Source organism: Caloenas nicobarica, chromosome 21 (genome assembly GCF_036013445.1).
Source record: "Caloenas nicobarica isolate bCalNic1 chromosome 21, bCalNic1.hap1, whole genome shotgun sequence".
Lineage (NCBI taxonomy): Eukaryota > Metazoa > Chordata > Aves > Columbiformes > Columbidae > Caloenas > Caloenas nicobarica.
This window is the reverse complement of record NC_088265.1, coordinates 555,570-669,389: the sequence shown is the minus strand read 5'-3', so window position 1 is coordinate 669,389 and position 113,820 is coordinate 555,570. Positions and strand designations below refer to the sequence as shown.

At 57.2% G+C, this 113,820-nt stretch overlaps 3 protein-coding genes and 1 long non-coding RNA gene across 8 annotated transcripts in view; 1 reads left to right on the top strand and 3 right to left on the bottom strand.

Annotated features, from left to right (window-relative positions):
* LOC135996995 (uncharacterized) overlaps positions 1-2,512 on the bottom strand; it is an 18,178-nt gene extending 15,666 nt beyond the window's left edge. For both annotated transcript variants that reach the window (XR_010607356.1, XR_010607357.1), the window contains exons 1-2: positions 2,405-2,512; positions 282-409 (exon numbers count right to left, since the gene is read on the bottom strand). This is a non-coding gene — a long non-coding RNA (uncharacterized LOC135996995). The remainder of the gene's footprint in view (positions 1-281; positions 410-2,404) is intronic.
* Positions 2,513-52,979: 50,467 nt separating this feature from the next.
* GRM4 (glutamate metabotropic receptor 4) lies at positions 52,980-88,963 on the bottom strand. Of its 2 annotated transcripts, XM_065649358.1 has the most exons (12): positions 88,880-88,963; positions 83,848-84,054; positions 81,781-82,538; positions 75,039-75,255; positions 67,783-67,918; positions 65,697-65,851; positions 65,331-65,471; positions 61,493-61,693; positions 60,732-60,868; positions 59,385-60,320; positions 54,978-55,224; positions 52,980-53,801 (listed from the first exon to the last, which is right to left on the bottom strand). In XM_065649358.1, the coding sequence occupies exons 3-12, from the start codon at positions 82,297-82,299 to the stop codon at positions 53,752-53,754; spliced, it is 2,739 nt and encodes a 912-aa protein (XP_065505430.1). In that variant the 5' UTR covers positions 82,300-82,538; positions 83,848-84,054; positions 88,880-88,963; the 3' UTR covers positions 52,980-53,751. The 2 variants fall into 2 exon arrangements, with proteins under 2 accessions (XP_065505430.1, XP_065505429.1); XM_065649357.1 differs by lacking the exon at positions 83,848-84,054.
* Positions 88,964-101,785: 12,822 nt separating this feature from the next.
* Positions 101,786-108,609, top strand: HMGA1 (high mobility group AT-hook 1). 3 transcript variants are annotated; one of them, XM_065649497.1, is made up of 5 exons: positions 101,786-102,103; positions 105,640-105,745; positions 106,503-106,583; positions 106,955-107,005; positions 107,566-108,609. In XM_065649497.1, the coding sequence occupies exons 2-5, from the start codon at positions 105,644-105,646 to the stop codon at positions 107,617-107,619; spliced, it is 288 nt and encodes a 95-aa protein (XP_065505569.1). In that variant the 5' UTR covers positions 101,786-102,103; positions 105,640-105,643; the 3' UTR covers positions 107,620-108,609. The 3 variants fall into 3 exon arrangements, with proteins under 3 accessions (XP_065505569.1, XP_065505568.1, XP_065505567.1); XM_065649496.1 differs by having other exon boundaries at positions 106,500-106,583; positions 107,569-108,609; XM_065649495.1 differs by having other exon boundaries at positions 101,788-102,103; positions 106,500-106,583.
* A 323-nt stretch (positions 108,610-108,932) lies between these two features.
* Positions 108,933-110,468, bottom strand: SMIM29 (small integral membrane protein 29). The gene is made up of 5 exons (XM_065649590.1): positions 110,435-110,468; positions 109,865-110,035; positions 109,773-109,798; positions 109,595-109,700; positions 108,933-109,255 (listed from the first exon to the last, which is right to left on the bottom strand). The coding sequence occupies exons 2-5, from the start codon at positions 109,973-109,975 to the stop codon at positions 109,193-109,195; spliced, it is 306 nt and encodes a 101-aa protein (XP_065505662.1). The 5' UTR covers positions 109,976-110,035; positions 110,435-110,468; the 3' UTR covers positions 108,933-109,192.
* Positions 110,469-113,820: the final 3,352 nt, after the last annotated feature.

Sequence of the window (113,820 nt, the reverse complement as noted above, 5' to 3'; positions counted from 1 at the left end):
TAATACCTTTTTATTTTTGCTTTATGGCCTGTCCCTCGCCAATTCTGATGATCTACATCCTCATTTCCCCCCCACTCAGTGCTTTAGGAACAATCCCTGCCTGTCTCTCCTCCCCCCATCAGCTCCCCCATGTCTCCCACCGTCTCTTTTTTCCCCTTCTCCACCCACGCTCTGCACCGAGACGGGGCTGCGGAGCTGTGAGCACACCCTGCCCCGACACCCCTCCTCTTACAGCACAACTTCTTGCGTGTTTGAGACCGGGTGGCCCTGAGCTCGCTTACCTGGGCCCTGCTCCGATGCAGCCTCTCTGCCGTGCGTGGCTGTCGAGTCCTGTTTGGTTTTCTGCACCAGCAGCAGCTCCGGGCAATGCAGTGGTGTGGGCAGGGTGGGGATTCCGCTCCGTTTGCACCTGAAATTCAAAAGGCAGCACCAGGAATGCATGTGAATCAGTGTAAAACTGAGCAGCCCCTGCCTGAGCTGGCAGAAGTGACCCCAGACCCTGGGAGAGACCCGCAGAGGAGCTGCAGCGCCCAGAACGGCCCTTGGCACCACCGATCGCTGCTCCCGCTGCGGTGACACCGGGATCCCCTCCCAGCACCGCCGTGCCCGCGGTGCAGCCGTCGGCAGCCGGCACTCGCTGCCAGCCTGGCCGGCACCTCCTGTCCCCACCGCCGCTGGGACCAGCCCAGCCGAAAGGTGCCCGGGGCCTTCCCAGCTTCTGGCTTTGCAAAACCCTCTCCCATCAAAGACAGGGCTGTTTGCAAACCATGCGGGGTGTGTGAGAGAGGGGTACGGCAAAACAAAGACTCTTCTAGTGGCCTCAGCATCCCGCCAGCAATTACAGCCCGACAACGTGCCCGCGGTGGAAAATCAGTCATAAAGTAGAAGACAGAGGGAGAAGAGGTGAGTGTTTATCCCTGAGAAATATGGAGATTTGCTGCGATGAGGCTGGCTAAGAACATTACACTCGGCATGCTAAGCCAGAGAGTTTCAGCAGGTTTATTCGGGGCTCCAGCGTTAGGCTCCCGATCAGGAGACAGGCATTAAGTGTGTCGGGGATTTACAGGCAACAAGAGAAGAAAACAGCAGCTCCTTGGGAACATCCTGCAAGGCTGACAGCTCAGACAGGACTGAAGGATGTTTTCCTTGCACTACAAGATGTTTAGGGGCAGCGTCTGCCTTTCTGAGGCCGATACGGGATTTCTAGGACTAGCACAAAAACCCCAATCACAGTCATTCACATTTTCCATTCTTTTCCATTGGAATTTGTAGCCTGACATAAGTGAGAAGTCTCCCTTGAGCAGACCCACGTGGCTGCATCCTCCATGCCCTTAAAACCAGCACATGGAACGGGCTGGGAGGAATAGGACCCGCAGAACGTGCTGGCAGCAAGTCAGCAGCGGGATCGGAGCCGCGCTTGGCTCCCGTCCTTCCCCATTGCATCCGGGGCTTCGCAGAGAAAAATTAAGAGCATGGGAGCAGGTTAACAGCCAGGAAAATTATTGCAAACAACGCAACCAGGGGCTTGTTCCTTCCCTTTTTATTGGAGCCTGAGTGATTACTTGTAGGTAGTTAAAAGGCAGGAGCTGTGTGTTATTGCAGGGGATGCTCGGGAGTAGCGGAAGCTAATTAACGAGCAGCTCTCGCTGGCTGCCAGGGGACTGTTCCCAGGGGCTGTGCTGCAAGTGGCGTCTGAGCCAGCGTGGCGAGGTGGCAGAGCACGGGGATGCAGGAGGAAGGGACCTGGCACTTGCCAGCGATGCTCCTGGCTTGGGGGGCTCCGGCTCGGCTGCAGAGCGACTCAGGGGAATTGTCACTTCAGCCTTGGGAAAGGGAGGATGTAAGAGGCTCGTTGGCATCTGCTGGTGGGTTTTGGGAGAGCAGATGGGTGGTCTCAGCCTCACTCAGCCCTGGAGCATCAGCGAGTGCCGGGCTCAGGGGCTGCCTGACCACGGCCGGTGCGGGGGGTCCCAGCTTGGGATGGGGCTGTGGAGGTGGAGACCAGAAGGAATCACTCTGTGTGCGCCTTGGGACGTTTCTAAGCAGACAGAGACAGGATAAGGCGTGTGGTGCCTGAGGACATGGGGACAGACAGGCCATGGGGCTGCTGCAAGCAGCCGCCCTGCGAGACCAGCACACAGGAGCGGGGCGGCTGGGAACAGGCAGCAGTGACAAATGGGTTTAATTCCTGGGCAGACACCGACAGGAGGGGGTGATTAATAGGAGAAGCACCTCGTTGTGGCCTCAGGAGCTCCAGGAGTTGTTTTGGCAGAGGATGGAGCAGCGGGGACTGGAGGATGGAGCAGCGGGGACTGGAGCGCTGGGTCCCAGTGGGTCTGTCCCTCATCCTGGTCCCCTCACCTGGAGCTGCTGGTGCCCCCCATCTCCCCAGTGCATTACTCACTCTCAGCCTTGGTCCGACTCCAGCTGGCTCCTCCGGCTGCGTGGGGACACGGCGCTGGGCTCAGGACGAGCGCCAGGAGTGGCCCCTCGCGCATTGGGCACAGCAGCTGCTAGCGCTGATTAAAAAAGGAGAAACCCAACAATTACCAGGCTGTGACAGCCAGTTCTGCTGCCCGCAGCCAGGGCGGGGGGACTGGGAACCCCCTCCTCCCCGGGATCCCGCAGCGGGACAGGGATATGCCAGAAAACACACGTGTGCAACTCCCACCCGGGCTGTGTCCGCCATGCGTCCCCGCGGGGCTCCTGCGCAGCCCCCTCCCGCCGTGCCTGGCCTCCTCGTTAATATCTACTGGCTGAATTATTTATTGCAAACAGATGTTAGAGTCTAAAGAGTGTTAAGAGGATATCCTTGGCCAATCAATTTATTTTTAACTGGTTTATGTATTTATTATAAACAGAATTTGGACTTCAGCTGCCATTTTAAATTATCCCTTATTCATCACAGTGCTGCGGGGATGCTCGTGCTGGGTACTTGGGGACCACGAGTGAGCCACAAATCTGCTGTTTGCTGGCCAGGGAGCAGACTTGCTTATTCGTTCTCATTTCCAAACACCACATAAAATTCAGACACAGATCTGAAGCACACTACAAACCGCCCCGCAATGAGCTTTGCTGCAGCCTCAGCCCACGCTGGGACACATCTGGGGGACGCCAGCCACATGGCCAGCACGGCGGCTCAGGTGCAAACACAGTCCCCATCCTGCCGGACGTCACCACCGTCACCAAACGGCTCAGAACCAACAACAGCCGCTCCACCGCTCGCTGCCACGGGCGAACCCGGGGCAGCCCCGCACAGTCCATCACCCTCTGGGACGCACCGAAGCCTTAAAGAACATGTCAGCGGTGAGGACTCCAACAGCATCTCAGCTTTCAGATTGTCGCCATTTCCAAGAGATACTGGGGAAAAAACAAGAAGGGGAGACGCTGTAGGAGAGGAAGATAAATGGTGCCGGGAAGGAGGAGGGGTAAGGAGAGAGGCTGGAGACAAAAAAGAGAGGAGAGGGTGAAGCTGCGTGTTGAGCAGAGTAACTAAAGCCACCCTGAGCTCACCCAATTAAACTGACTGGAGAGAGGAGGAATCTCAAAGGATAATTTTCTGGCAAATCGCTCGTTTGTCTCTCTCAGTCCCCGACGCTGGAACGCTTTCGCGTCCGTCAAGCCACGGAGCTGAGCCCTGGGGAGAGAAGAGACGTGTTGGTAATTTAGTGGGCAAAAGGCATCTCTTCCTGGAAACTTCCTCAAAAGAGCCATAAATCTGAGTAAACCTGACCCACAGCTGCTACAGTGGCCCTGTCCCGCAGCGCCAGCCCTACAGACACCCGCTGCGTTCACCTTTCACAAGGATCTAAACAGCAAAGGCACGCAGCCGGCGCTGGTCACCGGGGGCAGAGGCCGGAAAGGCGCCCGAGCCCCGCGGCTCCGACACCCTCATTCCTCGCACGCGGCCCCGGCTGCTCTTCCGTGCTGCCAATAAAGCCAGAGGCAAACAAGGACCCGGAGATTTACTGCTGTTCCGCGCTAGGGGCCGTGCTGGGCGCTTACACCCCGGAGTTACGGGAATCCGCTGTAATCCCGGACTAGACACAGCTGAGCAGCTGCCGTGGCAAATAGTCCTGGCTCAGAAAGTGCCCAGGGAGCCAGAGGAGACGCAGAACCCCAGAGCAGTCAGAGACAAAACCACGGACCAAGGCAGGAGACGTGGCTCAGAGAAGCAGCTTCAGCTCCAACAAAACCAAAACCCACCCGTAAACCACGGCTCTCGCCACCCCAGGGCTGGGGGAGCTGGGTCGGACCCGCAGCACACGGCGGCCACCAGCCCCGGCTCCGGGCACCCAGTCAAAGCATCAGCTCCGAGGTGTGAAAGGCCCATGTCTGTCTTTATTATAATCGCAGCACTACACCTCGTCGCCGCGCGTGCCCGAACGCTGCGATGTTTTGCGCATGATTTCACCAGCCGCTGCTGGCGGCATCGAGGAGCTGATGCTCCTTCGCTGCTCCACCTGTTTGCTTGTTTGTTTGCAGTTAAGCCTCTTTTTATACTGACTTTTCTTTATTTTTTTCTCCTTTTGCCTCACAGAGCGGTTGCCCCCTCCACGGCTGGTAGCGTCTTTACCGACACTCGGCCAAAGTTGCACAAACCACCAAAAAGCGCAGCTGCTGCTGGGGCTGAGCTCCCGCACAGACCGAACACACAGGGCCGGGCCGCGGCACCCGCTGCCGCAGCCACGACGGCCCCGTGGGTCACCCAAGGATGTGCACCCGCAGCCACGGCGGCCCCGTGGGTCACCCAAGGATGTGCACCCGCAGCCACGGCGGCCCCGTGGGTCACCCAAGGATGTGCACCCGCAGCCACGGCGGCCCCGTGGGTCACCCAAGGATGTGTACCCGCAGCCACGACGGCCCCGTGGGTCACCCAAGGATGTGCACCCGCAGCCCGGGGCACAACGCAAAAAAAGAGTATCTCCCCTTCTTTTACTTTCCCTAAATGCTACCACTGTCCCCCGATGGGCTGTCCCTCAAAACTGCCCCCACTCCGGCCATCGGGTGCAAAACTGAATATTGCAGGAGATTAATGACCTTAGAAAAATGTAATTACACAACAGGGCTCTGCTCTTAATAACTGCGTATTTTACTTGTCAATGTGCCTTAATTGAAAATGAGTAGGCGATACAAGTTGCAGTGGAGTTGGCTGGCAAGCCTTTAACGCTATATTAATTGTAGTAATTAGCAGTCACTTTATGTTGGAGTCATCTATAAATAGGGGGTCCATTAGTTTAGCAGAGAGTGTGATTTAAAATGCAAATAAAATCCCAACTATACCTATAAATCACTTCTTTCCCCCTGCCCCCCAAATTTACCGTCAGGAAGGGGCTGTGCTGCTGCTCCAGAAGCATTGGGGGGTTTGTCCTCGGGAAGGGAAGCGCTTCGGCTGCTCCCCGGGGCAGGAGCGGCCCCAGGACACCCCGGCACAGGGTTTGTCCCCAGCAGTGGCTCTGGGGGTGCAGAGCACAAAGCAAAGTGCTCAGCGTCTCTGTCCTGGAGCGGTGGGAACGCTGCAGGGATCGTCCTTTGGGGAGAAAGCCACCCAGCATCTGTAAGGACACAGGAAAAAGGAACGTGAGAAAGAAAGAGAAAAAGAAGGAATATTCTTTTATTAACACAGAATCACATTGAATTAGAGCCTGTACCAGCAGGGACAAAGTAACACACTAAAATCAAACACTGGCTCCAGAAATCCAGAAAGAAGAGCTATAAAAAATTAAAAAACAAACACAAAAAAGTCTTTTTCGCTGCTGGGCGGTTCTTGGTTTAAAGAGACCATGCGCTCCCCGCTGCTGGCTCGGCTCCTGCCCGCTGCTGGGCGGATCTATTCCTGCACCGCTATTCCTGAGCAGGGCAGAAACAGCCATCCTGGGGAGAAAAAAGGAGGGGAAAAAAAAGAAAGAAAAAAAAAAAAAGAAAGAAAAAGCAAAGGAGATGAGAGGTCTCTATCTGCCGCAGGAGCAGCTCCCATTCAGGTGCTGGAAAAAGGCCCAGCACATTCTAATTGAAGATACATTTTTATGACTCTTCACAGAAGATTTCACCCATTCAGTAATGTATCCTCCTCAAAAGTGACTGTACGGTGGAGACGAGAGAGGGGAAAGGAGCCACCAGCGCCGTGTCTGCTCCACCACTGCCCTGGGCACCTCAGGCTGAGAGGAGATGGGTCGGGACCCCCAAACCCTCAACTGATGGCCCTGGAACACCAGAATTTCTTGCCGGGATTGTTGCTAAGTCGAGAGAAAAAAAAAAAAAAAAGACACTTGAATCCTCAGCGTTCTGCAGACTGCCTGCCCTGGGGGAGTTCAATGGAGAACCTGGGATTTACGTTGCTAAAACAGCCTCGGGTGTGAGTCCTTGGAGGGCAGGTGGGTTTCCCGACCCCTCTGCAAACGTGTCCCCGCGCAGGCCCAGCGGGAGCAGCGAGCTGGGCTCAGCGCTGCCTCTCAACGATGTGCTTATCCTAAGAGGGACAGGGGAAAAAAAACATGAAATAACATAAAAATAAATACAGAAGCAACTTTGGCACGGAAGGCAAAACAGGATTGATCTTTTGCTTGACTTACTCCGAAAATTGCTTCTCCACTGCCCGTTTATGCACATTAATTGAACGTCTGGCCCGGCTGCGCGTCTGTTTAAGTCCTCAATCAATCCCCTTTCGGATGACTGCTAGATCAATAGGGTGGTAATTTAATAAAGGACATTTTCAGTTGGCTTTTAAAAGCCACTGATGGGATTTAATTCTTCCCTATTTTTTAAGAAGAAAAGGGGCAGTGGGAGAGGAGAACGGGGGTCAGACCCCACGCGGTGCTTCCCCCTCCCGCAGCATCCTCGGCAGACAAGGCTGGCGGTGAATCCCAGCCCAGCGGGTACCGCTTGTCCATCTCCCACAGCGCTTCCCTGCTGAAGAACCTGCCAAGTTCAAGGCAACTAAAGACGCCTCAGGTTGTCTGTCCCTTGCAAGAGGTTTGTCCCAGGGAAGAGGGACATCCAATCGCCAGGCTGAAAAATCAGAGGCAGAAGAGCTCTACCAAAAGCTCCTTCGTGTCCATCAAGTGTGTACGTCAGGAACCAACATCTTCCTGCCTCCTCCAGCCCCTGCTTTTGTGCTGCTGCTTTCAGCCCAGACCGGTCCCGGTGCCGGAGTTCCTGGCTGGCCTCTGACGCCTCCTGCTCCGCGTGCTGCCGCCCTCCGGTCCCCACGCTGCACAGTCCAGCCATGAGAGCAATTCCTCCTCTGCAATGTGCCCTCGCACCAGCACGGCCAGATTTCTTCCCCAGCCTCCATCTCCAGCCTATGTTTAATTTCCTCTAATCGCTTTCTTCACAGCCATCCTCTCTAAACCCTTTATCTTCCTCCAGGCTGCCGTTCCCTCCCTTTGCTGCTTCTCCATTTCCTTGCTGTGATGCTTTGCCCACAGCAATCTGCATTCCGGTGCTTTAACCGGTGCTGTGCTGGGAGCAAGGACAACGTCCCTGGTTCTGCTTGGGTGCCTTGGTCACACGGCCCAGGAAAACTTGCCGTATTTATTGTCTCGCAAGCCCCCACGGGCGTGCAGGGAGCTGGTACCGCGGTCCCGAGGCCGTTCCTCGAGGGGGGCTCTGGCCGAACGCCCTCCCTGCTCCGCAGCCGCACAGCGCGGGACAGGAACCGGAGGAGCCCAAACCTATAAATAAAAGACATGAATTAAACATGACTCTTGCATTTTCAAGGGTCAAAGGAGTATTCGGTCACTTAGCAATACCCTCTACTCCCACAGAGGAAAAAAAGGGAGAATAACAATAAGTGTTTGTCATTATTTGCTGTTACCAAGTGACATTCTGAAGGACCAAATCTCACCCCGGCTGCAACTGTGGGAGCAAAACTCAGTCCCATGCACAACTCCTCTCAGACGCACAAACCTCTTCTAAAAAAGACACGTGGCGACTGTCCCCCTAATTAAACTGTCTTTATCTCAACCCATGAGTTTCACCTTTTTTTCCCCAATTCTCTCCCCATCCCACTGGCGGGTGAGTGAAGGGCTGCGTGGTGTTCAGCCGCCTGTGGGGTTAAACACCAACACAGCCCTATCAGGAAGCACAGCAAAAAAAACAACAGCGATGGATCGGAGGTGTCAACAGCTTTTCTGCTCCACTGCAACTGCTACAAATCACCGCCAGATTTTTCATTTCCAGGCTGGTAATAGATGAGAAGGGACCCAAGCCAAGCTCCCGACTCCCGAGACGCTCCCTGTCTTGCTGAAACAAAATCACTTCCCACTGCCCCATCCAGGCTCATCAGTGCAGAATGAAGCTATAACAGCCGGAGCCGCACACCCGGCCGCGCGCTCCCGGCGTTTGTATTCCAGGTCTCTCGTGCACGAGAAACTCCTGCTCGTGACGCCGAGACTTTGCACGACGAAACTCGCCACTCCCTGCGTAGTGGGAATTTCATGTACCATCATATTTCCTCTGGGTTAATTTACTTACAGGTGTCAGACTGACTTACTTCCTGGTCTCCTTAATCGGCCCCGCTGTTAATACCAGCTCACATGCCTCTGCTTTGCCCAGGCCTCTGTAGCTCCTGCTGTGCAGCCGCTGTCTCCACCTCCTTCTGCCAAAAACATCCCAGCGCCCGAGATCTGCAGCAGGTGAGCCCCCCCGGGCGTGCGACGGATCCCGGCGACCTGAGCCTGGAGCTGCGGTTCCCAACAGAGGAGACACCACGAGATGCTCACCCCAAATGCGACCTGGTGCCTCCAAAGCCTGGCACTCGGCGTGGCGCACAGGGGTCTGCTCCCGGCAGCTGGGATTTCATCTGTGTTTATAAAAGAATGAACATGCTGTATTTAAATTTAAAAAACAACAAAAAAAACCCCAACCAAACAAAAAAAAAACCTGATGTGCTTTTAAATTGGAAAATAAATGAATTGCACAGAAGGCAGAACAAAAAATTATTAGAATCTATGTAGTATTCCATATTTTCCACCCAAAATGAAGAGACTGCCTGCTCAACTGGTGTAAATCTCCTTTAAATGCCGTTCACGTTAATGATTCCACGCCGATTTACACCACTGGAGAAATCAGCTTCCTCTGTGCACATCTGTCCTTTGAGAATCAATAAATAAAACTTGAAAATAATATTCATCCACCATTTAGTCTGCTTAATTATTTAAACTTCAGATTCTGGAAATAATAAAGGAGTAATAAAGAGGAGATTTACCATCCGCCACAATCGCTGGCAGCATCCCATGTTATTTCCTCCTTTAACTTTTTAATCTCTCTTTTTTTTTTTTTTTTTTTGGCTCACCAAATTGAATCGATTTATTAAAGTTGTTGCAAAACTGATGTGCTGTGATCTCTGGGTGGTGACGAAGAGAAACGTGCTGCTCTGCTCGGCCGCGTCCCCACGGCCCGCGCGTTGAGCGCGCTTCGCGTCGAGGGAGAGGTTTGCAGCGCGAATGGGAAAGGCTGATGAAGAGCCAGACGTGACTTCGCAGGGTGAATGACACTTGCGATGAGCCCTCTCGGTGGCGCACAGTTCAAAAGAGCAGCAAGACATTCCCAGCTAACAGATATGAGCTAAAAAAGTGAACAAAAACCGTCCGTAAGGCCACAGTCCCTAATTCCCAAGTGTCCAGCGGCCGAGGTCAAACAAGGCACAGTCCGGCCAAGGTGCAGCCCAGCGCCTTCCGCACGAGGCCACTGCAAGGTCTCCAGAGCCACAGAAATCATTTCAAAATTGAAAAGACGGGGAGTTATTCACCATGGAGATTGTGAGAGCCAGTAATTAATAAATAAAAATAAGTATTGCTAATACCAGGCTTTTACACAGCACTTAAAATTGCAAATTACTCTTGAAGCTTGTATTATTAATTAAATCATTTGCATCCACTATGGCCCTAATATATAATTATTTATCCTGATAAATAATTTGTGGAGGAATGTAAGGCTGCACTAGACTTGCAATAACACCTTTTCAGCAGCTGCACTGAGTCTGCTCAGTGCTAAGCCTTGTCCGTATTTATAATCCCGAGACCCCGGTCCCTCCGGAAGGCGGGTGTCCGCAGGTACGCAGGGAGGGAGGTAAAAGGAAGGAATCCCACTGCACGGGCCCCATCCAGCATCCCGTGCTGGACCAGCCCTCCCCGCGGGACACGCAGCCTCACACTTGCCAAAGCGAAACCCGCCAGCCGCTCCGGCCCCTCCGCACACGTTCATTTATTAGGAGGGAGGGAGGAGCCCCGTTGCTCTAGTGAAATGTTTTGGCTGGGTGCGCAGCAAATGTATTCACCTAATAGACCTATTATTCCTCCTGTAGAGCAGACCGACTTCCCCATTGTGTTTTATCCTTTACCGCATTAGAAATTTAGTCTTTTATTCTGGGTTCAAAGCAGAGGCTGCCAGGCAATCAAACGCACAGGAAGGTTTCGGCGGATGTAAAGCGCGAGGCGTGCCCGTGCATGGTGGGCAGCGGTGCCGGGAGGCGCGCGGGACGCGTTCCCCACCAACCTGTGCTCGTTTTCCTACACTCTGCCCCACAGATCCATCTCAGCAGCCTCCCCGCTCACATACGGGTCCCTGGGGCGGCTCCACGTGACAGCCACAGTTAATGCCTTCCTGCCACGAGGCGTTCCAGCCTATCTGTCCCTTTGGTGTGGAAATTGCAATTCTTTTCGGTGCAAGGGGAAGGGAGATGCAGTTAGCTCTGTTTTCCAGCTCGGAGGGCCTGGCTGAACAGTCGCCCTTGGCTCTCCCGGCTGTTTCTCACCCGTTAGATGGATCTGCTTTCCAGCGGTGCTCAGCAGGGGCGATGGTTCACGGGGCTCTCCTCCAGCTCCTGCCCCCGGTTGCTGTTGGGAGCCCCAATTCCCGCCTGGGAGGCCGATGTAGAGGGTCCGCGCCCCCACTGCCACGTGCGAAACGGGGCGATTGACCCCGGTGCCAGGGGAGAGCAGCGCGGGGTGAACGCAGAGCAGGAGCCGAGCGCTGCAGGACGTCGCGCCTCCAGAAAACTGGAGAAAGCAGACAGAAAACAAGACAGCAAAAGGAAAGAGCACTCAGCACCTGCTCTGGCACCTCCAGCCACACCGGCACGCCTCGGTCACCGGACATCTGCCAAAAGTCTCTGTGGGCACAAACCGCACGGTGCCAGCACCAGGTACGGGCGGACGTTAAACCACAGCTCTGATCGGAAGTTGTTTTCCCTCGGCTCCTAACCCGCAAGAAACCCCCACTGCCCATTAACAGGTTTTTAACTCTGCCTGGGAAAACAAAACTCACAAAAAAACCAACCCACAACTAACAGATTAATCCTGCCAAAAGGGAAAAAGCCACCTAACGGAATCACAGAGCGAAAAGTTACAAACTCGCAATAGGTGACAAGTAATTATAGAACAGGAGAATGTATAGGGAACTCATTTGGGTGAGCAGCGACTGATTAACAGTCGCAACATTTATTTTCTTTATTTATGGCCTGACATCGTGGGAAATTGATATGAAACACCCCATATACTACACAGCTAGTGACATGCTCAGCAAATGAAGAGTCTGAGAGGAAATCAGCCTGAATTATCCCCACGGTTACTCAGCCTCCCCTCGCCGCTCCCCCATCCTTCACGGCGGTGACGCAGCCCGCGGTGACACCTCGGCATCCCGGCTCGGCAGACACGGGGAGCAGCCAGGTCACGTCTTGGTGGCCATCACCTCCTGGACAGAGACCCTGCAGCGCCCCGGCAGGTGCTGCTGACGGCACTGTGTGTGTCCGGGTTACACATATATATATATATATATATACACACACACATACATACACACACACATTTATATATATATATACACACACATTTTTTTATATATATATATATACATTTTTTATATATATATATATATATATATATATATATATCTATCTCAGTGCTCAGCTCAGCGCCTGCGCTGCCTGAGCCTCCTCTGAACACTCCTCCCCGGTGGGGTGGAGGTTAATTGGGGTGGGATGAGCCCACGACCTTCCCACCCAACCGCGGCCTCTGACAGAGGTGCTGGAACAGGAGACAATCCCCGGTTCCCCGGTGCTTCCACCTCATTGCAGAGCGTTAAACACCAACATTAACCTCCGAGCTTTCTGCCCTGCAGCGAATGACTCGTAGCAGCTCTGCCACACAGAACCCAGCGACGCAGCCCTGCGGGGCCTTGGGCTTGGCATTGGAAAATGGCTTTTTATAGAAAACTTCTCGACAGCAGTAGAAGTTCATTACTCAGAACAGAACATCTCCTTGTTTGCCTCACAAGTGCCATCTCTTTTCAAGATCCTGTGTTTGGTGCTGGAACACAAATGGTTTTAGTACAAAAAGGAGTTGAAAGGAGAAAAGCTTCAAATTTGTTAAAACCAGAATACCTCAGTTCATCCAAAACAGTTTAAAAATTTATAATTTCCATACATTCTCTGCACTACCCGTTTCCCTCTGGTCCTGTTTCTCAGTTCCAGCCAGGTCTGGGCACACCTGCTCCTGCTCCGGTTGCTCACAGGGTCCCCTCCAAACCCCCTCACCCTCCACGTGCCGCCTCCCGCCAGGGCTGTTCAGGTGCTGCCGGCACCGCGGAGGGCTCAGGGATGCTCCAGCAGCCTGAAACATGCGGGTGAGGGTCAGCAGGTACCACCTGGGAGCAAAAGAGTGACACAATCAGCACCCAGTTTCAGCAGGATAAGTGAAAGTCTCCTTTAACCTTCCCCCTGAGTCAGGTAAAGCTCAGAGCAGCCCTTTAAGAGGGATGCTCGGTTATGAAACACGGTTGATTTAAATGCAAATTACTAAAAAACCACAACTTTCTTTATTAAAATGCAAATTGCACATCAAGCCGGCTGCCTCCTGCACGTCTCCGGCTGCTCAAATCAAAGCTCGGGACTCCCGGGTGCTGACAGCACATGGAGCCTCGTGCCACTGCCCAGTGAGGGGACAGGGAGCCACGGTGGCACCGAGGGGACAGGGTGGCACCGAGGGGACAGGGCGGCGCAGCGGCGGGTGCAGCCCTGGTGAACGTGGCACAAGGAGCCGCTTGGGCACACGGGGCATTTCCCGTTCCCCCAGGAAAGGATTTAATTGCCTTTTGAAAGATCCCGCAGCCCCTGCAGGAGCCTCGCCTGACCACCGAACTGTCCTGGTATTTCTTCCTCCACGGGGCCTGATTTGGACTTTTCCTTTCACTTCCTATTACCATTCCCCTCGTCCTCTGCTCCAGCCCTTTCCCGTCCTTCGCCCCGCATCTCTCACTCTGTCCTTCCTTGCTCTGGCTTTCAAACATCCTCATTCTGATGTTTAGCAAGGGAAATGTCACCACGAGACACTGCGAGGCTTGGAGATGGCCCTGAAATCAAATCCCTCCATGTAAACAGCCCAGAGCGCTGGCAGGGTGCAGCAAACGAAGTGCAGCAGGTCACGACGGGACACGAGCAAACCTCTGATTAATGACGGGAGGACGGGGCTGCCCCGGTGTCCCAGCTCCTGCTGCAGCACCGCCGGGGCAGGTCGGTCCGTCCTGGTCACCTCTTCCATCTCACGTGTTTTGTGGAACAGCGGTGGGGAGAGGAGGTGGGTGCTGGTGTCCCCGCCGTGGACAGGAACCTGTGCCAGCTGCTACGAGACGTTAGAGAAACCAAACCTGGAGAGCACCAGAGGAGAACAACTTTCTTACTTTCAGCTATTTATGGAAATATCCATTTTGCTTAGATTATTTAAAAATACACGTATAACAAAACCAAGGAGCAAAAGGACCCACGAAGCCCCCACACCTCCATGCAACTCTGGAGATGTTTTGCAAGCGAAACCCCTGACAGGTCAAACTCTCCATCCTCCTCCGCCCCCTTCCTTCCGCACTAGCGCCATTTAATCAGCATTTGGTGTTCAGCATCCAGCATAGCAGGCTCATCGTCAGGCATATGCCAGCTTCGTGAAGCATTACTTCATCGATCACTGTCTCACCTTCCTCCCAGGCACCGCTCCTGCACCTCCCGAAACACTTTGTGCAAAGGCACCGCACGGGCCCCGAGCCAGCGTGGAACTTACAGCTCCTGAAGAATGAGCTGGACTTGCTGTTCCCTAAACGGGGCCCCGTCTGCTGCTGGTAGAGCTGATGTATTTATTTTCATTAAATTTAATCCGGGGATATTCTTCTCCTCCCGCCTCCCCACCAGGCTGGTTGCTGAAGCAGCAGGGCTTGGGAAAGGAGCCACCTTCCAGATGATTTCTTATTCAGAGACGCCGGGTCCGTGTTCCTGTCCCATTTAATTAACATAGAGGGAGAAATGGGTTGCACTGGGAGTCGCTGTGCTCTGCCTCACCACATGTCACACAAAACTGCCCCGAGTCTCCTGCTCCCGATCCCAAGGTGGGAACAGCGGCACCAGCCGGAGCCACCGTCCCCAGGCAGAACGGAACGGAACAGAACGGAACGGAACAGAACGGAACGGGGATGCTCCAAACCCCCCTGGGAGATTCGCCTTCGGGCTCCGGCTCCCCAGCCCGGGAGATGAGCGGCCCGGCTTCCCTGCCCGTCTCCCGGCCCCTCGGGCGGCAGGAGCGGAACCACCAGTGAAATACGGCTCCATCCCCGCCACTGCCTGCACCTGCGTCTGAAACAACAGCTAAATAACCTCCCTCTCCTCGGCTGCATAAATCACCCGGGCGCGCTGAAGTGACACAGGCAAACGGCTGAGGTTTGAAAGAGCTTTTCTGGCCAGGGATAAAAATGACTAAAATAAGAGCCAGAGAAACTCTGTGACCAGCTTGACCTGCGGCGCGAGGGGCTGGCGCAGAGAAGAGCCGTTTGGGGCTGTGGTGGGGCCGGCGCCGCTGCTGCGGGGGCACAGCACAGGGACACGTCCCGGGGTTTGCTGCTCCAGGGACGGAGAATTTAGCAGAGCAGACACTGCTCTCTGCCCGGGGACGGGTCCCGGGCACAGCCCTCGGCAGGTCCCCTGAGCAGCACCTGCAGCACCTCCAGTGTGCCATGACCCGCACAAACTGGCACGGGAAGCAGGGAGAGCATTAGGGCTAGACGGAATAAAATACTTGTGTGATCAGTGCTAAATTATGTAGTGTAAGTTACAGGGGAAATATCTTTAAAGACTAGATTTCCCATTGTGAAGAATTGCTCCCTGTTTAGAAGCACACTAATTATTCCTTTAAACAAGGATGAGCTATAAGTAATTTAAGGGCTTTATCACTCACACTTAGCAATAATGTAATTGAGTGAGTGGCAATAAATAAATTCCAGAATAAAACGAAGGTGGCGGATTTCCCTCCGAGAGCGAGCGGGGATGCGGGACGGCATTTCCCGCGGTCGCTGCAGCCGGGGGTGAGGAGGACACAGGGCGGCCGGGGCTGGGGACACACGGCCCAGGGAAGGTCTCCCCAGTTCAGGCTGCAGAGGAGACGTCAAGTCCCGTCCTGCCCATGGCCGGTGCTCGGTCACCCTCTCCTTGCTGGGGCTGGTGCTTTCAGACCCGGCAAAGCTGCTGAGCCCTCCCCAGCAGGGCCCCGCGGCTCTGGACACCGAGTGACGGCCCTTTGCCGCCAGCCCTGCCGATCCCCACGCCGGCGATCGCATCCATCCAGCCGTGTGCTTAGGGTGATGCTGAGATTTCACCTGCTGCTCTCAGCCAACGCCGGGAGGTCCCTCCTGTTCAGCCAAGCGTCGGGTCACGTCACGGATTGGTAAAGAACAAAAAACTAATCCTGAATTTCTCACCCTGCTGTCCACACGTGTTGACTTTTAGAGCCTTTGAATCCAGTTTTCCCTTGCTGGAGACCCGGGCCGGGGCTACGCGATCAACGAGAATGCAATAAACTGCGTCTCTCCCCCAATAGTTAATTCTCATTCATTGCATTCTTAATATTGAATTACTATTTATGTAACATGCAGCAAAGGATTATCCTATTAAACCTAAATTAAGTGCTTCATTCATTAATTAATACATCTTATTTCAAGTGCTGCCAACGTTTATCCCTGGAAATGTAATATTTAAAACCAAAACGCACAAATGAAGGAAAGGGAGCTTGTTTGCTTGCTGCTTTTCCATTTGCTCGGAGATGCTAATGAGTTCCGGAGCCTGTGCACTATTCACCAGCTGCTCGGCAGGAGGGACTTGCCCAGAACAGCAGCAGAGCAGAAAACCAGGTATTTGGAGACGGTGCCTCGTCTCCCTTGGGAAGGAGGCACTGGAGGGTCGGCCCTTTCCACCCCGTATTTCCTCCATTTCAGTTTTAACACAACAGGGAAAGTTTTTTCCCCAGCCCTACGTTGCCTTCCAGACCGTGCTCCGCTGGGCACAGACACGTGTAACCCGCAGCGCCGGTGTCCCCAGGGACCCCGACTGCCCCCGTCCCGCGGAGCCACCAGCACGGTCGGGTCCCAGCACGCTGCGGGGTGGGATGTCAGCAGGACGCGGTTTGTGGTGGGTGCTCAGCCGCTCCGCGGTGCTGCCAGCGCTGCCAGGGGAAAACCTGGTGCTCGTTCCATCCCTGAGCTCCCCGGAGCCACGGCCCAGCACCGCTTGACCTCCGGGGAGCTACCCCAGGGACAAACGGGCCCAGAAGACCTACAGCGCTGGCAGCAAGCGCGAGGAAATGGCGTGAAATCTAAATTAAGTCGAGCGCCTCTTTTCGAAACAAATTCCTTCTCGAAGAACCAAACCCAGACTTCATTATAACAACTCAATTATACAGGAGGCTGAGCTCCAGCGCGCTCGTGGAGACAAGAAGTTCGCCGCGAGTATTTCATGCTTCGCTCAAATTATACCTTCCCTTCAGCGCAAATGGGAGGTTTGGTGAACAACACACATTTCCCCAACGCGGCTCGGAAAACAAATTACAGCAACGTCTGTTCGGAGGCAGAACTGGAGCTTCCGCATCAACAGAGTCTGTCCTGGGCTGGACTGGGGCACCAGCTCATCGCCCCGCTGGGAGCATCCCTGCCTCCCCCAGCCCAAATTCCCACCTTCACACAGCCCAGCCCAGCAACCGGCACCCACCAGCAGACCCAGGGACCCCCCGCTCCAAAACTCAGCTGATGAAACACCGTGTGGCCTCTGTCCCTTCTTGGAAGCACCGAGGAACATTTTTGTCTCTTTCCCACCTGAGCTTCCAGCTGCCACTATCTCGGTTTCCATCAAAGCAGCAGCTTCCCCTGGGCTCACAGGGAGGTCACAAGATTTCATGTTCTTTACAGAAATCCATCAAACCGCCTCAGGAAAAAAACCCAAAAAACAAAAAAAACCAAAACACCACAACCTGCAGGAAATCTTCCTGCCTGTTATTTTCTGAGATGAAGGGGGAAAAAAAAAAATCAACCAAAAAGAAGAAGAATTTACAGGTAATTTCCTTGTCAAAAGTTCCAGTCTATAAATACAATCAAGATAAGACTGACACTGCAAATAGCTCCTTTTTGCTCCTGAATGAATTATTCAATTCACCACTGATCCTCTCTAACTGCTTTATATTGCCTTCTGCTTTCCTTATTTATTTTACTTTATTTAGTTCTGTGGAGAAGCGCTGCCAATAATTGGGACGAATGCAGGCAATGGCAGATTCGGCACAGCCCTCCCGCGCTCCTCGCCCGGCCCCAGAACCGTCTCCAGCGGGAAGCAGGCGGCGCTGACCCGGGGCTTCCTCTGCCCCGGCGGCAGGAGCAGCGGGGCCGGTGTCCCCATCACCCCTCCCTTGGATGGGGCTGGATTTTTGGGAGAGGTTTCTCCAGGCTGTGGAGAGCCCTCAGGGCAAAGGGAGCTCCGTGTACCTGCATCCCCATCCCCAAATTGCAGAGAAAATCCCCTCTGGCACCCAGGGAACGGTGACAGCCCTGCTGAGCTGCAAACCAGCCCCAAGCGAGCTGCAAACTGGAGGTTTAGGAGCTCAGGGACAGCCAAGTGCAGGGAAACCCTCCTTGGTCATGTCCCTTAATTGCCCGTCCTTGGAGAGCCGACAGCCTCGGTTACAGAGCGGGGGATTCACGGCTCCACGCGCCTGCCGAGGAGTTCTTCATACAGCCAGAAATCCCAGTAACACATCAATAGAGTCACGCTGGAGACAGCATTCAAAAGCAAGGGAATCATAGGCTCATACTACTACTGAAGAAAAAAAAAGAACGAAAAAGAATAAAACCCACACAACTCCACAACCGCACCAAAAGCTAATAATAATCTTACTGGAGAAACAGAACTGTTTCACAGCAGCCAGGACGATGATCCGGTTACACAGATTAGCGTCGGCCTGTCTGTGAGCAGGAGTTTCTCGGAGAGGTTTGAACCCAGGAGTGGGTGAGAACTTCATAAACCTGAGTGTAACGGGGGGCAGAAGAGCAGAAAAGGGGGAAGCCAAAACAGAAGCCAGACAAATAAAATCTCATTCTAATCATGAAACAAATCATGTGGGTTTTTATTTTTTTTCCCCAAGAGCAGGTTTCAGCCAGGGCAACATTTCTTTAGGTTATTGATTAGCAATTAGAGAGGTGTTTTAGCTGCTTCTCTGCTGTGTCCCTGCAATTCCCTCCACAGACCCATTTCCACCGGGCAGCGGGGCCGGGAAAGCACCACTGCCCGACCCACAGCTCTGTCCAGCCTGCGGGAGGACGGGGAAAGCAGCTTTCGGAAAAGGCAAAGTACCCGGAAAGGATGAGAAATAATCTCGATTCAATCCAATGGGAAGTACCCCCTTGGCTTTGAAGAAGGAGAGGATGCTCTTGGGCTGGACCTGGGAGGGCAGACTCTGCAGAAAAGAGTGATGGAGACTGGCGTTAAAGCCATAAAACCCCAAGCACATCCCCACCAAGAACCGACAGAGGGAAAATCACCAGTGTCTCCGAGGAAGGAGAGGCCAGAGCCCTTCTTTAGCAGCAGTTTTCAAACCTTTTATTTGGTTCCTTGTAAAAAGGGGAGCTTAAAAGGAAAAGAAATAACAAACAAACTGATTTCTCTTCAGATAATTCGCAAGGGCTCCCGGTGCATTGTAAATGTATGCCTTTATCCAACAGGCAATTTGATGAATTTCATAGACTGCTTTTGTATCGCTGTTTGCCGAGCAACATCCTCTACGGAAATTGTGGCTGGCTTAATGCTCTCTTTAGCACACGGCATAATTGCCCCCTGCAATTTGTTGCCTGGAAAGGTTAGCAAAAAATAAAGGAAGGGAGAGAAGAACGACTTTGTTGGCTGGGGAGCAAGGGAGAGAAGATAGCGAAAGCTGATGGAATCTGAAATGCAATTTATTCCAGGTCAAGGCATGCAATCGCAGGGAGGTGCAGGCCAGTCCCGCTCCCGCAGCCGAGGGCTCCCCGGCACGGACGGAGCTTCTCGCTCCCGCACAGACGGGTCCAACAACCCCGGGTCCGCAGCAGCTTGTCCCTGTGCCCCACGGCTGGGGATCCTGCACAGCCCCCCAGACCCGACCCAGGGCTGAAACACAGAGCGGGGGTGAACGGCAAATCCAGAGGAGCAAGCGACAGAGGAGAGGAGGAGGAAACCCCCCGGAAGGGCTGGCGCGGGGAGGACACGGGGGGCGCGGGGAGGACGCGGGGGGCGCGGGCACACAGACGGCAGGCACTGTTTATTAATTTTCTGCTTGGCTGCATTTGGTGCCATAGCTCCGAGATCATGGAGCCGCTCCACACTCTATTAAATAATTCAATCTGCGAAGAATCCAAGTGTGTAAGTGAACACTCTTATGCGTCTTAAAATTTAATTGCAGAGCTAAACAAGATTAAGTGCAAGGAAGACATAAAAGATATGAAAATAGATGCTGTGGCTTTTGTTTCTCTCGCTGCCCGAGCCCTGCACAGGAACCTTTCCCCATTTTTCACACTCCGCCTCTAAAGAGCCCAAGCCTCTTTTCATCTGCTCCCCCCTCCTCTTGTTCTATTTACAGCTGTGTTTGCAAGCAGCAGGCTCGCAAATCACTTAATATCCATTAGAGCAGCTCCATTCACCCTGCTAGGCTCCTGCTCTGGCAGCCGTTCCGTTATAAATCCTCGTGCTGGAGGGTTTAGGGAACCAGCACCAGCACTCGCTCCAGCAGCCCCTGCGCAGCGGAGCCCCCTGCCCGGGCTGCCGGCTGCTCCCCGCTCCCCTTAACGCTCTGCTCGCCCTTTGATCCCCCTGCCGTGCTCACACACACTCAGCGCCCACGAACCGCCAGCTTGGGAGGGTAAATTCCGGCTCCCTGCAAGCTGCGTGTAGCTCCAGGCCTCCCTCCACAGGTGCAGGGGACAAAAGCATCCCCGTGCCCCTGCCCGGCAATCCCGCACCAGCACAGCTGGCCTGGAAACCTCAGACACGGGCAAGGGCCTCGGCTTTCCCTCGGAAAGAGGCAGCGAGCCCGTCTCGCGGGGCTGGGCAGCAGAGGAGAACCCAGTTCTCGAACAAGTTCAGAACTCCAGACTCCAAATGCAAGCAGAAACACACATTAGTCACGTCTGAGGTGCCGGTGACTAAGAACAGCCTTCGAGGTTGCAAGCGCAGATGTGAGCATTAGAGATGGCTCAGAACACCTGCAAGTGCAGAACACCTGCTCCTGCCCCAAAAGCGACTGCCAGCCCCAGGGCTCGCCCGGCAGCTGCTCCAGCCGCGCTCCCACCTGCTTCCCGAGCTCTCGGCCACCGGTCCGCAAAGACCCACAAGGGGGATTTTGGGGTGCAGACACAACCCCACGGGGAGCACGGGGCTGAGCATCTCCTCTCTGCGGCCCCCAGCTCTGCTCCTCCGTTTGCTCACAGCTGCAGCAGCATCGCAGGGATGAGGGAGCTGAGCACCATCGGGGAGGGCAGAGAGGGAAGGAGGAAATACAGGATAATTACGGGGGAATCAGGTCAGAGCCCTCCTGGGGAACGGGGCCACTTTGGGAGACACGGCACCAGGCAACGAGAGAGACCTGCCCAGCCCTGCGTCTGGGGGCAATTAGTATTTTATGAACTTCACCACTCTTAATAAAGTTGTCACGAATAAAGAGCTCTGCACAGGGGAAAGGGAACATTTGAAACACTTTCCATGTCGGAGGCAGGAGGGGACAGCGCAGGGCTGCCACCTGTCACGCTGGGCTCCAACACCTCCTGTCACAGCAGGACCTGCTCCCAGCTGCGGCTGGTCCCGAACCAGCCCAGCTCACCCACCATCCTCACCGCACTGCTGCTCCGCACGCCGGTCAGCTCGGCCTGCAGTTGTGCCGAGCACCGCGGGGAACACGCGGCTTTGAGCGGCTGTTTGTAACGCCAGCAGCGTCCCCCCCAGTCACAGCCACGTGCAGCGGGAACCATCGCGTGTCAGTTATTTCCTGCTGGCACACATGGGAGCCGTACAAAATGTCACCGCAAAAAATAAGAGTCACGCAAAGTTGGCGCGTTTTCATTTCTTTGCTGGCAGATCAATCAAAAGTCTGACTCTGCGCAGGAAAAGCGAGCTCACACATCTCCTGCAAGCCCGCCTGCACCCAAACAAGGCATCACTGGAATTTCATCTTTGTTGTTGTTACACACAAGCTTGCAGATGCATTAATAGAATTCCTTTGCAAAGGGCAAGAAGTGACACCTAAGGCTACTTCATCTTCATTTGTGTTGCTGCTGGGCTTTCTGTTGCTGCTGGCTGCTGTTACACAGGCTGTTGGGGGTGCAAACTGCCACAAGCCCACTGCAACTCCCACCGCTTGCAATCCCATCAGAAGCTCCCGCTCCCCAAGAGAGGGGGGTGTTGCTGGGTGGGGGCACAACCAGCAGAGGCAGCAGAGAAATGAGCTGCAAGCGAACGCGGGAGCTGCCGCACGAGCCCATCGCCGAGGCAGGTGCGGTAATGCCAGGGACCCAACGGCGCTGGTTAGACATGGATGTCCCCTCCCAAAAACATTCGGAGGTGGTACATCCAAGGCCACACATACATCCCTGCGTGCACCCCGCCGGTGACAGATCGCAGTTATAACATTTATAGTGATTGACGGATGGCATAGCAACAAGTGAATTAAACAGGCGCTTGCTCTGACATGAGTGGCGGTAAATGTCATAAAAGATCAACCATTATATTCCGAACGCAGCTCTCCTACCGCTGAGCGGAACCAATGGAGGTGATTTAGTGGAAACGAAGACGGCGGCGAGCACACTGAGGGGTTTGCAGCGGGGCCGCGTCCTGCCCACAGCCTCGCCAGGAGCGCAGCACCGGCACCCAGCACCTCATGTCTACCAGGTACAGGTCCCAGGTCACCCCCCGAGCGCAGAGGGTCCTCTCATCCCCCGAATCAGAGACACCACGCACCGACCCCTCCCAGCTCCATTCCAGGCAAGGTACCGCGTTTCCTCCTTTTCCTGCGACGCAAACATCAGACTGGGAGCGATAAGACCAGCAGAGCAGGTGTGAGACCCACCTGTGGCCGCTTCCAACCGTCACCCAGGACATCCCAATGCCACTGGCGCCCCAGGACCCGCCTGCCTCGTAACGTCAGGAGCCAGCTGAAAAACTGGTGGCATTTCACCCGGCCCCCCAACCCACGCGAGCCACGCGCTCTGCCCAGCTCCCTCGCCCTCCCCGCACAACACGCTCCTCCAAAACACCCCCCACCCAAAAAAAGAAAAAAAAGATCCGTATTCCAAGGACACCTGCCCTAAAAATAATGTTATTTTCCAGTAGTGCCACTTTAAATCTCAAGCAATTGAAAAACCAATTTGCACTCAGAAACATTCAATTTGTTTGCAGGTGTTTTCCCTTAAGCCGCGCAGGGTAATTGGGGCTGGCAGAGCACGCAGGGGAGCCCCAGGCAGATGCCACAAACCTCGGCTGGGCCGGGGACGGTGTGTGAGACACGACAGGAGAGTCGTGGGGCTGGGGCAGAGCTGCCGCATCGGGAAATTAATTTATCTTGTCAAACGAACGGGGTGAGATGCAAGCTGGGCTGAACGACCTGCCAGCGCACAGGGGCTCACAACGTGCAACCTTCCCTGGTGCGGAGGGGACACGGCGAGGACGGCGAGGGACACTGAGGACAGAGACAGATGCTGAGGACACTTGGCTCTTTGCCCATCTCAGAGATGGGAGACGAGAAAGTCAAAAAAGGGGAAAGAAGCCAAGGGGTCCCGCTGCGGGAGAGCTGCCATGAGTGAGAGGAGGAACGGGCTGACAGCAGAGCATGCAGGGTTAATGAGTAATCAATGGATATTTCAATTAACTATTCATCAGTCACTAGAAAGTCCCACGTGCCTAACGCCATGAGTTTGAGCTAGAGGGGGTGAGAATTCCAGGAACCTCAGCTCTTCATAAAAAGCTCAGACCAGTTATTCTGCTGCGAGAAAACTCTGAAAAAACTGAATTTTTGTTCCAAGAGTTTGCTGATTTCTGTTCTTCTCCCACTCAACCTCAATAACACACATCAGCCCCAGTTCCTCCCGTTTTCTGTGCAAAGCAGGGCAGCTCCATCCCACACAGCTCCAGCAAGAACCCAAAATCCAGCTCTGTCTGCTCCCTCCTGTTATTCACTCTCGAACCAACGACAACCTGCGGCATCTCCCACCGCGACGCCGTGTTCCCGGTGCCGGCAGCCACCTGCATTTACCATGGGATGGAGCTCAGCCAGCAACGCTGCTGTCACACAGACTCTGTTACCAACAGCTATTTGCTGTCGGCATGAGGTGGCACGTCTGGGTCTGAGCCTGGGATTACTGGTGAATCTGGGAGATGCTCTGCTGAATGACGAGGGTCACGGAGCACCCATGCACAGCCCGCGACTGTTGCCACGGGATGGAGATGCTGAGATGCAGTCTGCCCGCGAGATCTCCTCTCCCCAGCGAGAAGGAAGAGCGACCAACCCCAAACCCAACTCATCCATCAACTTAATCGTCGTCCCTGACACCCAGTACCCCAGGCCCTCACCTTCCAGCAACTGCTTTAAGGTGTGCAGCTATTGATCCTCCACCTGCCCCTGTGATTGGAGTCTAAAACCTAATGCGTGAGACGTCCAGCCAAGCCCAAACCTCTCAAATCATCTTGACACGTTTAGGAGGTGCCGGGCGCTTCATCCTCCCTGGTCTGATATGTAATTATGTACGTGTCACCATGATGTAGGTGTTTGGCAGGGCAATAAAACCCCAGGGGCCGTGACAGCGGCCGCTGCCGTTCCACGCTGCCCGCGAGAGCGTTTGCTGCCAATTTCTTTCTGTAGTTCGACTGGGGGAAATAGAGCTCAATAAAGCAGCGTGTGGATCGCAGCAGAAAGTTTGTCTTGAAAAACAGGTAGAGAAGATGTCAGAGAGTTGCTGTCAGCCCCGGCCTGCGCGGGTTTCAGCATTATTCGCTTTCTCCCCTTCCTGCTGCAAGGCTGCAGCCAGGCAAGGGGGTCTGCAGGTGAGAGCTGGCCAGGGCAGCCCGGAGATGCAGGATCGCCCCCTGCACCGTTCACCTCTCTGCTGAGCGTGGATTTCGTACTGCCGACACAGCAGCAGCCCCAGCCCATCAGACCCAGTTTGGACACTGCCGCCCCTTCCCTCTGCACGTGGGCTGGGGACAGGCCAGTGACCGGCCGGGCAGCGCGGCGCTGGGACCCGGCACGGCTCCGGCACGCCCGCGGCAGCCCGGGCAGCAGCCTGGTGGGAGCTGCAGCGGCCGTGGCGAATTCCCCGGCAGGTTCCCGGTCCCTCTGCCGCGAGGGCTCTGCCGCTGCCCGGGCAGCTCCCACCACCGGCGCTGGGTGGCCGCGGGGCCACTCTTCTGGCTGATGTTCCCCAAAGAGCACAACCAGTTCCCAGCAGCTCCATTCCTCCCATCAGGGCTCAGGAAGCATGATTTTTCTTACCTAATATATCTTCTGCTTGATGAGCTGTCGATGGCGGGAGGATTTAATCTTCCGTACTCTTGCTCTCTCCCAAATCCACTAAGGTGAAGGCACTTTATTACAGAACCACTCAGCTGTCCGTTCCTATTGATCACGCCTGGGCATGGGTGACCTTGGATCAATAGGCTGCCCATTATTCAGTGCGTGTTTGCCCACATCAGATGCTGGCAGGGCGGGTAGGGCTGCCTGCCCCAAAGCCCAGCACGGCTCGTCCCGGCGCTCGTGGGCATCGGGGACTCTGACACCAGCTCGAGACGCTGGGGTTCGTGACCTGGGCAACATTGGTCTCTTCCTTACGTGGATTCAGGCCTTGGGTTTGATGCTTTCCAGTTTAAACACCCATGTCCCACACGCAGGGCCTGTCCCCGGCAGCATCACTCTGTTGCGGTGCAGACCCCCCGGCTCTGCCCACAGACCCCCCCGATCCACCTCTCCCACCCTGAGATCCCTGTCTGGAAAAGGGCAGCAAGAGCCACAAACTCTGTTTGCAACGCTGCTCCTCAGCCCCAGGCTGTGGGCGATTCCCCCACTTTGCTCCCCAGCCAAAACCCCTCAGTAACCGTCTGATTCATCCGCCTCCAGGAGATGTCCTCTCCAACCAGCTACTGCCTCACTTTTTAATCAAATCCTTTCCTACCCTTTCCGTTCTGGAGCCAAAGCCATTTTTCTATTACACACTGATTGATCAAGCCCTTGCGAGCAGGCTGTCAGCATCTTCCTGATACTTCATTTCCAATCCCCGCACAGCAGGTTGCTGGGCTGAGCCCACTTGCTCCAGCAACAGCAAACAGATACATAAATGCACACAATTAAGGAGAGAAGGCAGAGGGAAAAATTGATCCTACTTTTGATTTTATGCCCCCAGCTCAAAACCCCATATCAAAGAGAGGGAGCAGCCAGCGTTAACCCTGAAACGCGAGCAGAGCAGGAGGACACAGAGGTGAGCCCATAATGTTGCTCAGTGCAGGAGAAAGACTCTCCATCCTTGCACTGTGCAAAAAAAAAAAAAAAAAGCAGGAGAATAGGAGAGTCTCCAGAGCTCCGGCATAGCTTGTGCTAATGAGTTGTTTTCTGCTGTAAGAAACAAGGAGAACAAGCCCAGATTCTGCTAAACAAGGGCTGTGGCTACAACAGGCCAAAGATCAGCCACCCCCAAGGAGAATGCCAACACGACGGTAAAAACGTGAAATAAAACTCTCCTTTCCCTTCCTCCCTATTACTTGGCAAATTAAATGACTCTGATGCACGCACGTGTGGCTGGAGAAGGCGCAGGTGTCCCTTGCCCGGTGCTCCCCATGGCCGGGCAGGCAGGAGCCGGGTCCCCACGGTGTCCCGGAGCAGCGATGCTGCGCTGCAGCCCCTGCCCGCGCTGGCTCTGGCTGCGGGGACACCAGGGCTGGGTTTGCTCGCCCCACATGCCAGGTGGCCAGCGGGCCTGGGACAGGAGCTGTTTGTACTCCGGCAGCTCGAGTGTGCGGGGAAAACCTCAGACAGTTAACAGCAAAAGCAGCTCCCCAGCTCCCTCCTGCCCATCTCCCAGCAGCAGCGAGCGGAGCCATGGGGAGAAGAGAAAATGCATGTTTTCTCCCTCCCATTTCTTTCAATCATTCTCCACTCAGACGCTGTGGCACCAGCACTTGGCAGGACCCACATCCCAGCCCACCGAGAAGCAGCTTTGGGGGCAGTTGTGCCCCTGCTCACGGGACAGACCCAGGACACCAACCCACCCGCCCAACGCAAAACCCCGCCAGGCTCAGACAGAGGGGGACACGTCTGTCCTCGTTGGTCTGCAGTCCAGCCCCGTCCCCTCTGCCGGCACAAGCAGGGGTGCTGGATCAGGCCCCAGCCCCCAGCTGCCGGGGGGCTCAGCGCTGTGTCCCCCCCGGCACAGAGCTGCTTATCTGCGCGGGCAGGGAGAGCAGGGCTGCCCTGCCTATCAACCATCGCCGGATTACCAGCGGCTTATCAGTTTATTAGGGGGCAAAAGACACTTAGCAGAAGGGTTCTGAGACAGTGCGAGCGGCTGATAAGGAGCAGCCCGGCTGCTTAGACACGCCACGGCTGGCACAGCACGGGCTGCGGGACCCTGGTACAGAAATCAGAGTACTGAGCGCTTTGGGCAACCGATAGCGCTCATCAAAGTCAAACAGCTCTGCCTTGATGGCTGGGGGGATCGGCTCCCCCAGCACCACCGCTCGCCCCTGGGCACCCTGGCTGTGGACGGGGCTCTCCAAAGCGGGGCTGGCTCCCCCGGCACAGACCCTGCTGCCCCCAGCAAGGACATCCGGGGTCCCCGGGGGGTGTCAGTGGGACACACAAGCATCTGTGATGCTCATGCACAAAAACACCCAGTGGATCAAGCACCAAGGCCACACACGTGAATGCATCAGTGGAAAATACCCAAGAGGCTTTAATTTTCCTTCCAAAGTTTCAGACAACTCCATTGCTGCTTCTCCTCGCCCTTTTTTTTTTTTTTCATTCTATTCCTTTTAATTAACAACGTAATGGAACTCAATCCATTTGCAATCTATTCTAGCACGGAACAACCCTCCCCGGATTCCAAATGGCCTGACTAATAGGGTTAGAGGCTGGGTAAAATGCAAGACAAAATTTTTAGCTTCCTCATATTAATTATCTTCTCCGAGCAACGCGACCGCAACACTGCAGAGCGGACTGAGCCGCGCCGGTGGGCAAGGGGACACGCAGGGACAGGCGAGGGCTGGCGGCCCCGGGGACTCACTGTGCCTGGTCACATTCATTGCATTTCAGGGCTTAAAAAAAAAAAAAAAAAGTCTGGATTTTCCCTGCAGCACAGAATGGATTGAACCCAGGACAGTCTGGCTTCATGCCCCTCAGACTCCCATAGCACACAGCCCGGTATGACCAGTGTTGTGGGGAAATGGGGAGGGAGCAGGTGCAGAGATGGGGCAAACTGGGGTTTTGCCACTGTGAGGTTAAGAGGGGAACGTGGATAAATAGGCTGAGAGATAACACTATTTAGAGACAGACAGACACAGCAGGTAAATAATGATAATGATCTTCTAACGAGCTTGCATCTGCACAGCACCTTGCCTCCAGCTGAATCCCGAAACACTTTACAAAAAATAAAAACCATCCCGACACAATCCCCAGCCCTTTGCTGTGTTATTGCCCGAACTGAGGGTGCGGTGGGAAATACCGACTCACTGGTGCCCCGCGGCGCCCCCGACACCCCCACACCGCACGGCGGCACCCGCAGAACAGCCGCTCCCGCACCGCACGCTCGGCTCTTTCCAGCTGCCTTCAGGTTCCAGGAACCATCATCTAGCACCTCGTGGGCTGTTTGCTTTGGAACGTGACCTGATGAGGAGCGCTCTCATCCTGCCCCTGGTTTTGCCCTGACTCAGAGCAGAAGTTTCCAGCATGGCTGCGGCAGGGCCCCTCCAGGTCTGACCCTCCTGCGGGTCAGTCCTGCGCACCGGAGCTGTTGTTACCTCTGCGGGCTGGGAACAGATGTGTTCCCTCAAGCTGTGTTCTCAAAGCACTTGTCTCCACAGACCTTTGGGGTAAAAGGTGAGTGTTCAGGACTATTTCTTCCAGCCCAGCTCTGCTCTAATTTCCAACTCTATTTGTTCTATTGAGTGGTTATCAAGTTAAAAATGCAAGGACTATAGATTTCTTTCCAGCTTAAATATCTCAAAACAAGAGTGCTAATGAGCAATCTGACCACCATAAAAATGAATACTGACAGCACTTCAAGGACCCAGCTTTACTGCCTTTAAAACTACTAACAGCAGCAGAATACAACTGATTGTCCCAGAGCCATCAATCCAACCTTGGCCAAGGGGAATTTCTAAATGAATGCTTATAGCAGAAGAAAACAAGCAGAGGGGAAGAAAGAAAAGCCAGGAATCAAATAATCTCTTGCCAAACAGACTCAAATCCTTCTATGGCTACTTCATGCTTAAGAAAGAGGCCAAACGATAAGATTTTCAGATGCTCCTAAATCTCTTCCACCACTGCAACTCAGCACGGCATAGAGTAACACTCCAGATGCTTTCACAGGCCTTTTCAATGGCCATTGCCATCCTTCCAGCATTCAAAGCATCTTCTAACAATTTCCAGTACAGGATCCCTTGGCTTGGAAAGGCCTAAGGAAAAAAAAAAAACCAAAACAAAACACACAAAACCAAACCAAACCAAACACAAAATCACAGAGCTACTAGGATACAGACTTCAGCTTTGAGGTATTTAACAAAATCCTGCCCTTCTCCAGAGCCTGATGACTGATGTTGCAGTTTGTGCTGCCCATCTGTTAGGATATAATCCATGCTGGAGGAAAAAAAAAAGGCATTAAAAAAATCCTGCACCATTTAAACACAGTATGGAGATTTATAGGTATTTCATATGCCACTTTGTTCCTCTAGTGATTGCCCAGTTTAGGGCGCTGCTTTGTTTTTGCAAGCAACCACCTATTCTCTCTCTGCCATCATTTTCCAGCCAAAAAAAGGGAGAAGTGCCAAAGAGAGTTATTTAACGTGTCATTCTAACATCCTCTGAACAGGCAGGCAGGAGGGATGGAGCCAGCCCGAAGCTGCGATCCCAGCGCAGATGGGATCCTGTCCCGAGCCCTGGCACCAGCCGGGCTGGCTGTGCCCAGCACCGGGAAGGGTCCCCTGCGCCGCGGATTCTCCCTGGGAGGACAGGGCATTTCCAGCCCTCTGGGGAGCCGGAGCGAGCCTGGAGAACACACCGGGCTCATCCGCAGGTCCTGGACACCCAGGGCAGCCCTGGGGCGCCCGTGTCCCCAGGCAGGGCCGGTCACTGCGAGAGCAGTCATGGAGGATGCAGGAGGATGCTCGGAGGTGGTGACGCAGCCACACACACATCAAGGTCTCTTTCCACCCCAGTGCCAAGGGAACTCTCGCTCTGCTGACAGCGGGAACGTGCCACAGCAGCGCGGGCACATGCAACATTAAACAGGTTTTTCTTCTGGGTGAGGTTGAATGAGGCCGGAGTTGCGGGAGGAGGAGGCAGGCAGCTCCAACCCAGATTCAAGGCGTGAGCAACAGATTTCCGTGCTGGCATTGGGTGGCAGCGGACAGATGGAAGCAGAGCTGGTTTGAGACACAGTTCAGGGTCACGTCCTGGGTTTGTCACCAATCTGCTGTCCCTTGGCTTCGCTCTTATCCTTTGTCTACCCATCTTGTCCATTGAGATTGTAGCATTTTTCGCATCCACTAAGAGCGCATCCCCCCCAGTGAGACAGCTCTACTTTGAGAACGCCTAATTACTGTTAGGACTGCTGGAATAGTTAGTACAAATAAAAAGGAAAACAAGAGGGAGGGGGAAGGACAACAGCCTTCCCACTGGTTTCCCACCCATCCTCAAGAGCCCTGAGTCCGCAGCAGCCCGTGCGAGGGTCACGGTCTGTGCAGTTCTGCAGAACTGCGGTGGTTTCTGTCCTGTGCAACCAGCCAGGAACAAACAGAAAGCTCCCAGTCCCAGAGAAGCAGCAGGACACAGCACTCCAGCCTGACCGGAGGGCACGCCAGGACACAGAAAACACGCTCCTGGCTCCAGATGAATTAAAAGTGAACCACAAATTGCTAAAACCATTGCAGGGGATGAAAGCAACTGCACTGCTGACTAATTGGTGTTCGAAAGCAGCCCAGCTTTGAGGATAGGTTCTACAAGAGCCACCGTGGGCATCCTTGCCCTGGCAATTCCAGATCAGCTCCTGCTGGGATCTGAGCGCCAACAGCTGATCTCGCTGGCTCCGAGCCGCCCTGTCTCAGTCTCCTGCCTTGGAGCGCAGGTTTGGCTGCTCTGCAGAGGCAGGAGGGCGCTGGTCTTATACAGTCACCGTCTTGTCCCCAAAGGCTGAGAATCCAGTCCCAAAAAGCTTCCCCAGCAAGAAGCTTCATGCAAAGCTGCAGGCTGATCCACGCACAGAAAAAACTCAAGGCTGGTGACCCTTTTGCGCCTAAAGCTGCGTCACATTGAACAAACCGCAGCACAGAGCGGGGAAGAGAGAAATAAGCCAGTGGACCCAGAGGGATCACTACAGCTCCACACTTTCCCTTGGCTTGTCTGAGCACTGGTTTCTAACACCTTCCCCCCCAACCCAGAGCAATCCCCTCCTCTCCCCCCGCGCTGCAGCTCTGACGGTCTCCAAGGCGCGTACTGTGGGCAGCGGAGATCGATTCCTGATGAATCAGGCGGTTCGTTGGCGACACGGTTTGCCACTTTTCACAAGTACTGCTTGGAGATCACGCAAATGCATCCACCAAGCAAAACACTTCAGAGAGCCTTCGCAAGCAATTAGCATCCCCGGGCTCCCGCCGGGGAGTGGGGACATTAAAGGGAACAAGCTCTGCGCGAGCACAGAAACTCGGATTGCTTTGTTGACACCAGGACATCGGTGTTTTTCTCCTTGCTTGCAAGACTGTTTGCACTCGGTTCCCAGGGAGGCCAGAAGAGCCAGTTTACTCCCTTCGCACAGCCCTGCTCAGGGGACTCTTTCCACCCTCTGGTTTTGCCAAAAGCACTCGTCTTTGATTCTCAGCCCTTCCCATCACCTCAGGTCAGGCCTGGCCATCCTCACAGCTGCCACCCTACGCGCTCCTGCCCCAGGAGACCGGGCAGCACGGTTCCCACCCCTGCAGCCAGGGACCCCAGCACGGGCTGGAGCCTCCGGACACACCAGCTCCCGCGGAGCCCCAGGGACGCGCAGCCCCGGCTCCCGCAGCTGCATAAGGGACCACATGAGTCTGTCCAGGACAGCTGAGGGGAAGGGATGAACCTCTGTTCCCTCGCACCCCATTCACCGGTGCTCCTCAGCCCAGATCAGCCTTTCTTCGCCTCCATCGGCTGTTTTACACCCTCCTCTGCTCCCGGAGAGGTGACCTGCAAAGAGCTGGTGCAGGACACCCTGCCGCCCCACAGGGACAGCGGTAATCATGCCAGTACAAACACTAGGCTGGATAATTAGAGCATGTTTACATCCTAAAGCTTGCACTGCCTTGAATGAACTAATTTAAGTCAGCAGTGGGTCAAGCCACCAGCATCTTGTCTCCATTGGAGCCGCAGAAGGCCCAGGGGGAGCTGCGGGAGGAACAGCCCTTTTATCCTAATTAAAGCAGAACTCGGCAAAGCTCAGCTACCACCTTTCTGACACCTTCCACCAAAACGCTTAATCACGGGCAAATGAGTTTCTGTAATTACAGCAGGAAGCGATTTACCTTGGGGTCCAGAGGTTTAGTAGCAGAGTGAAGAGACACCAGAGCCAGCGCAGAGCTCACACTTGGGGGATCTCCCAGCCCCCAGCTGAGCCCCGAGTCCCCACATCCCTCCCGACCCATCCCAGAGCCAGGAAACATCACGGGTTTGTGTTCCCAGCAAAACACTTTTCTGTCACAGCCTCAGAGAGCGAGACAGACCACAGGGACACTCCCGTGCCCGGCCACAAATACCCAGGCAGGGCGGTGAAAAAGGGCACACGCAGCAGCTCTCCCTTCCCTACATTCCTCGCCTGCTCCTGCAAAAAGCTGGAAAAATAATTCCTCAGCTCCACTAGTGTCTTGTCTTAGCAACTGTGTTTAAGTCAATATTCATTTGCTGTGTGTGGCAACTTGAGTCAGGTACTCAGGAAAATGCTTCTGCACGACAGGGGCCGGGAAAAGCAGGTTTGGACTCGGCAGCATCTCCAGCGAGTTGCTGGGGAAGGTCTGGAGCACATGCTGCGTTCGTTAGCAACCGGGGAACCGCGTGCTGCGCAGTTCGGTCAGAACATCAACGTCACGTTTGTTTCTGTGCACGATGCAGCCGGTTTGGACTGAGCAAGAGGGTCCGCAGCCAGCAACCCTCGCCAGGCCTGCTCGAGGCTTTATACATGCAAACAGGCACAATGGCTTCATTTGAAAGCTCAGCATGAATCTTCCATCTCTAGAGCATCTCCAAGGAAAACAGCACAGAATTCATTCATGACGGGCCATCAGAGTCTGTTTCCTAGTCCCCAGCTCAATGTCCCTCAAAATCAAGAGGAAAATAATTTCCCTCAGCCTCTGAGTTCAGAATTAAGTGTTGGATCTTGCAAAGCATCAGGACCCAGAGCAGATTCAAGGGGCTGACCTGCAGCGAAGGCCACCCCGGGCGCTCGCAGCCGCCAGCACGTTCCCCGGCTCCTGCAGAGCTCACTCCAGCCCCTCACACGCACTCTCCGTTGCGCCCAGAGCCCCTTCCCACAGAACTTCTCAAGTTACGAGTGAGGGACAACATGCCCTGGACCCAGTCCTGTCTGGGCCAGCTGTTATTCTTCAGAGCATCTCCCCCTTTCCAATTTAAAAGGAGGGGGAAGAGAGAGGGTAAAAAAAAAAAAAAAAAAAAAAAAGAGAAGGTTCTGTTACACTCAAAGGCAGCAGGTTTATGCACTTTTGGAACTACTCCCTGTGAAGAGCAGACTAGATCAATACACAGATGGAATGCACAAGCAAAATCCAGTCAGTAGTCCCTTGTCTTATTCCACACAGGCTCGCATGCAAAAATAAAATACAATTTAAAAAAATTACACTCAGGAAAGCAGAGCAGGAACAATGAATTCTTGATTTCCCATATTTTATTTTCCCCACCAGCGACTTCCAGATCAAACCCGCTCTGCCTACAAGCACCAGCACGCGCGTTCTGCCCCCGCGCCGCTCACCGGGCTCTGCGGCAGGCCGAGCTGTGCCCGCCCCACCGAACCCCAGCACCGGATCCGCGCACCAGAGCTGCATCTGCAGCGGCTTCGCAGTGCGGGGACAACCCACCCTCTGTCCAGAGCCGGGACCAGGGCAGGACGTGCACATTAATTAAAGGTTAATGAAGAGAATCAGAGTGCAGACATCAGTGCCCTCTACTGGGACCAGTCAGAAGGGTTTGTGGGGGTGCTGGGCACCCCGTCCTCAGGCTGGGAGCGCAGGGCAGGGTGACACCCGCTGCCCTGCCCCGCTCCCTCCTGCACCTCTCCATCCCCATCTCACCCCCCAAACCCCGCGTTTCAGACTCCTGCCATCCGGCAGGAAGCAATGGAAGGGTTTGATCAGAGAGCATCAGGACCCACACGCCTGCCCGCTGCCTCCAGCCGCCGCGCGGCCCCGCTGAGCTGGATCGAGCTTGACAGTGCTCAGGAAAGGAGGATCCCGAGGGACAGGGAAGGAAGGGGGAAGGTGGGCTGTACAATTTATAAAACCACTTTCAGTTTGACTGCATTAGCTTTGCCTTAGGCTCCAAAACATGACGAAAGCCAGCCAGCAAGAGAGGGGGAGTGGGGAATGGGGGGAGAGGAGGATGGCAACGAAGGAGAAAGCTGTAATTGCAATTGCTGGAATGCACTTTTAATGCTAGCTGCTGAATACAGTAAACACACTCTCGAGTCCAGGGAATAAGCATTGATTTTTTTTTTTTTGCAAGTGTTCCAGTGAAAAGCTTCAAATCAATCCTGTTCTGTCAGACACTTTTGCCTCTTGGCCTCCAATTACTCACTCTCCACATCCCCCTTCCCACATCCCCCCTTCCTGGGCACACCTGATGCTGTTTCACCGGGAATCCCCCCCGCACCAGCCAGCAGGGCCAGAGCTGCCACGCCAGCAAGTACATTCATTTTTCAGTGATGGCTAAGTCAAGGCAAAAGTTGGATTTCCACTCCAAGCATTTGTAGGCTTGCTGGTACCACTGGGTCTGTCCCACGTTTCTCGGGGCAGGATCGAAGGGGACGAGCCGTGTGCGGGGCCACGAGCGTGTGCAGCGCTCCCTGCTCCCGTACGCGGGGCCCAGCAGGTCCCCCCAGCCGGCAAACTTCAAAGCAAAGGGAAAAAACGTCACTTAGCCAGGGAACAACTCAGCACTCCCCTTGTAACTTCTGCAGAGACACGCTGTAAAGATTTTACAATAAGCGTGGCATTGACTTTGATTGTTTCTCTGTGTCTAATTCGGGAAGATAAGATGTGCGAGAGAAGAACCACTCATGAGCTATTTGTTGTAGGGTTTTTGATGCTTCCTAAGACTCTGTCCCCTGGATTGCAGCATTTTATTAATCTGCTCCAAGAACAGAGGAAGGAATATTAGGTAGAAAACAAGTCTGGACGGTGAGATAGGGACAGCGAGTCCTGTCATCGCACAGAACACAAGACACACGCAGAGTGTCTGAGGCTCCATTCTCCAAAGCGAACGCTGCTGGAAGCAGATACCGCACCATGGGCTGCGGACCCGCGCCCCCCTCCGCCCCGCACCGCCTGTCCCACGAGATCCAGACCTGCACGGGGGTTTGCTTTCACACACCCAGCTGCAAGCGTGAGCAAGAGCTCCTGTTGCAGCGACACGACCTTCAGCTATTCACCGGCTAGACATCTCCTTCTGACGGCTCCCACTTTCACCCACAAATTATAGGTACTGTATATGACTGTTAAGAATAATCGCAGTGTTTGTAGTGGTGTGTTAGGTGCCAAATTATGTATAGGCAAAGCGATTAGAGAGCAGAACAAAGTGGTTGTTCGTGCAGCTAATGGCCAAAGTACCACTATTTTCTATCAAGACAATTTGCAGCAAGCATAGCACCTTCTCACTCCCCGGCCAGGAGCAGCATCGCGTGAAATCTTCAAAAACAAATATGTTACCAGAAGTCTCAACAGCAGAGCTCAGAGGGGGTTGTAACAGCCTTGATAGTTTTTAATTCTTCTCACCCCAATGCCTTTCTGTCCCAAGTGCCTTCTACTTCAAGCTTTGCACATTGCTGCAGCCGAGTTGTGTACCTAGCACTTAATGGCATTAAAACTTCTGCTGACTACCATCTTCAGAAAAAAACATGCTCTAAGTTTGTTCACTAAAAATCAACTGTCCATCTCAATTCCCTGTCCTACAAGCTTTTAGTCTCACATTCATAGTCCCGTTTCCCAGGAGGAAGCCAGAATACGCTCAAACCATACACAAAATCTGTGCCTTTCACTGTTAGCAGTCTTGTCACTGGTACGACCTCTGGTCCAGGTCCCCCCAGTGTCCCACACAACAGAAGCTCAATGCCGCAGCGGGTCCGGCACAGTCCCAGACCTCTGGTCCACCATGGTTAACTTCTCTGCCTCCTTTTATCCACAGCTTTTCTCCAAAAGCCAAGCACGTGCCTTCTAAAGCCTGCCCCAGTTTAAGCTAGGAGGCACTCTTCTGTGCTGTGCCCTTGGAAATAGCGGCTCTAACACAGTAATTAGCACAGCCAACCCAAGAGGGAGATGACTTGATGGGTGCAGGTTTGGGAGCGGGGGAACAGGAGTGCTGGTGCCCTTGGTGGCTCTGCCGCCAAGGTTGATGGAGCTGCCAGGAGGTACAGCATGTTCTCACCTATTGATCTATCAATGTCTGCTTTACAGAGAAGGGATTACTCACTTCTGATAACATAGCAAGGTTGCCACTGATGAAAATCAATGGATCTGAGCTACCCAGCCTTCATTTAATTAGATCACACTGTAAATACACTGGGAGCAGAGACATTCTCCACGACCACCTCTGCTCTGTTCCAATCCTCAGTTTTAGACTAGTATCTTCCTGGGATTATCAAGATAAATGGACTTGATCAACAGGGTTTTACTGTCTCTTCTGTAGCTGAAGAAAGGAAAAGTGTACTTCTCCATCACCTTGTCCACAGCTGGGAAAGCCAGCCAGGGAAAGCAGGGCACTAGACATGTGCAAGCAAATTACTGGCAATTAGCTTTGTAGGAAGGTGGATTGGATTAAGACTGAGTGTTAGATCAGGCAGCTTTTTACAGGCTAAATGAGCAACAAGCAGTTTGAGAGAGATCTTTCCCCCTGTTTACAAGGCCAGCCGAGGCCAGGTTAATTAATCTCTCTTTCCAGTTGCCCTTCTCACTAGGGCTTGTTCTCCACTTTGAGCAAAGCACCCGAGACAGCTGCTCAGATCTCTCACATTGCGGGGTGATGAAAACAAAGGCACAGATGAAAATTGCTTTAGAGCTTAGCTTCTCAGAGAAAACAAACGTGCCCATGCTGTAATTAGGAACAGGCATGCAAAAAAGAACCAGATCTTTGACCAGTGCTTAACCAAGGATAGTAAATAAAAATAACAGCAATCCCTTCCCACATACACATGCCAAAAAAAAAAGGCAAAGAAAAGGCAGGCCAGCTTTTCTGAAGCTCACATAAGAGGTTGGTTCATCTCTCTTGATCCTCATTCAAAGGCAGATCCCAGGCACAGACTGTGGTTCTGTGCATGCTAAAAACCAGCAGCAGTGCCCTATCAAAACAAGACATTCAAACACACACTTCTCGCCCTGGGGAGAGCTTATATACAGCACAGACACACAGTTACGGTGTTTCATGAATTGCTCAGAGCTATGCAGATCCAAGAGCCAGGGCTGCAGTACAGAGCATCATCTCCAAGCAGTGGCCCAGCCCTGCGATGCGAATGAGCTGCGGTGCTAACACAGCTGGTAAATGTGTGTGCAAGTCTCCTGTCTACAGAGGACTCTACAGAGCTAAAAGTTTGAGTTTGTTGGTGATTTGGTAACAGACTTGCTGGGCAGCATGATGTATCTGGCTGTCCAGAACCATCAGTCAGCATGGGGATTTGCCCCATCCCTGCTCTCACAAACCCCCAGGACATCGCCCACAGGTGGCCGAGCAGAGCGAGCAGCGGTCAGGGCTGCAGGGGCTCTCCTGGCACAGCCAGCTCGCTGGCAGGAGGGTCTGCAGATGCGGCAGGGCTGGCAAAGCTCTCCTCACAAAACCCTGCTGTCTCCCACCTCTTCCAGGTCTCCCTTCCAAGCACGCCGTATCTGCCAGCCCCGGCACAGCTCTGCAGCACCATGCAGTCTGTCTTCGTCTGTGCAAGAGGCAGGTGCCAAAGGCTTGAGTCACCAGGCTGACGTCCCCGCCACAGCCTGGCGGGTCCCTGCGAGCTGGGGACGCGGGGAAGGAGCACGGCGTCCATGTGTGCATGCTGCTCCTCGAGATCCCATCTCCAACCCGCCTGCTGAAGGACTGACACATTCCGGGAGGAATAAGACACCCTTAGGAACAGCTCTTCTTCCTCTGCAGGGCTGACCTAGAGGAATTGCTAAAATAGGCTTTTCTCTGGGTGTTTGCAAGGGCTCTGCTGCCAAAAGGACAGGCCCAGGGAAAGAGGCTGTGGAGCGAGGGATTCGTCCTATTAATACAAACAAGGGGCAGGAGGCAAGGGCTGCTTGATCAGGAGCTGTCAGCAGTTTCCAGTTGCAAAGATTATGGCAGTGACTCTCACGGTATGGGGTCTCTAAGAAAGAAGGACAAGGGATGGAAAGAACACCCTTAATTCTAAATTATCTCATTTCTTAGACCCCTTGTTATCAATTGCTTTGAGATACGGCCATGGATGTCAGCAGGCACCTCGTTCGCCTTCACACGGGCTGCAGAACAACCCTAGAACAGGAAAACCGTCCCTGTCCCAGTGACCTCCATGATTGACTCCTCTTTTTTCTATTGCACTTTATCAGGAATAGAGAAAGAGTAAATGGAGCATGCACTGAAAAAAAAAGAACAAAAGTCAACAGAAAGACTGAGCTAAGTTACAAAATAGCACATCTCCAAGACCTTGATTTTTTTTCTCAAATGTGCTTCAAATTGGGTAATGTGTTAAAAGATTACTGGGGTAGAAAGGGTAGAATAGATAGACAAAGTGCAATCACAAGTGCCTCATTTCTCTTGGAAGCTCTATTAATGGACAAGAAGCCCTTTTGCACATAGATAAGCCCAAGGCAAAGGGTAGCAGTAAGGAAGACAGAAGGAAAATGCCTTCCAGGGTCGATGCCTTCCCGTTTCACTGCAGCTTGTCCCAGGCCTTCTCCAGGCTTCCCTGCATCACATACAGCTGATCTGTAATTAATCATAACGCCAAGTCAGCCCTGAACTTTTTCCACTCCTTCCATGTTATTGTCTTTAATTTATTTCGGTAATATTGCTAGTCTCATGACTTAATTTTTCTCCATGCAACTGTAAAGGGGAAAGCTCTGGAAATAATCGCACAGCCACGTAAGACAGGAAATCATATCGCACGTCAGGTCCCAAAGCCCACTTTGATCTGGGGCCGCTCACGTCAACGACCACAAATCAATTGGCTGTGGTATCGACACCATCGGTGGGCGACAGGAATTCTGCTCCTGTTTCAGGCAACGTCAGGAGCCACAGCTCCTGGAGCCCCTGTGCTGCGAAACACGTCCCTTCTCCTCGCTGACGGTGATGGAGGGATGCCAGCTGGCATCAGGGGAAGATTTATCCCTTGTCACACAAACCCATCCTGTGCAGAGCTTGACAGCAGCGCTGGGAACACGAACACCCAGGAGCAGTTTCCTTAAGCGGATTCAGCAGACCTGGGCTCAGTTCTCAGCTTTAGCAGCCTCTGGCTTGGGATGGCCTGGCTCGAAACGTGACACAACCCAGTCTGACTAGATCTAGTTCAGAGCTCTGGACTAGCACCCTCTGCGACGCTGCTTCCTCCCTCTGAGCTCTTCCAGCCAATGCTTATTAAGCCTCATCACAAACTGTAAAGCTCAACCCAGAGTTCCCGTCACCGCCTCAAGCGCGCCACCCAAGCGTTGTTATTATCTTCTGCACAACTCAAATCATTTAATCTCAGTACCTCATTTCTTCTAAGGGAATGTTTCTCCTCCGTTTCCTCACCTCTGGGAGAAAGCCTATGGCCAGCTGTAGGAACAGCGCCCAGCACCGCGGGGCCCTGCCCACGCAGAGGGCTCTGGCTGCGATGGCGACTCAAACGCTCTCCCTGCTCCAAGCCCGAACAAGCCGAGACGCAACAGCCACCTCCCTCCAGGAGCTGCACCAGCTCAGATTCATTCCCAAGTGACTTTCACAGGAGATGCAGCTTCTGAAGGATAATGACAGCACACGTGCTGCTGCGGCACGCGGAGCTGACCGCAGAGCTTATCGCCTTCCCCTCAGCTTATTACACCTCAGCAGCTTTGTATCTGGGAAAAAGGAGCACTGAGAAACCATTTCACTCTGCTCTCTAGCAGGGCCTGGCATGGCTTTGAAAGCAAGAAGCTCAGACAGACACAGGCACAGTTTCCCCCGGGTCAGGCGGCTGCTTTATCTCCCCGAGAGGTCTGTGCAGGAGCCCCACACACATCTCGCCAGCGCCAACACCGGCCCGTTCAGTTTGGCTTTTCACAGGGACAACATGGTGCCTCTGAAATATTTCCAATTACCAGCAAAAAGTTCAGGCAGCTCCTCAACACTGCGTGTGGGTATGACCCAAGGAGCCACACAGATGCTCCCCATGCACCCCAGGAGAGGAGCCAGCGCCCGCTTTGTGCAAGGAGCCTGACTTTACCCCTCAACCACTTCTGATCTCTCCAAGTACCATCGCCCAGTTTTGGGGAGGTACAGGCAGAGGGGAGGCTCTTTGCCCTGGGGGCAGAACCAGGGGGCAGAGCTGTGGCACAGCCGTTTGGCCCAGGCCACCGAGCAGGGGTGGGGAGCAGGACCGGGTCCCTCCGTCACCGCAGGGAGCGGAGCCCGGGCTGTCGCATCCCGAGCGGCTCCTCCGTGCAGCGGAGCCGTGTTCGCTCAGGCAGAAGAGACTGCGGCGCTCTCTGCACACCGAAACCAGCTCCATTGCCAGTTCCTTCCAGTATGTAACACAAAGAGACGTCAGCTCCCGGTGACAATGAAATTACAGTTTAGGGGAGCCCTGAACGTGTCAGGAAACAAAGCCCTGACCCTCCAGGCTGTCTCCAGAGCTCTGCAGATTGCTCAGGCACCATTGTCAGAGGTTTTGTTTCTTCTTGTGAACGTGGGAAGAATCATCCTCAGCCACCAGCAAACACAGACATGGTGGAAACAGCCTGTGAAATTAATGGAAATGGCTTCTTTCCTCTGCAAGGAGCCTCTAGCAACAGGGCTGGAAACTTGGAGAGTCTCCTGCCTCCTCCAGCGAGAGTGCCACGACCTGCGGCGTGACGGCGAGAAGAGGCTGAGGTGACACCGTGCCACCCCACGTCCTGACCGCAGGTCCCACGGGACGCGGCGCACACCCCAAAGGAGAAAAAGGTGAGAAATGCAATTCCTGGCAGCTGGGCCAAGAGCCATCCCTGGCCCAGGGCGTCCCTGAGAAACCACCGGGGTCCTGTGCAGTGGGGACAGCGAGCTGGGGGGCAGAGGACTCGGACTTAACTCAGCTGGCAGCCAAAGTTCAACCCTGTTCAGCCCTCAGTGGGGGTGAACTCCAGCTGCCAGCTCAAGTTAAGCCCAGGGTGCCTGGCTTTCCTCTTCTAGTTCAAACACAGTACAGACTTTTTCTTTCTTCCTCTAGCACAGATCAATCTATGGAAATGAGCTCAAAGACAGGATAGCATTGTTTTCCTGCGCTTTAAAGATGCAATAGAAGGCAACTAACAGAATCCTGGAGCCTCAGGCAAACTCCCTGCAGAGCAAACACCAACGTGTTGTAAAGCAGCTTATTCGGTTTGAGAAGTGGACCTCTCTTGGGCTGGAGGGGAGCGGTGCGGACGGCCGGGCAGGGCGGGCGGCCTCGCCGCTCCGTGCCAGCAGAACGGCCGAGCACCGGCGCCGGTGGCTCCCCTGGCAGACCGACAGTTTCTCATTAAAATTCCCCAAGAAACTGCTTTGGAAAGAAAGAAGGAAAAAAAAAAAAAAAAAAAAAAAAAATCACAATTGTGAAATTCCTAACTGAACCATTTCATTTTCGTTTTATACTACAATGGGGGGAATGCAAACAATAGTTGAAAGGAAACACTCCGATTGTCATGAAGCAAAGTGCCACGTTCATTTTTCATCAAACGCGGATGAACCCTATTAAAAAAAAAAAAAAAAAAAATCCATTTCCTCACCTCATTATCTTCCCCCCACCGAAGAACCATCCCCTCAGGATAACTCATTGCCAGCTCCATTCCCAGCCCTGTCACCCTCATGTGTGGCTCCAGAGCCACTCTGGCTGCTCTCCTCCTGCCTTCCTTTCCAGGCGCAAGAGATTTGGGGAGGAACGGCAAAGAAATGGGCAGGTGACCCAGAGGGCCGTGCCAGGCCGCCATTCGCTCAGCCCGGCAGCACAAAGTGGCCATCTCCCCTGACCAGGCCTGGCCATGGCGGCACAGCCAGGCCCTGCCAGGCTGACCACGCCAGCCACCAGCAAAGCACTCGCTGCCCTCCACAGTGCCAAAGAAAGGGAAAATGAAGACAATTTTGGCCACCACCACGGCACCTGCCTGGGGCCGCCCCTCGTGGGGTGACAGGGTGCGGTGACACCGTTTGAGGGGGTTCACCGGCCGTGCTGGCTTACACCGTTACCGTGGTAACACCCGGTCGGTACAGCGTGTGAAACACTCCATTCACTTATTGATTGAGCCGCCGTCAAATTCAATCACAAGTGAAAATGGATTTTTTAATGCGACTATTAGCTGCTTTTGAAAGGCAAATTGAGTTCAGTTATACCGAGTCAGCCATCAAAAAACAATTTGCCGTCAGACAGACGGTCCAGCGAGGCACCGGGCCCAGGGAGAGCCGCGGAGGGGAGGAGAGGCCGTTCGCCCACGTTTGGGAAGACCCAAACCAGGAACGGAGAGGAAATAAGGCATTTTCCAGCTCGATAATGCACTGGACAAGGAATACGAGGCGCAAAGCTGGGGTCTGAGGACCTGCCATGGACACTGCCCCATGTCTCTGCAACACAACAGCGCTGGAAAACCACCGCCTGTCCTGGGGGGTTCAAAGACGGCAAGATGAATGGTGGCGTTCACCACAAAAAACTCAAGCTGGGCTTCAGGATGAGCAAGATGGAGGCTCCCCCCAAACATCAGGTGTATGAGAGAGGCCAAGACAAGAAGGACACACAACCCAAGAGATCACAAGGGGCTCCCCCAAGACAACCAAGGCAAAGCCAAGCCAGCATCGCCCACCTCCATACCACCCCACATCCAGCACGACTGAACAAGGCTCATTTCCTTCTAGCAGCTGGAAAATAACATTTTTCCCTCACTGATTAGGGAAGCAGATTCTCATTACTATGTTAAGTGAGGATCAATATTGCAGCCAAGTCTGAAATCAGCCCTGTCTGGCGAGGTGCTGAGTGCACCAGTTTCTCCAGTTTGGGGCTGAGCACCATCTCTGGGGGCGTTGATCCTGGATGCTTTCACAGGGACAAGAACTGGTAATGGAGGAAGGTGGTGGGACAGTACGAAGCAGCGTTCTGCTAAAGCTTCAAGTTTGGACAGAACTATGCTACGATGTGGCTGGATTTGCCTGTATACAAATACAGATAAGTAAAAAACTCTATATGTAAAAAGCACTTTAAAATATATACCTTTTTTTTTCCCTACAGAGCTCAAGGAATATAATACAGTCCATTAATTATAAACTCAGTTTTTCAGAAGCCCTGAGAACCCAAAAAAAGCAGTCCTCAAATAAATAAATAAAAATCCAGCTTCACTTTGGGGTGCTGACCTTTCCAATTGTCCGCTCACTCCCATGAGCAAACTTACAGGCATTATTAAACACTCGCAAAGGCAGTCCAGGAATTTCTACAGCAGCATAATCCAAAGAGATCTGCTTTCAAAGAGCCTGTGCTTCCTGCAAAGCGTGTAGTCTCAGCTAATGAGAGCTTAACCACATGTTTGTGGCAGATGAAATAGTATCATTTTGCAATTATTATCATTCAAACATTATTTATTTAACCTGCAGCCACATTATATTGACTGCAGAATTGCTGTCATTTTTACTTTAGACGGCTCTCTTATTGAGCTGAGCTTGAGGAATTGTGCTTGGTGTTCCCAGCACGGGAAACATTTTGTTCCTGCACACTCACCCTCTCCCCAGCCAGACCCAGGTATGTGCTGTTGACATCCCCAAACACCATTTACGGGCCTTGCCCCATCTTCCTCTACGGGTTGCATCTGGGGAATTAATCCATTCTTACCATCAATACAAAGCACCATATACCAAAGACTTCCAGATGCCGAAGGCCACAGTGAACCTTACGCCACCTTTGCGTCCTCCCCAGCAGCTCGCATATAAGAGCTGAAGAGGTTGGCAGCAGCTGAGGGGCTGCGTGCACCCCAGAAAGTCAAACTGCAGAGCTAAGAGCCCACCTTGTGCTGGAAACCCTTCTCCAAGGGAGGCTGCAGGGAAGCAGCGAGGCGGGTCACTGCCACCGTCCCTGTGTCTCGCAGCAAAATAAGTACCAAGGGGGGCATTTCTCAAGATTTGAATGTCAGCAGGGTATGAAAATCTGCCCTCAATCTTCTGAGTCCCTTCCCTGAAGCCTAGTGAGATGTACTCACACAACAGGAAATCCAACATTCTCCTTCGCCTTTTTCTTTTTTCCTCTCTTTTAATTTTCTCCAAATGTAAAGGATGAAGTCATCTCTCCTCCGGTGATGAAACATCTGCCTGGAGAAGCTTGCAGTGCAATGCAACATATTTTGATCACTGCTACATCTAATTACAGAGAAGAGAAAAATTGCAAAGCAGGATTTGGAATTTTATTTTCCAAAAAAACCACAAGGCATCTGAAAAATAATAGAAAAGCAGCAGCACTGACAATCAGACCGGAGGCAGCTTCCCCATCAGCCTTGAAAAACAGCACCAGAATACAGAGACCACTTGGAAATAGAAAGATTTCAAAGAGCAGGATCAGGGAAAGATTAATTACCCATGCCAAGGTCTCATGTATCTCAAATCAGAACCTTGGTATCCTCAAAGCCAAAGATCACTCGAGCCAGGACCCGGTAATGGGCCTACACGTCCCTCCTTTTGGGTTCACCAACGTTTATTCAAGGTCAGGTTCCTGCAGACCCCTCACACCTACTCCAATGCACAAGGAGGGTGGGCGACGAGGGAAGCGTCCATGAGAACGACATTAAGCCTTAGTGACTGCTCATGTGCACAAATTTCAAGACCAACAAAAGCCTTGATCCCCAGGAGCCAGCGCACAGTGGGAACAAAGGTTTGCTCTGCACACCGAGCAGCGCGGGCTGGTCCTGCACAGAGGCGGTGATGCTGCGGCTCCAGAAGAAAGTCCAGGTTGTCGTAGGTAAGGTCTGGAAGCAGTTAGATACAGCTGAAAACTGGCAACGGCAGAGCCCGCACGTTGGCCTGGCTCCTGAAGAAAGCACGCTGACAACAGGGAGGTCTCAAAGGCACGGCAGGCATCACCACCCACGGCCCCTCCGCACTCAGGAGGGGCTGATTGCCTCTCTTGTTTATCGCTTGGAAAATTCACTGGGAAGCACTAGTGGGGTGCAGCCTCCAGCCGCTCTAGGACGCTGTTCACTGCAGGAAATCGAGATTTTACAAGTTCAAAATAGAGCCCTAATCACAATTGTTGCCATTTCCCTGTCTTGCTCTTCAAGCTCCGAGGGAGCCCGTGGCCCGCCAGAAACAAACACCACCGCTCAGCAGAGCCTGCGTGGCACAGAACGGCGCAGACACCCGGGAGCTGCGCAGCTGCTGCACGGGACACTCGCTGACAGGTTCTTTCTAGCAGCTTACAGACCGGCAGCGCACAGTAAGCAGAAGGCTACCCTCCTTCCACCCCTCTCCTCGCTGAATTTCAAGGGAAAGGTTGATTTCTAAACGTTTCAAGTTTCCAGGAGAGGAAAACAAAACACTGACTGTTATGAATAGAGTTTGGCAGCTGTTTGGGACAGGTACGGCACTTAAAGCCACGGGGAACTGGCCCAAAACCTTCAGATGCTGCAAGGAAACAAATAGTTGATGGGAAAGATGCCCGCAAACAGGTGGGGGGGTCCCACATCCCCATTTGCCTTCACAGGTATTTGTCACCAGCGTTCTGCTGGCAAACTGGCCCCCATCCCTTTTGCCAGCAAGCTCTCTTCTAGAAAACAACTGCTCAAAGGATCGTATTCACCGCTTCTTATCCTGCTCGGGTGTGGAGACACACAAGTGAGCAGCAGGTGCCTGTTTCAAGCAAACAACACACCCCGATTTAATCCAAGTCCTTCTGCACGTGAAGAATGGGCTGAAATAGCAGGAGCAGACAGACCTCATCACCACCGAGAGAAAAAAAATGGATACGCTTAGGAATCAGGCCTGCCATAGATGTTCTGGGCCGTTCCTGAAAGGTCACGTCCCTCTACGTTGCAGGTTTCCACCAAGTTCTGTCTGTCAGGGAGAGAAAAACACAGGACCCGGGGGCTCTCCAAGGTGGGAGTTAGTGCTCCCAGCTCTCCCCTTTGGGCACATGCACCTCTGTGGGGTGGGCACACGTAGGCACCTCCGCAGAGCACCATGTGCGTTCCTCCAGCAGCCCAGAGCCGGCACCGACAAGGTCCAACGCAAGAAGAAAGCTCACCCAGGGCTAACAGGAGGCAGGGAGCTGCAGAATTAGTCACCATCCAGATGCCTGCGTTTGCAGGGAAAGAGAGAAATGCTGGAAAACCAGCACAGCTGAGGAGGGGTGGAGGACACGGGATGGTGTGGGACTCGCTGGGGCTCAGTCGCCAGTTCTGCCCTGAGCCGCTCGGCATCTGCTCTCCTCTCTGCATGCCCCTAGTTCATCCCCCAGTCCGCACCTCCTCCTGGGCACTGGGAGCTCTCTGGGGCTGGCCAGGGCAGGTTCTTCCAAGCATAACCAAACACCCAAGTCCAGGAGTGCAGAGTCAAAGGGAGAACCAGCTGTCCCAACCCTTAGCAGGACAGCCGTGGCAGACAGAGGTTTCTTCTCAGCTCTGTCTGCTGTCTTGCAGGACACAGGAGAATGTTCCCAAGCTGATCTGCAAGTCTATTTGGAGCATCAATGTTTGCCTAAGCAAACAGCTTGGAAAGCTCCACAAATAGCAGGAGGGTTGGCTAATTGGGAAGAAGTCAGAGAACCACAGAGAACACCACACGCAGGCAGCACCGAAGGCAACAAAAAGTATGGCTGAAGGAATGTGGACACCCCAAGGGCACATGTGCCCTCCAGAAATTGTTATTCTTGGTCCCAGTGCCTCTGCCAACTACACTTTCTGCATATGCAAATAGGACCATACTCCCGCAATTACATGGCAATCAGAGGCAAATTACATTCTTGCTGTTTACTTTCAGTGTCCTTAATTAATCCGGTTATTAGGCGATTAATGAAGCTTGTTTGGTGAAAAACTCATAGCATTTACAGCAAGAGCTCACACATGCACCCGGCTGGCATCTGGCTCTGCAGGACCAGCACGCTGGGCTGGATGCAACACGTCCAAGCCCGGTCCCTGAGCCCAGCCGAGCCGGGGTGACACCACGACCTGCCCCAGCGCTCGGCTTTCCAGCCAGGTCCCCACAGCCAGACACGGAGCCTGGTCCTTCTCCTCCAGCAAACCAGCCAACCTCAGCCCGCTGCACGTGCGGCCACACTGCCGGGACCCCGGCGGCTGCACAGCCCCCTGCAGGGAGACAGAAACCCACCCGTGCGGGCCGCTCCTCGCCAGAGGCAGCAGAGACCCCACCAGCAGCTCCTGCCCGTGCCAAAGCTGCCGGAGCAGAGTCCCAGCTCCACCAGCAGCTCCTGCCCGTGCCAAAGCTGCCGGAGCAGAGTCCCAGCTCCACCAGCAGCTCCTGCCCGTGCCAAAGCTGCCAGAGCAGAGTCCCAGCTCCACCAGCAGCTCCTGCCCGTGCCAAAGCTGCCGGAGCAGAGTCCCAGCTCCACCAGCAGCTCCTGCCCGTGCCAAAGCTGCCGGAGCAGAGTCCCAGCTCCACCAGCAGCTCCTGCCCGTGCCAAAGCTGCCGGAGCAGAGTCCCAGCTCCACCAGCTCCCCACCCTCCCCAAGGGTCACCCCGGCTCCTGTTTGGTTAAGCTGCCGATAATTAAGTGGCATGTTCATCTAATGATCAAACTGCTGCACCAGGAGCATGAAAGACTGAGGAGAACTAATTAAGAACCTCATTTGCATACTCCAGCGTTTCCGGTGCATGTATAGGGTTCCCATAGCAACCAGTACAAAGGCTGATAATGGTGTGTGGGTTTTATTGGGTTTTAAGTGCTGTTCCTTCCCTTTGTTATCCCCAGCAGATAACAAAGGCTCCCAAGGAAGGTGGTGTGACACCCAGCACAGCGAGGGGAACGCGAACGTGCTGTGAACGCAGCAGGGACCGATCCTGCTCATCATGCCGTTCAGTTCAGACAGCGGGAGAGCAGGTATTTTGGGACTCAATGCACAGCCTGAGGACACACTGAACATAAATCCCTGACCTGATACTGCTCTATCAAAGAGACTTTCATGAGCCGCTTTGGCTGCAGCTCCAGAAGGAGCAGACAGCTCCTGAGAGAAGTGTTGCAGGGGACTGCAGCACATTTCACAGCACCCCAGCCCCCCCGCATTAGGGGCTGGCTGCAGGGACCCCTGGTTCCCACTTGCAGCACCCAGGACATGTCCAGGGTGGGACTGGGCAAGAGCCCCTGCAGACTGCATCCCAGTATGGGCAAGAAGAGGACTGGGCACGTGCCGGTGAGGACATCAGCTCCACCACAGCAGGTTCCCAGCACTGCAACGCAGTCCAGTCCCTGCTCTCTTCATCATGTCACTTTTCCTAAGCACTGAGATTTTTTTTCTGCTTTGTATTTCTGGCAAGAAACCTTTGCATTTAGATAAGGAATAAAGCCTGGGATCAGATCTGAACTCCACAGCAGAGAAGATCAACGTTTTAATGAATTAAATATATTCTAAACTAAATGTAACCTCTTAGCGCTCAAAAATTTGAGCGAGAATAACTTAAAGAAAAAGCCAACAATCCAACTCATTTCAGCTCTCTCTGGCTGTGAACTGGCCACAAGCCAATCAATTATCTTGAATTTATTCGTTATTCAACTTCCCTCCGACAGCCAATTTCCAGGCTGTGAATTGGAGGTGAGTGGCTCCTCCTGCGATGGCCACGCTCTCATTTCAGCCCCGTTTGCAGAGAAGCAGCTTTGCTGGGCTGCCCATGAGCAATGCTTGGCCCGGGGCCGTACACAGTGTGACACCACAGTGTGACACGGCTGGAGCGCGCAGGACCCGCTGGCTGGCACGGTCGGCGTTACACAGTGCCGGGGGACCTGGAGGGACATGGGCTGTGTGACATCCAGCAGTATTTATAGCTGCAAACACAGCCCAGACTCCAAGGAGCATCCCCCAAAGGCTGTGCAGTCCTGCCAGCCCCAGGAAGGTCCATTTAATTCCTCCCCATTAATTACTGTGCAGAGAGGACATACAGCGTGAGCTATGCAGCCCAGCATCAGCAAAGCGGGTTTTGTCATGGAGACCAGATGCCTGCAACTGAAACACGGAGATGCAGCGTGTACGCAGAAGTTCGCTGAGCCGGGCAGGGGGGCCCAGGGGGGAGACTGCGGCTGTTCTGCCCCAGAGCAGGCGGGGGCGCGGGGCTCCCCCTCTCCTGGGGCGCTGGAAGGAGAGCGATGGAGACCACAACAAGGCAGCAGCGGGTGCTTCACGCAGCCCTCGCACAGCTGAACCACGAGCAGGCAGGACCAGGGCTTGGGGACACCCGAAGCTCTGACACCCCCACACCACCCCGTGCTGTCACCCACCCCAGTACAGAACCAGCCCTCCCGCTGGCCCCAGTCCCCCCAGCATCCTGCGCAGATCTCCTCAGCCTTCAAGCTTGAAGAAATCCCCCTTGCCCATCCAAAGCCTTCTCCTCCCCAACATTGTTTTCATTTCCCCCTCCCCCCCTTTTTTATTCTCAATAAAAACATAATTACAGGCTTTTAAAAAAAGCAAATTATAGTGACATACTTTAATTATCTCCAAGCAATGGAGGACTAAATTACACAGTCAGGGAATCGGAGGTTACCTAAAAATAAAAGCAAGAAGCTTCATTAAATGCTAATTGCAGCTTTTGCCGCTGAAGTGAGATTTCAACGCAATCTGCCATTGACTCGCTCGGCCATATAAGAGAACATCGGCGCTGGGGACAGGCCCCGGCACACATGTGCCTCCATCCCCACTGCGGGTTCCAGCCGCAGGGACGGCTTTGCCCGGGGAAAACCAGGCAGGTCTGTCCCCAGCTGCAGGGCCGGGGGCGCTGCCACCTCCCCGGGGCCCCCGCTGCCCCAGACCGCACACAGGCACCACCCATCTCAGCACCACCGACACGCTCAGCACAGCTCGGCATCCTCCTGCCAGCTTCCCACAGCCCAGGAAAAAAATCAAGCTCAAGGTCCTGATGCTCCAGGCCAAAGGTTTTGGCTGGCAGAGGGTCATTTCTCATTGGGAGAAACACTTCCTAGCGCAGAAATGAGCTCTGCTTGCTGCAGAGCGGGTCCCCCCCGCACCGTGACCCACAGCATCGTCACAGGCTTCGTGCCTCCTGCTGCAAGGCAGGTGGCACCTTGTTCAAGCAGCCCTGGGGCTCTCCCCAGGCAGAGGTGCTGGCTGGAGACCTGTCTCGGTTCAAGGAACAAGCCACTTTCTACCCCAGCCCTGCTCTTCCCACCCGCTTCCTCCAGGTTTACTCACTAAGGAGCTTTGCCATGGTTTCGATCTCCAGTCCCAGGTGCTGGGGGAGCAATTTTTCAGTGCTACAGAGGAGAAGGTGGCAGGCAGACCGAGAATTTCACAGGGAAATTATTTTGTTTTCCCATTTCCTATCAAGCTGACCTAATTGTGTCACTGAAGTCTGTAATTTGCCTCTCACGGAAGAGTGTTAATGACGGGCTCGGCACCGCTGCCGCCCGCACGGGGCTGGGGAGATGAGCCTGTGCCAGCCCCCCGGCTGCGGGACCCCAAAATCTCCCGCTTGGCCCTGGAGAAAGGGGCTCGGGAGCGGAGCTGGGGACGGGAACAGCAGCCAAGGCCACAGAAAGTTTATCGGGGGGAGATGCAAGCAGGAGATGGAGAGAGATGGCACCAGCTCAGGTTTCTACCCCCACGCTTCTCAGAAAAAGTGAAAAACACACGGGCCAGCCTCTCAGGGAATTCAGGCAATTATTGCTGTTTAAATTCCACAACTCTTCACAGAAATGAGGGGAAAAAAATCAGACAAGTGCTCTTGAGCTGTATGAGAGGAGGAGACACAGCAGCATCAATTTCAGGATGGGCACCTTATTTTAAAAAAACATACACAAAGTAAAAAAATCTAGGAATTCCCTCAGCAGATCACACAGTATCTGCTCTGCTCAGCCACCGGCCCTCAAAAATATTAAGCAAAGCAGAAACCAGATCCTAACAGACCCAGCGAGCCCCCCAAACTGCCCCGCAGCAGCCGCTGCAGACACCAGCGCCTGCCTGGATCCGCACCCAGCTCAGCTGCTTCCAGACTGCTCCCTTTTAATTAGCTTTCATAATCAAATAAGTGTCTAGAATTAAACAGAACTGTATCATGAAGTGCCGTATAAAATTAACCAGCCGTGTTGGGAGGTCACCGCATCTGACGCGCGCCCGGCACCGGGGGGACGCGGGGCTGCTGAGCGCACGGGAACGGCGCCAGGCGGCGGTCTGGCTCTTAAGAAAATGGGACCGATTAAGATTCTGTTTCAAGACCAGCGAGGTTGGGTTTGTGCAAATATTTTGCATATCCGTTTAAGAGCATCTTTATATCATTTAAGCTGAAGTCTGCAAGGAATAAGGCTGAATCACTGTAAAGCACACTTACACCAAAATAAGTACCCACATGAGGACTCTTTTGATTTAACACTCCACCAGATCCATCAAGAAATCAGGGTAGCTATTGTGTTTAAATAGGGCCTGACGCAACAGAGGAACATGAATCTACTTGAAACCACATCTGAAGTTTAGCCAAGCAACTTCTTCCCCCAGCAAGCACCAAAAGCCCCTTGCGATGAGCCCAGACCCCACCAGCCAAAGCAACAGCTTCAGGAGCTGCTCTGCATTGCCGGCCACCAACAAGCTCTGAAAAAAAGTAATGTGTTAAAGCTCACATTTTTAAAAAAAAAAAAAAAAACCACAACAACAACCAAACAAACCCAACAACATTCCAGTCAGTGCATGAGACGTTTTTAAGAAGTTGGTGTCGGACTGGGAGCATCCCTGCTCGCAGGCACCGCGAGGGGAGGCGATGTGGTAATTAAGGTAGAATCCACCTTTCCATCTTTATCAGCTGGAGTCTGGGGTGAAAAGCTGCCTGTGAAGACAACAGAACACTATCTCAGAGCTCGAAACAGCACCAGAGACATCAGCTCAGGTCTTCTGGGAGCCCTCTGAACCAGGCAGCATTTCACACCTGATCCGACAGTGATGGATGCGCTGGGAACGGAGCAGATTTTTCTCCTGAGAAGCTCTTTTGACAAGTATGATCTTATCAAAGTTTCAAGCTTTTCATTACATTTCTTTTTTTCTCGTTTTAACTCCTGCCTTCAAGCCAGTCGCTGTCCTCTCCGTGCTGCGGAACAGTCACGTTTCCCCCAGTGCTCCCGGGGGTGCCCAGAGCCGCCCGGGCACCCAGCGCAGAGCCGTGGTTAACACAGAAGCTGTGTGGAACGAGAAACGTGCAAACCACGGGGTAACTGCACTCCTGCAGCAAACAAGCACAGCCACCCCCTTTCCAAGAGCTTTTGCCAGAGCACAGGAACAGAAACGCCGGCAGCAAACCCCCCAAACCCGCAGCAAACCCCCCAAACCTGCAGCAAACCCCCCAAACCTGCAGCAAACCCCCCAAACCCGCAGCAGCACCGGGCCCTGCACAGCACGTACCTGCAGCCGGTCCGTCCCCAGGGCAGGATTGAACCAGGACAAACTGCCATCCCCGCAGGAAGGGCAGAGCTGCCTTTATTAGCTGGGAACTCCCTAATTAGCCCAGGCTGGTCTTGATGGGGACCTGATGGGGGGTGGAGCTGGCCCTGCTGCTGAAGCGGGGTGGGGAAAACCCTGGAAAATCCTGGAAAATCCTGGAAAATCCGTCCTCTCGGCTGCATCCCCCAGCCTCAGCCCACACCTTGGGGAGAGCAAAGGAGGAATCAGCCTTTTCTGCCCCAAATGCTGCCCCAGCCCGAGCACTGGGGCAGGAGTGTGCCCGGGGGTGCTGAGCCCTCGTCCCCCTGTCCTGTACCCAGGGCCACCCTGTCCTGGAGCCCTTGGCCACCCAGAACCTTCCCGAGTCACCCCCGGAGCCCGAGACGAACAGTGACCAAGAGGCGGCAAACGCTGAGTGCAAAACCATGGTCTTTTATTAGAAATCTCCTCGTATAAAAATGATCATGCTCTACACAGTCATCGAATAATTCATAAACATCCAGGCACTGAACTTTTTTTGTTTGTTTGTTTTTTGACTGGTCAGTACATAAAGCAGACATATTTCAATCCATATGGTCATCACATACATTAATTAACCACCTATAGAAATCAGCACTTTGAACACAGTCTAGGTTTTATTTCATTTTATTTTGTTGTCTGTTTTTTATTTCAATTTTATGTATTTTTATTTATTTTTCCTTTTTGCAACATATAGAATTTGGTAGGATACGGGAGAGTGAAGAGGGACGGAGGAAGACAGGAACAAAAGAAAACTGAGGATTTAAAAAAAACCCAAAGAGAAAACAGAAGGTTCTGCACAATCACAAACAATCTCACAAATTCCAGAAAAGGGAAAATATTGGGACTTTTTTTTTTTTCAAGATACAGAAAAAAACCCCAAAGACTTGCCGAAGTCCGTCCCCTCTTCCCCGCGCTCCATCCCCCCGCTCAGCTCTCCCTCTTGCTCCGCGGGGAGGCATGCGTTGTCACGGTGGGCGGTTGGTCGGTGGTTTATTTTTAGTGTTTTATTGTTTCTTTTATTTTTTTTTGCTGTTGTCGATCGCCATCTTCCCCGGGAGCTCAGCCCAGCGGCCCGGCCAGGAGCGTGTCCCCCGCCGCCCCCTCTCCCCGTCCCGCGATGGGGATGCGATCGGTGCCCCCGGCGCGGGGCAGCGGCAGCTCCGCGGCTCCGGCTGCGGCGGCGGCAGCTAAATCGCGTGGTTGCTGTAGCTGACGTAGGTCTGTTTGGTGGCCAGTGCTGGAAAGAGAGACAAACCCCACATGGACCATTGCTGAAGTCCACCCTCCAGCGTCCCCAGCGCTCGGGACGGGGTTGGACACACAGGAGGCAGCAAAATGCACCAAGGTCCCCGCAGGGCCCGGCCGCAGGCGCAGGGGATGCCCAGAGCTCTCCCTGCGTCTCGGTGCCTCGCTGACAAATGAACCTTGCTGTGGATTTCAGACTGGTGTTCCCAGATAACAATTAGATAGGCCATAAGAAATTAGAGCTGACAGAGCTATTTGTTAGCCACAACGTTTTCATAGCGAATCTGCCCATATCAAAGCCCCGTGAATTATTTATTCTGTTGTTTATTTAAAGACACGTGACCCGCCGGTGACAGTGAAAAACGGCCCCTGGGTCCCGCGCTGACAACCCCCGTGTCCCCCGCCCCCAGCCCGAAGCCGTGCCCGCTCCCGCCCGGTCACACCAGCTCCGCGTTCCCCGGACCGGCAGCGGGAGCTCCGCTCCCCCCGCCCGGCACGGCCGATGCTCCGCGGCTCCCGCCGCGATCCCGCGGGGCAGGACGCTCAGCGCAGCACAGAGCATCTCCTGCTCAGACAAAATGGGGGTGACAGAGGGGCCCCCCCGTTGCCACGCTGGGGCAGAACCACAGATCTGTGACAGCGGCTGCAAAAGCCACCGCCAGCACGGGGGCGAGGGGCCTGAGTGTGTAGCTGCACATCACAATGCGGATCGGGAGATGAAAGAGTTGATCGTGCAGAGAAGCTGCCTATGGAGACATCACACACAGAGCTCCCGCCAGTGAGAGCTGCTGCACGGGGCAGTGGGGACACGGGGGTCACACAGAGACCCCCAGGGATGTTCGACAGCTCCGGCTGGAAGGAGAGCGAGCTGAGGATTACAAAGACATTCACAGCTTTCCATGGAAATGCTGCTTGTTCTCCCTCCCACTGACGCTGGAAAGCAGAAACTCTGCTAGTACACAAGGAACGTTTGTATTTCTTCAGGGTTTTCTGCAGATTTGGCTCAAGTGGGATTTCCCTTCTCAAAGGACCTCAGCAGCATTGGCTCCAACCATTTCTTCCTCTTGCAAGGCTCCAGTTTTGGGAACCCAAACACAGAACAGGCACGTGCCCGCTTTCCCAGGGTGTCCCCGCACATGGTCCCCAGCCCTCCGGGCAGTCACGGTACCTTGTGTTTCCAGATTTTCGCAGAGCTCTGATTTGGCCTCTCCATTGGGGCGGAAACCTCCTTTCTGAGAGAACTTGTTGGACATGGTGGCTGCTGTCACCACTGCCTTGAGGCTCCGCTTGCGCTTGGGGACGTTCTGCTCCGGGTGGAAGAGGATGATGTACACCTTGGGCATGTAGAGCATGCCCAGGGACACCGAGGCACTCAGACTCACCGAGATGGTGAGCGTCGTGGTCTGGATGTACATCTGCAAGACACAAGGGCAGAGCTGAGACCCACGATGGCTCTGGGGACGCAGAAAGGGTCAGCAGGCAAAGGCTAGAAAATGGGAGAACATGGAAACGTTGTGGTTAAATAAATGAAGGGGTGGAGCGCCAGACTTGGACATGTCGGCAGAACTGGATCTTAAACATCAGACTCAACTTGTTGCATGGGTCAGGATGCACATGGAGAGGCCTCTGGCTCGTACTCCAGCCTCCCCGCACCCATGGGTGCTCCAGCAGAAACCCGCCCGCGCCCCAACTCCGAAACATCACCGAGATGGAGCCCCCGCGCCCGCTGCTCCCCCCGTCCTCCCCAGCAGCGCAGAGCGGGAGCCCCGGCGCTGCAGTGACGGGCACGGCGAGGACACGCGCGCCCAGGGCCCGGCTTGGGGCGCCCCCCGCTCCCGGCGCAGGCAGCTCCCGTTCCCCAGCTGGCTCCTGCACCGTTGTCATGTAAGTCACATATTACAAACCGACGTTGCCTTTCTGCAGTCAAAACTAATTTCACGCTCACTGTCCAGGACTAACAGTGACAGATGTTTTGCAAAATGAAAGCCCATTAATCTGACTGTAGAATAATCCATTTTTCTATGGAAAGCGTTTGGCAGGCTCCTCGCAAGCCGAGGGCATCTGAAACAGGCGGCAACAGGAGGCAAAGAGACTCCTTCCCTCCGCCCATCCCCACCTCTCGCCTGTGAACAACACGGGAGGCTGGGCAAGCCCCTCCGTGAGCATCCCAGCTCCGCGAGCATCCCAGCTTCACCATCCCTGCTCCATGAACACCCCTGCTCCACCAGCATCCCTGCTTCACCAACGTCCCAGCTCCACCAACGTCCCAGCTCCACCAGCATCCCAGCTCCACCAGCATCCCTGTTCCATGAACACCCCTGCTCCACCAGCATCCCTGCTCCCCGCACAGGGCTCCATCCTCTCCAGCATCCTTTCCTTTACCAGCCGCTCACTTGTTGGGTCTCTCCAGGCTGAGCAAGGGGAGGGCTCTGGGTCTTCCCAACCCAAAAGAAAAAAAAGCAACAAAGCTTGTTCTGAGTTAACTGAAAAGTTTTGTTTGTCCCCAGAATAAAAGCTCTTGCTGTCACACGTGCCGGTTTGTTTGTTCCACCTTCTCCCTATATGCATGCAGAGTCAAACTAGGCAGTTTTGGGAAATAAAAATGTCATTTCATCAAGGAAAGTCAAAACATATCTCTGTGCCAGAATAACTGCTCTTTTTTTTTTCTTCCTTTTTTTTTCCTGCTGAAACTCTCCAGACGCTGCCGCAGGTGCCCTGGACTTGCCAGGACTGAGGGCGACACTGGGACACCAGCCAGACACCCCAAACCCTGTCCCGGGGACTCGGCTTCTCCCCCGGCCCCGCCGGGCTCCTGCTCCTCTGCAGACGCCTTTCGGAGGAGCTTCACTTGCCATCCAGCGATTTCCATATTTCCTGCCTCTGCAGCGACTCCCACCCACGTCTCGGGACTTGGGTGCGATTCGGGAGGAGCAGCTGAGCTGGGCTCAGACCAGCCGGTTCCCTTCACGCTCCCGCGACGCTCGGGGCTCCCCCTCCCCGAGACCCCGCTGGCACCAGCTCCAGACCCCCCAGTCCCCCCATTTCTCAGCCCTCCCCGAGTGACCCAGCACACGTCCCCAAGCAGGGCTGTGCCCAGACCTGCCCCCGGCCTGGAAGAGCCGGGCTCAGGGCTCAGGGCTCAGCTCTGCACCGCTTGTGTTCATCCCGAGCAAATCTCTGCCGTTAATTGTCAATCCCCGCTCTAAATCAGGGCCTGACCGAGCTGCAAGAGATTTTTGCACCACCACGGGTGCCGGGGAAGGGAAACCCCGCTCAGCACTCAGCCAGCGCCGCTAAACAAACCACCGGACAGTCCTGCTCATTCCTTCTTCTCTCCCTCTTCCCTGGCTGAAAGCGAATGTGATAAACAGAGAACCAGACAATGACACCGCTGTTCAGCTGCTGCCTTATCAGCGCAGGAAATTGTCTCTTTCTTTAGATCCTCTGTTATTGCTATTTCTGTAATCCGCTGGGATCGGCAGGGATAAGAGGTTCTTTTGAGAAAAGGCTTGGGGGACTTGTTATAATAATATGCCACCTCCATGCAAAGTTGTAGGCACGAGGTGAAGCAAAATAAAATAAAAATGGAGATTTTTTTATCCACCTCCTCCGGACCATGAGGCAGCCTTGGCCGCAGGCTCAGCAGAGCTGGAGGCAGAGGTGCTGGATGGTGTTTGGAGATGTGGGGCTGCCCCACAGCATCCTCTGTAGGGAGAACAGCCCGGCCGATGCTCCTGGCTGTTCCTTCCCAGCTGTGCGGACCCGTGGAGCCCAGCGGGGGACCTGGGGACACCCCCCGAGCATCCCGGGCAGCACCAGCACCTCCGTGGGGCAACGCCAATGCCAACAGCCTCAGTTCTCAGCCCAGGGACACGCTCAGAGCCAGGTCCCCTGTGCAGGCTGCACGACGACACCCTTTGGGCCGCCTCCTCCCCAAGACTGCAAACCAGCAGCTAAAGCATCAAGGCAGCACTGAGCAGCCGGTTCCTCCAGCTGCCCCTTCGGCGCAGCCATCGCCATCCAGCCGCAGCTCGGTCCAGCGACGCGCGGAGCTCCCGTCCCGCGGGGCACGGCTGGAGCCCCGCAGCCCCCCAGCTGGAGCCCCACAGCCCCCGGGGCTGCCCGGCAGCAGCAGGCGTTGAGAAAGAGCTGCGTCCAAGGGGAGTTGGGAACATCACTTTTTCCGCCTCTAATCAGCTTGTTAGCAGCCTAATAACAGAGGAGCCCTGCACATTACAAGCCCCCGAAGTGAGGCGCAGCCTATTGTCGAGTTGCTGCTTGACAGCCAGCTTTCGGCAGCCCTAAATTATCCCATGACAAGCTGCAGCGAAGAGGTGAGCAACCTTGCGCATAATCTACAATCATTATCATTTCCATCTTTATTACCCACAGTATGCCGAGCACATTAAGGAGACTTTAAGGGAGCTTTTGTTTTGCAATAATTTCTTAAAAAACCTGCTTTCTTGTTAGTATCTCCCCTGCCATCTCATCAAAATGGAAATGCTGCAAAAGGCTCCATTTGTTTCCTTTAATTCTCCTTCACACTTCCAGCCAGCATGGGCTGGCTTGGTAGAGACGTTTTGTTTGAGCGCAGGTGGAAGGTGCCCGTGCAGCCCCGGCCTCCTGCAGCTCTGGGCTCCGATGCTCTGAGCTCTCCAGGACACGTGTCCAACACTGGTGTCCACAGCAAAACACCTCCAGGGCTTTCCAAGCAAACCAGCCCTTTTGCAATCGCTGTTTCCCAAGCCCGGCGCTTCGGTGGCTCAGCATTGTGGGGACACGCTCAGGGGGAACTGTCACAGTTGTGATGGGTCCAGAGAGGGACACGGGGTCCCCCCGGGGACTCCAGGGAACAGCAACCCCCAGTTATATTTGTCACAGGCAGCTGCGGGCTGGCAGGCGTGAGCTGTTCGCGTTCAACATCAATGCGATTCTTGTTTCGGCTGGCAGGCAAAGGTGATTTTGGTCTCATTCATGAGACTTTTTTCCTCTTTGTTCTCACTCAGGCACAGAGCTCCATCCGAGCTGGCCTGGCTCCCGCGGGATCACCCTGCACACCCACCAGGGAGGCCGAGGAAGAGGAGGAGCGCAGACAGACGGGTTGTTTCACAGCACAAACCCACCGCTGGGATTATCTGCCCTGGCCTCATCTTCCCTGTGTGCAAAGTCACGTTCAGAGTCACCGGGGATGCTCAACCCCCCAAAGCCTCCAGCGAGACGGAGCCGCCTGCTCCCCCAGCAGCTCCATCCCACTCTGCCCGCTGCAGCCCCCCATGTCCTTGGTGCCGTGCTCCCAAACACACAGGTGTTAATTAAAATCACAGCAAACCGGTAACTGGGTGAGAAGCTGCAAGCTGCCACAGACCCAGGGAGGGAGGGGACATGCCGAGGCGGCAGTGGTCTCTGCTCTCCAGCAGAGCAAGAGGTTTGAAAACCAGCTCTTCCTGCCACGATGCCCGATGGCAGGACCGCGGAGAAGCGCCGTCCTTGCTCAGGACACGTCGGGCTCTCCCAGCCCCATCCTCGCAGCCCACAGGGGCACCAACCAGACCAGACCTCGCCCCTCCACCCTTACCTTTTCCGCTGACTGCGACGTCCCAAAAAATATAGGGATGAAGGCTAACCACACAATGCAAGTAGTGTACATGGTGAACCCGATGGGTTTGGCTTCGTTAAAGGTCTCCGGGACCCCGCGGGTCTTAATAGCATAGACAGTGCAGGTGACCATGAGAAGCATGCTGTACCCGAGCAAACAGATGAGAGAGAGGTCCGAAATGTCACATTTGAGGATGCCCCGGGCAAAGTGGGGGTTTGTAGTCCGCTGGTCCTCGTAGTCAATGACGGAGTGGGACGGGTCCACGATGAACCAGATGCAGACGCCCACGAGCTGCAGCGAGATGAGGCTGAAGGTGATGACCAGCTGGGACGCAGGGCTGATGAACCGAGGGGCGCTCACCGACTTCTTGCCCTGCTCGAAGATGCGGTAGATGCGGTTGGTCTTGGTGAGCAGGGCGGCGTAGCTGATGCTCATGCCGAGCCCAAGGAAGATGCGCCGCAAGGAGCAGGTGCTCAGGTCGGGCTCGGCGATCATGAGGAAGGTGGTGGCGTAGCAGAGGAAGATGCCCGTCAGCAGGACGTAGCTCAGCTCCCGCCCCGACGCCTTGACAATGGGCGTATCATTGTAGCGCACGAAGGTGACCACCACGAAGAGGGTGGCGATGATGCCCACGATGGCGATGAAGACGGGGACCACGGCCCAGGGCGAGCTCCACTCCAGCTTGATGATGGGGATGGGGGTGCAGCTGGTGTGGTTCTCGTTGGGCCGCTCGTTGAAGTGGCAGCGCTTGCAGTGGAACTCGTCCAGCTGGTACTGGTACCCGTCGCAGCGCTCGCAGTGCCAGCAGCAGGGGATGCCCTTCACCAGCTTCTTCCTCTCGCCTGGCTTGCAGGGCAGGCTGCAGATGGAGCTGGGGAGCTGGCTGCCCCCCCCCGGCCACAGCATGCTGTCCACCTGCGGGTGAGACCCCCACAGCCCCGCTGAGCCCCGAACATCTGCCCCACGGGCCCCCGAACATCAGCCCAGCATCCCGGGGCACGGGGGATGCCCCACGCTGCTGGCGGCCGTGCTGCCCGGATCCTGCCCCTCGCCCCATCCCGTGCAGGACCCAGCCCCCCCAGCCTGGGGAGGGTGAAGCTCCATTGGCCTTTTGGGAAGATTCTACACCAGAAACCCAAACCAAAGTCCATCCTTCCCTGGAAAAACCCCCTCTGCTCTCTTCCAGCTTCTCCTCCCTTATCAGAGCTGCAAAGTCGGATGCCCACCTGGGTTTGCTACACCCTACGTGGCCTCGGTGGTGCAGGAGGACCCTCCAGGACCTTGCCCTTGGCCTGGCCGCGCTGCCGGCACCAGCCCCAGCCTCACCTTGAGGTGCAGGTGGTCGGTCCATTGCCCGATGACTTTGTACTCAGGAGTGGAGTTCCTGATCTGGTACTGGTAGATGTCGTAACGCCCCGGCGCGTCCCCGTTCTCGTTGAACGTCACCGGAGTCCCAGCAATGCCTGCAAGAGAACGAGGGCTCAGCACCCGCAGCACCCGCGGCCCTGGGGGACGGTGTCCGAGGCGGGTCCGGTTCGGTGCTCCCCCCTCGGCGTGGGGTTTCTCACTGCTGGCACTGGCACAAGCTGCCGGGATGATGCCAGCAAGGGCACGGCGTGGAGGAAGCAGTTGGGGAAGAGAAAAGCAGCCCCACAGCAGAGCTGGCGCAGGGACCCCGTGGTGCAGACCCACTGACCGCCCAGAGCCGGAGCTCTCGGGCACCGCCGGGCACCCAGCGCTCTTACACCAGCTGGTTTACGGCTTCTTTTAAACAAGGGGGAAAAGCAGCTTTAAAGTTAAATCAAGTGAACTGTGCAGATAAGCACTAACGAAAGGAAGGAAGAGAAAAATCCAGCAAGAGGGAAAAATAAATAAAAGAGACACTGCAGAGGAGATCACAGAGTGGAGATAAATAGGAGTAATAAGGAGGACAAGACAGAAAATGTTTATTAAGGAAACAGAGCAGAGGCAAAGATGTGTTTCCAGAGATCTGAATACAGACGAGGAACGAATTGTGGGTGCTGCTGTGCGACCCAGAGCAGGGGACAACCCGGGACACTATCTCGCCACCCCAGGGATGGGCAGACCTGAGAAGTTGACGCTGCGGATGTACTTGAGCAGCTCCACGCCGTCCACCGGGTCCATCCGGGAACACAGCCCCACCTTCCCGGGACAGAGGTTCTTGTGCATGTTGTGCAGAGCGTGGCCCATGGCGTAGACGGCGTCGATGACAAACTGCACCTTGCCCTCCTGCTCGTACGAGGAGTCCTGCCCGATGCGCTCCCGGTCTGCGGGCACACACAGAGCGGGGCTGCCAGCTCCTGCCGTCCCCGCAGGGACGATCCTGCTGCAGCCAAACCCTCTCAGACAAACCCGCTCACCCCAGGCAGCCCCGACCCCCAGCCCCGGTCCCAAACCACAAACCCACCGCCAGCCCCAATGCCTCTTTCTTGGAGCTCCCACCAGCTCGGTCTCCATCAGCGGCACCACAGGGCGGCCCAGGCAGCGTCCATCACCGCCTGCGCGTCCTCTGTCACATTCCCAAAGCCTCCTGTCACCCTGCGCCCCTCGTCACCCCCGGCTGCCCTCCCGCCCCGCCGACCCCGCTGCCTCCCCCGCCATCCCGGCTCGCAGGATCCAGCAATTACGCGCGACAGCTGCCTGCCTCTCCTGTCAAACCGCCCCTAATGGCACTAGAAACACGTTAATCATTCAGCAAAAGACACCGATTAATGTAGCACGCTGTTAATTACAGCTAAGAAAGCATCTCCCATGGGGTGATGCCGTGACGGAGAGCTGCGGCCTCTGCACCCCGGCACGGCTGCGGCACAGCCGGCACCGCCAGCCCGCGGCTCCTCCGGCAGCGGCGAGAGGGCAGGGGGGCTGTGAGGAGCCGGGGGCGCAGCCGCCATCCTCCATCCTCCAGAAACCCAGCCAGGAGCGGCCAAAAGTCATTCCAGCTCCGCCGTGCCCGATGCTCCTGCTGCAAGGCGTGATTGACGTGACTGCAGGGACCAGGACGCAGCCTGTGCGGACGGGGACAGGAACGGCACAGGGAGGCGGGGGGCACGTCCCCTCGCTGCTGCGGGACGGTGGCCGGAGCCAGCGCTGGGTGCGCGCGAATCTCTGCTGAAGGACACGGCCCGGGAGCCACGTGCCCAAAGGTCCCTGCGCCAGGACAAAGAGCCAAACGTGCCGCTGACAGGACACTAAAGCAAATTGATAGCGAACTGACCAAGAAGAAAACATGATATCAAGGAGGTGAATTTATAGCCCATCCTTCAAAGTTGTAAAAATGCTTTTGGACTCCGTGGAGATTACTCATGTGAAACCTGTCAAGTTATCCTTTCTTCCGCATTATTGACAAGAGCTATTAATCTCCTCCCTCATCTTTGGGCCTTTCCCCGCATTCATCTCTCATGGCGCAGACAAGCCACTCTGTCTTGTCAAGATAATTACCCATTAAAAAAAGGATGTAATAGACTGTCCCAGCCCCGTCGAGGCTGCTGCGCCCAGGGGACAGGCGGGACCCGGGACTCACGCCTTCCCGGCTCCTTGGCTTCCCAGCGGACGCCTCCATCCCTGCACAGGTCCCAGCAAGTCAAACACGGCCCGCTGCGATAACCCCGGCTGGGTTTTCCTCTGGCTCCTGTGAGCAGCGTCAGCCCCGCGCGGCGGCAGATCGAGCTCCGGTGCCTCAGCCGCGCCGGGGGATGCGCAGGTGTCCCCAGGACTGTCCCTTGGGCACCCTGTCCTCGGCCCCAGCTGCTTTTTGCAGATGGGAATTTGGCTGGTGCACATAGAGGGCAACACAGAGCTCATTCCTGACATGGACACCATAAATCTCCACCGAACTCACAGCAGATTAGGGCCACAAAAGGGATGTGACCCCACTGATTATAATAGCAGGGTCGGGCATCGTTCTACAGGGCCGGTAATTAATTTTCAAGTGCGTGACGAGGCTCCACGGGCAGCCCTCGGAGGGCGGACGCCGCTGCCTCCTCAAGCGGGGGATGAGACGGGATTAGCACCAATTCCCAGCACGTCCGCGGTGCCGGGCAGGAGCTCATCCAACCCGCGCCGGGAGGGAGCCGGGGGTGTCACCCCGGGGTGTCCACACCACGGGGTGCTGGCAGCAGCACCCAGCACGGCAGTTTGGGGCCGGGTGAGCCCGTCCTGGAGCAGGGACTGAGCCCCCAGCGATGCTCCCGCAAACATCTCTCTGAAATCCTCATCGCGAGGCCGGCAGACCCCGTCCGGGGAGCGGGAGAGGCGTTGCCGGGGTGTCCCTGCATGCCCAGACCCAGCCTCGGTCAACAGGAGCCTTTTATTACCTGAACTACGCTGCAAATCCTCCCCTGTTGGCCTGGCCGGGGCATGCAGTGCTGGAAAACAGCCAGCGCCACAAAAAGACTCAACCCCATATTAAGAAGAGACCAAAGAGAAGCAAAACAGAAAAGGAAAATAATACGAAGAATCACAAATAAAGGAGGAAAATCAAATCAAAGCTCCTCCACCCCTGCCCACGTTGCTGCTCCGCATCTGTCCACAGCGGGTTGGGCGGAGCAGAGTGCAGAGAAATCACCAGCCCCGCTTCAAAGCCAAGTTACCATCCAGCCCTGCTAAACGAAGGCCATTAACTAACTCTCCTGGAAAAACCACGGCCCGTAGGGCTGGGGAGCGTCCTGTGGTCCCTGTGTGGTCACAGAGGGGGGGCCGTGCCCCGTCCTCCTGCCCTTGTCACCCCACCAGCCCTTTCGCTTTGGCTCTCAGCTGCAGCAGCAAGCAAAGCCAGCATTTCACTGTGCGTCTGGGGCTCTACCCACACCCCAGCTCATGGGGAAGGTCAGTACAATTCCCTCTAGAAAACAGCCCCAAACCGAACAATCACATAAACCGAGCAAAGCAGGAGCACAGGGATCTGCACAGGCAGGTTATTTGCTTTATCGTGCATTATTTCTCTCCATTTATCTGCCAAGCAAGTGTCCAGGAGATAATTTATTTGCTGACAAATTCAGATAATTTAAAGACAGTTCCTAGGACATTTGCCATGTTGTGGTTTCAGCTGTCTCCACTAATACCTTGGCCCTGAAATATTGCTTGTTTAAATGCTGCATTACTATGAAGATGAAGAGATAAGCGATTTGCAGGACCTGCCCATACATTCCCTGGTGCCGAGGATTTCGCGATGCGATCGGGAAGGACAAGGAGCTCTTGGCTACTCAAGGCCATGGCCATGGGCATGTTTTCCTGCCCCGGCTGCTCACCAGGCTCACACCGGGGCATTAGCCACCAGGCTACTTGGGGCAGCTGCAGTGCTGGAAGCCCTTGCAGTGCCAGAGAGGTGTCCCCAAGTCACCAGCTGAACCTTTGTGGAATGGACGTGGAAGCACCATCATCCTCACCCTCAGCGGTGAAAGGGGGGAAAAAACCCGCAAATGATCAAACTTCTCAGGCACAGCCAGGTCCATCTGCCCACCGCACACCACGGCCCCCACAGACGTCCCTCCCGAGGGGACAGGGGGACGTGCAACTGTCCCCAAGTCCCGCCACGTCACAGCCTGCGAGCTGCCGCGTTATCTGTCTCCAGCCGGTGCCAGGCAGGCAGTAAATCTCTCCCATCTCTCAGTAAACATGTCACCTCCTTCAGCCTCCAGCCGTCACCTCGGCAGCAGCGCTGTCAGCAAGACAGATCCTCTGCTCGCCTTGTTTACGGCATTAATCCCTGCAAGCCTCTTTTAGCTGGAAATAGCTAAAAATGCGCAGTGGGGGTTGAGGAGGGGCTTGGGGACCTGGGATGGGGCTCCCTGCCTGGAGCAGTACAGGGGCTCACCAGGGATGGAGGTGATCAGTCTCTGGGATGGGACGCATGCTCAACATGGCCCCAAAATCCCTGGTTCGCAAGAAGCCCCCCCGAGCTCTTACTGGTGCACTTCTTGATGCTGCTGCCCTTCTTCAGCGCGTGCCGGCTCAGCTTGCAGTGGAAGTTTTCCTCCCAAAACTCCGCAAACCAGATGTTTCGGCGGTTGTTGTCCAGCGTCCTGCTGGAGAAGTAGCGGTCGAAACCTGCGTGGGCAAGAGGGGACAGGGGCGATGAATCTCTGGGATGGCAGAGAGATGCTTAACACAGCCCAGAAATCCCCCGGCAGAGGGGAAGGAGGGTCTCGTGGGCAATCGGTGGGGTCGAGGGAAGCGCGAGAGCACAGTGGGTTTGTGTCCGAGCAAAACCCACCCGGGGAGGACAACCATGCCCGGGAGAGCCGAGGGAACCCCCCAAGCGCAGCCCCTCACCTCTGACAGAGACCCGCTTGGGCAGGATGGTGACGGAGCCCTCGGCCACCTCCTCCAGGTGCAGGACCGGGGCGATTTTGGAGCCCCAGCTGTCCGAGCCCATCCAGATGAAGTGTCCCGTCTGGTTCGCCCGCTTGGCCGCCTCCAGCACCCTCCTGCCGAGAGAAGCACCAGGCGCTGGCGCTCGCTGGGGCACCGGCTCCGTGTTCCCCCTGGACACAGGGCTGCACAGGCCGGGCTCAGCGCTGCCTGCAGCTCCTGCTCCAGGCGCTCAGCACCGGGCACAACCTGGGGCACGGGGATACACGGAGCAAATCCTTGATACGCGGAGCAAAGCGTGTGCTCGGCTCCCGCACCCTCCGTGCTCCCCAGCCCGGGCACACAGACTGCTTCTCCCACCTCATCTGCATATTTGCTGACTGGTAATTCAATTTCCCCCTTAATTACCCAACATTAAGGAAAAAAAATCAGGTTATGCCGCAGCAGGCAGGGAAAGCAGCAGCACTGTAGAGCGCATGTGTGTTCTCAGCTCTGATGAGCATTGCAAGCTACAGGAGAGAGTCAGTGCTGCCAGCACCCAGGCTTGAGCTAACCTGGGCTTTGCTGGGCTCAACTGGTGCCATTTGGGCAGCTGAGCAGCAGTGGGGAGCTGGAGATGCCATCCGTCCTGCCGAGCATCCTCCACCACCGCCAGGCGCACAGCAGCACACGCTGCACGGCACAGCTCAGAAAACCCTTGCAGGCAGACGGGAGCTCTCCCGCATCCCACCCTCCCCGGGCCCCCTGTCCCCTCAGGGCTTGTGGGGGTCCCCAGCCCCATGGGAGGGGGGCCCAGGGCCCCCCAGTCTCCCCATCTCCCGTGCAGCGAGGAGGCAGATTTGTGACTCACCCCCTGCCGTGGGAAGCTGATCATTTCAAGTCCAGATGGTGTTTGAAATGTGTAATAAGGGGAAAAAAACCCAACAAAAAACGAGCAGAGAGCGGCGACAAGAAGGGAAGAGGCAGGCGAGCCCGGGGAGCCGCGGGCCAGCAAACGGCCGGGGAGCCGCGCTGGGGGCTCCGGGCTCGTCCCCGCAGGGAGCTCGGCAGAGCCCCCACGATTTGGGAGAGGCCGCGCATCCCTGCGTGAGGACCGGGGTCAGGGCAGCCCCCGGGCCCGGCCTAAACCCAGGCTTACCCAGTGCCAGGTGGGTGTGCGGAAACCGCCGTTCAGGGGATGTAATCCTATTTGGATGGGTAAATGTTTACAAACCCCAGTTAATGGGGCTTGCCATTTACACAGCGAGGTAAATCCCCCGTTTCTCGCCACACACCCGCGTAAATGTCAGGTTTGCAGACATTTCTATTAAGGAAGGAAAAAAGAAACTCGGAGCGTTTGCACAACCGATGTAAACCGATTTAAAATCGCAGTTTACCCACATTTACATAATGTTTGCTGATTAATAAATTAGATACTTAGGAAATCAGGGGTAGTTCCATGTGAATCATTCTGCTCCATAAACAACAGGAGCTGCAAGACGTCGCTTCGCCTGCAGAGCAGCTCATCCCCTCGGAGCGCGGCTGCGGCCCCATCCCGCCGGGGGGCGAGCGGGGGTCTCCGAAAGGCCCCGGACCCACTGGGGCTGGAGCTGCACAGTGAAGCAGAACCAGCGCCTGGATTCTGCTGCAGCTCCAACCCGGCCAGGAGCAGCAGGGAGCAGCTGGTGGCGACAGCGGGGGCTTCGGAGCTGATGGAAAGCGTTTTTTTCCCCCCTTTGAGCTCTGTGTTGCTGCAGTTTGATGGCAGCGACGTGCCAGGTGGCCACTGAGGTCAGCTCTGGTGGGTCAGACCGGTCCCCGCCGTGCTGCAAGTGCGTCCTCCCCATTGCAGACACATCGCGCCGCGCTGCACGGGCAGCTCTGCAGGCACATCTGTTGCACACACACCTCTGCCACGTTGCACACACGTGCACGCTCAGGCAGGGCTGGCTCCTGCTCTCCAGCTCCTACCATCGCATCCCAAGTCCCGCGCCCCGGCCAGCAGCACTCATGGAGCACACACCCCAGGCTTGGTGGGGATCCCCCCAGCCCGCCCGGCCCCTCGCACCTGATATCGTCCTCGTTCGCGAAGATGATGACGGCCCGCGCATGGGAGGTCTCCAGGAGGCGGCGGATGATCTTGTCGAACTCTCCCGGCTTGGGCTCCCGCGGGATCTTGACGGACTGGGCCACGCACACCCCCCCTGCGGCACAGAGAGCCCCGGCACTGAGACACCCGCCAGCCCCCGGGCCTGGGGACAGCCCCCATCCCTGGGGACAGCCCCTCTCCCAAGGCTCCTCAGCCCCACAACAGGCAAACAGGGGTCTCCCCAGCTCACCTGCACCCCAGCAAGGGGCTCAGCACCGTGACACCCCCAGAGCCCCTGGCCACCCCTGACAGCTCGGGGAGGGGTCTCCAGGCAGCTCCCAGCACCAGCCCCTCACCAGCCCAGGACAGGTTTTGCAAAGGGCTCTGCACGCGCAATGGGCGAATATCAGCAAAACCAGTGCACAATGGTCAAATACCGGCAAAACCAGTGCACAACAGCCAAATACCAGCAAAACCAGTCCCTGGGACAAGGAGATGCTGGGTGCAGCCCCGGGACCAGCCCTTCGCCCCGGGACAGCAGCCTGGCACTGCAAAGGGGTTTATTCCCATCCCTGCGGCACCAGCCAAGCTCCCAGCCCCGCTTTCCACGGGGCGATTGCAAAAGCAGCTAATTAAAATTAAAAGAGGCAAGGGGAAGCCGGCAATTGGCAGAGTCCCCGCACATGGCTGCTGGGCTCCCAGCCGCCAGCTCCAAACAGCCAGGGCCCTCCTGCTCCCGCATTTCTGCAGATGCCAATAAAAAGAGGGATGGGAGAGAAAATTAAACATCACAAGATCTTCTAGATGTAATTGATGGTCTCGATTTGCATAGTAAATGACACGGCTGATACCTCGCCTGCCACTAAAAGTTCCCAGTTTAAGCAAAGGTCAGAGTAATTAGCACATGGCAGCATGGAGAGATTTCCCAGCTCACAGCCCCGGAGAGGAGCGGGGGCACAGGATGGGGACAGGCCCCTGGGACAGGAGGGTTCGCTCCCTGCCGCAGGGCTGGAAGAAAATTGGGGTAATTTGGCCCCTTGCAGCCAAACAACAGCGCGCGGGTTCTGCTGGGTGCCGAGCACGCAGCACGGGAGGTGCAGGGGTGGGGACAGAGCATCCCCAGCAAACACCCACTGGGGGAGAACTGCCCGACCCAGCACCCCGCAGCCCAGCCACAGACAGGGCGGCTTGCTAGGTTTTTTGGTTTGTTTTCCTACGGTAAGAAATTGGGCCAATTTGCTGTTTGTTTCCCATATGGGGAGCCAGATGGATGGAGAGGAGGGAGTTGGATAAACAGACTCCTGGACAGACAGATCAGCCAGGCAAGACGGGCAGCAGCGGGCAGCGCCAGCGGGACAGGCACGTCCCCGCCCGGGGTGCTCAGCCCCGGCCACCCCCGAGCCCCCGGCCACCCCCAAGCCCCAGCCAGGCCAGCACGGCACCGGCTGTGCCGCCAGAGACCACGGCCCCGGCTACGGAGCCGGTGCAGCTTAATTACAGTTTCCATGGCAATAAAAGGAGAAAATTCAACAAACCCAGCAGTTTGCAAACATGAGAGCCTTCCAACCGCCCCGGCGCAGTCGGGCGGGCGTGTGCACACGCGAGTGACAGCTCGGGGCTGGCACAGGTGCCCACCCGCGTGTCACCAGGACCAGCACCGCGAGGGTCCCGTGCCACGCGTGCCCTGCTCCTGGCTGGGGTGAGCACACGAGGGCACACACTGTGACACGTGTCCCACTGCGACACGTGCCCCTGAACACACGTGTGCTCACAGGGGTGCAAGGGACACAGGGGCTCCAGGTGTGCACATGGAGCTGCCGCACCGGCCCCTTCCCAGCACGGCCAGAGCAAACCCAGTGGTGAGAGCTGCCCGGGACAGCAGCAAGGTTTGCACCAGCTCCTCCGCGGGTGTTTGATTCCCCTCGCCCCAGGCAGCGGCTCTGAGCACCCCCGGGACCCCGTGGCACCCGCAGGGGCAGCGAGTGGCCATGGGTGAGCTCACGGCAGGGACCAGCTGCTGGCACGCATGGGGAGAAGGGAGCAGCAGAGGAGATGAGCCCGTAAATAAATAAGAGACTAAATCAATGGCAATTCAGAAATGACCGAGTTACTCAGCAGCTCTGTTAAATCAAACTAATGAGGAACGTAACAAAAAAGGGATACGGGCAATTAAAATGTAACGAGGACCTTATTAACGCAGTGGCTGGAGACCACGGAGCACATGAGCGGGACACGGCCAGGCCAGTGGTTGGGGACAGCAGGGATGGAGACGCTCGCCGGGGCCTCGGGACTCTCCTCGTTACGCTGGGTTAACGCGTGTTGTCAAACACAGGTCAGGGTTTAATCTCCGCCATTACGGGCTCGGTGGGAACGCAGCTGCTCCGGGAAGTGCGACGCTGAAGTGCCCTCTTGATTGCAGGTAGATAATAAGCTTTTGCTGTCGCTAACGCACACCATCAATCAGGGAACGCTCTGCGGGGCTCCCGGGGCTGGCGGCTGCAAAGCACCGGGGGAGCACGGACCCGGCACATTGGAGAAGGGGCACCCAGCTCAATCGTGCTGGGAACAGTGACACGCGCGTCCCTTCTGCCACAATGTGCATGTCCCCTGTGCCACGACACGCACGTCCCCTCCGCTGTGATGAGCGTGTCCCCTCTGCCACGACGTGCTCCCCGGGCAGCTCTGAGCTCTGCACAGCCCCGCTGCTCCCTGCGCGCTCCTGCCCTTCCCAGCCATTCCAGCGAGATTCCCAAACCCAGAGTATTAACTGGTGAGCATCTGGCTGCTCCCCTGCCCCGGGATTCACTACTCATGTCACTTCAAAGCCTCCAGGAACCAGCTCGTTAGAGAAGCCATTAGGGAGGTGGCTCTGTGGCCTCGCAGCAGCAGAGCTCCTGTGCCACGGCCGGACGCACGTGCCTTGGTCTAATCGCAGAGCACAGGATGTCCTGCACTGCACGAGGGTTTGCACCGTCCGTCCGTCCATCCACCCATCCATCCTCAACACCACAGCAACGAGTGGCTTTGCAGTTTGGGAAAGGCTCCTGCAACCCGTGGGGACACCGACCCGCCTTTGTCAACCAAAACTGACCACAACGCATCCCCCAGCACGGCCAGATCTCAGCTCGCAGGCTCCTGCACGTCACTGCAAGGCGGGGATCTCATCTCGCCCCTTCCCTCGGGGAGCACAGAGCAGCTCCCTGAGCCCTCGGTTCTGAGCACGGTCCCACTTTGGGGTGGCGGGTCCGTCCCCGTGTGCCCTGGGCTCTGCGACACGCGGCCCCGTCACCGGAGGCTCCTGGCACTTGCCGCCCGTCTCGTCCCTGGAACTGGCTCCCTTGTCCCTGGAACCGGCTCAAATGCTGCTCTTCAGTGTTTTGAAATCTCATCAGACGTTATGAATCTGAGCAATTTGCGCCTGCTTTTCAACTGCCTGCCTTGCCAGGCTAAATCAGTAATTAATGAATTTGCAATGGGGGAAAAAAGCAAGCCTTAATCTCAAATCTAGGGCCTTGGGTGGGATGCCAGGGAGTAGAAAATTCAAGTTTCTCCCTCGAGTAATGACACCACAGAGCGTGTCCATGGGAAGGGTCTGCCCTGCTGCTCCCACCGCGCTGTCATGAGTCTGAGGTCTCTGCTTTAAACCCTGTGCGCTCGGCTGGGGTGAAACTCCTGCAAGCGGCACCGGGAGGTACCGGGGGCTGGTACCCACCAGCATCGTCCTCCCACCCGTCCCAGCTGAACCACGGGGACGGTGTCCGCAGGGCGCAGGACGGGGCGACCCTCAGCACCAGCAAATACCCAGGATTAGCAGCCTCCAGGTCTGCATACACAAATGTGCTGTAAATCATGTCCAGTGCTTGCTTATGCCTTAAGGCTTGGGAGCGGCTCTTTGGGGGTGACATCCTGATGCATCAACCAAAAGTAATGAACCCGGCTAAAACCAGAAAGATTCAGCCATGAACGTCACATGGGGATGAACAACTGCCTCACAAATATATATCAGCTTCTTAACTAAAAATATAGAAAACTCAGCGAAGGATAAAACAATAGCGGGGGGAAATGGCAGTGTAAAATTGATCCAGACACATGACTAAGGAGTCTTGCGTTTGGCTGGAAATATTACCCTCTTCACAAAACCGAGCACTGCACATTACGACGCGTGGCATAACATGCCACGCTCACCAGCTAAATTACATAAACATAAATCTAATCCTTCATCTCCAACAGCTCAGCAAGAGGGGAGATGTCAACGCACGGGGAGCCCAAGGATGGCTGATGGGTCTGTCTGTCTGTCCACTGACACGATGCCACAGACAAGGGTCAGGGGAAACACTGCACAAAAGGAGATGGGGACAGTGGGGACACCCCAATGCTGCTGCCAAGCTGTGAACACAGCTGACACCTCCTGCCTGGGCAGGATGCTTCGGGGGAGCACTGAAAACACTTAGATTGCCAAAGAAAATTCATCCTTCGCAGACATAACATCTTTGCAATGGTAGCACCCCAAAAAACTTCACTCTCCAGAGTAAGGACTGCCTGGCCATTGGTGCCAGCACCAGCAATCGCCAGGGGCCAACAGCATAGTTGTCAGAGAAACCGCAATACGTAAGAGACCACGGGCCACCCGGGTCAGTCTGTCCCGCAGCCCAGGGCCAGACCCGGCTGCAAGAACAACCCATCAGGGTCGGTCTCTTCTCCCCCCACCAGCGGAGGGGTCGGCTTGTGCCTGGAGCAGAAACGCTTTCCACTGCGATGGAGAAGGCTTCAACGCGAGGCTTTGCTAAAAATTGAAACTGAAGGTCAAGTTGATAATGTATCAGAAAGCAAACAGCTTGAGTGCTGACTGCTAACTGCAGCACTGAGCGTTAGTGCCTGACGGAAATAAAAACTGACTCTGAAGATTCAGGCTTGGCACAAGAAATGAAGCGGAGCTGCTTGGAGGAGCGCGGGGAGATGCTCACCCCGAGCCCGGGGTCCGCGGGCTCCTTCCCCGGCACAAATACCCCAACACGGGTGAACTCTGCAGGGCCGCACCCTGGGTCACCCGAGAGCTCTTTACATCACTGGGACAGGCTGCAGGCACCTTGGAGCAGCAATAAGTCACAGGACCCTTTACGCTGCCGGAGAAGCGCACATCAGAGCCAGGCATCTACAAATGGGCTATAAAAGGGGACGGATCCTTCACCCGTTCCCTGCGGTTACGGGCTGGTTTAAAGCCTTTTGGTGTCAGCAGAGCGTCCCCCTTTATGGGACAGACAGAGGAGAAGCACAGCCCGGCTCTGCCCCCAGCCTTGCAGCTGCCACCGCCAGGGGCAAGGCCAGGGGATTTTCGAATGAAAAAAATTAAGGAAAAAACCAAAAAGCACATTTTTTTGGTCTAACCATACTGTTTTCATGGCTGCAGAGCATCTTCCACGGGCAAAGGAGCCAGGCCAACCCCCGGCACATCCTCCCAGGACAGATGCTCTGGGGAGCAGCTCGGAGACCCCCAGACACCCCAGGGAGCCGCTTCCCGAGCCCCCACACTGGGGCTGATGGATGGAGCTCCCGGAAATCACCGTACTCCTGCAGCACGAGCAGGGCAGCCGCGTTACTGCTGATAACGCACGGGCTGCACTTACACCGCTGTTATACCGCAATTACAGTCGAATTATGCTTTTTGATAACTAAATTATCACTAATGCACATAATCGTTGGGTTATGTGGATACACAAATTACAAGACTGCCTCGGCCCCGGATTAATACACGTGCATTTCGACTCCATATACACTCGTTTACTCTGCAATTACTCCGTCATATCATTAACCATCTGGTTATAGGAATTCACGGTAACCACAGGTATCTCAAAGAAAAAGTGCTCGTGCTGCTTACTGGTCATGCTCCTTCCTCACTGGTGCTTACTGGTGGAGGAACATGGGTTTGAATTGTGCCCGGCCCCGTCCAGCCCGGCACAGCCGCCCCGGGAGCAGCAGCCACGGGGCAGAGCATCGCACCCGCATCCCCATCGCCCGACGGACCACAAGCATCGCACCCGCCTGCTCCAGGGCATCCCCACGCTCTCCTCCTTGCAAAACCACAGCCCTGGGAAAATATTCTGCTTTTCAAGTTAAAATCCTGAAGAGCAGATTCCAGGTTGAATCCCCAGATGGGTTTCTAGCATATTAAAAGCACAGCCGGTTCCCAGTGCCAGGACGCGCGCGCGAGACAGAATTAACGCTGTTCCTATTTATAGGCCTTTGATAAGGAGCTCGTCACCTAGAAGTTTTTATTCCCTTTATCCATTTATAAGGCCATAACACAGTTTGACAAGCTCCAGATAGGCTGGTGTCCCACCGATTTTGCCAGAACTTAATGTGCCATTCCGATACAGTCAAGCCAGTAACAGGCAGCAGCCTGCGCGCTGCGGGGTTTTCGCTGCTTCATAAAACACCCGTCTCGCCCACGCACGTGGTGCTGCGCAGGCGAAGCGATGCCGGAGCGAGGAGGGACCCTGGGGGCAAAAGCCCCCACGACAGCAGCACCCGGGGGCCCTTCCCATCCCAGCGGGTCCCGGGACGGATGCTCGGCCACCAGCGAGTACCACGAGCTGCTCCTCCGCTCCCGAGGCTGCTAATCCCCCCTGAGCATCCCAGCGCTCCCGTCAGCAAAACGCTTTCTGCCTCCAGACAAATCCTCCCAAAGAGTTTTGCTGAGCATGGACTTTCCGCCTGTCCAAAGCCTATAGACAAGTTAAAGCACCTGCCCTCGGGGATAATTCCACTAAAATTGGGTGAAGCGCACGTTGGTGCCAACTTTATTTTCTGTTAAAACCTGGGAGCATTTGTAAAAGTCTTTTCTGCTGGAACGCGCCCAGCACTGTGGAGAGAGGGGGTTAGAGCAGCTCAGCAGCCACCGACCCAGCAGATCCGAGTCTCCTGGCGAGCGGGGAACGGGACTGAGCCACTTTCTGAAAGGAGCTGGCAGCACTACGGCAGCCGTCCCTGCAGAGCCAGCTGCTGGTCCCAATCCTTGCTGGAGAGCTTGGACCCTGCTGGACACCACATCGTCCTTGCAGTCAGCAGAGCAGCCCCAAAACCCCACCACCGGGCTTGTCCCCCAAGGCGCGTCAGCCACCCCTGCTCACGCACCGCAGCCACATCCCAGCTCAGGCCAAGCCCAACCAGACGCGTCCCAACCAGACGCGTCCCTCCAAAGCCCAGGCCAAGCCCCCATCCCAGGGAAACCCGCTCACCATCCTCCCTGGATTTCTGGATGAAGGCCTCCACGCCGCTTTCGCCATAGCTGCCCTCGGAGGCCAAGGTGGAGACATAGTTCCACTTGAGGGCTTTGACGATGTCCACCATGGCTTGGGCCTGGTAGGTGTCAGATGGGACGACGCGGGAGAAGAAGTCGTAGCGGCTGTTGTCGCTCAGATCTGGGGCGGTGGAGGCGTAGCTGATCTGAGGGATCTGGGATGAAGACAGACAAAGAGTCAAGAGAGAGTTACCTCCACCCCACCACGACGTCCTCACCTTGCCTGTGCTCACAAAGCCCCGCTCTGGAGGAGAGGGAGGTGGAAACCAAGGAAGACCACGGGTCGGTGGAGAGGCCAAAGGGAAAACCTCGCTCCTGCCCCCGCAGCAATCTGGGGTCTCCCTTTGGCCTCCTGCCCCAGGGAGGACAGACCCGACCCCACCTCACTGGGTTCTGTCCACCCCAGCGATAAATAAGCCCTGTAAATGTACCAGAGCTGCCGCACCTCGCTCAGTACACTAGAATGATCTAGCATCGGAGGATCATGCGATGCTTAACACACACTGCACTTTACATCTCCAAAACACAGCATGGGTATTCATCTATCTTAAAGATGGAAAAGGCTTATTCAGTTATCAAGCCCAGGTTCTCCCCACCAGCATGAAGCTCCCTCCTAACAGCACACCGAACACCCGGACAGCCCCGTCCACCGTCCCCATGTCCCACACCCCACCAGGTCCCTGTCCCGGCACAGTCCGGCACGTTGCAGCGGCTGCAGAGCCCGGGAAAGGGTTTCAGCTCAGCAGCGACGGAACCGCTGGAGCTGCAGGACAGCGCTGCAGAGACGCCGGCACAGCCAGGGAAGGGACCGGCCACCCGCTGTCCCCTCGGTGTCCCCACAGCTGCTGCATGGCTGCCAGGACAGCCCAGGGCAGCACCACCCCCGGCTGCCCTGTGCCTTGGGAACAGCAATCCCCTGTCCTGCTCACCCCATCCAGCTCGGGAGTAATCCCATGGTCACAGCTTGCAGAGCACAGACGCTGCTGGAGCCCCAGGGATGCAGCGGATCCCCGCAATCCCCGGGCTCCGCAGCACCTGGGTCGTGCCAGATGCCCAAATCAGCTCCGGGTGCCTCTGGCCTCACCCATCACCACTCCCCGTTAAGCAACTGGCCAATTCCCAACAGCTGAGAGACCGGGGCGGGTTGGAGGGAATGGGGGCAGGTTTGGGGTCTGTGGGAATCCTAGTTCATGTTATAAGATCAAGACACCTTGTGGGGAGCTGGGCTGGGTATTGTCACCCTGGGGATGTGGACACATGTACCAGAGTCACCCACAGACCCTCCCAGCCCCTCCATCCTCCTCCGCTCCTGCTCCCAGTTTCTCCTTTGTTTCTTCATTGTTTTCCCCTCTTCCACTCCTCTCTCTCTCTCTCTCTATTAAACGCGATATCGGTGTTATAAACCCGCGACTCCACCTGAATGCTAAAAGGCCCCTGGAAAGGAGCAGCCACCCTTGTACCTGCCTGCAAAACAGAAGATGAAAAAAGGGAGAGATGGCGAAGGAGTGGGAGAGGGAGAGGAAGGAATCTTTATCGAGGCACAAATAGGATTACTGTGTGACAATCTGCTTTGTGCTCCGTTCCGAGGGCTGTGATCTGCTCGTTGGGTATCTGTGACTGGGAGCCGATGCAGGAGACGCGATTAAAATTCTGCTCAGCAGGCGAGGCGCCCGTCTGGCAATCATTCATCCCGGGGGAGCGGGGGGGCTGCTCCGCGCCGGCTGCCCTCGCCCCCCCGCAGCGGGGACGGGGATGGGAACACGGCTGGGACGGACACGGGGCTGGGATGGACACGGGGCTGGGATGGACACGGGGCTGGGATGGGGCAAGAGATGCCAAGTGCCCGTGCCAGGAGGGCGGGTGGGCAGGGACAGCAGCACTGACACGTGAAAGGGGATTTGGGGGCAGGGACGCAACCCCGCCTGTCCAGAGGGTCCTTTCCCAAGGATTTGTTCTCTGCAAAGTGGTTTAATTCAAACTGATCCCTGTTTCTTCAGCAGGGCACTGGCGATGAGGACGTCCCAGTGATGCCCCATGGCACCGCGCAGCCCATCCAACCCCTCGGGCTGCCCATCCTTCTCCAACTCCTGCTGGAAAACAAAGCCTGGAAAATACCTGTTGATCTATAGGCTACAAACTGGAAGCTGTATTCAACAAACAAACGGGAAGAGCTTTTCTCTCTTGTTCCTCTGCGATGGATGGAAGTGGAAATAAAATACCAGTTCCCAAATGACCATTTCATAGACGACTTCTGCCTTTTTCCCCCTCTGCTTTTTGATCTCCTGCTCCACAATAGCCCAACTCCCAACACCAGCTATTTTCTCAGATAAAAGACAAAAGTCCTTTTAAATCCATAAAAGCAAAATGCAGGCAGGGAATTCAAGGTTCTTAGAAAGAAGGAGGATGTGGTGGGGAGGGGAAGCTGGAAACGTACCGCAGCTGCACCTCTGGGCAGCAGTGGTACCTCACCTGGCTCATCTCCAGCCCAAGATCAATCCCAAGGGGCGGGGGAAATCTCTCCTGCACCCCAAGGCTCCATTGTGCCATCAAGAGTGGGGAGTAACTCCAGGGCAAGGGTTTAAACCTCCTTCCTCCCTTTTTTTGAATTGAAAACCAGAGTCAGCATCACCCAGAAGCACCCCCGAGGCTTGGGGGCTGCAGTGCTCCAACTGAAACCATCGATTGAGCATCAACCGGGAAGGAAGGAGCCCAAACAAATGGGCGGTTGCGGAGCCAGAGCCGCGCACACCGGGCGGGAGCATCCCCTCGAGAAGGGGCTCCAGCACCAGCCCCCCTGCGCCAGAAACAGGGCCGGGAGCAGCTAATTCCCTAACCATAATTATTAATTTCATGCATATCTATGCAAACCTCTGGTTCACTGACAAGACGGAATTGATTTAATTAGAATTTCCATCATCAAGCCATTTGGACGGCAGCTTTTAATTAAGGAGAGTGTAAAGAACCACAGGGGCTGGCGGAACAAGCGGGGACGGTCGGAGCAGCGTGAGGATCTGGCCCAGGACAGGACCAGCCCTCAGCATCTGCTGGGAGAGCGACAAAGATCTCACACCCCACAGACCCCGGGCTGCTCACCAGGCCTCTGTGCCTCAGTTTCCCCAGCTGAAAATGGTGGGAATGGCTCCTACTGCCCCGAGCAGGCAAATCGCTCAATCATCGCAATGCACCGACACAACATGGATCCGGTAACAAATTCCTCCATTGCCCGGCTCCGATGTCACCGAGAGGCAGCTGCTCCGGGGTGACACGACAGCCGCGCTCGAGGGACACAGCTCGGGGCGGGGAGCGATGGACACCCCGACCCACCAGCTCCTTTGCTGCGACCTGTTAAATGGAGCATGTAAATCAGGCAGTGCTGGTGCCGGCCGGGGACGGGCTGCTCGGCCCCACCAACGAGCCTGCCTCTTGTCACGACAGAGCGCTGGGCAGCGCGGCAGGATCTCCCGGCCAGCCCCCGCACCGGCTCATCGCGGCGTGTGCAGGCAGATGGAAAACCAGCCACAAGGAAGCAAAATTTTTCTTAATTGCCCATGGACTCAGCTTCCCATGCCGCAGAGGCAGCTCCAGTGGAAAACGCCAAAAAACAGCTCCCATCCCAGCCGAGAGCCGGGCAGCTGCAATTTGTTTTAATAAACTCAATGAAGAAGAAGGAAATGAAGTGGCAGGAGTGAGTGATTAATCAGAGCATCCCCCGGCTGATTTCCACCTTCCTGCCCTCGTGAAGGTTATTTACCCGCTAAGCAGGGACATGCGGTGTGAATGCAGCATCCGTCCCGCCACAGCATCCGTCCCGTCATCACCCATCCCACTGCCCCCAAAGCCTCGGGGCCTCTCCCAGGATGTAGCGATGCTGCTCAGGGATGCAGGGAGCAGACACAAGCCTGGGGGGGTGGTCAGCACTGGGGGCTTGATCCAGCTCCGGCAACCTGGCCGCAGGCACCAAAACCTCACATGCCTGGAGCACCGCCGGCTCCCGCAGCATACGCCATGGGCATTGTCCTCCGTTAGGGGAATTACTCATGCTGTACAACAGCCCTGTGCTAAAAAGAGCTGCTGCACTCGCTGCCTCCAAGCAAACAAGCACCTCAAAGAGTCCGGCGCGTGTCAAGTCCAGCCGCACGCCAGGGATGCTCCTCACCCTGGCTGAGCACTCAAGCTTCATCATGTCCCAGCTCCTTCTGGATGGGGTTGAGAAAAGCACCTCAGACCCTGACGCAGCTTTTCTGGGATCCCATTTACCGGGGATGAACCTGGTTCCTTTGACACCATCATTGCTGTGGTGGTTAAGGAGAAATTGGGCAGAGCTGGGGCTGGGAAGCTGGTGGGAAGGAGCTGGAGCGTGCCAGAACGCTCGCGGTGACGCCAGAGATGCCATCGCAAGGAGCCGCGAGCAGGGATTTGGGGGAAGGTTTTTCTGCAGGCAGAGCTGCGAGGAGTGATGAAACCGGCTTGGACAGAGGATGCCGCATCTGCACGTTGTTCCACTGATGTACAGCTTTAATTAGGCAGTGGCATCTAACGAAGGACACGTTATTTATTTATGTAGCGTGGGAGTGACAAAACCCCTGGTGGGGAGGGGCAGGGCTCGCTGCCGGCAGGAGCGGAGCGGGACGGAGGGGGGTGGGATGTGTGGGACGGCAGCGTGGGATGGGGCGAGGGACCGTGGTGGGGACACCCCCGGTGCTCCCCAGCCAGGAGCGAGTCCCCTCCTTCAGCACCCACCACTCCACACCAGCATCCCCTGTCTGGGGAGCACCGAGGGCGCTGGGGGGACAGGAGCAGCGTCGCCTCGTGTCACGATGCCGCGGTGGGAGCCAGAGCTTCGCGAGTGACACCCCCGAGGGGACAGGCAAAGGAGCCGCCAGCACCCGGGGGTCAAACGCTTTGCTGAACCTCTGAGCAGAGTCACCCGCGCTTAAAGGTCAGCAGCGGCGTGAAATGGAAGTTGCCTTATTCTCATTTTAAGCATGTCCCTGCCATAAACCCGCTATTTGAATAACAAAGAGCAGCAGCAGCTCTCAGGTCACAGCGGAGGTGGGGGGAGCCCTCCTGAGCCCCCGTCACTGCAGGAATGGAGACCCGACATCCCATGGGAGCCACGTCCCTGTGCTGGGGACGGCTGGGGACTGCACCCCCTGCACGGACACCCCCACACAGGGACCCGCACTTCTCTAGATGGGCTGAGCTTGTCCTGCATCCTCCTCTCCAGGGGTTCCGAGCTCTCCACCCTCCACCCGCCCATCCGCACATCCTCAGTGTCACACTGGGCCGAGATCAGCTCTGGGGTTGGAAGCTGCTGGGGCAGCCGGCGCTCCGAACGAGCCCGCACCAAGCCCGCGGCAGCACCAGTGCCCGGGCAAGGCCGGGGTGCAGGTGCATCTGCGCTCTGTGACGTCCTGCACAGGTCACGGCTGCTTTGCCCAGGGATCAAAATTGGAGGAGAAGGGGGAGAAAAACACAATAATAACCCAGAAAGGATGTAGGTGCTCCCCACTCCACTGACCGTCGCTCTCCTGCCTCCCTCCTCCTCTCCGAAGCAAGCATTCAATCTTTTTTGTCTTGGCAAATAGCTTTTAAGTTCCTCCCGCTCCCTCTAATTTATATTATTTTAATTATTGAATAGCCCTCTCACTCATTGCCTGGAACATTAACACATTTTTAAAAAAAGGACCCAGAAAAATCAAACTCCATCAGCAATCTGTTTTTTCTGTCTTTGCTAACAGCTTCCAGCCCTCCCAGGAGGGCACCCGGCGCTCTCAGCACGCCGGCCGGCGGAGGAAGAGGAGGGGGAGAAGAGAAGAAGGCAAGCGGCACCAGCCCTGCAGGACCGAGGGGTTTGGGTGCTGGGAGCAGAGCAGGGACCCCAGTCCACACACCCGGTACCGGGCTCCCAGTGCTGCCGCCTTTGCGGGATTCACATTTCTCCTGCTGTTTGCTGCGGGGGGCTCTTGTTCAAACACTCTCTAGCCCAGGGACATCGCTGCGGATAAATAAATGCACAGCGAGGGAGAAAGTCGTTATAAACTCCTCGGCTTTCCTGCGGCTGGCACGAGGAGCGGGAGGGAGAGCAGCCCTCGTGCCCCTGCACACCCAGGCTGGTGACACAGGACAAGTGTCCTCAGCCTGGCTGATGTCCCCTGGGCTGGAGCAAAGAGCACCTGGGGAGCGGGCAAGCGCTGCACCCCAGGAACCCTCGGGGCGCCCCAGCACGGCTGGACCCTCTCCAGCCTCAGAGGTTTTACAGACTCAGCGGGACCAAGTGCTGAGCAACCTGCTGTGACCCCAGAGCGGCACTGCGGGGGGGGCAGGGGGCTGAGCCCCCACAGGCTCGCCCAGCCCGAGTCACCCCACTCCACAGCATCCTCAGCCCCACTCCCAATCGACCCTGCACGGCAGCTTCCTCCCCCGCCCGCGCTGACGCCAGCAGCAGCAGCCCCCTCGCCACGACGCCGGGGAGAAGAGAGAAAAATCCTCCAAGTGTCGTCACGGGAGGGGGATGAGGTGGGATCCCCAGGGACTCGGGGGAGGCAGGAGAAGGGTTTTAAAGACACCAGCTCCTGCCTACCGCCAGCCGTGGAGGAAGAGGCACCCGTGGAGAAACACGGCAAAAACATCCGCGGTGGTTTCGCCAAGCAGTTGTTTTTACCGCCGCCAAGCCCTACCTTGAAGAGCCGCAGGATGTTGGCCACCATGATGGAGACGGAGCTGCCCGAGGCACCGATGACGCCGACCACCCGCTCAGGTTTGGTGATGATGGGGGGGCCGCCGTTGACGCAGCGCACCTCGGTGCTGTCCTTCTCGATCAGGGCTTGCACGAAGGTCAGCGACTGCTCCAGGGCGTGTGTGTCCCGCGAGCACGTGTCCAGGATGCGGGCGCCCAGGGTGATGTTGGGGAGCAGGTCGGGATCGTTGTTGATGCGGTCCAGGGCGAAGAGCATGGCCTCCAGGCGATGGATGCCCTTCTCCTTCTTCAGCTCCCCGCAGGCTTTGCCCTCTGCCCCCCGGCCGTGCACAGGGAAGAGCCCCCCGAGCGTGATGTCCCCGTCGATGCGGATGGAGTTCATGTGCGGGTAGCCCTGGCCCTTGGGCTTGGCGGCACCCCCGGGCGCCCAGCCCCAGCCGCAGGCACTCAGAAGGAGGCAGAAGGAGAGACGCTCCATGCAAAAGGAACCCGCGCTCATCGCCGAAGCCGTGCTGGGGCAGAGCTGGCGGCGCGAATCGTGGCGACGGTCAGGGAGCGCGGCGGGCGGGCGGCATGGCTCCGCGGGTCCCTCAGCGGCTCCCGGCGCTGACACCGGCCCCCGCGGAGCAGCGGGCAGAGGGGCTGCGGGACAGCGCCGGGGTCTGCATGGCTACGCCAGGCAGAGGCAGCGGCGGAGACGTGAGCACAGGGAAAGCTTCGAGTCCTTGCTCCAGAGGCCTGGGGTGGGGGGACAGCAGGGAGGGAGAGAGAGAGACAATTAAGCAGAACCATGAAGAGGACATCAGCGATTCTGAGCTTTCATCTGCGAGCTTGGCAGAAACCAGCATGGGGGTGAATGAAAAATAAAATAAAAAAATAAATAAAATATTTGGGATTCACTTGATTTTTGATTCACGTCAGCAGCTTTGGCTCAGCCCAAACTGCAGCCGGGCAGAGGGGCTGGTGCAGGGGTCCCGGCTCCATCACTGCCCCGAGCAGCAGGACCAGGCTGGTGGCTGCTCTGGGGCTACAGGGAGGCCCCTCCATCCCAGCCCCACGCGCTGTCACAGCCAGGGGAGCCCGGGGGGGTCCCAGCTCTCACCGGCCCTCCGCAACTCCCCATGCCCTCACCTGCTCTCCTTTGCTTTCAGCACAGAGCCCTCGTCTCCCTCCCTGTGCCTCAGAACTGCCCCTACCCAAACAGCACAGCGCCCTGCCTCAGTTTCCCCTCTGGGGAAAGGCTCTCCTGCAGCCCACCCCTGCTGTCTCCAGGCAGCCGCTGATGGATGCTGCGAGGGCAGCACATGATTAATGCAAGGCACCAAAAAGCAGAGGAGAGTCGAGCAGACAAATGCATTCCCCAAGCAGGACAGGCTGCAACAGTGAGACCGAAGAAACAGCTTAAATTAATCTCAGCTCAAGCGCAGAGCCCAGCGTGCGAGCCTGCGCCTGCCGGGCCGGATCCTGCGCTGGCCCCGGGGGTGCTGCCGCCGCAGCCGGCCGTGCCGAGCCCCGTTACACCGCCAGCAGGTTCCCGGCTCCGCAGCCAGCCCGGCCCGGCCAGGAGCGCCCTCGCCTCGACTCACCCCCATAAATTATGCACATCCCTGCCCGGCGGAGCCACTTGAAGGCCCATTTCCAAAGCGTTTCTGACAGCCGGGGCTTTTAAGCAACTGGAATTACCCAGTGCCGAGCTCTTTGCTTCAGAAGGCAGGAGCTGGGGAGCTGCGGCACGACGCTCCCTCCAGCCCGGGAGAGCCCTCGGAGCGCTGCCCCACTTGACCGGGATGGAGGACAAGGACCGACCCTCCGCACGGATCAGGGACAGGGATCAACCCTCCCCACATCCCGTCTCCTTTGCCAGAACCATCCCACGCGTCGGCAGCAGGAGTGGAGCAGTGAAAACAGCTCCTGCCGCAGCCAGGATGGGCTCCGGCTCTGCCCGGGGCCAGGAGGCAGATGATGGGGAGACCCAGGGATGCTCAAACACCACAGCCTCCCCCACAGCCCCGCGTTAGCAGAAATCAGGTCATTTCGCGCATCCTACCCGTGGAGTCGTGACATTTCTGCCCGTCGGAGAAGGTGCGATGGGTCACCATGTAGACCTGCTCCCAGGAAAATCCACCGAGCCCATGGCAGCTCCCAAGAGCCGGCAGTGCTCCCAGAGCCCACAGCCTCTCCCTTTCTTCTTTTAAGCGTTTTCCTCTCTGTTCTCTCCCCTTTGTGCCTCCTTTGATCATATAATCTGAACGAACTGAAGGTAAAAATATCACAGTAGGCAAGAAGAAAGCACAAATAATGGGGAGGGGAGCAGGGAGCTGGTTTGAATCCCTCGCTGAATCATTAGGGGAGATGCAGCCTGAATTACCCGATGAGCCTGTGCTGCAAATGGCCTGAGCGCTCGTGGGGAAGGGGCAGGAGAGGAGCACCCCCTTCCCCCGCTGCGTGGGACCAGCCGCTGCACCCCCAGAGAGCTCCTGCACTCCCGGAGCAGCCCTTCCCCGTGAGGCGGGTCCCGCACATCTGGAGGGAGATGCACATCTGGATGGAGGTGCACATCTGGAGGGAAACGTCTGCCTACAGCAGGTGCTCGTGGAGCGAGGAACAGCCCTGTCCATGTGCTACGTGCTTCGAGGGGATGGAACCGTCCTGCCCATCTGCACAGCTCCGCGGGGCAGCACTCGGCTGCGGGCTGTGCCCCTGCCCTGGGGGTCCACAGCACCCCAGGACAAGGGGCTGGTCCTGCACAGTGCCATCCTGACCGCCCCCCTCTAGCGCTGCCGTGACTCTGAACCACCAGCCATCACCATCCTCACCATCCCCAAAGCGCCCTGGATGGGACAGGACAAGGGCTCAGCTGCACAGGAGAAATCAAACACCGGTTAAAAATTCCCCTGCACCACGCAGAGCTCCGGCTGCAAAACCATCTCCAGTGCCTGGAGGAGGGACAGTGTCCTGGAGGCGACACCATGTCCCCAGAGGCAGGGACCAAGCATCCCCGGCTTCGCCTCTGCAGCTCCTTCCCACAGCTCCTTCACGCATCCCTGCAAGCTCCGCACCAGCCGGGGCTGCAGCGAGACACAGCCTGGGCTCACCGCATCCCGCAGAGCCCAGAGGTGCTCGCAGGCGCTAGGACACACGGCCCCAGAGCCGGGCAGCCTGTCCTGCCGTGGGGTCTAAGCCCCAGGGCTTGGAGACAAGGCGAGCGCTCGCGGTCACTCCCCAGGGTGGCTGCATCTCCATGAGAGGCAGCTGGAGCCCCCCGGTAAGCATCACCTGGATTTTGTTTGCAAAATGTCCTTTTCCCAGGCTGGTGCTGCTGCTGCCCCAGGAGCAAACAGCCCAGAGGGACCCCCAAATGACACCGACTGGTCCCGAGAGCCCTCGCCCTGGGGCCAGAGGAGACCTGGCCCACCACAGCTGCACAGCACATGGGGGCTTTTTCCTGGAGCCCCCCAGATCTGCCCCTCAATACAGGGATTTTGCAGCAATGAAATGCTCCTTCAGGAGGGGAAATAATAAATAAGGAAGAAACAGCCCGTTTCTCTCCCTCACTCTGCTCCCTGCGGGACTCCCAGTCAAAACCAAGTCATTTCACTGCCATTAGCTCCGCGGAGCCCGTGCCTCTGCGGGCAGGCGAGTTCACGTCTCATGTGCCATCAACCCAAGTGCCGGCTAAGCACTAATCACCGCGGCTTTATCACTGCCAGCCACGAGTAGAGCCGAGAGGCGAGTTATTCAGATCCCAGCCAGGGTTTATCGCAGGGCAGCCCAAGCAGCCCACCCAGCTCCAGGCAGACGCCCACCCATGGGCCACAGAGCTCTGCCCGCAGCGGGACTGGGCTCCTCCAGCTGTGCAGGACATCTGGGCTCCCCGTTCAGAGCCAAGGCGCTCACTGGGTTTGCGCTGAGCCCACCCAGTTGCATCGGGGCTTGTTAAACCAGGCAAAGGCTGAGCCGGTCCAGGAGATGCAGGAATGCCCGGCCAAGCGGCTGCGCCCAGCGCTCACCTGCACAACCCCATCCTGGCTGCCGAGGAGCCGACCGCCCGCCACCCACCACCAAGGAGACCTGTCCATATTGGCCCTGGCCCCAGGAGGGCTGTGCTAGCTTCTGCTGCAAGCTCACCAGCATCTTTTTGAAAATCAAGGCCATTTCTTTCCCCACCTGCTATTCCTTCGGCAGCGGGACCAGCCGGCACGCAGCACAATACCCCAATTAGTGCACGCTCACCCTTCCCCACTTGCAAGCGATTATGGGGAACTTTGCTTGGGCTCCTAGTTTTCTTAATTGCAAAAGCTCCATGAAGTACAGCAGAATTTAGACACAGAAAGAGGGGACGCCAGGTTAAGCTCTCTCTGGACAGGCAAAACCTTAAGTATTCAGGTCAAGTACCCCAGCGTTCACTCGGAGGAAAAGCAAGGCCACGGCTCAGCAGGCAGCAGCAAGAAACAACCCCAGATTTTACCGTCAAAATGCACCCACTGCGCTCCCGGATGCAGCCCCCCACCCAGCAATCCCCTGATCGATGCACGAACCGGTATCACCACCTTGCATAAGCCCAAGGCCATCACCAGGGTGCTGACTCGACCTCTCTGCACCCAGGTCCGGCCAGCACCCAGCTCAGAGCCCAGGAGGGGAAGAGCCAGGTACCAGCACCCTCCTCACTGCCCTGGAGCATCACCCGAAGGATGCTGAAGCCCAGAGAAAAAGGTGCAGATCAGATCCGAGGAATATTTTTCACATTTTATATATGTATATCTATATATACATACATCCTTAACTGCAGGCAAGCTCTCTCCTTCCCCCTCCCTCCGCGCTGCCAAGCAGGCCAGGGCTAATCCCTCACTTGGAAGGATGGGATGGTGCAGCGAGGGGAAGGAGAGCAGGATCCGGCCGCAGAGCAGCGGGGGTGGCAGCAGCTCACCTTGCGGGAAGCAGCGCGGGGTCTCTGCCGGCAGCCGAGGCACAGAGCTCCAGCAGGAGAGGCCGGAGGGAGGGAAGGAGCCAGCGCTCATCCCCGCTCCTGCCACGTGCAGCAAAATCCCGCAATTAATTTTTGATCGCCTTCTGCAAATTGGGGCGGCGCTGGCTCGGAGCAAGAGCACGGCATGGCTGCCGGTCCCCAGCAGTGCCCACGGCACTGCCTGGCGCTCCTGCTCCCCATCACGCCAACACTCCCAGACCGCAGTCCGGCAGCACAAGCCCCTGCCTGTTCCCAGCCTGGGAAAGCCTTGGCGGGGGCAGAGCCCCCCATCCTGAGCCTGGCTTTGTGCAGGGCCATCCACAGCACAGGGGCACGGGGAACCCGACCACCCCACAGAGGAAATCCCTCCACTGGACCCGAAGCCCGAGAGGGTGCCCGCAGCAGGCACAAAGCTGGGGAGGGCAGCGGGAGTGGGTTCACCTATGTTATAATCAGGAGCTGCCACATCTTCAAGCCGTTGCCTTTCTGGGAAGAGCTGGAAGGGGGTGGCTGAGCTGACAAATCCATCCTCCTCCTGCCTGATGCCAAAGTTGAAGCACGTGACACCCTTTTTTGGGGAGCCGGCAAGCTCCTCCGCAGGGTGACGCTGGCCCCCAGCTGCACCCAAGTTTCAGTTCCCACTGTAAAATCCCCTCGAAGCTCCCCCGGCACCCCGGAGTGCAGCTCAGCATCACCAGCCCAGCGCCTGCTGCCTTCCCAAAAACAGGCCTGTGCCCCCAGCCCGGGGCAGCTGGAGCGCGCTGCTGCCCGCGGGTTCCATCCCCCTTTCCAAGACAGCCCACAGCCCTGGCGCTGCATCCCCCCGGCTCAGCCATGCTGGCCGAAAGCAGACGGATTTCTGCACATCCCATCGGACCGCGGCTCTCAGCATGGAGGCGGCAGCTCACAGGGAGGAGGGTCTCACTCTAGCTCTCCCCCCGGATGGAGCCTTGCCCAGCACGTCCCCCCGCACCCCCTGCAGATACATCCCTGCTTACAGGGAGCAAAGGAAATGAGCTTTTTTTGGCGCTTCTCTTAGCATTTTCCCGAGCTCCTCACTGCATTCAACAGATCAGCTCCGTTCTCTCCCTCCCCAGACCCTGCCTTGGGCGAGCGGCTGTGCCGGTGAGCTCCTCCAGTCACCCCAGTCCTGCTTTGTGCCATTCCTCTGTCAAGCTGTGAGCCACAGGTCACCCAGCAGTGGCGATGGCAATGACTCACTCCGCAGCCTCTTCGTCGCAGCCGCCACTGAAGGCAGCGGGCATCCCCCCCAAACCCGAGGCAGCCCACGGGAAAATAACCTGGCTGGCAGAGCACGGCAAACCCATCCCAGCAGGAGGAGGAGGAGGAGGGCGGCAGGGCTGCAGCCAGGCAGGCGCTGGGAGAGTTCTCCGCTTTTTTCCCACGGCTGCCAAGTTCCCCAGCGGCTCCCAGGCAGATCCGCTCTCCCAAAACGCGCCAAGGAGCAGGAGAACGCTCCGGAGAGAAAACGAACCCGGGAGCGTGTGTCTGCACCCAGAGCCAGGCTCCCTGCCCCGAGCCGGGGACACCTCCGTGGCCTCGGGGAAGGGTCTTATCCCCCAAAACCCCTCCAGCCTCTTCCCCCGCGCCCCGGGCACGGCACCGGCTCTCCCTCCCTGCCCTGCGGCGGGTTCTGCGGGTGCTGCCTGCTGCGGCGAGGCGAGGGCAACCACCAGCCCTGCCCCTGCCTCCTGCCCCAGCCCCGGCCATGGGCACTGCTGGGGACAAGGTGGCAGCTCGGGAGCTGGGGCAGGAGGGGCAGCGCTCGGCAGCCCCAACACAACGAATAATGCAAAGAGTGGGAGCATGGGGAGCTGCTGCGGGAGGGTGGGGGGCAGCCGGGGGGCATGGGCTGGGGCTCGGGGGGTGTCCCTGCTGCAGCCCCCGCTGTCGCAGCCCCCCCTTAAAAAAAAAAAAAAAAAGAAGAAGAAGAAAGAAAAGCGGAAAATTTGCTGGAGCGTTGCGGGAGGGGGGGCAGCAGCCGGGCTGCAGGGAGGGGAAGGAGGGGGCACCCCAGCCCCTCCGAGAAGGTCTGGAGGGACCGGGCGTCCCGGGGATGCTCCGCGCCCCCCCCGCGCCGCCCCGCACTTACCAGCGGGCAGCGCGAAGTTGGCGGCGCCGCCGGCCCCGTCTCCGCCCGCGGCCGCTGCCCGGTGCCCGGTGCCGCCACCCGGCCCCGGCAGCCGGGGGGGCCCTGCGACATGTGCGGGGGCAGCCCCGGCCCCCCCCGCCCCGGCCCCGGGAGCCGAGCGAGCCGCAGCCGGGCGGGACCCGCCGCGCTCCCTCCGCGCACCGCAGCCGCGACGAGGAGGAGGAGGAGAAGGAGGAGGAAGAGGAGGAGGAGGAGGGCCGGAGCCGGGGAAGTTTTGCATGAAGAGGCGCTGGGAAGCCCGCCGCCGGTTTTGCCAGCCTTTTAAAGCACCAGCGCACGGCAGCGGGGGGACCCCGCACCCGCCCCGCCCGCCCCCTGGCTCAGTCCCGCGCCCCCCGCGGGCAGCACGGGCTGCGGGAGCCCCGGCCGGCGGCAGGGGGCTGGGCCAGGCCCCTCTCATGCCCTGCTGTCCCCAGCACCTCTCCCCTCCGGATCTCAGCATCCAGACGTGTTTTGCTCGTATTTGTCCTTCTGTCCTGCCATCATCGCGGCCATGAACTCAGCAGCAGGACTGACAGGCGCCCGCAGGTCACATCCTCTGATTTCAGCATTTGCAGAAGAGGAGGCCCACGGCAGCTCCCGTGGGTGCAAACGCACCAGCCGTGGCCAAGCCCTGCAAGACCCTGCAGGGAGCACAGTGCACAGTGCATGGCTCGGGAAGGGTGCCCTGCACCAGGCTGCTGACACGCACTGACAGCCAGCCTCAGATGTCCCCTCCCCATGGTGGGAGCAGCTCCCCAGGCAGTGACAAGGGGGCTCGTCACCCCAAGCCATCGCCCTTCTCTTCAACCTCCCATAAAACAATACCAACACCCTGCTCCGCAGACGTGCCCACGGAGCCCGGCGTGTGCATCGCTTCCTTTCACTATCAAACCACCCATCCAGGCCCCGGCGGCTCCAAGGAGCCCATCGCAGTGTGTCAATTCATTAATCCAGAGAAAACACAGCCCCCTAGTAATGGCCATTGACACATTAACTGCTCCGATCCATCATAGTAATGACTGCGAGATAATCGGTCACCGGAGCGATTAGGAAGTACACCTACGGCATAGGAGGCTGTGAGAGCACCCAGCCCACGTGGGGACCCTGGTGCCTGCACACGAGGGGGTGGCTGGCTGCAGGGAGGGCTCTCTGCAGCTCCACCTGCCCCTCTAAGCACCAAAAAGCAAAGCACAGCCCTTCCAACGTGCATTTCCAGCCTCATCTTCCCTACAGGTTGATTTGTGTTGCTTGCTCCAAATAGCAAACTCCCAGCGCTGGTGCGGGGTCAGGCAGGTCCCAGGCACAAAGGGTCCCGCTGCGGAGGGCTCGGTGCTGGCGGCCGCAGCCTGGATCCTGTTCAGGAGGCTGGATATGAGCTGGTTTTCCAGAAGCACTGAGGACTGCCCATCTCGACACCCTGGCCAGGCCTTCGAAGGAGCGACGTGCTCTCTAATGAGATGCGCTCACCTGAAAAGCTGGCCAGCCACCCTCCTGCCATTAAAATAAGTGGCAATATTCCAATGGAGTCGGATGCTCGTGGATCATGCCCAGAGCACTGGCTCCTGCCGAGAGGCCAGGCTGTTGCTGTGATTTCATTCACAGCAAGAGCTGGAGTGGTTCTGGTTCTCATAAGCCAGGGACAAATCCCTTCGCCGAAAGCAGCTCTCAGAGGCACCCTGAGGTCAGGGCCTCAGCTCCCGAGGGATTTCTGACGCACGTGCTCTGTGTCCCAGGAGAACCGAGGACATCCTGCTCACAGCCTGGGCGCTGGCAGCACTGGGGCAGGGCTGTGCATGAGGACACCAGCCCAGCCTGCTCTGCTTTGCCCACCTCCTGAGCAGTCACTGGGAGAAGGTGTCTGGGCTAAATAATGCAGAAGCTTGGGCTGAAGCATCATCTGAATTGCTCTGGCAGCCTGCTTACCTGGAGATGTTTGGTGCTCAGTGCTCCCCTGGTGCTGATGGAAAATAATCATCACTCAACACCCCCACCCGAGTCTCAGGGATTTGGGGGATGCTCTTGCCACCGCAGCTGCAGCTGGCAGCACCTCTCCTCTTGTCCTCAGGTGTCACAGACTGCACATCTTCCCTTCTCATGCCCCTCTGCTTGCTGTCAGGAAGCCAAAATATCATTAGCGCTCCTCATGTCACCATCAAGAACATCAAAACACAATTAACATTTGGAAACCCAGCTCAGGCTGATGCCTCCGAGCTTCCCCTGACACAACGGGAAAGGCCACGCGTGGTGGCTGAGCAGGACGGGTAGGAGGGCACAGGGACGGACGGGACGTGTCCCCGCGGTACCGGGGAAGCATCCCATGCACAGGGTTACCCCGAGAGCAATTCCCACAAAGGTCTCTGTCTGCGGCCAGGGCTCCTCCTGGGCTCGCGGGTCACAAGATGATCAAATGCTCCAGGCAAGTGTGGTGCCAATCAGCAGATGGCTGCAGCACCGCGCTCCACAGATCAATACAGCTTCATCAGGCTCCCAACAAGAGGAACCGAATGAGTCGCAGCCTCTCCCATCCCAGAGGCTTGGTACACTGCGTTCACGTCCATCCAGGGAGTACGGGTGCTTCAGCACCTCCAGGCCCTCAGGGCTGGCAGAGCCCGGGCAGGGGCTCTGGCGTGTCCCCCGCCCACGCTGCGTCCCCAGCAGGCTCAGCTCTGGCCGTGCAGCATTCAGCCTCACGCTGCCCCGGCCAGCGGGAAGGTCACCGTGTCCACTGCAAAAGCCACCAAGCGCAATCAGGGACATACGCTGCTTGCGATTTTTATTTTATTTTTTAATATAGGAACACATGAAACCATATCTCACAGACTGGACTTTCCAGCTGAGCTCTGCAGAAGGGCTTTGAATAATTGATGGCCAAGCCACCACATCCTCACCGCTTTTCCTGGGTCACTCACGTCACAGGGACATGGGAGCCACGCGCGGCCCTTTTTATCTGTGGGTTGCATTGCCAGCGCCTGCAATTGCCTTGGGTGTGGATTTAATTCCCTTCTGGATAGAAGAGTGGGGAAAATAAATCTTTAATTCAAAGTGAAATATTAATAGAACTGTAATTAGCTGTAATATCTGCACGATTGAAAAGCAGGAGTCCCAGTAAGAGCTATTTTCATGTGTATTTAAAGAAAAATAAGTTTGCAGGGTAAGGGTGGGGTGAGCCGGGGATGTTTTTCTGGTGTCCCGCTTGGCTGGGGGAGAAACGTGGCTGGGGCAGCGGAGGGACATGGGGTCCCACAGGTCAAGGGCTCCTGGCCGGTGTCAGTGACGCAGGAGGAAGCAAAATGCCAGTTTGCAAGAAAAGAAAAGAAAGAGGAGCAGAAAGATTTAAGAGGAAAAAATAAAGAAAGAAGAACACGTCAACACTTCTGTCCTGCTCCCTGGTGGGTTTTTTGCAGCAAAGAGAAGGTTTTCACTGACGTCAGGCAGAGAAGAGCCTCAGCAAGAGGATGGGGAACGGGAAAAGTCTCTGCTGGGAGTTTGCATGTGTTTTGGGCTGGGGATGGATTGGGGTGACCCGGGCACAGCCCCCACAGCTGCTTGCCAGCAGAAATCGCATGAGTTCCTTGCGAAGAGCCACTGAGCTTTCCTGTGTGGGGCAATTAGAGCTAGAGATGGGATTTACTGAAGGAAGAAGGAATAAACAAATTCCAAAATAAAACCAACCAAGCTTGCCCCAAAAATGTAGTGAAACAACAGGCCCAAGGAAAAATCACAACCCAGCCTTGGATTTCTTTCCACAAGAAAGAGACTCCTACACACAAACAGCACATGAATATGGGTAATTGATATGGATATTTCAGAGAGCAAAAATGGTTGACTGTGCTCTTATTGGATCAACATCCACATATCGAGTCCATGTTTCTTTCGAGGACTGAGGATAATGGGATGCCAAATGTCAGGCCATTTTAAATATATATAAAACTCATTATACACTTCATGACTAACCAGATTTCGGTGGAGAGAGCTGCATTTTTAAAGAAATGGGGGGGTAAGCCCATCCGGGCTTGTATGGAGGAATTAGCAGTGAAAGAGGGCTGATGGGCTGCAGGCTGTGAGCGATGCCGCCTCCTCCTCCTCCTCGCAGGAGGCCGCTGCGGCCGTGCCCGCTCCTGGCAGCCCCTGGGCGCCCCTTGCCCGTCTCGGGACTGCCCCGAACTCCCTTGGTACCTCCCCGCCCCGCGTTTTGGGAGGACAAAGGACCCGTGCCCGGCCCTGCTCCCGGAGCGGCTCGGGCAGCCCAGCGCTCTTCTCCTCGGCAACAGCCCCACCTAACGGCAGCGGAGCCGGCCCGGGCACCGGGGCCACCCCCGGCACGCACATCGCCCCCCGGCCCCAGCAGAGACCGGCACCGCTCAGCGCACCGGTGCACCCGGCCGGGCTCAGACCTCGGCCGAGGAACATCTGCCCGGGACCGACCTTGTGAGCCAGTACCGGAGGCTCCGGTAGTGGGGCGTTTTGCTCAATTAAATAAGAAACCCAGTTTTGTGATGGAAACGCACTAATCCGGCACACGTTGCCAGGATGGTGTGATGCTTCACCCCACGCTTTGCAACCATTCTGCACTCCTGGCATCGCCTGGGATCAGGGACAGACCTCGTCCCACACCCAGGGAAAAGGACCCTGGGCAAGCAAAGCCCCACAGCATCAGGGCAGCCTCCACCACAGAGCTGACCCTGTTGAAATAACACCCATCTTCTCCTCCCAACTTTTCCATAATTCATGCAACAACCTCCTGAAAGAAATATCTTCCTCAGACGTAAAATATTTATGGCCTCATACTTTGCAAGGAAACACTGTCTTCCTTGGAGCACAACCAAACAGTCAAGGCTGGCACGGATTTGCCTTCGCAAGAGTAATTATGGCCCGCATCGATTCGGTGCTGCAACAAGAGGGGCTGCGCCGGGAAGGGCCCCCCTGTCTGGTATCAGTGTGTGTCCCCTGCAAGAAAGTGGCTTTTGGAAGAGGCATGAAGGAGCTCACAGCTGAGCAGCATTTGGGGGCATTTCAGGTCCCGGGTCCCCAGCCTGGGTCCCCACTCATGGCAGAGTGGCATCACCTCCCGCTGGCTTCGGTGCTCAGCCTGGCAGCAGGGGTGCGCAGGGCAGCCCCCCCCAGCAGCGCTTTTCTCCTTTGCTCAGCACCAGCCCTGGCCATGGCTTTGCTGAAGCAGCAGCAGGTGAAGCCGCAGCACTTGCAGGGTGCTCGTCAGTGCTGCACCGGAAATTTAGGGATGGCACCATCAGCCGAAGATGCTTTTATTGCCAAGAGAACCGCTTCCTGCAGAGAAGCCCAGCCCCACAGCCAGGCTCAGCATCGCCCGTCCCGAGCGCCAGCGAAGGGCAGCAGTGCCTTCCCGTGGCAGCCGCCCTCACTGCAGCCCAGCCCCCCCGGGAAGATTTGGGGACAATGCCCTGGCCTAACACCCCACATACACACGGCTGCGGTGGGGACAGGGCCCCTCCTGCCCCACGTTCAGAGGGTCCTGCTGTGTTAGCACTCAGCTCCCATCACCCACATGCAGTGGGTGAAACACAAGTCACAGTATCAACACCCCCCCCAGGAGCCTTCCCTAAATCTCCAGGGAGAAATCCTGCCCCAGCTGATGCACCCCCAAGTGCTCTCCCCAAGGATGCTGCGGAGCAGGGACCCATTCACTGCGCCCTTTGAGTTAAGGGTGATGTGTGGGTGCTGGCCCAGGGGTGAGCTGGTTCAGGGGTGTCCCCCCTCCACAGGGACCCTGGGGCCTTTCATTGGGAATGGGATCGCTGCTGTCCTCCCCCATGCCCGAGTCACGCCCAGCCGCCCCCCAGCCCGTGCCGTCGTGATGCTCCGCTCCCAGGGGAGACACGCGTGCGCCTCGTTTGGCTCAGCACCTCTATGCAGATTACCAGTTGCTAAGCGAGCAATTAATCAGGCCCCGGAGCTGGCTGGGAAGGTGGGTGACAGCCTTGCAAACTCCCACGGAGCTGCTCTCGTGATGGATGGAGCGGGACCGGAGCACAGACACCTCCTGCCCCCCACCATGAAGCCACAAAGGTGGCAGCACCACACAGGACTCTCCTTCCAGGCAGGGGCTGTGGGGGTAACCCCAGCCCGCTGCACCCTGGCATGGGTTTGGGGTATGGAGGGTTGGGATGCCCAGCCCCACAGTGACTTCCAGCCTTATGGACACCCCCTCACCCCTTTCTATCCTCCATCGCTCCCTGCCAGTGCGTCTGTGCCATTTGAAAGGTGACCCCCGGCACTGCCAGGCAGTGCTCAGGCCAGGCGCCACGTAACCGGAGCCGGGAACGACCGGTGACCACCGGGCCCATTATAGCCAGCCTAATCCTCTGGCTGGGCTGGATGTCACGTCCCTCCCAGGAATGGGTGAGCCACGTTGCAGGGTTAGGAGTTGTGCCACATGCCTGGGTGACACCTGCTAGGGACAAACATGCTGCTCCTGCAGTCCTTGCGGGGCAAAGCAAGCAGCTCAGCCCTGCAGCCGGGGTCACCAGCATCCCCTGTCCGTACCCTCCCCAGGGGACCAAGCAAGGCCCTGTGGGCAGTGCTGTGGGCAGGCTGCCTGCTGGGAGCGGCAGGGACCTCAGCCCTGCCCGTCCCACTGTGCCCCCAGCCCCCCTGGCCCAGCTCCATCCCGCTCCCCCCAGAGTGATGCTGAGACTCACCACGGGGATGGGCAGGGGGTGCCCCGCGGAGCAGGGTTGGGATGAGCCAGGGCCGGCTCCTGCCCGCTCTGCCTTGGAGGATGAGCCCAGCTGCGGCACAGCCCCAGCTCGCACCCCGGGGCTGCCAGCTGGGCTCGATCCGCTGCTCCCGCAGCCCCAGCCCCGAGCCCGGGGCCCCACCCGGTGGGACAGAGCCCGGCAGCAGCCACGCGTGGGCTGGGGCGAGCACCAGGACACCCGGGTCCCTCTCCAGCCACGGTGCAATCAGCCCTTGTGTGCCTCAGTTTCCCTCCCCCCCCGCAGAGGGACGCATCCCCCCACCCCCTGCTCCAAGGCGCTGCTCCCTTCGCTCCGGCTGAGCGGGGCGCAGCCCCGGGGTCGCCGCACCCACGACAGCGCGGTTCCCCCGGCCCGCTGCCGGGAGCCCGGTCCCCGTTAGGTGGCAGCAGGGACCGCGGTGACACCGCAAAGGCTTTTCGTGCCACCAGAAAACAGCTGTCGGGTGCTCAGAACCCGCTTCTGCAAGGTGGGAGCGTGTTCTCCCCAAGAAAACCTGCCGGTCACACCTCAGGACGCCCCTTCCCACCCAGCCCTGCTGCCTCTCGTGTCATTTATTGACCCACAAAGGGCTGCACCCACTCCCCCCCACCCCCCATCTCCATCAGAGCCTATTAATTAACCAGCCCAGCCCACAGAGGGGGACACGAGTCACAGTGTCTGCAGCCGAGACCAAGACCGCTCCAGCTCCCGGCTTCTTCCTTCACACAGCAACCAGCCTGGCCCCGTCACCTCCGGCATCGCCTCCTCCTCTGCGGTCACCCGTGTGCCCCCGGAGCGGGGGACGCTGCCAGCGGCTGAGTCACGCGTGACCGCCACCTGAGTCACCAGGATGGAGGGAAGTCCCTCGATCCCCATGCCTTTCCAACCGGAGCTGAGTAAAAGGGAAAGTGTCAAGGAATGTGGCTGGGAAATATGTTTCCTTGGAGCCCCGACAAGAAACAGCCTCTCCGGCGTGTCCCTTTAGCCACAGTGAACTCGGGGTCACCGGCAGCGTGCACAGCCCCGGGCAAACAAGCACATGGTGCCGGCATCCACGCACGCCCATGCATGGGGGCCAGCACTGTGTCCCCATCCACTGCACTGCACATCCTCAACCCCCTGCAAGCCCCTTGCAGTGTGTCCCCCCCTTGCAGCAGGTTCCCCCCCCTCCCACATCGCCCCTGCCCCCGCCGGGATGCTGCCAGCCTCCACCAGCTTCTTTGCTGCCCTGTTTAGTTTTGATGTGCCACTTGCAATAAAATACCTTGATTAAAAAAAAATAAGGCAGTCAGACTCCCCTGCGAGCCAGACAGCAAGTCTTCAATTAATGACCCTTCGCATTCTCTTCCGCTGCATTCCCCCGTTAATGATTTACAGCCGTTCCTCCCTGGCCTTGTTTCCCCAGGCTGGGCTGGGGCTGCAGAGGGCAAAGGGGCTCTGGGCAGGGCCCGCAGGTATTTTCTCAGCCGCAGGCACGTGCCCTGGGTGCCCCCAGGGAGGACTGGGGGCAATGGTGGGGAGCTCTTGGTCTGCTGAGGATGGGGAGCCCTGGGGTGAGGACGGTGCTGGAGCTCACGCCCTAGGCTGGTCACATCCTCACAGGGAGGCTCCCCCAGGCACAGGGATGGCTCACAGCTCCGTTCCCCATGGTCCTCTGATTTCTGCCACCCCCTCGCCAGCACAAGTGATGCGATGCAGGACCCCAGCTCGGCTGGGAGCCACCCACCGCCCCCCTGAGCCCCAACACACTCGGTGCATGCATGTCAAAGCGTGGGGGGAGCCGGGAACGGGCAGGAGCTGCCCCCACCCCCAGCAGCCCCAGGCTTTGTGCTCGGGCAGGCAGTCCCGAGGAGGTTTCATGTTACTGGGAAACTGGGATGGCGGGATGTTCCTGGGGCAGTGCCGCAGACAAAAGGCCATTGTGCGCTGCAGCCCCAGAGCATCCCCCTCCCGGCCAGGGCCCAGCAGCCCCCAGCCCGCGGGGGTGACATGGGCACCCGCCCATGGGACACCAAGCAGCTCCCCGAAGCTAATGGGCTGCTCAATCTTGGGGTGCCCAAGCCAAAGCAACCCCCTGCGCCCCTGCACTCCCCCTTCCCCATCGCCCCAACAGCAGCACCCAAACCCGCGTCCTCGCCATCCCAGGGGACACACTGGGCTCAAGCGGGTAAACCGGACTCTGCCACAGCTGAGCGGGGTGACAGGCAGGGACATGTCCCCACAGGTGCCAGCAGGTCGGGGCGTGCAGGCAGGGGCTGGCTGCCCGTGCAGGGCAGGAGTGTCCCTGCCCGAGCCACAGCCGCGTTCCAGCCGCACCGGCTTGTCCTGCTCGCCCTGCGCCGTGTGGGCTGCCCGGCCCTGCCGGGCTCTGGGGAGCCGTACATCGGGGGGATTGTATGTATTTCTGTATACAGGGTCATATATATTATACACCCAGGTAGCGCCAAACCCAGGGCACTCAGCCCCTCCATGCCCAGCTCCCGCTGGCAGCTGGTTAAAAGTAAATTCCATTTTTTGTTTAAAGAAGGTGGGGAATCCAGCCTGCCTCCATCAACACAAGGATGCTGGAACTGAGAAAACTGAGCTGCGGAGAGAGCCGGGTCCTGCCGGTGGCTTTGCATTTTGCAAAACCGCTTGCACAGAAGGAGGATCCTCAGCGAATGCTCCCTGCAATGCAGTTGGGACCAGGGCGGTGCAGGGGGATGCTCCAGGCACAGCGTGAAATCTCCCCAGACAGCAAAATCCCAGCAATGCTGAGTAGAGGCATCTGAGCGGGACATGGTGCAGCCCGAACATCGGACCTGACACCAACACGGGTAACACGTGCTCTTCACCTGGCCTTGTACAGGTCTCACCACCTCTGAGCTGCACGTTTCCCTGTCTGAGGGAGATGACACCCGTCTCTGCAAGGCCCAGAGCCCCCCAGATTAATTAACTGTTGTTCAAGAGGGCTTTAGAGGTGACAAACACACCACGCTCTTAATCAGTCGGGTAGCCTTTCCAGTTACCCAACAACCCGGGCTGAGATATATTCCAGAGCTGCCTTAGAGGATCCGGTTTCCCCTTTCGCAGGGAAATTAGCAGGAATTAGGCACTCAAATCCCAAACGCAGCTTTGCAGGGCTTGGTGGCTGGGACACGGGGCAGAGTGGGATGAGATGTCCCCCCCGGAGCCATCCTCAGGTCCCCCGCGTCCCCCAGAGGCAGCTGCATGTTGGGGACAGACTATCAGTACCTGCAGTTTTGCAGAGACCTGCTGAGCTGAAGAACCAGGGAATTACTTCAAGTACTTTCTCTTCAGGGGATCTTGCAAAGGCAGAGCTTTTCGCAGCACTGGGCCCCTGTTTCCCCATCAAATCTCCTTCCAGGCCTGAAACATTGGCTAAAAAAAAATAGGAATACACAATAATTCATGGGTGCACCCCACATGCAACACACGCCTCCCACATGCATTGGTGTGTCCTGCAAACCCAGGGCTTGTGCTCTCAAAAGCGGCAGCTTTAAGCCTATAATTTATTAGGTGATTTAGAAATTTGTCCTCAGAACAGGGCTACAGGAAAATACTGTACTGGTGAGTGCTAAATCTACTCGTGGATGAGAAGGAAAGAGCTGTTTAATCAAATTAAAAGGACGGTTTCGGGGTGGGTCTGGGGCTGTTTGGCCACATGGGGCTTCATCAATGGGGCTGCTGGGAAACAAAGCCAGGAGGGGAAACAAAGGCCCCGTCCCCATGCCCTCCCGCCATGGCCGGCGGGGACATCCCCTGCCCAGGCCCAGCGGGTTTCCCAGCTTGCGCAGCTCACTGGGATAACTGGGATAACACAGGGCAGCACCGCTCAGTGCGACACCGGCCCCAGCACGGCACAGGCTGCTCCTCCACACCCTGCACAGGGCTCAGCCGCGATGCGGGGGGAATAAATCACTTTTTCACAATTTCCAGCCATTTTCACTCTCTGGTCTCGCTGCAGAGCTGAACTGCAGGTTGTGGGAACCTCGCTGGTGCTGCTCCCCTCGGTGCGGACCTCACTGCTGGGCATTGCCAGGCTATTTCCAAATTCCCGTGGGTCCTCCAAGCCTGGCAAACACACTCAGACCACCAAACAAATCCCACTTCCCCACAGCCCCTTTTTTCCCCCATTTCCCCCTGTTGCACACAGTTGCGTGCCAGTTTCCCATCCCGGCTTTGCTCCCGGCTGCTGGGAGCATCTCACACCGTGCTAGAGTTCTGGGGAGCTCCACAGCGCTATTTGGCTTTAAAGACCAAGTGGTCACCCCACGGGTGAACCCGGCTTGGGGAGGCTCCGGCGTGGGCTCGGCAAGTGGGGAATTGCCGAAAGTTTTAGGGATCAAAGCAAGAAAGAGCAGCCCCAGTTGTTCGCAGCTCTCTGGTTACAGCCACTCACTGCCACCACAGAATAAATAATGAGAGATATTAATAACAACGAGCCTCTGCCAGGGACAGAAATCAAGTTCCTCGCCGGGTTCACAGCAAAGGGGGAAGCCCGAGCACGGCAGCGGGCAGAAGACACGCCAGCACCTTGAACCTGGGCAGGGCTGCCTGCAGCTGGGGGGGAAACACCAGGTTTAGCCAAAAGTAAAAGATGCTCAGGGTCTGCAAGCAACAGCTTGCCTGGATGCAAGGTCCCGGGATGGAGGAGACCCACCATCAGCGGTCAGGGAGCCACGGCTGAGCTCAGCCCGAAACCAGCGGTGCGAGCAGGGTGCTCCTGCTCTTTGTGCAGGAGCTGGAAAACAGGTCACCTTCTTACAGGGTGTTTTTTCCCCCTCTTTACTTTCAGTTTTTAATCATCAGAAAGGGACACTGCTTTGATTGTGTTTTAGTCAGGGGAATTTGCAGGGGATTTTTAAAATCCAAATAACACTTAGCAAAAAAAAAGCACCACAAGCCTTGCTCGGTTTGATTTGTTTCTTTTTACAGTGTAAATCTTCTCTGCTGAAGTTTTGCACATGCAGATACTGATACTTCCAAGATTCACATTTTTAAAGGTGCTTTCTTTAACAAACACTTGCCTGAAGTTCAGCTCCTAACCACAGATTTTGACCCTTAGCATCAGGATGGTCAAAAGCACCTAAGTTAGAGTTTACGTTAAATTTGTAATTGGAGTTTCTGTAGGTGTTTAGGGGAATTGGGCACAGTCTGGTCACCAAGAGGATGCTGAGCTCTGGATTTCCTTGTATCACATCAAAAATCCCACCATGAGATACTGAATGCCTGACATGCCACGGAATACCTTGTCCCTGACACAACGGGGTTGGTTTTTTGGGGTACCTACCTGGACAGCTGATCTCAGCTCCAATTCCAGGCTGACCTGGAATGCAGGAATTCAGAATAAAGCCCTTTTACTGAGGCCCAAGCCCATTGTCTGCTTAGACCCCAGGGGGACCTCAGCTCCCGGAACACAAGAGCACGGGGCTGTGCAGGACGCGCACCCATGCCAGCTGATTTCTGCACTGTTGCCACAATGAAAAATAAAATAAAATAAAATAAAATAAAATTTAAAAACCTGGCCGGCCCTGGGAGGCCCCAGGGATGGAGCATCTGCTGATGGTGCCTCAGATGGGGAGCAGAGGCTCTTTTGGGGGGCTAACCTGGCAGGGAGGCAGCAAAAGGAAAGAGCATCGTGCTCTGCCCGTGGGTGCTGGGCACGGCACAGCCCCGGTCGGTGCGCACCCCCACGGGGATAGCAAACCCCCCCGCCAGCCCCGAACACCGCGAGGGGGCGGAGGAGGCCAGGTCGGGAACACGGGGGGCCCCCGCGGCCCCCGCCCGCAGCATCCCCAGAGCGGGGGTGTCCCCATCCTCCCCCGGCACCGCCGCCCCGCCCCGGGGGTCCCTCCGCCCGCCCCGGGGCTCGGGGGGCGCAGCCGCCGCCCGCCCGCCGCAGCCCTTTGAACGGACCTATCGGCCCCGGCGCCGCCCCCCCCGCGCCGTGATGCAGCCCGGCTCCTCCTCCCCGCTCCGCAAGGGCTGGAAGCTCCCCTTAGCCTGCTTGCCCTTATTTAATTTCGAGTGTGATTTTGCTATTTTTAGCAGCTGGATCCCCTCCAGTAAGGGTGGGAGCTCGCTCCTTCCCCCCCTCCTTTTTTCTCCCCCCGTTTTTCTTTTTTTTTTTTTTTTTTCCTCGCTCCTTGCAAATGATTTTGACCCAGCTTCCTTCCTCCCGGAGCAATTTTTTTTTTCTCCCTCTTTATTATTTATATAAATAAGAGGGGGCCTGGCTGAGCTGTGGATGCGTGTGTGAGTCGCAGCCTCTCTCTGCCTTCTCCTTTCAGATCCGCATTTGCGAGAAGCAGCAGCCGCCGGGAGGGGGGGGGGTTAATTCGCTTCACAACACAGACACGCCAGGGGAAAAAAAAAACAAACAACAAAAAACCAAAAAACCAAAACCAAACCAAACCACCCAAAAAACCCACCCCAAGCACCCAGCTCCGAGATCAAGCTGACTGTGAGTGCCGGCCTTCCTCTTTCCTTTCTGCTGCGGGGGGTGCGGGGAGGGCCGGGGGGCGCTGGAGCGGGGGTACCCGGGGCTCTGCTCCCCCCTCCCGCATGCTGGGCACGGTCGCTCCCGGTTCGCTCCGTGTTTGCAAGGACGCGCGTGTGCGTGCGGCGGGCCGGCTCTGCAATGCCTCTCTTTATCAGTCTTGTTATTAATTATTGTTATTAATAGGCTGATGCACCTGGCGGGGCTGCCCGGGCCGGGGAGGGGGCGGGGGGCTCCGGTGCCGGTCGCTCCGGCGTGGCGGGACTTTTCCTCCACTTACTCGGTTTCGGGTGATGCAAACGCCCCGCACCGCCTCGGGGGGGCCGCAGCCGCGGTGCCCGGGCTTGCGGGCTGCGGGGGGGGCCCGTGGGAGTGTGGGGGTCGGGACCGCGCGTGGGGGCCGCACCGCGCAAGGTGCGTGGGCCGGTGCGAGGGCCCAGGCCGAGCCCGGCTTAAGGATGGGGAAGCACATGTCGGTGCAAAGTTGCGTTGCTGGGGCTCAGCCCCCCCCGCAGCTGCTCCCGCCGCGCAGCCCCGCACCCCCGGCCCCCCCGGCGGGGGGCGATGCCACCCAGGGCGGGCTCCCCCCGGGGTTTTATTGCTCCCCGCAGGACAGGGGCTGCACAAAGCGTGTGATGGTGCCCTTCCTCCCGCTTTTCTTTCTCCCCCACCTCCCTCCTTCCTTTCTTTTATCACTTCCTTTTATTATGCATGCCCAGGAAGGAACGGGGGGTGGACTTTCTTTAATACGAGGCCTGGGGGGGGCTTCAAAGCAGCCCCATGGAGGGCTCGTCCTAATGAGGAGCCGCACACCTCCCAGCCCGGCCCTGCACCCCGCCGAACAGGCTCTTCAACTTCTCCACTGTTCCTTCCCCCCCTCGCCCCCCCGCCAGGAGGTGCGGCCGGGATCCTTCTCCAGCTGCAATCAGGCGAGATTTCCTGGGCGTGAAGAGTATTTTTTTTTTTCTAGATCTAAGCCACCGCCTGTCTCCCTGCTTCTCCTGGGCTGGTTTATTTAATCTAAGAGTAGGTGGTAGGAGCGGGGGATTTATGGGGTTATTTGCCTGGAGAGGTGTAAGCCGTGCGGGGGGAGGCAGGGGCAGCGCGGAGCATCCCGCCGGGGGCCCAGGTTGCCTCTTGTGCAACCCAACCATGGCTTGTGCAAGAGGTGGCTGCTGAGAACGGCCCAGCTCGTGTCACGGAGCAGAGGAAGCTGATGGGGCTGGGGGAGGAGAGTCCAGTGGCTCATCATCCGTGGGGATGGAGAGGGGAGGAGTTTTTCATCCCCTAACTCCATCGATCGGGAGGCAGATGCAGCCCTTCCACCCCAGCCCCTGCAGAGGTTTCTCTCTGGCAGCCCCTGCCCTGGCTCCAGCCGGTTCCTCCCTGCATGGAGAGGTTTCTCTCTCAGCTGCTTCCTTTCCTCCATGGCAACACAGCTGCTCCCTCCTGTACGGCTTTGGTGCCCATGAGCGGGGCCGGAGCTGCTTCCCGTGGTGTCCCCAGCATCGTCCCAGGGGCTGGGGTTTGCTCCCAGGGCCAGGCAGGTGCCACTGAGCTGGGGAACATCACACCGAGCCTGGGCTGCTCTTGGGAAGGTGCTGGGGGGCAGAGAGGAGCGTCCCCCATCTCCCACCTGGGCATCCCTTCCTCATCTCCCTCTCCCAGAGCAGGGAGCCTGCGGTTCCCTGGGGTGGTTCCGGCTCTGGAGCCCTTGGGGGGAGCTCGGGGGTGGCAGAGGGACAGGCGGGACGTGCACGCGGTTCCCCCAGCAGCCACAACTTCGCAGCACAGGCTGTGGCTCGGGGGGCTGTACCCAGCGGTATCCCCGCCAGGGCTGCTGTGTGGGGCCCATGCCCGCCCCAGTGGGGTGAAGGAGAGCGGGGGGGGGGCGCCACACTGGGCCCCTGTGTTTCTAGCTATGGGAGGGGGTACGGCACAGCTCGGAGCTGCATTTCCTCCAACAAAAATTGACTTGAGACAAACCCATCCCAGCCAGCCGGCATTTTTCATTCCTAAGCCATGCTTTTTTTTTGTAAGAGACTCCTTGAAGAGCTCTGGGATGCTGTGAGTAATATTTTCGGGGTGTTTACATGACAGCATGGTTTCTGTCTCAAAAAAAAAAAAAAAAGAATCTGAGGGTGGTTTTTGTTGTTGTTGTTTTGCACTCGTGAGTCACTTCCAGAGGAGAGCAGGAGCTGACGCGTGTTTTTTTAAAAGCCTCAAAGGTCTGAGTGCGGCTCCTCACGCTGCACATCTCACCCATGTGGCTCCCGCTGCCCCGGTGAGGCTCAGCATCCTGGGGGGCTCAGCACCCCGGCTGCCCCCACCACCCCCCTCTCCCTGGTAGCACCATCCTGTCTGCTATAACACCATCCAAATTGAAAACAGTTGCTCCAAACTAAGAGTTACCAACCCTGGAGGCAGAGGGAGGCAGAGTGTCCTCCCTTGCACGCGGACAGGCACACGACCCTGTACCTGTGGGAAAGCTGGGCTGGGGGCTGCTGCGCCCCAGAGATGTGGGTCAGACCCAGGGCAGGGGTGCAGGGAGGCACTCGGAGGCAGAGGTGGTCAGTGGGTTTGCAGCACCCATCACAGCAACACTGGGATTTTCTAGTCAAGGCTCCCGGGCAACTCCAAGCACCACACTTAGAGGCAGCGAGACTAGGAAGCTGCTCTCGCCACTTTATTTCTGCTGGGAAATGTCCCATCACCGCCCAGATCAGGTGTCCCCACTCCGTGCTTGGGGTCACCGGTGAGCGCTGGGGCTGTGGCCGCGACCCTGCACCCGCCAGCCCGAGCCCATCATCCCGGCGCCTGGGCTGGAGCTGCCCGTGGAACCAGCCCCACAGCTCTGGAAAAGCAGGATTTTCCCTGCGCCACTGGGGAAGCATCGAGGTGGAGAGGGGAAGATGGAGCCTTTCCTTGCCTGGGATTTCCCCACGAATGAGGAAAAGCATCCAGCCCTTTAGGACATGCACAGGGGAGGGGACAACCTGGTGTCCCTAGGACAAGTGCCAGGTGGTGCCTGTCCCGGAAGCCCACGGGGTGGCAGGAGCAGGGCTGGGGTGCAGCAGTGCTGCGTGTCGAGGCCCCAGTGCGGTGCCACCACCCGTCCTGTTCCAACTTGTTGGTGCTGACAGCATGTCTGGGATTTAGAAGACTCCAGATTAAATCTGGAGCTGCTCTCCTCGTTTTGGGGCAAGCGGCTGGGCTCTGCGGGAAGGGCTGGCGGAGCTGCGCTCCCCAAATGCCTGCTGGGGACCCCGGGAGCTGGCCCAGCACCGGGACATGGGCTGATTCAGCGGGGGCTTGGGCAGAACCCTGCCGGGTACCCCCTTCGTTTTGCTGCCCAGCGGTGCTGGGAGGATGCAGGAGCATCCCTGGGAGGGATGGAGCTGCAGACCCCGTGGGAGGAAGGCAGGGAGTGGCACCGGCATGGGGACCCATTGCTGACTGACCTTCCTCCTCCTCCTGCTCTTCCTCACCGCTGCTGGAAGGACGATGAGCGAATCCAGCGCCAAATCCAGCCAGGCCCTGGCCTCCAAGGGAGAGAAGGACGTGTCGCAGAAGAGGGGCCGGGGGCGGCCGCGGAAGAAGCCGCAGGTATGTGGGGTGTCCCTGGGGGGTTGCACAGTGATGCCCCTGGGGGCCGGGCACCCCCGGGCTGCGGGGCAGCGAGAAACCCCCTCACACCATGGCAGTGTCCCCGGGCAGGGATGGGGGTGCCCACGGTGCAGCCCCCGTTACCTCCTTCGGGCAGCACCACCCGCGTGCTCCCCAGCAGCAAATCCCTCCTGGGGGGTCCACAGCCCCCCAGCTCCTCCAGCCCCGGGGAAGGACTCAGGCCTCCCCGGCTCTTCCCAGCTGCAGCTGAACCTGCCTTTGCAGACAAGCTAATTAAAGCTCCATTAGCAAAAGCTGCTCAGAGGGATAAGATGCTGCCAGAGCCTTGCAGTGCTGAAGCTCCCCTCAGCCCCCCCACCCCGGGCAGGTGGGGTTTGTGCACACGGTTTTCATGCAGAAAAGGTGATTTCCTGGTTCCCGATACCCGGCCAGGCAGCGGCAGCGAGACGGGGTCCAGGCTGGGCCAGCAGTGGGGACCGTCCGGCTGAGCCCAGCGGTTAATCCCGGGGCAGGACGGGCCGCGTACCCCCCTGGCTGAAGGACGCCTGTGCCCGGTGCCCGACCGCCCATCGCCGTGCAACCAGTGCTCCCAGTACCACGTGCAAGAGCATCTCTGCCCCAGCGGGGTCTGCTTGGGAGAATGGGGCTCCCAGCCCGAGCACCCGGAGCTGCCCCAGCCCCCGTCCCTCCCCGGGACCCCCATCTGCAGCCACCCCCTCTGCTCTCCCTCCAGCAGGAGCCCAGCGAGGCCCCGACCCCCAAGAGACCCCGCGGACGGCCGAAGGGCAGTAAGAACAAGGCCACCCCGAAAGTCAGGGTAGGTGGCTGGGGACAGGGGCCGCTCCAGCTGAGCTGGGACAACAGCTCCAGTTTGGGCCCAATTACAGACAATTCGGGTCTTGGCGCTGGTCCCTGGAGAAGGTGGGGGGAGCCGGGGACCACGCGTGTCAGCGTGGGGACACCTGTGACAAACCTCTTTGCAAACCAGGCGACTCACGTCCTGTGCCCATGTTGAGTCACGGGGCTGGGACCTGCGGAGGGGCCGGGGAGATGCCACTGGGGTGACGAATTTGGCATCGTGGGTGGGAGGAAGGGGAACGCCACCCGCCCCCCCGTCAGCATCCCGGGGACAAGGGGACAGCCCAGCCTGATCAAAATGTCTTTTTTTTTTTTTTTTTTTTCTCTCAGAAAGCCACAGTCACACCAGGGAGAAAACCTCGAGGCCGACCCAAAAAATCGGTGAGTGGGTTTTCCCTTCTCCCTCCACCCTGGGCACAGGGCAGCCCCCCCCGCCGCCCCCAGAGGCGCGGGGTGATGCTGCGGGGCTGGAGGGGAGCAGAGCAGGAGCAAAGGGACACGGTGTGCCTGCGAGCACTGGTGGGGCCGTGCTGGGGACACCGTGTCCTGCCTTGGCAGCATTTTCTGCATGCAGGGAGGAAGCGGGGGCCACGCTGAGTCACCCCCACCGCCCTGACTCACCCCAGCGTGGTGCCGGCACCGACACCCATCCTGCCACCAACCCCCCTTGGTGGTGGCTGGGGACACGGCGGCGGCGCTGGGGACCGTGGTGTCACACGGGCAGGGTGTGCGGCTGCCCCCTCCCTGCCCCGCTGCGGGTTCTTACCTGGTTTAACCTGCCACGGTTCAAGCCAGAGCAAGGGCTGCTCCCCAAATCCCCGCGGTGCTGCTGCCTCAGTTCCCTCTGTGCGCACGGCGTGCGGTGCCCAGTCAGCCCTTCATCCAGGGCCAGGGGGTGTCTGTGCCCCGGCACCCCCCAACCGCACTCCCTCGCCCGGCAGCAGCAGGACGAGGAGGTGAACATTTCCCAGGAGTCGTCCGAGGAGGAGCAGTGAGACCCCCCGACCAGCGCTACCTCATCGCCCAACGTCCCGCGGCCCCAGGGAGAGGGGTGGGCACAAACCCACCCCCCCGGCTTCTTCCTCCTCCCCCTCGCTCCCTCCTCACCCTCAGACAACGGCAGCACTGGAAAACAGCCCCTGCAGCCCCCCTGGGGACACCCACCCCAGCTCCCCCCTCTCACTGGGTTTTGGGGCAGCCCCACTGGCAAAGGGGGGTCCTGGCAGGGAGCTGGGGCTGGGACCCCCCCACTTCTGCTGCCCCCCCAGTGCAGCATTCTCACCTACCCAAAGCAGGAGCTGTTGCCCCCCCAGCCCCTCGATTTGCCCCAGGGCCTCTACAGAGGGGTCAGCAAAGGCAAGACCCCCAAACACATTAGACCTTCACTCTGGGTGGCTGCAACCCCCATGTCCCCCCACCCTGGGTGACCTGCACAGGAGAGCAGCTCCCACAGTGACACGGGGGCTCAGTGGCCGTCCCCAGGGGGGCCGGTGCAGGGCAGACCTTTCCTCATAGCTTCTGGTATGTATATATATATCTATTTTTTTTAGTACTTTTTTTTTTCCTCCTTTCATTCAAAACTACCTCTGGATATTTAAGTTCCACTCTGAACTCACAGACGTGCTGCTGTGCTGGCTGCCGGGGCATTGCTGGCTCCATGTTTCCTTTTTTGGGGTGTCGCTGGGGGCTTTGGGGGATTTTTTTTCCTCCCCTTTTTTTGGGCTTTTTTTTAAAAATTGGTTTAAGGTTTAGGTTTCTCTGCTGCTCCAAGGGATAGAGGCTGGCAGGGCAGGGGGGTGGGGGGACCGTGGGGTGCTCCCCCCCGCCGTGCCGCCCCCACACAACAGCTGCAGCGGGACCGGAGGTTGGTGCCGGGCAGCCCTGGTGGGAGAAAATCGGGGTTTGGGTTTGGTTTTTTTTGTCCACTGTTTAACAACCTTCGGGTTTCCTATTTGCAGTTACTTGAATTAAACATTTTATGGATGTTTGGCGCCTCTGGCTGGGGTGCAGCCCCGCAGTGGGGTGGGGGCAGCCGCGTTGTGTGGCACCTGTTCCGCAGGGACACGTGCCACGGTCCCAGCCATCCAGGCGTCCTCTGCGGGGATGGGCGGGAGCTGCCGATGGAAACAGGAACAGGCAGAACCCCGCCAGACCCCCCAAACTCCTGTCCTCACCAAACCAAGTCATGATGCTGACGCCCCCGCCATAAGGCTGGCCTGTGGTCCGGCAGCGCTTGTGCTGCTGCAAACCCTCTCTGCCCGACGCAGGAGGCTCTTGGCCAATTGCAGAAAATACGTTTATTTGCCCCAGGACGCGTGTCCTGCCCTGCACACCCAGCACAGCCCCGCAGCTCCTGCCCAGGGTACCAGCCCCGGCTCCTGCCCGTGCGCTGCGAGGGGCTGGCGGGCGGTTCGAGCGAGAAAATGGCTCAAACAGGCGGTGGGGTGGGGGACCACCCGCTGTGGTCAGTGCTCGCGGGTGGCATCGCTGCCGCGGGCCCGTCCTGCCCCTCCCGCGGGGCCGAAGGCAGCGCCGGGGCTGGACCGGCCCCGGGCTCCGGCGGCAGCTTCAGGCCGTCCAGCCCCCGGGCGGGGGGCGGTGGGGCGAGCGGTCCCCCCAGCCGGGCACCACCTGCAACAGAGTGTGAGCCCCCGCAGCCCGGACCCGCCGTGCCGGCGGGGGGACACAGCAACCCCGAGCGCGTTCGGGCGGGTGGGGGAGCCCCGGGCTGGCGGGCACCGGCTGCGCAGCACAACCCTCCCCAAAACCGCGGGATTACACCCAACCCCTCGCCCAGCTCCCCCGGCACAGGATGGTAGCACCCCGGGCTCCCGAACTTGGTGCTGCTTAAGGCTCATTTTTCGTGCAAAAAATAGACAAATAGCAACTCCTGGCAGCCCCGTGCGCGGCTGGTGAGCGTCCCGCGCAGCCGCCCCGCCTGTCCCAGCCCCGAACCTGCGGCTCACGCACCCGCGCGTCCTCCGCCTCCACCAGCAGCTCCTGCTCCGACTCCTGCAGCTCCTCGGCCGGGTCGTAGCTGTACATGGGCAGCAGCCGGTGCCGCAGCCGGTCAAACCTGGCGGGGGACGGTGACTGAGCGGTGACCGCTCCCGCCCCCCATGAACCAGCCCCGCGCCCCCGCACTCACCTGCGCCTCTTCTGCACGTACATCACCTGCGGGGACAGCGGGGGCAGTGACGGGGCTGGGACAGGGTCTCCCCCCGGCCTTGCCCCACTCACCGCGGCCAGGACGGCACCCAGCAGGGTGACGAGGACGAAGGGGCCCAGCACGTAGCCCACCAGCGAGTCTCCCGCCGCGCCCGGGGCCGTGGGGGCCGTGGCGTTACTCATGGCCCAGCACCGGCTCCGCTCGGCATCGGGACGCGGGTGTCCGGCCCCCGGCCGGGACGTCTGTGAACCCGCAGCGGCCGCGGTAATAACCGGTTACCCTCCTAATAACCCACCGCCCCGGTAATTGACAACCGCCTACCCCAGTAACAACCCACCGAACCGGTAATTAATAACGAGCTATCCCGGTAACGAGCCCTGCGGCCGGGCAGGAGCCGTGGGGACCGCACACGCACCCCGGCAGCCGGGACCCCCGGGACGCGGCGGAGCGGTGCCCGGGGAGCGCCACTCGGGGCCGGAGGCGGCCGGCGGGAGGTGACCCCGCGCAGCCCCTGTCCCGCACGGCCCCTGTCCCGCACGGCCGGAGCGGCTCCGCCTCCCCCCGGCCCTGCACCCCCGGTTCTGGCCCTGCCCCCCCGGTTCTGGCCCCGCGCATCCCCACACGGCCCCGCCCCGCCACACCTGCGCGCGCCGCCCGCTCCCGGAACCCGCGAGGCGCGTGACGGGCGGGGCGGGGTCGTGGGCGGGGTCGTGGGCGGGGCCGTGGGCGGGGCCGTGGCGGTGGCGGCGCGGGGCCGGCAGGGGGCAGCAGAGACCGGGCGGAGAGGCGGCGCGGGGCGGGGGGGCAGAAATGGGGAAAAGGCAGGAGGGGGAAAAATGGCAAAAAAACAGGAAAAACGAAAAAGAGGGGAAGGGAAGAAGGAAAAAAACGAGGAAAAAAGGAGAAGAAGGAGGGAAGGGACACGGGGGGGCACAGGGAAGGGTGGAGGGGTGAGCAGACAGGTGGATGAACAGATGGGAGGATGGATGGAGGGATGAGGGGATGGGGGGACACAGCAGGACAGGTGGGTGCACACCTGGGGCACGGAGGGTGAACAGACAGACAGAGGGATGGGTGGGTGACAGACAGTGCACACCGGTGCAGACGGGTCCCTGTACCATGAGTTGGGTGGCTGGACAGACGGACAGACAGAGGGCCGGAGCTGTGGGCAGGGTCACAGTGGGGGAGCTGCCGGGGTCCCCCCCGTGGCTGCATTTCCGCTGCGGCTGCTCCCGGCCCCGCGGGGCCACCAGCACAGCCCTGATCCCCGGCCATAATCTGCTTTCCCGCGCAGGGGCCAGATGGTCCCACTAAGTGGGTCAGATGGGAGCGGGGACACTGGCGAGCAAGGAGCCCGTTTGGCTTTCCAACAGATAAAACCCCATAATAACAGAGGGAAGCGAGGTGGAAAGAGGAGCCTGGAGACGGCGGCGCAGGTGTATCACAGGGTGTCCCCCTGGGCCGAGACGTCTCAGCACCAGGCTGGCAGTGCCGGTGCCACCCCAGCTCCGGGGGGGCTTTCCCTCCACTGACTCTCATCGCCTGGTCCCCAAGCTCACGACCGTGGGTACCAGTGCTGGTAGGAGAGAGACCAGGCAGCAGAGCCGGGGGTGAAATACTGGCGTGTTTATTGGTTGGCACTAGATTACAGCCCACACTCGTCAAACTTGCATCTACCATTTTTTAAAAAATTATCTTCTATAGACAGTGATGACCTCCCCTCGCACGCAACTCAAACAGAGGCAACATCTGGAAGGACCCGGCTGCCGTGCACCAGCGAAGCTTCGCACCGGCCCAACATCTGGCCCAAACACCCGGACTCACCGCGGATGGGGGACAGGGGTGGTGACAACGCCAGAGCCGAGCATGGGCACCGTGATACCCCGCGAACGCTGCGGATGAGCAGGTCACAGTCACGGCGGCTCACGGGGACCTGCCAGACAGGGCAGCGGCAGGAGAGCACCCGTGTGTTCATGGGCTCAAACCAAGGTCCGAGCCCCAAAGAAAACAAAATGTGTTCTCTAGTGAATGCGTTCGACTTTGAACAAACGTGTCGTAAGAACAAGTCCGAGTCAGTAAGAAAAAGCATCAGCTGAAGTGCTAGATTTCCAGAGGGCCTTTGCAGTTGTAAAGTGTTTTTGCAAACCACTTCAACTTAGTACATCATTGAAAAAAAACCTAACTTTACCAGGAGATTAGAAACACAAAGCACTGGAGTGAGAAACAGAAGTCTGCAGCCAGAAAAATAAACCAAAAACAGACTAAGGGAATTACAAGTCCAAAACCACCTCGAATTCACAGGGAACTGAGTATTGGTGGGGAAGGGGAATTGGAACGTCCCAGCTCAGACAGGAGCAGAAGGGACCGTCAGAGCCCACAGCTCTGGTCTGGGCGGCGGGCGGCTCCGGGGGGGCAAGGCGGGCAGGCGCCCCCGCCCGCCGCACCCGCTCGTCCCGTCACTGGCGGGCTCTGGGGGCCCCGGGACCCCGCTCGGGAACGCTGCCGGGACCTGGTGAAACGTCTGAGCAGGAAATGCAGTGATCGTTCCAGATCTTTCTGATTTAATAAACAGAAAATAGCACATAGAGGAAGTTCAGCAAACACTCTTGGACCTCTCAAGATTAATTTGAGGCAATTCTAGAGCCAGTTTCGCAAGTATAACTTCAAAATTCTAACTTTCCCACAAAAAGAAAAAAATCCGATCAACTAGCACCAAAAAGAGATTTTATGAATCTCCTAAATACATTTTCAGTCCAGTTAAGTGTTCTATACCTCCCTCTTAATTACGTCCAGATCTCATGACACCACAGCAGTAACGCGTGCGCCGCAGCCCCACAGCGCCTTCGGCGCTCGGCCCCGTCCTCTCTAGCCGCGCGGAACGTGTTCTGCCGGCCTAGCGCTGTGACAAGTGAGGAACGTGCAGGCGGAACGCGCCGCTGGGACGCAGCCAGCGGGAGCACCGGCCCCTGGTCCCGGCCGGACGCACCCACTAGATGATGCTCTGAGGAAGCGCGAAGAGCCGGGGGAAATCGAGCCATTTAAAAGCAGGACCAGAGCAGCCCATGAGTTACACAAAGTCGCTGAGTATCTTTATACGACAAAAGCTCTTCATACTAACAAGTGTCTGCAACAGCTTCACTTCTTGGTGCAAGTTTGGCTAAAGAGACAGACAGGTTTTGATCCTCTCCAAAGAATCAGCACCAACTGCAGCTTCAACTCTGGGGAAATTAAACATTGCAACCTTTCACGAGCTGCCCCCACGTCCTGCACCCTCTGAGCCGCCACTGCCTTGGTCCTGAAGAGCCTGAACGGTTCTAAGTCTTGATGCATTTTCAATTTGAAAAAAAGATCTCATTTTTAGTTTGAAAAGTAGCCATTAACTCACAGGGATGTTTTGCCAAACGCCAAACCTGGTGTAGTTCTCTGGAGTTCCTGCAGTTCTGAGCAAGGGTTTCCCAAGCTCTGCTGAACCACAAGAGCTCGGCCCGGACTGGTAAGAAATAGAAACACTGCAGAGATAAAGGAACACAAGCCCCTCCTGGTTTTATAACAATACCAAGTTTCTCTATCGCGAATAAACTATTGTCTAGAATTGAACAATCCATCTTTGTGAAGAAACCAAAAGACATCTTTGTGAAGCGACCCAAAGTACTTCAACAGCACTGAATGCCAGACTGCAGGGAGAATGGAAAAAAACAAAACTTTTTTCACTCTTCTCTGGGCATCTCGCAGGAGAAGGCGTCACGTCCCGAGCCCGGCAGCGTCACATCACAGCCAGGCTCCAACAGCAGCACACGCAGCCCGATCCCAGGGGAAAGCTGCACCAAACGGATGATACGAGTTACTTTTAACTGGAAAAAGGTCTCTCCTTTTGAAACGTGCCCGTGAAAAGCCTCAGCATGAGCCAAGTCAAGTTGGAAACCCAAACCCATCATACAGCAACCACTTCAAGACAAAGTGCTGTACGTTTTCTACCGCACACGGTTTCTAAGCTGACATTAACCAAGGCACCGAAGTCCCTGTTCAC

What these genes read in the sequence shown, in the direction of transcription:
- HMGA1 (XM_065649495.1), top strand. Translation starts at nt 105,644, where the DNA reads ATGAGCGAATCCAGCGCCAAATCCAGCCAGGCCCTGGCCTCCAAGGGA. An exon ending in AGGCCACCCCGAAAGTCAGG is followed by an intron (nt 106,584 to 106,954) that starts GTAGGTGGCTGG and finishes TTTTTCTCTCAG; the next exon opens with AAAGCCACAGTCACACCAGG. An exon ending in GAGGCCGACCCAAAAAATCG is followed by an intron (nt 107,006 to 107,565) that starts GTGAGTGGGTTT and finishes CTCGCCCGGCAG; the next exon opens with CAGCAGGACGAGGAGGTGAA.
- SMIM29 (XM_065649590.1), bottom strand. Translation starts at nt 109,975, where the DNA reads ATGAGTAACGCCACGGCCCCCACGGCCCCGGGCGCGGCGGGAGACTCG. An exon ending in TACGTGCAGAAGAGGCGCAG is followed by an intron (nt 109,701 to 109,772) that starts GTGAGTGCGGGG and finishes GTCCCCCGCCAG; the next exon opens with GTTTGACCGGCTGCGGCACC. An exon ending in TGGAGGCGGAGGACGCGCGG is followed by an intron (nt 109,256 to 109,594) that starts GTGCGTGAGCCG and finishes ACTCTGTTGCAG; the next exon opens with GTGGTGCCCGGCTGGGGGGA.
- GRM4 (XM_065649358.1), bottom strand. Translation starts at nt 82,299, where the DNA reads ATGAGCGCGGGTTCCTTTTGCATGGAGCGTCTCTCCTTCTGCCTCCTT. An exon ending in ACATCCTGCGGCTCTTCAAG is followed by an intron (nt 75,256 to 81,780) that starts GTAGGGCTTGGC and finishes TCTTCATCCCAG; the next exon opens with ATCCCTCAGATCAGCTACGC. An exon ending in CGTCGCAGTCAGCGGAAAAG is followed by an intron (nt 55,225 to 59,384) that starts GTAAGGGTGGAG and finishes TGTGTCTTGCAG; the next exon opens with ATGTACATCCAGACCACGAC.